This window comes from Patella vulgata, chromosome 5, assembly GCF_932274485.2.
Source record: "Patella vulgata chromosome 5, xgPatVulg1.2, whole genome shotgun sequence".
Classification (NCBI taxonomy): domain Eukaryota; kingdom Metazoa; phylum Mollusca; class Gastropoda; family Patellidae; genus Patella; species Patella vulgata.
In genome coordinates this window covers 55062939-55184834 of record NC_065883.2, presented here as the reverse complement: position 1 = coordinate 55184834, position 121896 = coordinate 55062939, and the positions used below count along the sequence as shown (strand labels likewise).

The 121896-nt window shown below is 33.7% G+C and overlaps 3 protein-coding genes and 1 long non-coding RNA gene across 6 annotated transcripts; 2 read left to right on the top strand and 2 right to left on the bottom strand.

Annotated features, from left to right (window-relative positions):
• Positions 1-2111: 2111 nt before the first annotated feature.
• LOC126822031 (protein Smaug homolog 1) lies at positions 2112-58886 on the bottom strand. 3 transcript variants are annotated; one of them, XM_050550752.2, is made up of 13 exons: positions 58562-58886; positions 55039-55424; positions 33741-34826; positions 21481-21822; positions 15635-15744; positions 14959-15045; positions 13879-14062; positions 13381-13469; positions 12674-12777; positions 9316-9475; positions 8530-8602; positions 7952-8041; positions 2112-7705 (listed from the first exon to the last, which is right to left on the bottom strand). In XM_050550752.2, the coding sequence occupies exons 2-13, from the start codon at positions 55241-55243 to the stop codon at positions 7677-7679; spliced, it is 2559 nt and encodes an 852-aa protein (XP_050406709.1). In that variant the 5' UTR covers positions 55244-55424; positions 58562-58886; the 3' UTR covers positions 2112-7676. The 3 variants fall into 3 exon arrangements, with proteins under 3 accessions (XP_050406709.1, XP_050406710.1, XP_050406711.1); XM_050550753.2 differs by having other exon boundaries at positions 8530-8599; XM_050550754.2 differs by lacking the exons at positions 33741-34826; positions 55039-55424; positions 58562-58886 and adding an exon at positions 25833-26209.
• Positions 58887-77714: 18828 nt separating this feature from the next.
• LOC126821143 (uncharacterized) lies at positions 77715-80610 on the bottom strand. Its single transcript, XR_007680268.2, has 3 exons — positions 80551-80610; positions 78386-78487; positions 77715-77907 (listed from the first exon to the last, which is right to left on the bottom strand). It is a non-coding gene; the product is annotated as an uncharacterized LOC126821143 (long non-coding RNA).
• Positions 80611-80788: 178 nt separating this feature from the next.
• LOC126821142 (mitochondrial 2-oxodicarboxylate carrier) lies at positions 80789-96323 on the top strand. Its single transcript, XM_050549479.2, has 8 exons — positions 80789-80939; positions 90197-90329; positions 91198-91327; positions 91570-91677; positions 92350-92514; positions 92881-93062; positions 93356-93408; positions 95200-96323. The coding sequence occupies exons 1-8, from the start codon at positions 80873-80875 to the stop codon at positions 95256-95258; spliced, it is 897 nt and encodes a 298-aa protein (XP_050405436.2). The 5' UTR covers positions 80789-80872; the 3' UTR covers positions 95259-96323.
• A 5054-nt stretch (positions 96324-101377) lies between these two features.
• LOC126821723 (paired box protein Pax-1) lies at positions 101378-108171 on the top strand. Its single transcript, XM_050550211.2, has 2 exons — positions 101378-101605; positions 107083-108171. Exons 1-2 carry the CDS (start codon positions 101599-101601, stop codon positions 107907-107909), a joined length of 834 nt encoding a protein of 277 aa, XP_050406168.1. The 5' UTR covers positions 101378-101598; the 3' UTR covers positions 107910-108171.
• The last annotated feature ends 13725 nt before the right edge of the window (positions 108172-121896 follow it).

Genomic DNA, 121896 nt, shown 5'->3' with positions numbered 1-121896 from the left:
GTTGAAAACTTTTATTAGTTCATGGAGTGTATATACATTACCATTTATAAAGGTCTGTATGACCAATATTAAGTTACATATAGTATTTATGGAAGAGCAATAAACATGTTAATCATTTCGAAATTGTTAAATGTAGTTTCTGGGGAGTGGATAACTTTGATCTCTAGCACTTTTTATACGCCCACATGGAAATGTGGTCGTATATTGCCGTCGCCCCCGTCCGTCCGTCCATCGTCCACAATTTCTTGTGAACACTCTACAGGCTACATTTATCATCTGATTGTTTTGAAATTGATATATGTTGTTTGCATTAGTGAGATGAAGAAGCCTATTTAATTTCAATAACTTCCGTTAATTTCTTCTGGAGTAATGGCCCTTGTTTCACTTTGTTGCACCTTGTGAACGCTCTAACGACAAAAGTTATCAACCGATCTGTATGAAATTTATATGCATCATTTAAATTAGTAAAACGAAGAAGCCTATTGAATTTCAGCAATTTTCGTTAATTACATCTAGAGTTATGGCCCTTGTTTCACTTTGTTGAATCTTGTGAACGCTCTTATGACAACAGTTATCATCCGATCTGTTTGAAATTGATATGCATCATTTAAATTAGTGAAATGAAGAAGCCCATTGAATTTCAGCAATTTCCATTTATTACACTGTGAGTTATGGCCCTTGTTTCACTTTGTTGTACCTTGTGAATGCTCTAACGACAAAAATTATTATCCGATCTGTATGAAATTTATATGTATTGTTTAAATTAGTAAAAGTTTCAGCAAATTTCTGTTAATTACATCTAGAATTATGGCCCTTGTTTAACTTTGTTGAATCTTGAGAAAGCTTGAACAACAAAAGTTATCACCTAATCTGTATGAAATTCATATGCATCATTTGAATTAGTAAAATGAAGAAGCCTATTGAATGTCAGCAATTTCCGTCAATTACTTTTAGAGTTATGGCCCTTGTTTTACTTTGTTGAACCTTGTGAACGTTCGAACGACAAAAGTTATCATCCGATCTGTATGAAATTTATATGCATTATTTGAATTAGTAAAACGAAAAAGCCTGTTGAATTTCGACAATTTCTGTAGATTACTTCCAGAGTTATGGCCCTTGTTTTAGTTTTTAGAACTTTGTGAACCCTCAAACAACGAAAATTATAATGTTATCTGTATGATATTGTCTATTAAATTCCCCTAATCACCGACAAAAGAATAATTATGTGACAACCCTTGTTGACTGCTCGGACGATTTAGCTGCTGTGGGCGTATGTTTTGTTGCCTGGCAACCTATCTTTCAAAGTGATCAAGGGCCATAATTCTGGCAGTAATTATTGGAAATAGGCTTCTTCATCTTATGACCTTTAACACGTGCATAAATTTCAAGTCAATCAGATATTATACTTTAGCCTATGGAGGGTCCACAAGCAAATGTGGATGAAGGATGGACGAAGTAACAACAATATACAACAACTGGTCAAGGGCAATAACTCCAAAAGTAGTTTCGATCCTCACTTGTTTGAGACAAGGAGTAGGGTCGCCTGTCCAACCTTGTTGGTTTTCTCCGGTTTTAAATAGGATTCTTCATCTCAGTAATGTTAACAACATATATCAATTTCAAAACAATCAAATGATAAATCTAGTCCAGTGTTCACAAGAAAGTGTGGACAAACGGACCGTCGGATGGGTCCCAACCGAACGGCAATATACAACTACATTTCCATGTGGGCGTATAACAAAAATGGAGCAGCTGTAGCTCAGTTTTTTAGACACTTGCTCGCAAACCTGGAAGTCCCTGTATCGATCCAGGCGTTGGCATCTAGTCATTTGGGTGGAATGAAACAAATGAGAACCTGTGTACTCCTTGGCGTGCACATAAAAGAACCCTTGACAGTTGAAATTCAATTGCTTTCCGGGCAAAATTTTACTCGCAGCAGACTGCATGCTGGTCCACATTATTGGAGCATTAAACCCCATTTTATTAATTCTTTAACTAAAATAATAGGCATCGAATTGGGTCGTAGGACCAATGGGTATGGCTGATGTCAACCTATTATCACCATTCAAAATGAAGTATACAGTAAAAATAACACTGAAGTCATATGTTGGAATAAAATATTTATATTTTTCCAAATATCCCGCAAATGCAACATACTGAATTGTAACTATGAACAGACAATGAGAAACTTGATAACAATTATCTATATAATATTTCAATCACTCACTTATAAAGAACATGACAGAACATAGAATAAACAGATAAATTTAAAACAAACTGTCTAGATACAAACCTTTATGATAGTTCATTCACATCCACAAAAAGCTATGGTCTACACGTATTAACATATAAATAATGACTTTAAAAATAAATGCAAGTAATACAACCATGTTCTGACCTATAATAAGTACAAATACAACAGCGACTAATATGTACAATTTATTTATTTACTAATTAGAGTAGTTTTTGGCAGTATAATGTATTTATGTGATGAAAATGTTATGAAATATTACTTATTTCAGCATGTGAATTTACCATCAACAAAAGTTTGTATCTATAAAAAACCTCTCAAGAAATCAAACTGCAAAATTTCATTGGTTAAATATTCAATATGAAATTTAGTACTTTGTCTAATTATGTTTAACATCCATTATATATCTGCAAGAATATTTAGTTGACAGATTTTTTTAATACTATAAAGCCTTAAGTGTCAAGACAAAAATAATACTATATAGCCTTAGTGTCAAGATAAAAATATTTTAAATACTGCAGAGCTAAGTATATTTAGCTAAGTATATTTTGGTGGTTTTTTTTATGTAACTTGCCAAGGACTGTTTTTCTCTTTTAAATATGAACTAATTTATAATCAATCATATACAGTGCATGTCAAAAACATTCGTCAAATTTATCAAAATTTTCTGAACTGACATGGATTGATGCTTGTTTGCTGTTCCAGATATAACATACAAATAGTTATAGCTTTTTATTTTCAAATAAAAAAAGGATGTGAAATGACATACAAATATCTAATAGCACATTCAAATCATAAAGGATACATGTATAATATGAAACATAATTAGACAAAATACAAATTGTTTCAATAAACATTATTTTAAAAAACTCTCTTAAACTAATCAACTAGAATGGAAATTCCAACTTTCTAATAAAAATGATTTAACAGTAAAGAGAAACAACATAGATACAATTAGTTGGTATGTTCTCAGTGATGAGATTCTTCTTATTGGCAGTTATTGAAGCTGCTTTATTTTATTTAAAGAAGGACCCTTCTTTGTTTATTCTACAGCATATTATTATGACGTTTTTTAAAATTATACTCTTGCATGACAGTTGGTGGTGAAAAGTGTCAAAAATTACATCATTTCCAAGGTAGAGTTTCTGAAGCTTTCGAATGAAACACAATGCATTGACAACTGAATTTAGTTCATTTGAGTTCTAACAGTTAAAGTTTTAATAAGAATAAGCATCTAATATATTTTTCAAGTTATTATTATTATTATTTAGTGTAAAAACATCACACGCATACAAAATGCTACAAACAAAACTAAACACAGAATAAAAACGGCAACCAAGCCTTTGTGTACCAGCACAATATATACGTATATACACATATATATTTCTCAACTAATTAATTAACCAAACAAAATTACAAATAATCATAATAATTACATCTGCCACCAATTAATCAAATGAACATTCAATAATTGTTAATGAGCTAATCAACAAACTATGGAAGTTGCAAGATTTCTCAGAATCCTGTCACTTTAAAAAGAGTAATAATAATAATAATATATATAAATTACCATACATGATACATAATTATTATCAAAGAAGTAAAATGATAAAAATAATTTTAAAAGGCAACTGAAAATAAGTGAAACCCCCACATAAAGCACATGGTCAAAGAGATATTAATTATTCAATTAATTAATTAAAGCTATAAAGTTTTTACTAGCATATTATAAACTACCATTTTTTTTGTATCAAAAAGGTGAATGATAAAATGAAATGAATGAAATTTATTTTTTTTTTGTATTGATGGTGGAAAGATAATGTACTTTTAGTGAAAGAAAAGATTCTTAAGGTTATTGTTTCATGATCAAACAGATACTGAAAATGTGACCATGAATCAGATATGTCCAAATAGTAAACTTAACATCCTATAGTACTAGTAGTATTATTTGACATTCTAGTTTTGAATTCGCAAAAAATAGTAAGCCTTTTAAAATTTTTTCAGACTTCCTTGTACAATTATTTAAATGGTATTTAGTAATTGAACTGGAAATACACAGTTCACAATTCTATGGAATATAATTACTGTTTATTACTGTACGAGGTTTTAATTACTAGTTCAACCGTTGCTCATTAATAAACAGTAGTTATATTTCATAGATTGTAAACTGTGTGTTTCTGTGTTACTGTGTTTTTGATAGATTTTTGATAGATACAGTGTAACCTCTTATAAGGTTACCACATATGAATGGATCAGGAAGTAACACTTTTTTGATTCGACAATTATTTATGCTTATATTTGTTGGGACAAGTAATTTTCAATACAATAATAAACTGAAAATAAATAACATACATATAGGAGATTGACATTAACTGATTGTCACTGTACCTGCAGTAACTAGCTATAAAGTAATATACATTGTGTTGTTTTAGGCCACTAGAAATAATGTCTACTTGGAATGCAAGAGAGATGAGTGGGATGAAGGGAAGGATGACAATTAATCATGTACATGTTTATTATTCAATTATTTACAAATCAATATTAAAAGATTTTGTATATATTATCCTTTTTTTAGCAGCACTTTGTATAGATCTCTTTTGTTGAAGACTTAAATTTAAAAATAATTTTCCTCATGCACATTTTAAAAATAAATGTCCACTGATACACAACAATTATACATGTATATTTCAACAATTAGGCATTATGCTTTTAATTTTACACTTTCATTATAAGAAACATATTCATAGATTATGTCGGGTATATTTAATGATAGATGTTAAATCGCCATACTTTGCAAGATTTTTAGACAGAGTATTTTCAAATCATGACAAGTATTTCAAATCATGATGTAAATTAGGAAATCACAATGTAAATTAGGAAATCACAATGTAAATTAGGAAATCATGATGTAAATTTTTGAACTGCAATTCTAATATATAAGTTGTGATCTATAACTTTTATCAGGTAACATGAAAAATATTTCATGCACAATTTGTATGACTGGATGACAATAATTTCAGATTAGATAAACGTATCCTCAACTTTAAATTTAAAATTAAAGTTAACTTGGACAGTGTCAAAAATCAAATTAAGAACCACGAAAAAAAGGCTCCTGCTTTGTCGTACATCCTAAAGACATTGTTCAAAATATTTATCAGTCAATTTACAAAGATAATACAGATTAGCATTATTAACTGACATGCTGTAAATTACACTTCATGTCTACAGCTATGACAATTTCATAAACAATATGGACGGAAATATTTACACAAATTTAACCCGAGGTCATTTACCTAAAAACTTTCAACAGGCTGTATGGAATTCTTCACTCAAACTAATATAAAATAATAACAAATAGAATTCTTAAACATTATCTTATCTTTATAACCTGTTGTTAATAGATAAAATATGAATTGAAATAGACGTGCATCGGCAGTCTGCACATTGAGCCAAGAACACCAAAATGGTGTTGTTTTCAATAAAAGATGTAGAAGTAAGCATAAATATCAATAATTCTTATTTAATATAATTTCTTAATCAATAGTCTCAATTATTTAAAGACTACTGAAGGTTGATTTCAAGAATTTTTCTTTTAATTTATGGCAAGGGGGGATAACTGATTTTTTTATTTCCTTCCCCACATCATTTCTTCAACACACTTTAATTGATTTCTTCATTTAAAATTTTCTATCTCGAGCAAAGTTAATAACATGAGCAGTCAAATGGTGAAAATGATGATGAAGAGGATGATAATGTAAATATTACAATGTATGTAGATACATCGGTACATATATAGAAGTTATAGATATACTGGAGTACATTCATTAAACCTTCCCAAAAAAAAATTCTACATACTGATCAATATTTAACATTGTTGATTTATCTAGGTGCAAAACGTGATTTTGTTTTTATAAAAAAATCTTATAATAAGAGATGTATTACTCTGCTGAGGAAAAGTTAGCACAGAGCAAAAACATTCCAAAACGCTAAAGGCATTGGCAGAAATTAGCCGCACTTAAATATATACAAATATATACAAAACAATTTGGCCAAAATATGTCTCTCTTCAAAAAATAAGCAAACATCTCGTAGGTTAAAAATACAGAACTTCTCATTGTTAACCATAAATAAATCGGCACAGATTAAATATCTCTCTAATATAAATCGGAATAATACCTACATCTCTGTCTAATATATAAAAGCAACAAGTCATCTGATACACACAAAAACAAAATGAACGACCATTGACTGTAATTCCACATTCTCTTTCATCTGATCTCGAAAGATGTTAGTTAACAAAATAAAAAGGGTCAGATTATGCTGAGAAACAGAAATCATTTCACTAATCCTTGTTTACAAATCCCAGTACGTCTGGCTATCGTAGTCACAAGTCATAACTACAACTCTAAAACAATCTTGGTGATTTGTTCATTAAACGCAAGAAAAATATCCGAAACTATAACATTCCCAGTGTGTCTCTTTCTGAAATTTGCACCCTGGAACATGCAAACGATTGATTAATCAATTATGCATAATTAACACAATCTTCTCTGTGTACCAATCAGAATAATATTAATCTCATCTGTAAATTTTACACAAATCCCAAAAACAATAAACACTTCCATTTGTTCAATTTACGACATATTATATATCTATATAATATATTTTGGTTAACACCAACTAAAAATCTTACCAGTGAAATTTCTCTACCAAAAAAGTGTAAATACAATTAGTAAGTCTAATAAATCAAGTAATTGATTCTAAATATAAATTTTCAAATTTCATTATATGTACAAAGAGAGAACATAATACAGGATAAATCAAGGCACTATTCATTAACATTACATATCAAAAATCACACACTGATGAATTAACTATAATCATCTATTCACTTTTTGAAAAGTTTTGTTGAAGACTGGAGTGTATGTAATCTCTAACTATTACAAGACAGAGATAACAAAATAATATGTCGTCTTCTATAATGACTATACGAATTAGGCAGGTTAACACAATACAATATCTATATACAACTAAAAACAACCTGCGATTAGTATCACTACTTACATATCTGTAGACAGTATAATGTCACATACCTCAAAATATTAGTCAATTTTGTCTCAAGATATTTTATGAAAATAACTAATTATGCATTGAAATTTTCAGCAGCTTTAAAGTGGACACTCACTGTCCTATAACTATTCACATCTTTAAAATATTTTGTTGGGTTTTTTTTTTTTGTTCTTGATACAAGAAAACACAAATCTATATGTACATGTCTGTTAAACACTATTATTACAATCTTGACATCTCTTCCATCCATTGTAATAATATCATGGTATGTCTGTGTTTTAACAGTGATATCATTTTCCTCTTGGTTTTTATACACTTGTACCAGTATCTATTTATACATAAATTGATTTACTTTCTAAAAAGTTGAACTTTTATCTGCGCCATCTGAAATATTGAAAATATCATATTGATAAAATACCTTTATATAGCATCAAAGGTTTAAGATACAGATACAGACTCAAACCCAAGTACAATAATGAGAAAGTTTAACCTTTGTATTCCAGGGTACTGACAAATATAGATGGCACAAAGGGGAGGGCAAAATAAGTGCTATTTTTTCCCTGGTGGGAGGGGATTTTTCTCTATACTACTGTCATGTGTCCAATGAATGGTAGTCAATATAAATCTTACCTAGACTACCCAGTGCATGTTCTGTCATACTGATACACAGTGAATCTAAACTAGCATTTATTTCTGTATCATTAGATGCCATATCACCAGCTGTAATAAAACAAATATCAACTTTTATCTTTAATATATTCTGTACGGAAGTATGTAGGACTGTGTGTAATGAAGGTAAAATGTTAAAACTAAATATATACAAGTTTAATGAACAACCTGAACAGTATCTTTTTGGACCAGGAACTGATCCCCAATCGCTACTCACGCTGCAGTTGTTGCTCTAGCAATTCAAGTATAGTTGACACAAACCTTTGTATGCTTGTTCCTTTGACAATTGCGCATCAATTGACAGACTTTGATTTTTGATATGAGGTCACAATTGGTAGATGGTGGCCAAGATGTCATGCTTGGTTGTTTTACCCGAAATTTTGAGATATTTTTAAGTTTGAATTTCCATTTTATATACAGGTCGGGTGTGACAACAACTAACCCAGTGTGTCCACATTAAATCTGGGTGCATGTATATAATGTTTGCAATAATAAATAAGATCAGACATTTTGAAAATATGAGTTCTATAAATATTTACCTGTAAGTGAAACTGATAAAACCTGACCTCGCACAGGTGCTGAATGAGTTCTTGTTACTTGTTGTTTCATCTGCTGTTATAAACAAACATAAAAAAATATCATAATATATACATATGTAAATTTTATTATTTTTTCTTCAAGTCAATTCTGTAAATAAACAAGCCAACAGTGAGGCTGATGTCCCCCGTCTCTATCTCAAAATAAATAGATGACATTCATTAATTTAAATACTTGCACATATACCTTTTTTATATAGCAATCAAATTACGTATCACTCTGCTTTGCCTAAAGCTCATCATCAGACTTAGTCAAAGTACTGTTGCAATGACACTACACGCCAACTTTTACCACTCGTCCTCAATTAGAATCAAACTTATCGTGTTCCAAAGTCTTGACGCAAAATTTTGCTATCTCTGCTTAGCCTAAGAAAATGCTCATCATCATTCTTAGTCAAGGCATTCAAATAATGGACATCACACTAAGTTTGAACATTCTAGCTCAATTAGAAGCATTGTTATTGTGTTCCAAAATCAGATGGACAGATGTACGAACCCATTTTAATAGAACCTGCTTTCTTTAAAGTCGGGGGACAATTTTTTCCTAGCCAAAAAGACTTTTTGGTAACAACAAAATTCTATCTAACCCTACACAAAACTTTATCTAACAAAGATATTCTGATAAATTTTTTCTAGTTCTTATAATTGTCAGTTATTTAACTGACAATAATGGGATCCAAAATTTACTTGATATGCTTTTGTCTTGAAATGAAATTGTATGAAACTCACCTCCATAACACCAGGTTTCATAAAACTGGGATTAGCTGAACTAATACGTGATAACGGTGTATGATTGTTACTAGTTGTACCACCTTGTATAGAACGACGTGATGATGTATTCCATGGTTGACCATATCTAAACTGATTAGATGGTGGTTTACATCCAGATCTAGAATATAATATTATAAATAAATTATAGGCAACTTTATTTTATATATTGTGACATCATAAAACTATTCTTCTGCAAACCATTCCACTGGTAAAAGCATTCAAAATTTACTTCAAATTATTGCATTAATTCCTTACAGGCAAATTTTTGTATTTTGATTACCTAAGATCGACAAGACATTATCATTTTTAATGAACACAGACAATTAGTGATGACAACCCTGAATTAATAATAGAAACTGCACGTAATGTAAACTTCAAACCAAACTAAACATACAAGTAACGGATGTGACACAATTTATGGACATGTTGAAGAATGGTCTTTGATTATAGTCTGTTTTTACTGTGTATTTTCAGGTTAAATTCTTTGAAATACCTAATTTTATGGTTTGTAAACTGACTGACAGGTAAATTCTCCAGCCCGTCAATTTTAGTCACAATTGACAAATTCCAAGATAATTTGTATTGTTACTAATTATAAAGATATGGTGCAACCATACTCGTGGATTTCTATTAACTGTCAGTCCTCTAGAGAATCCACAAGCTAAAAATGTGATTTTGCGTACAATCTGGGTCCATAATCTAGGAAGTTATGGTGTTACATGTGCAAATGTCCAAAGGAACTGAGATCTTTAAGATATAAACATATATTTTAAGTTTCATCAAAATCGGACAAAAATTGCGATCTCTAGCATGTCCACAACCATGGCAGTTATCAGGGAGCATAATCCAGGAAGTTACAGTCCGTTATGTGCAAATATCGAAAGGAACCAAGATCATTGGGATATAAACACATGTTTTAAGTTTCATCAAAATCGGATAAAAATTGTGACCTCTAGATTGTCCACAAGCTAAAAACATGATTTTTCGTACCATCTGGGGCCATAATCCATGAAGTGACGATCCAATACATGAGAATATCGAAAGGAATTGAAATATTTGGGAGATAAAACTATATTTCAAGTTTTGTTAAAATCAGATAAACATTGTGACCTGTAGAGGGTCCACAAACAAACTGTGGACGGACAGGGGCAACGACAATATACGTTTACATAAAAATGTGGCCTTATAATATTAGATTAAATAACCATATAGACTTTAATAAAACTTTCAAATCTCTTCTCAACAATATCAAAATGAATATGCATTCACAAACAAAACAATAAAAGTCTATGAAGATCTTAAAATAGAAGTATAAATTTACAAATAAAATTGGCAATGAAACGGATGAAAGAAAGAAAAATAACTATAAAACCATACAACAAATCAAACTTTCAACATAAATTTTCTTAAATCACCTGTAGGCAGCAAAACTACAAGCAATGGCTGCCTGTTTATAATTAGCATCTCTGGCTTGCTGAACACTTTTAGGTGTTATTCTTGTAAACTGGCTGTTGTTATTAGGCCTAACACAAGGCAGAAAATTATTAGTTGAAGACCACAGAGAGGAGATTTATAAGTGTGTGTCAGTGATGGGATTTTGCCGTATATTCTGGACTTGTCCGAATCTTTTTTCCAAACGCCCAAAATTGTCCAACCGGGAATATGCCCAATCGGACATCAAGACATGGTGAATAATATTCAAAATTCTGAAAGTAATAATTTACTGATTGTGTAACTACCACTCATCCCGATTATCGTCGATAATACACTGGATTGATTAGGTAATTAAGTGATCAACGTATTTATCGTTTTATACCGTCTATAAATAACCTACCTTGATTAACTACTTAATCTGCCTTGATTGACCGACTTAATCCTTTGTCGGACAGTTCATCAATCTAGTCGTAAACAGAAGTCATTGTTTCCCCTTTGTCGGAATATTCATCAATCCAATAACTGTGATTATAATTTTAATCCTCGCGTTACCTCGTGGTTTCTGCATTGTCGGACATATATTTAATCGAATTGATGTGAGCCGACAATATGTATAAACTATAGATGTCACATATTGTAATAGACATCAATAGACAGTCATTATAACTTTCAATATGCTTCGATTCAATATACATTGTATCCGATAACTTGTCTGTGATATTCCTTCGGTGGAAGCCAAAGTTAAATAAAGCTATTTCACACACACGCATGGTTCTAGTAAAGTAACTCAAAATGAAAGTAGTCATCTCGCGCGAGACACGTGAAATTAAGAGATTTAAACGTGCCGAATCTAATACGTGGGGTTTATGTTTTTAAAAAAATAAATAAACACGCCAAGAAATGTTGACGACTATGTCAATTGGAATAAGGTTAGTTAATTGTTTTAGTAAAGTAACTCAAAATGAAAGTAGTCATCTCGCGAGACACGTGAAATTAAGAGATTTAAACGTGCCGAATCAAATACGCCTGATGTGAGAGAAAAGATTCTATTTTGATGGCATATTGTCGGATTTATGATCATATTTTGAGTGGGGTTTATGTTTTTAAATAAATAAATAAACACGCTAAGAAATGTTGACGACTATGTCGATTGGAATAAGGTTAGTTAATTGTTTTAGACGATAGCGCGTGCTAGAGTCGAATGCGATTATTTAGCTGCAGTTGGTGTCCCTCGCTCGTTTTTGAGCGACGTTTACTACGAAATAAATGCTGGTCTTTGCTGAAAAATGTATCGAAATATGACCCGAAAAATACGGTAATTTGGGGGGAATTTGAAACAGGTACCGATCGACAGTAGTCGTCACACTTTCATTCTATGGTATTACGATGTCATGTAATTTTGTAAGAATATTATTGACATAAATTTTAATACCGTACGGGAATTAAGCATGAAAAATAACGAGGTGAAGATATTTTTTTATTACGTATAAATTTGAATATTTTGTTGACACATGATTCTTAATTGTGGTTTGAAAACGTCTGCTTAAATAACGATAAGAGTTATGCCCCTTTTTTTCGGGAAAAAATGTCCGACAAGAAAAATTTTGAAATCCCATCACTGGTGTGTGTGTATGTAATATTGATTAAAACTAACAGGAATTAAATTTTACATTTTTGAATTCAGTGACCTTTGTGAAAAACAAAAACACCCCCAAGACAAATTCAATGCATGAACAGTAAAAGGAGTTATGATCTTTAGATTTATAAATAGAAACTCAGTATTAGGATGGTATGATAGCAGAGCCTTGCTTTATTTTATTGATCTTGTAAAATTAAAGAGTTGTATCTATGACAACCTATCTATGTAGTTATATTATCCTACCTTCTCCATGCCTGATCATTATTAGGAGGATATGGTGGATTATATACTTTCTTACATGACCATTTCCATGACAACAGTAAACTTTTATGACGTTGTGTAAATGCCTGAATAAAAAATGAAATACAATGTTAAAGATTCTCCTAAAATAACAGAACTTACAAAGATGTTTCATTAAAAACAGGAGTTGAAAAATGGGAATCAATGGTCATTTCGGGAAAAACATCTTATTTTAATAATCATATCATACCAAACCATGCTGCCGTGTAAAGCGTAATTAATATAACATATTGAAAAATAAATGCATTATAGTTTTCTAAAGTTGTTGTCACAAACAACAAGCTAAATATTACTGTAATCCACTCATTAACATTATATGTTTTCAAGGTTTTATAGGCCAATACTAGCTTCTGTCGATAGTGCATGTGATAATTGTAATCACTTTATAAATAGTCATTTGAATATGAGGATGAACATTCACTGATCCCTTGGCAGTTGGAATTTGATATACGAGTAGGCCATAGAGACGCTGCCCAGCACAATGTTCCTCGTAGCCACTGCATGGCATATGCCCATCTTCATGAATTAGCTGTGCCGAGTTCCCTAATAATATGACTATAAGAGAGATTTAATATAAAACAATTTCCATCAAAATTACTGTCAACATTTTATAATCCCACATTTCTAAACAGATAATAACTACCACTTACTGTATGTCTAAGACATTTATTGATGATGTTAATATACCATTGAAAACCATAATAATAAGGTTTGGGACTTATCAATAGAGCTGTACATACTGAAATGTCAATTAAAACAGTATATTATTTTCCAAGGGGTTTTTGTTTATAAACATTATCGTAATACAATCATGTGTAGCGTTATTAATCAGACATTTGAGTGATACTGACCTTGACTTACACAAAAACATATCTGATATAAAAAGACAACTAAAGGTTGACCTATAATATTTTTAATTTATTGAATATAAGTGACCTGTCACTTCAACTCTGTAACTATCGGTATATTTACCATCTATAAGATGGTATTAAAGAAGGCATGGTATTGTATATATTAGGTGACTTATGACTGACATTAGTAATCCTTCATGTCTCAATCAAAACTCAAGAAAATGTTTAAACAATAAAGTTGACTCACTATTTGATAACATGACAGGTTTCCCTATTTTATGAAGCAGTTTTACTTACTTTTCCCCATAACTCTAGTAAATTGACTAGGTATATCACCATCTGGTATATCAGCAGATATACCTTTATTATCTACAGTAGCAGGTGATTCAGTCTCCTTAGCTTCATAAGGTATGATAGGTGTTACAATAATAGATTCCATCTCTCCTAATATAGTCATCAGTGGTTTATCATTACTTATATCCTAAAATTATAGCATTTACTTAGATAAATTACTGTAATTAATGCCTAACATAGTCATTACTTATATCCTAAAATTATAACATTTATTTCCAAGATAAAATCACTGTTATTAACGCGCTAAATTGATTTTTAAAACATAAAACAAGACAATGTATCTTTTCTTGTTCATATCATTAAAGATACATTATGTAAGATTTAGATAAAGAACTAGCCATTCTTGCTATAATAGATGATGTAAAATGAATAATTTGAAAATTTCATTCAAATTACTCTATTGCAAGCGAAGATATTAGCCTTTGAAGGTTTGACAGACGTGTGCAATAATTTCAACCAGCGTACTGGTTGATCGAAGCTACGTCTCGGTCCTCCATATTTGATTAAATCAAAGTATCCCTGAACCATTCTAATCCATTTAATATCAAAGAAATTTGATGCCATTGAGAGTTGATTAACGCCTGGATCAGTTAATTAATGTCTAATTAATACTTTAGAAAACATTTCAGGCCTAAAGAAAGACCTGCAATATTCAGATTTAGCTCTTGCATAATGCATGTTTAATGCACTTTATCATATTCAGACGTATTTCACAAGGAACTTTGTCTCTTCTCTAATGTTTCTTGAAATAAAGGCTTTCTATATTTCTCTGACCGGCAATAAAATTAAAGTGTTAATATGCGAAACAAAAAGGAATCTAATATATTGATGATTATTACAGTCTCCCGATTTTGTAACAAAGGGACATAACTCTGGAAGTGAGTATTGAAAATTAATAGGATCGTTTATGTCTTCAAGAAATCTGATTTTTATCATGTTCACAAGCTTTTCTGGAAAGATAATACATCTCTGAAACAGAAGTCCTGTAAGTCAGCAAGTAATTCAAAAAGATTTTTAACAAACCTTCTCAAGTTGAATTAAGTTTTTTTGCCGGTCTTTTAACTTGGCAATACTCTGTATTATTTTATGTCTGGCACCGGTAGTAACATTCTGTAATAATAAATACCTATATAAAATACAGCTACTTCATACAGTATAATGACTTACTTCCCATTATATATTCTTAAATTTCTAATTATCCAATAAGTGAACTAGGCAAGGGTCTTGGTCAGCCTGCAAAATTTTTTAACCCATGAGATGAAAGAGCTCTTACAGAAAAGTATATCCTCTTAAAGTACAGATGCGCCATTTGCATTTTTTCTAAAATATCAAATCTCTCACCGTTCAATCAATACACACTAAATATGTACTCAGATTGATTATTTAACATTTGATCAAGAAAACAAAATAAAAGTACCAATGCTAGATAATCTCCTGACTTGGATTCAATCGGCTTTCAACTAGGCCCATCAGCTTTCTCCACTACTGATAAAAGATGCCGTCTTATGCTCAAGCAGCATTGATCGATAAAATTTCAATTTCACATATCTTTGCAAATATTGAATGGAATTGAACCATTCGAGGACTGATATACCTATTAGAGCTTCATCTTTCACAATATTGTAGTTTGAAAGTGATTTCTATTGTTTAAAATGGAGCATCTGGGCATTAACCACTTCAATGAATAGCACTGTCTCACCTGCTCTTCTAGATATTCTTCTGTCAGTTCAAACATTTGATTATAATCTATTTGTTTAAATATATTGGCATATTTATGTAATCTTAATTCTTTCAACCAGGCCGGTACATCTGTAAATAAATTAAACAATATAGAAACAGTAGTCCTGGCCATCTCCTGAAAGACTGATTAGTCTGTGATTTACTTTACATTCAATTTGAATGCTATAAGCTTACATGAATACATGGCAAAGTTAGCTATATGTTGGCGAGAAGCATAATTACAATTACAAATTAATAAGACTTTAGAATGACAATATTGCTAGCACTGTTCCTAGTAAAGTACTGGGTCCAAAAAAAGTTGGACCAATTAAAAAAAAAACATAATAAATCCACACAACTCTACTATGGGCCCAGTCATGATCTAATCAGTCAGTACCAGTAAGTACTGTTCTTTAATATTTCAAAACCTGAACAGTGATTTTATCATTTCTGATGTACATTTTTTTCCTGTCAATATTTACTCTGTCAGTATCTGCACTTGAGATAACTCTATTTAAGGGAGATAAATCACTTTTAGAATACCATGGACTTTATATTATAAGGTCCATGAGAATACTATTATAGATCCAATTACCAGTAGTGATAACACAATTCATCATGGTCTATTTATATTCCTTTGTCACCCAATAATACATTCTACAGTAGATATCGCTTGTGTGATATATTTCATAATCTCCTAAGGAGATATCGCTTTACATGAATTTGATTGGTCAGTTGAAAAGGAACTACTTTTTTTTATTTTCAAAGAACAGTTCATTTCTTATTAAAAGTAACTTTTTTTTTTATTAAAAATTAACTATTGTTATTCAATTGACCTTGATGGAAACACTGGGTCAATATAAAGGATGTATCATTACGCCATAATGTTCAGTAAAAGTGAAATCTACAGTAAAGAATTATATTTATCTATTTGTACATGTAAGAAGGGATTGGGTGATAAATAAAATCGTTTTTTGTTACTTTATCAACTTGTGTTGAAATTTTTTGATATAAAAAAAAACTGGTAGGAGATATTCCTTTCAAAATAGTTGTTTCATAACAATGATGACCATTCAATTAAGTTCATCTTTTAAAGATCTTTGATCTTTCCAGACATTGATGTCGGTCAGCACAACATGATAGTATGACTAATAACACATTACTGAACAGTGTAAACATAAGATTCAGCTAAATATATCATCCATAGGACTTTAATAAGTGATGCATGAGCTGACACATAAAAGACATGATAAATAAGCTAATTTTCACTGACTGAGTGCAATAATATTTGAAGAGTTCAGTGAAGCAAAAAAATGAAATATGTGTATGAAAAAAAAAACATCACATAATAAAGATGTGATGGGGTCATAAGTAAGTGATGCATGAGCTGACACATAAAAGACATGATAAATAAGCTAATTTTCACTGACTGAGTGCAATAATATTTGAAGAGTTCAGTGAAGCAAAAAAATGAAATATGTGTATGAAAAAAAAACCATCACATAATAAAGATGTGATGTGGTCATAAGTAGCTATAGGTAATTGGTCATGTACATGTATTTTGATACAAATACTGGTATAATTATTCCTTAAGTACACATGAGAAAGCCTAGCAGAGCATGGAAATACACCTATACAGCAGCTGTCTCAAAATAGATATTGCCACAGACAGCAACTTATTTGAGAGAAAAAATTGGATGTAGACCGAATTTGATATGGATCATGCTTTCAAGAAATCATGTTTACATTCACAAGTTTTCCCAGACACATAATATACCTCTAGAGCAGAAGTCCTAGAAGAATGCTGATAAAAAACATGGTTTATCCTTTGTGATCTGAATGATTCACATCAAATTTGAATATCAATAAGAGTTCATCTTCTCGCATTCCTAATGCTTCATGGTTTCACATCTATGAAAAACTGTACCCTTTAGCACATCCACAAGGTTTCCTGAAATCGGGGCACAAGTGCGGCACAGAAGGTTGCATACTGCTAAAAATTGATAGGATTCGTACTCTAGTAATGACCCCAATCATCAGCACCAAATTTGACCCCAAAAAATGTTAAAAACTGTTGCAAACTATGAACAGACGGCTGCACATCAGAGTTCGTCCTCTTCCAACCAAATTTTAAAAATATCTGTTAACCAGCGGCTGACAGGCAGGATACGCCCACATTTTGCAAGAGACGGATAGAGAACAAGCTAAAAACAAACACAGGGGCCATAATCCAGAAAGTTATGGTCTGAAATGCGCAAATATCAAAAAGGACTGAGATTTTTGGAATATAAAGATATGTTTTAAGTTTCATCAAAATCATAAAAAAAATTGTGACCTCTAGAGGGTCCATAACCTTTGTATAACATACTTATACACAATTTGTGTACAAAGAGCTGCCATTTTGTCGAATATCGACAGGAACCAAGATCTTTGGGTTATAACCAACCATGCATTTCAAGTTTCATCAAAATCGGATCAAAATTGTGACCTTTAGCAGGTCCACAACCTTGATATACCAGATGTTCAAACTATTTACGTACACAAGGGGCGGCCATTTTGTCTGACAGTTTTGGTCTGATTTTCACAAAATTCGAACTCAACCATCATTAGGGCGTAACGGTGATATACTAAAACGTTTTTTTAAATCGAATAAAAATTGTGACATCTAGAGGGACCACAAGCTAAAAACGCTATGATTTTTCATAAAATCAAGGGCCATATTTCAGGAAACAAGATATTTGTGTTATAAACATGCATTTCAAGTTTCATCAAAATCGGATCAAAATTGGAAACTCTAGAGTGTCCACAAGCTAAAAACGTGATTTTTCGTACAATCAGGGGACATAATCCATGAAGTTATGGTCCAATACATGCGAATACCAAAAGGAACCGAGATCTTCGGGAGATAGACCTATCTATATTTCAAGTTTCGTCAAAATAAGATAAGAATTGTGATCTGTAGAGTGTCCACAAACAAATTGTGGACAGACGGACAGGGGCGACGACAATATACGTCCACATGAAAATGTGGGCGTATAAAAACTGTAGCCTATATCGCATTCACAAGGTTTTTGGAATAGGGGCATAATTTGCATATTTCTTTACTCTTATTGAAGTGTTTTCATAAGTGCCTTACATCACCAATCTTTTTTAGAGGACAAAAATGCCCCAGTGTAGCCTACAGACATGTTCATATCCAGACATTTATATGTGCATGCGACTAGAATACAGTTTTTTTTTTTAAAGAATTCCACATAAATTTAACAGGTAATATTCCTTAAACATACATATTTTTAAACAATCGATAATTGTAACAAAAAAATCATAATTATCATTTTGTGACATAAAATCCTTTGTTTTAATTACTGGTATAAACTGTATACATTAAGGGTTCTCACTCTTTTTGTATTGTTTGATATTAATATATTCTAATATATTCACAAATATTTTTGAAAATGATTGGATGATAAAACTTATTGATAGGTATTTGTTATTAAATATAATAATTTAGCACTGATATATACTGATAAAAATTATATACTGATGTAGATAATAGATTTATAAAAATTGAAGCCTCCAGTCATGAACAAGACAACAATCACGATATAAATATATCTTTGAAATGATCTAAAATGATTTAAAACGAAACGGCTATTTTATCGGGAATGGTCTCCAAAGAATCTGACATGACGTCGGCTGTCGGATGCTGGGTCGCCATATTGAACCGTTGATGTGGTCAAACTTGTGGGACATAGTAACAGTATCTAAGGGGGCGGAGCTTATCTCCAAATCTCGGAACCATGAATTGAGGGCACTGGACCGACGAACGGATCAATGACAATATACGACCACATTTTTATTATTAATAAGCATTTTACAAATGTGAAAGTGTTTTCAGGTTTTTTGCATGAGACTCAAATCTTTTGACAGCGCAAGGGTTTCCTTCAAAGTCTGGTGGAGTGCTACGGTTTTCTCCAGCCTTTTTTGGCAATGTTAGCATTACTTAATTCTAATTTTAAATATTCACTGTTTTTAAAATCACAATATATGTCTACACTCTGACAGAGGCAGAAGTATAGTAAACGACATTTTGTTATCATGATTCATTGTTCTTGTTAAAACAGTCAATCGTGCAGCATACTAGTTGTATCGAATATGATAATGCATTAAAAAAATACTTTTTTCTTTTGTTATTTATTATTTTACATTTAATATTCCAAGTGTCAGTCATAGACAAAATCAAGGAAGTTAATTTGGATTATAAATCACCTTTAGACAGACCATTTGAAAGCATGTAACTATGCTATGACTCATTGCCATTTTCAGTGTTAAACAAAACAATATTGTCATAAATAAATCTATACAGGTTATAAGGGGTACTTCAAAGGATGTATATAACATTACAAACTAGTGTTCCATTGACCCATAATTAAGGGTCTAGTTTTATGTAGCTACGTGTACATGTTTGACAACATGTATTAATATCAATGGGTTAAATTACTCGGCAATCTCCACCATTAATATTACCAACCAGCAGTTGCCAGGCAAGATACGGCCACATTTTGCAAGAGATGGATAGAGAAAAAACTTTTAAAAAAACAGAAATGATTATCCATATAATCAGGGGCCATCGAAAGGGACTGAGATACTTGGGATTTAAAGATATATTTTAAGTTTCATTAAAACTGGATAAAAATTGTGACTTCTAGAGGGTCCACAACCTTGGTATTACATACTTTTACACTATTTGCGTACAAGAAGCGATCATTTTGTCCGGCAGTTTGGGTCAGATTTTTACGAAATTCAAACTCAACCTTCATTGATGTGTAACAGTGATATATTAAAATATTTTTTAAAATAGAATACAAATTGTGACTTCTAGTGGCTCCACAAGCTAAAAATGCGAATTTTCAAACAATCAGGGCAAGGAAGTTCAGTTATCAAAAGGAACCAAGATCTTCGTGATGTAAACATAAATTTCAAGTTTCATCAAAATCGGATCGTACGAGGGGCGACCATTTTGTCTGGCAGTTTGGGTCTGATTTTCAAAAAATTCAAACATATTAGGGTGTAACAGTGATATATTCAAACGTTTTTTTTTTAAATCGGATAAAATTTGTGAACTCTAGAGCGACCACAAGCTAAAACGCAATTTTTCGTACAATCAGGGGCCATAATTCAGAAAGTTACATTCATTATGCATGATTATCGAAAGGAACCAAGATCTTTGTGATATAAACATAAATTTAAAGCTTCATCAAAATTGGATGAAAATTGTGACGTCTAGAGAGTCCACAACCTTGATATGACATACTTTTACACTATTTGCGTACAGGGGGCGGTCATTTTGTCTGGCAGTTTTGGTCCGATTTTCACGAAATTCGAACACAACCCTCATTATGGTGTAACAGTGATATATTTCAACGGTTTCCTAAATCGAATAAAAATTGTGACCTCTAGAGTGTCCACATGCTACAAACTTGATTTTTCATACAATCAGGAGCCATAATCCATGAAGTTACGATCCGATGCATGCAAATTTCGAAAGGAACTGAGATCTTTGGGAGATACACTTATATTTCAAGTTTCGATAGAATTGGATAACAAACGAACACACAGACGGACGTGGAAAATGACATTATACGTCCACATGAAATTGTGGGCGTATAAAAATTACTTTTCTCCCATTCCTTTACTAATTTCCAAAACTTAAAGATAGAAGTCTGATTGACTATAAATACCTTGATACCCACGAATAGCAAACTCCATTATTGAAGACAGAATTTATCTGGTGATAAATTTCCATGACTAAGGTTTGTTTCCTACCTTGCATTCCAGAAGTTTTCTCAGAGAAACTGTTTCTGGCCGAAGAGTTTTCATCCTCTGTGTTATTGTGGTCTGTGGGATTGGTTTCTGTAGTCTGTTCTGGACAATGGTCACTACCACTTCCAGATGATGACATGCTACTTTGTGGAGATAGTGGAGCATGATCTGGTGCCAAATGGGACTGGCGTAATAAATGTCCATTGTTTGTCTGCAGCCAATCTGAAACATTCTTTTCCATATTGGGGGCACAATTTGGAAGGCCAGGTGGTGCAATGGAGCATGTTCTCCGAAGAGAAGCATGCTGATTGTTATTATTGTTGTTTGTTGTTGAAGTGTTTCCACCTGAAAAAGTGCCACAAAAGAATGTAAATGAAAGAAATCGGGTTAAACGTCCTGCTGAAAATGGCCTTAATTGTTAATGAATATCTTACACATTGACCTACTGGTATAAATCTTTTTTTTGTGCATTTCGAACCTAGCAAAATGTTTATTACTATTACCATTTACTTGAAACTGCCATATTTATTTGAAAGCATTTAATTTTTCTCCATATTATTGCTTAACTTACAAATGACCTTCGAATGAAGTTTGGACCGTTTTGCCATTTCAAATACATGTACATATTGAGTATATTAACTATATATGTAAGTACCTGAAAGGTAGCTTTATTTTAACTAAAATAAGATACTGGGTCAACCAGTTATTGTGTCAAATCACAACCCCAGCATGGAAAATTACAAAACTATGACTTGTTTATACCACTTATAAATTAATATAATATAAGCGCATCAATGAACAACCATACAGACTTTGGGGTATGAGAAATACATTAGATTGTTATCTAATTGTTTGTTATTGTGTGTGGTTGATGAATACAAAATGTAATAGCAGTACTAAGCAGCACATCCATGTTGGTTTTCTTACGTCTTTATTATGTCCATGTAGTTAAACGTTCACTTGACACAAACTTGGTCATTTTGGGACTAACATATGGTTCGATTCTATTTCAATAATGAGCATGCACATAGGGATCTTTAGGAGACCAAGAGAAAACAATGAGGTTGGACAGACGACCCTATTCCTTGTCACGTAGAAGCAGGGACTCGAAACCACGCTACTTGACACAATGACAGACCTTATGATCTATAGGGCTGCAACGATTCACAACTACCTCGATTCGGTTCGATTTTCACCATCCGATTCGATTATTTTCGATTCGATTATCAGCTACAATAGCCAGTAATTTTTCCTGTATATAATTCATTAAAAACAATAAAAACACAAGACTAAAATTCTCTTGTACACTTTTATTGGTTTGACAGGTTTGTTGTGTTTCCTGTTTCATGGGATATGTCAGTGTAGCATACTCTACAAGTTGCCACATCTTTAGAGTTTTTTCTTACTCCAAAATGATCCCAAACTTTAGATTTCAAATGACCAGGTGGTCGAGAAATACGTCGTCTGCCATAATTTTACCTTCCAGTCGTGTTTGCTTGACTACGGGTAATAAACACGAAAATATCCGAAGATAATGACCGGAATTATCAGCTAATGAGATTGTTTAGAATTTATATAATGATTACAGAAGCTATTGACCTAAATTAACATCCAATGAACATTCGGTACGTCACCAATTTTAAATAAGTTAACTTTCGTCAGCATACGGAAATTGTTTTAAAGGGAGGTCACTCTGTTTTAGTTATGTTTTCGAGTGACATTCGTGTCTTGTTAAATAACGTAAATTAAAAGTTACGTAAAAACAAAGTTTTTTTTTAATTTTAAGTGGACTTAATTGCTACAGGTCTTTCATTTTTTTTCATATGGTAAGGTGTACGTTGTTTTTATTTGAAATTTAATTTGCAATTGAACCGAATCGAAATTTGAACATTGTAGATCGTGGATCGAACCGAGACGGCTAGTGTCGGTTATCGGTGCACCGAACTGAATCTTTGCAGCTCTAATGATCTAACGCCCACGCGTTAACCATTCAGCAAATCAACCCCCCTGTATCTTAAAGAAGCTAAACCTCTGGTTTATGTCAAAATAAAACACTGAATTTGTTCGAACTGGTGTGTCATTTCTCCTTTTAATTAGTAATAGAACAAGCTGCATCACCATTAAATGTTTTGAAGTTTAAGCATATGCTGGCTTCTTTACTAATTTACATTTTCTTTGGATTGATGACATAGCTTCATCGACTTTATCTATGGACATAAAATTTGGAACAGACAAATTGTCTTTCCACAAAACAAATCAACACATAAAATTCATTGAAATCCACAATATTATTTTTCACCCAGATCGAAGTGGTCTAGACACTTTAAGTTAAATCAGCTTAAAACCAAGCATAAGAATAATGACACGTAAACAAATAAGTATTTCCTCAGAGAATTTTTATACACCTCCAAATATATACCCCCATTAAATTTTGATGTTATTGTAATACCTTATAAAATAGTAAAAATAAATGGAAATGACTTGTGTTAAATTAATATGACATGCTCAGAGAAATTTATGTACAAACTACAAAATCTTTTTCAAAAAAAAAAACCCTCAAATGTTTGGTTGTATAAGTTAATGTGCTTTTTATGATATTTTTTTATAAGAATAATTGTATGAAAGATGTATGCTTTTTTTCTGTCATATTAGACACCTATATTTATGTGCACAAAAATTAATAAATTATAATTTGGCTAAAATAATTTTAAGCATGTACAGTATGATGTAGTCAGAAAATTAATCCAGTCATTTAACAGAGTCTTCCACTGAATGGTTCAACAACTATTGCTCCAATGAACGTCCACGAGATTTTCGAAAGTAATCAAAGGCTATAACTCTGCCAGTAATTAGGCTTCTTCATATCATGATCATAAACATTGTGTATAAATTTTAAGTCAATTGAATGATTAATTTATCTTTTAGACTATAAATAATGTGTACAACTTATAAGTCAGTTGGATAATAACTTTAGCCTCTGGAGCCACTGGATATTAACTTTAGCCTCTGGAGCCACAACCAATTGTGGATGGCTGACACAGGACGACAATATACAACACTTCAATGTGGGCATATAAAAATGAGATTAAAATTAAAAATGTGAAGATTCTGGTCCAAATATAGAGCTGCAATCAGTACACCCAGGCCTTCACGTTTGATGCTTGCTGTCAATCTCACACTCCATTGCTCACCTAAATCCCAATTGCTCTCCCCAGTGGATTTTATTTCCCCAAAAGTCAGAAATGTTTTCATGTTTACTTCGTATTTACTTCCAATTAATTAGCTCTGTACCGACTTCAATCACATTCATACAATGTTTTAATCTGTTATCATTTTTCTTTGTAAGAATCGATCACGTGCGTGGGCGCCATCACGCTATTTTATTAATTTTCCAACCCACAGAAACATTCACTGGGCAACACACCAACACCATATCCACCCAAAAGTGTTCTCTGTGTGTTGCCTACAGGTCACAATTCTTAATGCATCGTCTTGGAACTAGGTACATGTATTCTTTATAGCCTAAGGACGGCCACTATTGATCTTGGTGCATGTCCCAACCCCTAGGGGCAGAATCATGCCCAATTTTTGTGTTTATCGTATACAGGCCACAATTCTGATTGGATTATCTTGGAATTTGGTATGCTTGGATGGCAACTATTGATTTTGGTGCATGATCCGTCCCCTTGGCCGGTGCCACATACACTTTTTGTTAATATTTTGTCTGTAAATAATCTACGAGTTGCAATTATTAACAGATTTGGATCCAATTCAGCATGATTCAGCATTGGGTTTTAACTATTTATACTGATCCATGTCCAATCCCGAGGGGCAGAGCCACGCCCAATTTTTTTGTGTGTTTTTTGTCTACAGGATGGAATTCTGAATGGATCATCTTGACACCAACTATTTATTTTGGTGCATGCCCAACATCCTGGGGCGGTGTCACACCCACTATTTTGTTAATAATTAGTCTGTAAATTTTGGCAAAACAAACCAAACACCTGGCCTTCTTTGCCTCTTGTCACATTACAGTCGTTGCAGCCATTTTATATTTCATTCTCTTCGTTTTAAAAAAATACCATATCAATCAAAGCAGGAATTTGGACGTACATGTATATTGCAGCGGTATAGCATTGCCCTTGTTCTTTTTTACTTTAAACATAATAATAGCAATGCAGTGTTTCATTCTTCAAATAAAGAGCATTACATATGATTGCACATGTCATCTCCTGTTCGCAATTCCAGAAAAGCAATTTTCAATTTTTTCCAATCCCATGAGAGCTTTTTCAGTTCTCCATTTTTTCAACGTGAAGGCCTGTACACCTACTGATTACAATTTAACCTGTACTTACTATTTTTCAAGAATGATTCTATTTTCATGTTGACATCCAGTTTATATCCTTATGTACATCTGATGACAGATTACGACTGGTCAGTTATAACACTAGTTGTTGTAATAAATAAACCAATACACCATAGATGTGTTAATATCTAACACACTAGATACATACAGACTTATTTCAACACAAATGAAGAAAACATACACAAGTCTTTAACGTCTATTCCACACTAATGTCTTTCCACTATATAAAACATGTCACATTAAAAGTCACTGTTCTACAAACATATGACATTACAAGACTAGTAGTCCACCCAAAATATTAAGGTATCATTTTAAACTTCATCAAAGTCAACAAACCTGACAAGTCAGTTTTTGATATGTGTAGGAAAAACTAAGTTTGCGACAACACCTACGTGTACATGTATCATTAGTAAGCAGACTAGTCCTCTAGGCTAATATATTTACTGTAGTGAGTATATGCTTGACCTTACAATACCTTGTGAATAAATAAATTCAACCCAGATTATCAGGTCACTAGTTTTTGGGTTGTTTTTTTTCAAATATGCAAATGTTCTGTAGAGATGGTCATTCAACGTTTCTCAAATGTTGATTCGAACAAAAGGAAAAATAATTGTAGACCAATTTCTGCATTTTTAATAATTTTTCAAAATTATTCAAGAATTAATTACAACAATAATTTTCGGATAAAGCACTTTTCTTTTCTTTATGTAAGTTAAAGCAAAGAAAAAATCCATTAATGTTTGATGTCACACACAACCAACCACCAGGTACAGTACTTAAAAAATGTTATTACCATCCCATTAAACAATTCATATTCAAACCTAAATCAATATGTATACATCCATTATGAATCATACCTAAATAGACTTCAAACATTTATCAAACATATTCTTACTGTCACTTACACATGACCGTATGATCCAAAAACATTTTCATAAACAGTTTAATACATGCCTCAAAACGGTTAAAAAGCAAATTATGGTACACTTTCAACCTGTTACGAAAATATTAATGTCCATATTCTGTGTATATCAATAATTTTCCACTAAGTAACTTCAGATTCAACTGTGACTACATCACAGTCATTACAAATATCTCAATATGCTGCAGGCTATCCCACGTCACCACTGCCAACCTTAAAACACTTGAAATGACTGATTAATGTGTGTACCAGCAACGTGATTTGATACATGTATGTCTTTTCTTCAATCTTAGCACAGAATCAGTCTGATAAAGAAATCTTTCGGTTCCATAGAATCTGTACTGTTAACTGCCTGCAGAAATTATCAATGGCATTTATCTACCGTATTTAATTGTCACTCTGATCACATTGTAAATTGTTTTAAACATCTACAGTTCATTTTCTCTTTTGATAAATATTTAGACCTTTTTCATCCACCAAGGCTAAAGTTTTACTTCATAGAATTCAATAGACAATTTATTATAGAATTATGACTGATTGACTGAACACAGTCACTTGACAACTGGATAAACTGGTGCTGATTTCTTAGCAAAAATTATTAAAACTTAAAACGAAGGGTGTGTTAAGAGTTGAAACCATGCAAGAATTCAATACAGACCTTCAATTTTATCATCTCTTTTCAACTAATTTCAATAAGTTTTCTTATGACCCAACCCTATATTGTGTGAATCTCAACAATCTTTATATTGAAACTGGGTGGGTATGCAGCCATTAATTGTCATAATATTTATTTAGAAAATAAATCATCATCTATTGACTTAAATTCTATATCATCAAATTATCTAAATTTGTTCATTCATGATAAAAGTTAAAGACACCTTAAAGTAATAACTATCTTTACAATTAGTCTACAAAGTTGCTGTCGAAAATCATTTTGAAACTCTAAATTACAACAGGGTTCTTCTTTAGGACAAGCCAAACAATCCAAAAAAGTTTGAAAAAAATTCTTAAAAACAGATCTGTAGGTAGCTGGTAGAGGAGCTCTTACAGAGAGAGAGAGAGAGAAATGGGGTTTAACGTCCACTCGACACAAACTAGGTCATTTCGGGACTAACATATGGTTTAATTTTATTTACATAATTCGCTTGCGCGTAGGGGTCTTTAGCAGTGGGAGGAAACCGGAGGACCCGGAGAAAACCCACGAGGGTTGGACATGCGACCCTACTCCTTGCCACGTACAACCGGGGATTCGAAACCACGCCAGTCGACTCAATGACAGACTGTATGATACAGCGCGCGCACGCTAACCATTCAGCCATCCAACACCCCCCCCGCCCGGAGCTCTTATAAGAACTGTGGATGGATCAATGGACAAAAGTGAAAGTGATGATTTCAAAATACTAAAAACTGTAACATTCTTTGAAAAAAATTATGGCTTTAATAAAATAATTATTAAATCTTCATATACTCGTGCAGTTCATACATGTAGCTCAGACACACATTTACGTACATCGTGTTAATGGAAGAAAAACTTTTTTGTTTATTATAATCCATCATGTAGGATCGTCCAAGGTGTCAAGACTATAACTTAGCCTTTTTTTTCATAAACAATATTTTATTCATAAATGAATGGGATTGGAGAATAGGCATGTCTATTTAAATCCTGACCTAGCCTTTTTGATGGTAGTTTGCATTGTTGACAGCCTACATGTACATGTATTACGCCAAATGTTTTCAAGTTTTCAACATTGTAAAGTTTTAGCGAATCTTACACAGTTTCTGTCCGCAATTTTTATGGCCTATCCAAAATTGCAATTGACAATTACTTTGAGTATGACATGCATCTGAAAATCAATACTTCTAACTTTTTCACTGATTGGCAACCTTGATAGGCGGTGTTGTGACGCATCATCAGACATGCTACATGCATATTCAGGCATTTTTCTTTACAAGGTAAATACAACAACACTCTTTATCAATAGCCTAAATAGTTAAGGTGTTTTATGGTGTGCCAAAGGGGAAAGTGGGGTTCTCAACCAGTCAGCAGAATCTCTTAAGATTTTAGTCTGCAAGTACAGAATTTTTGACAATTTTATCTCAATAGTATTAAATTATGATAAATTGCATAATTTGTTGGAAAATCGACACATGATTTTTGCTCTTTGGAGTAAACAGTTGTTGAGTTCAGAATTATTATTATTATTATTGTTCGATTTATATAGCGCTTCATTACACGTGAAGTGTTTCTAAGCGCATATCACAAACATATACTTCAAACACACAGAAACAATCAAAATCAGGAGAACATAATTAAACACAGCTGCCTGTTAGGCGCTATTATTCAAAGGTTTATATCAACAAATCAACCGGCTAATCTCTATATTGACTCAGTCGAGGTATTACCTGATGAACACCTACACCAAGTAGAATTCAAAAATAAAAACAAAGTTTAAAAGAATCAACTTCATTAACAAAAATTAAACAATCAAAAACTAAACAGATAAATCAAATTCAAACGAAACAAATAGAATGAATATTTTATCTGTGTATCTGTGTACTGTACACTGGAATATGTTAGTTTTTGTGACCTTCCTTTCAAATGCCGAATAAATTACCAGTATTGTTCCTTTCAAAGATAATCTATTCACATGTACTTTACAGTGGACCTTATATACCCAGAGAGGCAAATAAATATATTAAAATGCGACTGATATTTATAGTCTCTATCATTCAGACAACCAGGGTCCATGATGTTGGTCGCCAAAGTTGCAGTTTGCGATAAAAATATGAAAGTGGCGATTAAAATTTGATTTTGGTGATATTTTTGGTGATAACGTTTTGGGGTATTGGTGATTCTTTTTGAGAACTGGCGGAAAATATCTTAGAATTCTAATCGTATATATCCAAATTGTCCATTACATTGAGTGTCAATCACAATCGTGTGGCGGTATACTATAACTAATCAACTCACTGATAATCCAGATTGTGTCAATGAGTAATACTAACCAATTGTCTCGGATTAATGATTAGTTGATTGATAATTGCAAATGATCTATATAAAGCCTATCTCAAGTCATTATCTAAGCAGTGATTATTTGATATTCCGTTTCGTCTTAAAAAAATGAAAACAATCTAAATAGCTGACAAATCTTTTCCAAGAGAATTGAATACTTTGATAGTTGAATTCCATTTACTGTGGCTTCATACGGCATGTAAAATATACAAGCATGCATAATCGGATATTATTATTTCAAATTATATTATCATTGGTTGGAAACGTAAGAATGGGTCGAATAGCAACGATTCTCAAGAGAGAAAACGGTCCGCCATTTGTTTCATTTCCGCCGCCAAAATGCTCTTAAGTGAACGAGATTGATTGTAAGCATCCCTTACAAATGACATAGAAATTTCTACCAGGGATTCAGATTCTAATATCGTTACGGTACCTGAAAATAACAATTGGCCTATTGTACACGCAAAACATAAATTTATAGAAAATTGGCAATCCTTGGATGAGATTTAACGTGTAAATACTGAAAATATATTGTGCATTACCGTGTGCGAGAAGACTAAAGTCACCAAAGATAAAAATCTGATCCTAGTAAATCATCTCAAGTCTGTGCTAAATGTATTATGTAAAGACATATTTTGTAAGTTGTTGTGTATTGTATATACAGGTAGTTGTTTCATATTAGGCCTACCTGAGAAATAAAATTGTTACATGTTGTCTTTTTTTTATCATACATTTTTGGCAGATAAAATATTCCAGTTGGCGAAAATAAAATATGAATATTTTTTTTTACATGAAAATTATTATTTATTTTGGCAGAAAAAAAACTGAAAGCCTGAGGACAACTGTCATTTCAGACAAATCTGTTTGCATTGTGTTCAACATCAAATACTCCTAATTTTGTAAAATTTCTGTATTTATCTTAATTTGTCATCCAGAGAAGGGATGCAAATGCAACTCTTTCTTCACCTCAACTCAACAATTTCCATTGCCATTGTGTAATTTACCAGAAGTTTGGTTATTTATGTAGTTGATTATGCAGTCACATTTCTTCAAAAGTGGTACATTGAAGATTAGGACGTTCTGGGTGACTGAGACAAGATATTTATAGAGCTTGTTAACTGTTTCAAACTATTAACCTTGTGGAACTTAATGCTGAAATTTATATACTGTATTATATCTTTCTTTGACAATCTATCTATTAAAAACTAATGTTTTCCCTTTTCAACTTGAAGGTTTTATTTTATTACATACTTTAACAAACATTTCTTAGGCTCCTAGTCCTACATTTTTGATCCCTTTTACTATGTAGTAGTACATGTTCATGTATTACTGAAGTCAGTAGGAAAATAGACTGAATTTTAATCTAGATACATGGCTTATTATTATTATAGTTTACACCTTTATAAAAAAAACATTTAAAATCATCTTCATGTTTTCCCTTAACACAATGTCTTTATTAATATTTAGCTGAAATCCTATCTGCATAATATTTTTATTCAGAAAAACTGAAAGATGTTATTCAAATTGGTAACACTTATTTCAAATGGGTAAGTTGAATTTGTAAATGGGTTTCACCAAGTAGATAATTAATGTCAGTAAAAGTATGTAAATATGATGATAATGCAATTGAAATTTATTCCTGTATTCTATTTCTGACAATAAAAAGATATTGGTATAACTGTGTGTCTGCAGTAACGAATATATTGCACCGATTATTTTTTTTAGGTCATATCATCATATAAATATAATAACATGAAAAACTTTATTTAAAGATAGGTTGTCACTCAAAGGCAACGAAACATACGCCCACAGCAGCTAAGTCATACAGGAGTGTACAAGCATTATCGAATATCTTTTCTTTTGTCAGAAATGAAAACATTTACAATGCACTGAAATCTGATTATGAGTAACAACCAATTCAGCTTCTAGTTCTGCCCTATTCTAACATTTAGCATACAAAACATTTAATATATATTGCCATAATCGTTGAAAATTGATAGGCTTCTTTGTCTCATGACCGTAACTCTTAACTGACCCAAGGCGACTTTTGTCGACACCTATAACGTTACCTATTCTTTAAGTGGCATTTAGCGATCAGGGAACAAATTAACAGAACACAGTTTTTATGGGATACAATCACTAGTTTATTCTAAAAGCACGACGTTTCGACAAGTATCCTCTTATCGTTATCAACGACGTTTCGACAAGTATCCTCTTATCGTTATCAACGATAAGAGGATACTTGTCGAAACGTCGTGCTTTTAGAATAAACTAGTGATTGTATCCCATAAAAACTGTGTTCTGTTATAACGTTACCGTTAAGTACCCACGGCGACTTCTGTCGACAAAACCGGTTAGCCGAATGCAACGTTCCTAGCGTAATGAGAGTTATTTCCCTTATGAACAGACGACTTTATCTCATTTGTTTACTTCCTGTTTGACATTTTGACAGTTAAAAATCTTACTGTTTCTCCTTGAAAAATTATAATAAAACGGTAATATGTCTAGACCTATTTGGCAAAATTCTCCTAATGACAGATTACCATCCTTATTGAATGACAGTGATTCAGATTTTATCTGTAGTGTAGATTTTTACAGTCTTGCATTAGGCCTAGAACGTGATAGAAGTAGGCTTAGTTAATCAACAAATTTCTATTACGGTACTTAAATAAGCTTAAATTAAAAGAGATTCATGATGAATAATTTTTAGTTCACAACAGCCGAACAAAAAAAAAATAGAAATAACCATTCTATACATGAATTTTGCATGAAAAGTCTAAATTAATTTTTTGTATAAAATTATATTTATGAAAATGGCATTAAATTTAGATTAATTCATCCATTTACATTAAGGGTCTATCTACAGTTGTTTATTAATGATATGACTTTAAAATGCATATCTATATTTTAATACTATTGACCATTATGACGTGGGTTTTTATGACGTTATGACGTCAAACCTCTGGGTCGTTTAAGAGTTAAACACTATACAAGCCAACATTGAGGCTAATGTCCCCCCCGCCAAAATCCCAAAATAGATGACACATTTTAATTAATCACACAATTATTTTTTTCAAAAGTATCGAGTAATCAAACTATACACTATAAAATGAAATGAAATGAAATGGTGTTTAACATCGTACTGTTCTGCTCCTAACCTGGGCTAATGAAAACAAAAACTATACACTAAGTTTCATCAATCTCTATCAGATAGAATCAAGATTATCTTGTCCCAAAGCGTCGACCAATGAAATTGATTAGCTCTGCTTAGCTTCAGCTCGAAATGTTAATCATTGAACTCAGTCAAGACATTCACCTGATGAACATCTACATCAAGTTTAAACATTCTACCTCAATTAAAAGCAGAGTTATGTTCCAAAGCCTTGACCAATCAAATTGCTTCATTATAACCAAAGTTATCGTTAACTTTAGCCTCTAGAGCGTTCACAAGTAATTGTAGATGCCAGACTGCCGTAGGCAACAACAATATACGACCACATTTCAATGTAGGCGTATAAAAACATTTCTAGTTGTTTTAACCAAGAATGTCTTTAGTATGGACAAAGATAGAAATAATGTCACAATTATGTTGTTTTTTTCTTCAAAAATTATATAGACACCTTTTCAAATACTATTCTTTGTGTTTTAAACTATTTAATGACTACTTTAAAGTCAATTGGATATTAACTTTTTGTTTTTTATATATTCATACTACACTACAGCATCTGAGGCTTAATTATGCTGACTTAAACCCTTAAATGTTGTTATTTCGAGTATAATCAGGTTTACTGTTAAATCCTCCAATTTTTATCGGAGAGTATATTTCTAATGACTAAATATGATGAAGAATAAAATCATAGACACATACTGCATAACAAGCCCACAAAAAATAAAATACAGTAAGTGTATTATTAGAAAATATCAACCACTATTTGTTGATTTGTATATTAGCGTTATCTTACCTCTTGCCGATGATGATGATGTTGGACAGCTAAAATTAGGTGGAGCTGACAGTGTTGCATGTAAGGGTAAATGTCCACTGCCACTATTCGGACCAAGACCCATTTTATTAACCCCCTGAGTACTGTTAGCTTGCAGGTGACCAAAACCACTATTTACAAACAATGAGTTGTTACTGGGGTCAGTGGCAGCACAGTTCTGATCTAACTGCACCAGACTTCTGTTCCAATGTGCCTCAGAGTTAGCAGAAGATTGTCCCTGAGTGGACCACTGATTACTGGTACTAGAATTAGGTAAAGACTTTGTGCGATTACTCCATGCTACTGTTTTAAGCTGACTTTGATTGAGTTGATTATTCCAGCCACCACTATTATTAGATTGTCCTGATTTATTGGGTAGGGAAGCAGTTTGCGGACACCACTGATTTACATCACCAAAGTTATGGACAGTGTGGAGTGGTGGCTGGGATACACTACTGTCTGGAAAATGACAAGGATTCTTTTGTGAATTTTCTAAAATGAATTTTTCACTGGCAATTTGAGACACTGTGTCCGTAAAATATGAGCTATTTTGTGCCATTTGAGACAATCCATTGTTCCTTTCGCTTTCAGGGGGCAAGCCTGCATCTTGTTGGCTTGGGTCCATGGCATTTGCAGACTGTGTCTGCTGTTTTCCATCTTGTTGAAGATCATTACTAGAAGGAGAGAGGGAATCAGAGCTACACAAATTGTTAGGTGCTAACTGACTGGCTGTTGCCTCTTGAGAATATGTTGAACCCAGTTCTTGTAACTGATTTTGTCGTGTGTTATTGATACTGTATGTATATCGTTCCTCTAAATAACCTAACCACATACGAAACTTAGATCTCTCATCAGCTGTAATGGCAGGATGAATGAGAGAATATGACAAAAGCTGTCGACTTTCTTCTATTTCAACACCTTTTTCAATACAATAGGATAAAGCACTATGAATAATTGCTAAATATTCACGTTTGGCCTCCATATTACCACAACGAAGTAATGGCAGATACTGCAGCAGTTTTGAGATAACTTTGTCCTTAGCTTCATTGTTTAGCTGACTGACAATTTCTGAAAAGAGAAAAATTAAAAATAGAAAAATAAATTTCGATTTTATTTCAATACCAGTTGAAAAAATTCTGGGAATGAAAAGTAGTAACAGATAGAAACATCAACTCAACACCACCCAACCAATATTTTCACCAAGACAATTTTTGGCGGATTAAAAAAAATATACTACTCAAACCAGCAGCTTTGGTCTGGTTAAATAATGTAGAATTCTTGCAAATAATTATGTTTCGATTAATATTATTGGTCTACACTAAAACTGAAGCAAGAAAGTAGCCCAAATCACTTCTTTGTTCTTCTATTCCAGATCTGCAAACTTTTGAAGTTCTTTCAGAATTTTAACCAAGTGTCATTTCACTTATTATCTAGAATTGCTGATGTGGTTCTAAGGTTGTCTATTCAAAAGTTGGCTGTTTAAGTTATTACCTGATGTATAAGATTTGTGCATGTTGGTATTATTAAATTGATATGTGAGACTAAATGATGATGAACTATACCAAGAGCTGGGAAATTTATAGGAATTATCAAGGTGAATCATTAACACAAATCTTCTTTACCCAAAAGACTATGTTGCAAGATTTGATAATCTAGTTCAATATAACAGGTGTCTTGAAAACTGAAATATTTCTTTTACTGTATTCAAGACTAATAAAGTAATATTTGTGGATGAAATTCTAGCTCTCACAACCCACCCCCTATAAATTATGAATAACAGAAATAGGATTTATAAAACTTATTAAAACAAAGGAACAAATCCATGAGTAATTATCGAAAATCTTCGAAAATCAATAGATGTAGGCTTCACCTAATGAACATAAATATTAAAATTTCCAAGTCAAAGAGACGATGAAACCCCCACACTCGAAAAAGTAGGAGGGCAGAAGATTCCCCTGTAACAATGTGGTCCGGTTTGGATCTCAGTGATGCATCTGAGGGAGAGCAGGAACCAGTCCGTGTAGAATAGATTAGTAAAGATAATCCCCCAGGAACAAACTAGATCAACACTGTGTGAATTTAAATCAGTATAATCTTCACCAAAACGCGCTTCGGGCTAATAGCCCTTCATCAGTTGGCAATTTGAAGGGCTATTAGCCCGAAACACGTTTTGGTGAAGATTATACTGATTTAAATTCACACAGTGTTGATCTAGTTTGTTCCTGGGGGATTATCTTTACTAACATAAATATTACATAAATAAGCCAAAAGAGAGTCTACAAGGTTTTTCAAAGAGATCAAGGACCATTTAACTCTAAGTAATTATAAAAAAGTTTGGAAAATGAAAGCCTTCTTTGTCTCATGAATATCAATTGTGGACAGGACAGACAGACCAACTAACAGGACCAGCAACAATAAACATGCTACCAAATAATCATAGAAAAAAATGAATTTATCACACTTTGAGTGGGATTTTTTTTCCACATCTTTTCCTCAAAATAATATCTTGTCTCAAGGATATCCTTATGGCTGTGAAATATACTAATGCATTGGTTTTATATTACAAAGATTCAAATAAAACTATGTTTATTTCCCTTTTAAGATACATGTAATGTGCACAGTGTGAAACTCTTTTTGTATTTTAAACATAAACAATTACTGTAATTAAGTTTCTCATCATGGATACTTCTTTTAAGCCATAGGTTCCCAACCTTTTTTGGGTGGCGACCCCATTCCAGACCCAGGATCAGATCGCGACCCCTCGAAGAACAAAGTCACATTTTACTATGAAACATCATTATCATTCATTTTTATTATTGTTTACTTATTAAAAGTCTGATAACAAATTATTGATTTTTTTAATCAGTGTGATGGTCGCGCCTGTTTTTCAGCAACCAGGTTTTCAATGCGTGGCTCAACGCCACTCAGCGCGACAATCATGTCCCTTTCTATTTCAAGCCGGTTCCTAAATTTTGTTTTTATCACAACCATTGTAGAAAACGACTGTTCGCATAGGTATGACGACGGGTACGGCATGAGGAGCCGTGTTGCATTCTTGGATAGACGTGGATAGGATTCAAGCATTTTGCACTGGACAAATGAAATGAAATGGGGTTTAACGTCCTACTGTTCTGCTCCGAACTGGGCTAATGAAGACGGGCATACGCCATACAGTGTGCTATGAGGGAAATTTTGCCCGGACAGCGGCACTACGGCCTACTCTTATATCGAATTCCAACTGTCAAGGGATCTTTTACGTGCACGCCAATGTGTACACCGGACCTCGGTTTTTCGTCCCATCCGAACGACTAGACAGCTTTCCTTGTCAGGCCCTCTGTCCTGCATCACTGACAAGGGGAAACCACGCCGGAAAATCTGGATGAACTTTCTCGGCCAATGCAGGGATCGAACACCCGATCTCCAGGCTAGCGAGCCAGCGTCTTACCCACTTAGCCACGTGATCCCCCGTAACTGGACAAAGACAAGGACTTGTACAGTGATTTAGCTCCGAAATCCTGCTGCAGTCTCACAAGCTCCTCTTGAGCGATATCATCGTCGGTGATGGCGTCTAATGGTGCACTGTATGGGTCTCGGACCACGGTGAATGACTGGACGTCAAGCTCGGGGAAGTAGTGTTCAAACTGATCGATCAGTGACTGAAGATGTTCAATGAATAGATAAGTTGAAAAACTCACGGAAAAGCAATCAAAACTGTTTTAGAGACTAGAGAAGAATTTATCTGCACGAAAATTAGCAGTGGCAAGTCTCTTTGTTTTGGAAATTTCCAGCAGCCTTGACATTGAACGAACCTTGAACTTTGCAACTCGATTATCACAGGTAGAAAGCGCAAGACTTGGTATTCGCCGCGATGATATTTTCTATCGAGGAATCTGAGAGGTCTAGAGCTGGGTCCTAGACCAATCGAAATTAGTGACGAAAAAATGTAGATTGTAGAGTGTTACGTGAAGGCCTTGATAAGATGTACGGAGTTAAAGCGAGATCAAGCCTTCTATTGAAGTTGTATAGATAGATTACATGAAAAGATAGTATTTTTTTTAAAGTTCTCAGACAAGTCCGCGACCCCACGGAAAGTGCTCGCGACCCAAGTTGGGTCACGACCCAGAGGTTGGGAAACGCCGTTTTAAGCGATAATTGCATCATATGTTTAAAATATGTTAAAATAAAGCCTTCGAATACCTGGCATCTATATATACAGTCCTAACTTGTTAAAGAATATTCCTAAATCTTATAATTCCCTTGTGTCAGTTGAGAAATCGGCAAATATATTATTTTCTTTTTAAGTCCAACATTGGATTTTACGGTGTTATTATCACGTGTGCAGGTTTGAAAAGTCTCGCTCAACCAGTCATCCTTATCTGTTTAAACACGGACCTTGACAATCGAGACAACTACCTATTCCATTGTGTAAACTTAGCTTTCCAATGAAAAGAAATGATACAATTATTTTAAATAATTATGTGGATGTTTTTTAAGTACTAGAATGATTCCTATGATTATATAGTAGTAATTTGACAACCTATTAAACATACATTATGCAAGAGCAAAATCTGCCTATTGCAGGTCTTTCTTTAGGCCTGAAATGCTATCTAAATTATTAAAGATACATTATGAGAGATTAGATAAAGAGCTGGTAGTTCTCAATATAATAGTTAAAATTTCAGTCAAAATGTTCAGTCCTGAATCGAGTATTTAGCAATTGAATTTAGGGTCTAGCCTCGATCCTCATTACTAAAGTCAGTACGATGAAGTCGGTTTATTTCTCTTCTTCTACGATATTGTGAACAGAGAAACAACAAATTTATGATGGAATATCTTTGTTTGTTTCGTTTTTTTTAAAACGCTAACCAATAAATATTTATTCTCGTTGATTTTTCTTTTTTTTTAATGAAATGCATAATTCTTTATTATATTTGAATTAGGATTAAAATTTAAGAAACATGATAAACTTTTTAAAGTGAATTTTTATTTAATCATTAAACCTAAACACTTTAAAATTCTGAATCATAATCAAACTGGAACATGACCAATCAATGCACAATTCATAATGTTAACACACTAATTTAATTATTCAGACTAATATATAACAGGTCACATTAAATAAAACAGTAATACAATTAATTACTGAATTTAAAGCGGAAATTGCAAATTTTCTAAGAAGTCAAAACATAATTATTTCTATGTCTTTTGCTCAATAGGTTGTCAACTCACAATTATACGATCATCGGTGTCATTCTCACACTTACAACTCATTTACACAGAAAATAATAACACAATTACCTCCCTTGTTTTCTATTTTCCACCATGGAGTAGCTTTTTTCAACGTTTGAAAATGAAGAGGAAAATGATATTTTTGCCAATTTCTCAGCTGTCAATAGTGAATTATAGGATTAATAGGATTATTCTTTAACAAGGTAGGACTGTTTATGGATACCATCTATTTTCAGGCTTTATTTTAATAAATTTTAAAAATATAACTTAAAAATTTGCAATTTCCGCTTTAATAGGAGCAAAGTTTCAACCATGATTCTCTTGTGTTATCATTGATGAAACTTTGATACCATTAAATTCAGTGTTTTATATCATGCAACTTATTTATAGAGTTCTGAATCCTGAGAAATTAGGAGTCATACTCAGAAGAAAATTAGAAACTGTGAAATGAATTTTTAATTGTTTATTGAATTACCTATTACTATAATACATGTACCAAGAAGCCTAGGTCAACTTCCTTTCACATAATCAATCACATTTATGCAACTACTGGCATCTAGTTCAAGGAAATATCTATAATTTACTACATTTTCAAGGATGTTTATATCCAAATCTCACACAGAGAGCATGAACGGCTTATAATTTTTTTTTTTTAAATCCTATCTTGTTTAGCCAAGTCACTGAATTAAATCAGAGCTTAGAAAAGAAAGAAAGATAGGTTGCCAGACAATGAAACATATGCCCACGGTAGATAAGTCGTCCAAGCAGTCAACAAGGGTTGCCGCATATTTTTTCTTTTGTCATTAATGAGAACATTTACAATACATGAAAATCTGAATACGACTAATAACCCATTAAGTAATTATCAGAAATCACTCAAATCAGTAGAATTTTTTTCGATTGTTAACTGCCTCATGACCATAAACAATTTATATTAACTTTAGCCTCTAAAGCAATCAAGGGCCATAACTCTGGCCGTAATTATCGGAAATGGTTGAAAATTAATAGACTTCTTTGTCTCATGACCTTAAACCCTGTGTATTAATCTAAAGACAATTGGATACTAACTTTAGCCTCTATAGCGTCCACAAGATGTTTCCTCAATGTGATCAAGGGCCATAACTCTGGCGGGGGCTGTCGCAAATCTGTGAAAATCAATAGCCTTCTTTGTCTCATGACCTGGCAGTTATTATCGGAAATCGTTGAAAATCAACACCTTCTTCATCCCATGAACTTAATCACTGTGTGTATTTCAAATCAATCAGATATTATTATTAACTTTTAACAGATGTCTAGCGTGTCCACAAGATATTTCAAAGTGATCAAGGGCTATAACTCTGACAGTAATTATCGGAAATCGTTGAAAATCAATAGGCTTCTTCATCTCATGACCTTAAACACTATTTATAAATTTAAAGCCAATCAGATATTAACTTAAGCCTCTAGAGCGTCTACAAGCAATTGTGGACGCCGGACCGACGGATGGAGTGACCAACGAACAATATACGACCACATTTCAATGTGGGGGCATAAAAAGGTTTGCTACAAATTGTACCAATATTTGGATTGCAAATATTCTGTCGATAGTTCCCTGCTAAAAATCAAAATAATAGATTTCTTTTTCAAATATATTTTGTTCTGAAAATTTAAGATCTCAACTCTTGAAGAGTACAAATAAGTGTAGACACAGGCACTGAAGACAATAATATAAAGTTCTCCGTACAATTATAGTAATAAGTATTTACTCTTGTATATATGTAGTTCACATTTTATATAATATGGCCTCATTTCCCAATTGTATAAGCTTATACTACATGTATATCAACATTGCCTCCTTCAGTAATAAAACAGAAAAAAAAAAGTGAATGTCACTCAAAACTCAAAAGTACCATGAGTTCACAACAAGATTTTGACAAGTAAAATAATATGAACAGACATTTATTTTTGTAACTGATTCATGGCGACATTTGAGATACTTTCTAAATTAAGATAGGTTGCCAGGCAAGAAAAAAAACCCAGACTTCTATGGGCGCATCATTGATTTCCTGGCAAACCTAGTTCTGCGAATTAATAATCTAAAATTAAACCCAATTTAAACTTAAAATCGTGGCACTCCATTGTCTCAACATTAAGTCCTTCCACATGTTTCTATCTGTAACACTTGTTTTAGAATGAAGTCCTATAGGACTTGATGTTAATTACAGAGCAGATTTACTAGAGTTGATCTACCCGTACCTACTTATAGAGGTGTCACAAAAATTACCCTTTAGTCAAAGTTTTGCACTACTTCATGGAGTTGAACTTTGACTAACAGAAGAAAATGTACTACACAAAGATGGATTCCAACATACATGTAATACAGAGGGTAATTTGAAATTCCCACATTATTAAACAAACAGGGAGCAGGACAATTTCCGGCAGAACAACTGTTGGAGGACAACTGCCGGTGAGGACAACTGCCCGAAAGGACTATTGCCGGCTGACAACCGCCAACGATATTATTTGTTTTTCTGTGTTTATGTTCATTTTGTTGAAAAAAAATACTTTAATAAAGAATATTTAAGTATCAAAATAATTAAATATTCTTTATTATTATCATACAGCACTAATTTTTGAAAAGAATTATTTAGGTTCAGTTTACTTCACATATTGTCTATACACATGTAATAGCACTCGCTGAGTTAATGACTCAAAATTATCACACTCACAGGTGAATATTATATGAAATACCACATAAATATTCCAAAACATGGCACCTGTTGAACTTACGGACATAGATAGATACATGACACGGCTCATTTATGTGTGGTTTAATGGTCGAGAGCGAGACATTAAGTAATATATATTGAAACAACATGAGGGACGTCTGTTCCGATATGTTGTTTCAATATATTACACAATGTCTTAAGCTCGAGACCATTAAACAACTTAAAATACAGACACCTGCTTTGCAATGAAATATCACGCGCCCTCACAGGTCCAAAATTTCAACTAGTATAAATAATGTACGCTTGGCACATTGCCCGTACCATTATTTGGAATAATGAAACACCAACTTCAAAAAATAACGTAATCGTTTCACTTTTATTTTCAAGACTTTAATAGTTTTGATCAAGCATGGTGTATAGATTTCATTCCGTACCATATATATACATGATACATTACATGGGAAACAACTCCGCTCAGAATTCGGACTATAAAAAGTAGTTTGCTCTCTTGTGTTAATAATTTCTACCAGCATTGGTTTGAAAAAAATATTACCTATATATCTTCTGTATATCGACACAGTCACGCCTTGTCAAACCATACTATGCCAGGTTACATCCACTATCTAGATACACCATGAACTATTGAGTATACTATCGTCTTATACTTATTAACATGGAAAAACCTGCCATTTTGAACTCCTAATAAAACCGGAAGTTACACATGTATACTTCAAGATCAAACTTTGATTTTGGGGACATAATACTAAAATATGCAAATGACTACGAAAAAAGTCACTATAGAACCTAACAGAAGAAACATTTCCAGTTACATGTGACGCCCAAACGCACCAATAGCTACCGCATGGAATGCAGGTGATGCTTGGGATCATCATGGGGGTCCAACCCAAGATTTGCACGACTCTGACTTTGAATGTTACAGTCATTGTGGCATTGAATTCCAGGGTGGAAACATCAGTTTAATTGTTTTAGTGACCAGAAAACAAATTTTGATATGCGTCGGCTTACCCAAAATGAAAGGTTACGTGCCCTTGGCATGCTACAGATCGGCACAACACAGGCGGTTGTGGCGCGGACGATGAATGTTTCTCAGTCTGTCATAAGCAGGCTATGGTCCAGATACCGTGATACACAATCTGTACAGGACAGACCACGCTCAGGTCGACCAAGGGCGACAACTCAAGCCCAGGATCGATTTATCCGTACCTTGGCCTTGAGAAATCGTGTCATCACAGCAAATCAGATCAGCGCTCGTCTTCAAACAGACACTGGTGTGAGAGTGAGTGGCCAGACGATTCGGAATCGACTGCATAGGGGTCACCTTCGCGCCCAACGTCCTCGCGTGATCCCTTGTTTGAGAGATCATCACATTCAGGCAAGACGTCGTTGGTGTAGGGATCGTCAACACTGGGATAATCGACGCTGGAGCAATGTGATGTTTTCAGATGAGTCAAGGTTCACTGTTGATTTTTTGGACAGACGTAGGAGGGTGTGGCGTCGTCGAAACGAGCGCTTCCAAGACGTTAACGTCATCAGACATGATCGATTTGGGGGTGGTTCTGTTATGGTGTGGGGAGGCATCACTGTTGCTGGAAGAACGGCTTTACATGTTGTTGCAGGGCGTGTTACAGGCCAGTACTACCGGGACAACATCTTGGCAGTCCATGTTGTGCCGTTCGCACGACGTCATGGCCGCCGTTTCATCTTCCAGGATGACAACGCAAGATGTCACAGGGCCAGGATCGTTACAGGTTACCTCCAACAACAGAACATCACCACATTACCTTGGCCAGCACTGAGTCCCGACCTCTCCCCCATCGAGCATGTCTGGGACATGCTTGGACAGAGGTTACGTCAACGTCAACAACGTCCTGCCAATGTCCAAGAACTTGCTGCTGCGTTGCAACAGGAATGGGACAATCTGGACCAAAATGACCTTAGACGTCTCATTAGGAGTATGCCACGTCGGATCAATGCTTGTTTGGCAAACAGAGGAGGATTTACCCGTTACTGACTTGGTTGTGATGCTGTGGTAACTTTGCTGTTTGACCCCGGGTATCATTTTACCCTTATAATGGTCAGTCTGTGCCTTACTTAGTCTAACGATCATTTGGAATAAATCGATGAATGTGAACTTCATTTCATTTTGTCATTTGTTTCTTCGTCAGTTTCATTAGGTGACTTTAATAACACTTAAAAATCAAATATCCCCTACTTTTTTTGAATAGTATAGTTGTTAGTACAGGTCAAGGTAGTCTAATATGTATAGGTCAAAGGTCATTGAACTAAAAATTCACGTGATAGTAAGCTTTTAATATCAAAAAATTTCAAAGTGGAACCGGAAGTAAAAAAAGCGAAATTCAAAAATCAGCTCCCTAAGAATTGTTGCCACCCACATTGGCTGGCTTCAAAACAAAAAAAAAAGTTTGTAAACTTGATCTTAAACAGTCCATGCAAATTTTAAGTCAATGGGATATTAACTTTAGCCTCCACAAGATATTTCAAAGCGATCAAGGGTCATAACTCTTGCGGTAATTATCAGAATTCATTGAAAATCCATAGGCTTCTGCATTTATTTACTCTGTGTACAAATTTAATGTGAATTGGATATTAACTGTACTGTAGTCACCACAGTGTCCACAAGATATTTCAAAGAGATCATGGGCTAGAACTCTAGCAGCAATTACCGGAAATCGCTGAAAATCTATAGGTTTTTTCATCTCATGCCCTTAAATCTAAAGTCAACCGGATATCAATTTTAGCCTCTAAAGCATCCAACAAGCAATTGTGGATGCCGGACCAACGAATGGACAGGGACGACGACATTATACGACCACATTTCAGAGAGCCCACAACATTTTTCTAACTGATCAAGGTAAAACATTCTGACAGAAATTGTTGAAAATCAGAAGGCCTCTTCATCTCATCAATATAAACAGAGTGCCTATAAATACATGTATAAAGTCAATGGGATGATTACATAAATTTAGCCATTCGACATCCAAAAGCAATTGTGGATCATGGACAGACAACAATATACATGTACTTGTAATGTGGGAGTATCAATATGGAGTAAACTATATCCATGCCCCTACTAATTCTGCATGGTGTATAATAAAATAAGGTCATGTGAATTTATGAATATTGGCTACAAATTCACAAAGCATTCTCAGACTCAAGTTCAGAAACTACTCAAAATTGATGGCCTTATATTAACTAAAATATAGCCCTTTATAAAACTTTTGTTATTTTAATGTATCAATAAGAAACTATGTTGAAAGGTTTGTGTTTCTGGATCAAAAATACTTCTCATGAACAGTGACTGAAATTGAGTAAATTCTTAACTTAAGTCTGAGAATGCTTTGTGAACTCAGGGTCAGGTTGGATGAAACAAGTCAAACATCATTAGAAACAGAAAACAGTATGATTCAAATTATTGCTATAGAAAATAAGGTAAGAAAAGTCCATCTAATGATAAATTTTTAGACATCAAACATATCAAGGACAATAACTTTGTAAGTAACAATCTAATGTGAACACCCACATCTGTAAATGCATAGTCAGATGTCTATGGTCAGATGACACCAAATAAAAAATATTTGTTCATGTTAACTTTTCTCTTTAAAGGGACAATAACACTCTTGCTGGCTTGACAGCTCCAGAAAATAAAAAATAGCCATATTCTAAGTACTAGATGTGTTAGTGTCCTACCTGTTGTGTAAATTATCCATTAAATCCTATTTTACTTGTCCAGAAGGTTCAAAAATATTTTTAAATCCAAGTCACATTTGAAAAGCTTTACGTCAGGCTTTTCAAATCATTTAGTTGAATTTTTCCAATTTTTTTAAATTAGGTGTGTTAAGATGAAATTTGTATCATCAATTAATTGGAATATTGTAAAATAGTACAATTTGTTGACCAGAATAAAGATTGGGACATATTATTCAGTTACAACAAGAGTGGTATTGAGCTTTTAACCATGCAAAATCAAATTAAATGTTGTTATGAACTGCTTTCAATCAAAAAAATAGAAAACAAAAATGTAATAATTGCATTTTCACATAAATGGAAAGAGAATGCATTAATTATCAATTCAAAAATCATGATAACATAATGGAATGGGAAGTAACTCTTGTATAAAGTGTTCAAACTCAAAGTAAATAATACGTTACATTTCATGGCGAGCCAGCGCCATACTCACTGAGCCCCTGTGGGTTTCAACCCAAAAATGGCAAATGTTAAATTGTAAAGCAGGGCGTATGTCGACCTTACAACTGAGAGCAATTAGAGTTTCGACAGCTGGGAGAAACTGGCCTCAATTGAAAAAGATTGCCCTGAGAGCATCTTACAACTCAAAACAACTACATGTATAGTTCCAGAGTTGAAGCCATTTCTTAGTCCCAAAATGTCCTATTCTGTGTCAAGTGGACGTTAAACTCAATTTCTCTCTCTCTCTGAAGCTATTTCTGCAACTCACTTCAACTAGTTGCCGTCGACATGAGCCCTCTTACAATTGCCGTCATCTTGTTTCCAAGGAAATAACATCACATGATAAACAAAATGAAACTACAACCCAAGCACATACTTATACATTGATTTAAACATCTAGTAGATTAATGTGTTTTGCTGTCCTGGTTTTTTTTTCAAGAATCTTAACAAAAAAAAAAAGAATTATTAAAATCGGTCAAAAAAGGAGCTATCTTATATAGCAAATAGATTGCAGCAAGCAAAATTTCCTGGTTTTTTAAACAAATTGCACATACATGTAACCCAGTGATGGGATTTCAAAATTTTAGTTATCGGACATTTTCTTCCCGAAAATAAAGGGACATAACTCTTATCGTTATTTAAGCAGGCGTTTTCAAACCACAATTAGGAATCACATGTCAACAAAATATTCAAATTCATACGTAATAAAAAAAATTAGATGCACCTCGTAATTTCTCATATTTAATTCCCGTATGGTATTCAAATTCATGTCGATAATATTCCTAAAAAATTACATGACATCGTAATACCATAGAATGAAAGCGTGCCGTATTTATCGGGTCATAAGTCGATACATTTTTCAGCAAAGTCCGGCATTCGTCTTATTCTCCGTTTCGATTTATATACGGAAGGTAAAAAAAATGACATCCCGAAATTTATTTGGCCGTAAACCGTAGTAAACGTCGCTCTAACACAGAACGAGCGAGTGACACCAACTGCTAAATAATCCCATTCGACTCTAAGCACGCGCTATCGTCTAAAAACAATTACTGTAACTACTTACGTTATTCCAATCGAAATATTCGTCAACATTTCTTAGCGTGTTTATTTATTTAAAAACATAAACCCCATTCAAAATATGATCATAAATCCGACAATCTTTTCTGCCGACATCAGACATATTACATTTGGCATGTTTACACCTCTTAATTCCACGTGTCTTACGAGATTCCTACTTTCATTTTGCGTGTGTGTGAAATAGCTTTATTTAACTTCGGCTTCCACTGAAGAAATATCACAGACAAGTTATCGGACATAATGTATATTGATTTGGGGTGTTATATACTATTAGGATATGCGACATATATGACTAATGTCTACGGCCGACATCAAGGAGATTAAAACGAGGGACAATGGAGAAATCACGGGTTAATCACATAGATTAAGTTTATTGGATTGATATATAGTTCGACAAAGAGAAACAATGACTTCTGTTCAGGATTGAATTGATGAATTGTCCGACAAAGAATTAAGTCTGCCAATCAAGGCAGATTAAGTAGTTAATCAAGGTAGGTGTATAGACGGCATAAAACGATAAATACCTAATCAATCCAACCTATTATCAACGATAATCGGATTGAGTGGTAGTTATGCACTCAGTACACTATATTAATTTTGGAATTTTGAATATTATTTACCATGTCTTGATGTCCGATTGGGCATATTCCTGGTCGGACAATTTAGGACGTTTGGAAAATAGCGTCGGACATGTCCGGAATATACGGGCAAAATCCCATCACTGATGTAACCTATGTTTACAGAACGATTGTGGTAAAACTTTCAGAATAAGCACCAAAATTTTACCCGCTTTCAAAGTTCGACAGTTTTTTTTAAACAAGCAGTAACCATGCAAGATGAAAGAGATGGGCAGAGAACAACCTCAACAGATATGTTGCCAGGCAACAAAACATACGCCCACAGCAGCTAAATCTTCCGAGCGGTCGTCAAGGGTTGTCGCATATTTATTCCTTTGTAGGTAATTGGGGGCCTTTACAAGACATTTAAATAATGCATATAATTTTCAGAAAGATCGGATGATAACTTCTTGACGTTAGAGCGTTCACAAGGATTAATAAAGTGATACAAGAGCCATAACTCTAGACGTAATAAAAGGAAATTGCTGAAATTCATAGGGTTCTTCGATTTCAGTAATCTAAAAGATAGGTTGCCAGGCAACGAAACATACGCCCACAGCAGCTAAATCGTCCGGGGAGTCAACAAGAGTTGTCGCATATTTTTACTTTTTTCGGTAATTAAACATTTATAATAAATTAAAATTGATAAAGAGTAACAACTAATTAAGTAATTATCAGAAAACCATTAGAATTTGTTTGGTTTTTATAAAGTTCTGCCCCATGCTAATGTTTAGTATAGAAAACTTTTAACATCATGGATTTAGTTGTTCAAGTAATAAAAATTCATTGAAAATCAATATACTTGTTTGTCTCAAGACCTTAAACTCTGTGTATCAATCTGAAGTCAATCGGATGATAACTTTAGCCTCTAGAGCGTCACAAGATTTTTCAAAGTGATCAAGGGCCATAACTCTGGAAGTACCTATCAGAAATCGCCGAAAATCAATAGGCTTCTTCATCTCATGACATTAAACACTGTGTATAAATTTGAAGTCAATCGGATATTAACTTTAGCCTCTAGAGGGTCCACAAGATTTTTCAAAGTGATCAAGGGCCATAACTCTGGCAGAACTTATCAGAAATCGCCGAAAATCAATAGGCTTCTTCGTCTGATGACATGAAACACTGTGTATAAATTTAAAGTCAATCGGATATTAACTTTGGCTTCTAGAGCGTCCACAAGATTTTTGAAAGTGATCAAGGATCATAACTCTGGCAGTAATTATCTGGAATCGCTGAAAATCAATAGGCTTCTTCGTCTCATGACATTAAACACTGTGTATAAATTTAAAGTCAATCGGATATTAACTTTAGCCTCTAGAGCGTCCACAAGATTTTTTGAAGTGATCAAGGGCCATAACTCTGGCAGTAATTATCAGAAATCGCTGAAAATCAACAGGCTTCTTCGTCTCATGACCTTAAACACTGTGTATAAATTTAAAGTAAATCGGATATTAACTTTAGCCTCTAGAGCGTCCACAAGATTTTTTGAAGTGATCAAGGGCCATAACTCTGGCAGTAATTATCGGAAATCGCTGAAAATCAATAGGCTTCTTCATCTCAAGACCTTAAACACTGTGTATAAATTTAAAGTCAATGGGATATTAACTTTAGCCTCTAGAGCGTCCACAAGATTTTTTAAAGTAATCAAGGGCCATAACTCTGGCAGTAATTATCGGAAATCGCTGAAAATCAATAGGATTCTTCGTCTCATGACCTTAAACACTGTATAAATTTAAAGTCAATCGGATATTAACTTTAGCCTCTAGAGCGTCCACAAGATTTTTTGAAGTGATCAAGGGCCATAACTCTGGCCGCAATTATCGGAAATCGCTGAAAATCAATAGGCTTCTTCGTCTCATGACCTTAAACACTGTGTATCAATTTAAAGTCAATCGGATATTAACTTTAGCCTCTAGAGCGTCCACAAGATTTTTTGAAGTAATCAAGGGTCATAACTCTGGCAGTAATTATCAAAAAGCAATTGTGGACGCCGGACCGACAGACGGACGGGGGTGACGACAATATACAACCACATTTCAATGTGGGCGTATAAAAATGCATATAAATTTCAGAAAGATCGGATGATAACTTTTAACGTTAGAGCGTTCACAAGGATCAATAAAGTGAAACAAGGGCCATAACTCTAGACATAATAAACGGGAATTGCTGAAATAATGCATATTATTTTCAGAAAGATCGGATGATAACTTTTGACGTTAGAGCATTCACAAGGATCAATAAAGTGAAACAAGGGCCATAACTCTATACGTAATAAACGGAAATTGCCGAAATTCAATAGACTTCTTCGTTATAGTAATCTAAATAAAGCATATAAATTTCAGAAAGATCGGATGTTAACTTTTTTCATTAGAGCGTCCACAAGGTTCAATAAAGTGAACCAAGGGCCATAACACTAGATGTAATAAACGGAAATTGCTGAAATTCAATAGACTTCTTCGTTTCACTAATTTAAATAATGCATATAAATTTCAGAGATATCGGATGATAACTTTTGGAGTTAAAGCGTTCACAAGGTTCAATAAAGTGAAACAAGGGCCATAACTACTAACTAGACGTAATAAACAGAAATTGTTGAAATTCAATAAGCTTCTTCGTTTCACTAACTTAAATATTGCATATAAATTTCACAAAGATCGTATGTTAACTTTTGGCATTAGAGTGTTCACAAGGTTCAACAAAGTGAAACAAGGGCCATAACTCTAGATGTAATAAACGGAAATTATTGAAATTAAATAGGTTTCTTCATCTCACTAATGTGAACAACATATATCACTTTAAAAAACAATTGGATGATAACTTTTGACGTTAGAGCGTACACAAGAAATTGTGGACAATGGAAGGGCGGATGGACCAATGGACGGACCGACGGGGGCGACGGCAATATACGTACACATTTCAATGTGGGCGTATAAAAAGGAAACAATTTTTTGTACAATCTGGTGGCATAATCCATGAAGTTGCGATCCGATATGCGTGAACCTACAGAAACCTAGATCTTCGGGATATATAAACATATTTTAAGTTTCATCAAAATCAGATAAAATTGTAACCTCTAGAGGGTCCACAAGATTGGTATTATATACTTTTACACTATTTGCGTACAAGGAGCTAGTGGCCATTCTGTCGGGCAGTTTCAACATGATTTTTACGAAATTCAAAATCATCCATCATTATGGTGTAACAATGATCTATTTAAACGTTTTTTAAAATCGGATAGAAATTAACGGTCTACTCGTATTACGTACTAAAACTGCCAATGGTTCCCTTTGTTGTACGGCAATGTGTACAAGGGACCGCAATTTTTGTCCCATCTGAAGGACTGAACAATGTACCTTGCCAGGCCCTCCATTCTGCACCAGGGACATGAGGAAACCACAAGGAACTGTCTTGGGCAATACCAATAGCGAACCTCCTGTTTAGCGAGGCAGCACCTTACTCACTGAGCCACCACAGCTTTTTTGAAAAATAAAAAAAAAAGATTAAGATTTTCTGAAAAACCTGCAAATTAACATATATACACATTTTTTAAAATCGGACAGAAATTGACGGTCTACTCGTATTAAGAATTAAAACTGCCAAGTTGATGCACGGCAATGTGTCCCATCTGAACTACTGAACATTGTACCTTGCCACGAGGAACTGTCTCAGGCAATACAGGTAGCGAACCTCCTGGTTAGTGTTACTCACTGAGCCAGCACCACTCTTTTGAAAAATAAAAGTAAGATTAGATTTTCAAAAAGGCCCAAATGTTCTTAATGCAAATCTTTAAACTATGATACAATCATTTTACTTTAAAACAAGGCCACATGAGAGCTTTAGTTTTAATGGTATTCAATGAAGACGTCATGTAGACAAAAGATGTGTTATGTAAATTCAATGGCAAACAATTACATGTTCAAACTCAAATGTCTTATTTTCAGAGTAGAACCCAAAAGCACATATTTTGGTAAACGTTATGGTTAAAACATAACCAATATCAAAGGTGCTGTGCCATAACCTATCAAATTAATCTTTTTTTAAAGTTGCACAGAACATTTGTTTATAAACTGATTTTATGCACCAAATGACCCAATTTATCGTTTGTCATGACATTTTACCTGATTTCAAAGTCTTACACTTTTTTTTAAAAAAAACCATCAATTTTATGACGTCACTTAAAAAAAATTTATGTCACATATAAAAATTCTAAACGCGCCGATCGATTGCAAATTGTGAATTCTTTCCAAAAATATGACAATATTAAAAACTGGATCAAAATTGTAGGACAAGTAGCATTTTGAAGACTGACTTACATTTTCTAAATTGTGGCATTTCTGGTGAATTTTAACTTTAAGAGATTTCTGTAAAAAGTTGATAGACGACTCATATTGACAAATACTTTCAAATAAGGCAAAATTAAAGAAGTTGAAAATCTGACCTCATCTTCAAAGGGGAGATAATCGGAAAATTTTTGTTGACATTTTTGGCATAATCCATCCATTTGTAATGTATTCTGCATGCGTCGTAAAGGCCACAACTCCACAACATAAAAGTTAAGAAATACGAACAGCTACAAATTGGTGAAAACCTCTTTCAAATTGGTTGAAAAACAAAAGAGTTTCCTTTGATGTCTAATATCAGTCTATTTTCATCGATGACATCACTTCCTGTTATCATTTTTAAAGTTTTAGCTATTCATTCACGTTTCGAACCTTTTGGATAGTGTAAAGTTTAATTCTATAGAATATGTACTTTTTCCAAAAGCCCAATGGAAAAAAGATATAAAATAATAATAATAATCTGAACGAAAACAATAATTATAAAAACTAATGAAATGGGGTTTAACCTCCTACCGTTTTGCTACGACTGGGCTAATGAACCCTGCCATACAGTGAGCTATGAGGGAAATTCTACCTGTCGCTACATGTACGGCCTACTCTTATATCGAATTCCAACTGCCACAGAATCCTTTACATGTACGTGAACACCAATGTGTACGCTGGTCGCTGGATCTTGTTTTTTGTCCTATCCAAATGACTAGACAGCTGTCCTTGTCAGGCCCTCCCCGTCCTGCACCAGTGACAAGGGGAAACCATGCCAGAACCTTCTCGGCTAATATCAGGAGCAAACCCATAGCCTCCAAGCGAGCGAGTGAGCGTGTTACTTACTTAGCCACTGTATTTAAGAAACGTGTCATGTGACTTTATAAATAGGCAAAATGGAATCGAACAAAGGCATCCGCTTTCAAATGCCAATGATGTCGACAATAATGTAGTAATAGAATTGTGCCAAGACTGACCATGCCATTGCGGTGCTTCTTCTAAGGTATTCGCCATTTTGTTGATCATGTGATGAATAAATTAACAGTCATGTGTTAGTAATCGCTATATCAGTTCGGAGTCATTATGGGGACTTTGAATGCAGTTCCTAAAAGTTGCCCTTATGTATGTACATGAATGGCATTGCCATTCTTTATTTGTTCCAAATGCCATTCCATAGTTTTGCAGATACTATAGCTTATTTCTCAACTGAAATGCCCTAGCTAGAACTAGATGTATTGTACTAGTTCTAGTACTGTTAGGCATTGTAGCACAGACAATATGTAATATTATTCTACTTTCAAGAAAATATAAGATTATAATATAAAAAATGTCATTGTTTTATACAATGTTTACAATACAGTTTTTTTTTTTTTTTACCAGCTGCAACAGAAACAATGTACATGTATAATAATTGTTGGTGTCTAAAGAAGGCATTATAGTACAGACTTGAGGACTGTGAGGTCATGATTTTTATGCTCTTTAATTTTTGTATTTTATGCATACATAAATAGTGGCATAAATTTTGTACAAATGAAATGAAATGGGGTTTAACTTCCTACTGTTCTGCAACGACTGGGCTTATGAAGACGGGCATATGCCATGCAGTGTGCTATGAGGGAAACTCCAACTATCAGGAGTTCTTTTATGTGCAAGCCAAATGGGGTTTAACTTCCTACTGTTCTGCACCAACTGGGCTAATGAAGACGAGCAATGGTTCTTTTCATGCACGCCAAGGTATAGGCCTACACAGGACCTCAGTTTTTTGTCCCATCCGAACGACTTTATGTTGTCGCTTGCGATGGCCCTCGGTCCTGCACCACTGACAAGAAGGGAACACACCCGAGAATCCCAATACCAGGATCGAATACGGCATGTGTACCTCCAGGTTACTGAGTCACCATTTAAGCTTTCCCAGTTTTAACAAGTGTGATTCCACTCCAGCTAGTGAAGTGGTGTACCAGTACGGCAGTAGTTTTTTGTTTATCAAAGTAATGAAAGTTTGTAAACCCTTGCTGTTGATCATGCTGGTCTCGATAGTCGAAGCATGGTAATGCCAACTCCCAGTTTCTTGGGTAAAGGATAAGGAAATCCCGATATATTCCCACCGGTACCGTATTACTAGATGTAATCAATGTTTGAATTACTCAGTAATGTACCTGTACTTAGATCTACACCCAAAAGCTACATGTAACTACATGTACATGTAATTTTGAAAACAAATTGGGACTTGAGATTGAAAAAATCTGAATGTTGTTGGTGTTCCTCTTTCTTATGACCAAATGAACAATCAAACTAAATCTGAATTGTGGACATTGCAGGTGAGGTAATGACAATACAATTACAATGGGGACATTAAAGTAGCCATTAATATTGTTGATGTTCATAATTTACTGTTACATATCTATGTTTACCAAGGGACCAATGGCAAAATAATTTACCAGGGGCAGTAGCCTAGATGTTAAAATTTCAGTAGGCCAATAAAATTGGTTATTAAAACTCTGGTAAAGAACATGATGGTTACAGAGGCAGTAAATGCCCTGACAGGCTTCTACAATCTCAATAAATACACAATCACAGCCAGTTTCAACAAATATAAAAACTATGCTAATACTAGTCTGTAAACATGCATAAGGTTAATGTTTTAACGTTAACTTAATTGTGATCAGATGCAAACCAAAATTTCAATTTTTTTCAATATCGTAAAACAAGAAATTTATGCATCAAGATATTAATTTATTAATGCAAGCTGGCTTGGGTTGATACAATTTATACCCCCTGCCATTTATTCACAGGGTTACTCTTTTTCAAATGAGAATTGTGGCTTCTTAAGCCATTTTAACCATGGAAGTAATATAATAAAGATAGACTATTATAAACAGGTAGGCATACATGTAATCCATAAGCATAACATGTTAACAAGGGATATTGATTACAGACTACCAGGTTGATAATACATACTGTCACTCTATTAGATGTTGGTGTTCTAAAGTATATTTTATTGTACTATGTAAAGTGTTATGTTTGATGTAAATGAGTACTGGAAATTCTAGATGATTGCATCAATTTCTTGTTTTATATTACCATACTTAGTTTTTACCTGGATCATTGGCCTTCTTTTCCAAAGTTTGAATTTCTGTACAGTCCAATAAACTTTGTTGTAAAACTTGAACAAGGAATTTGGCTTGTGTTAGAGTCAGTTTTTTCAGCAGTGAATACAGGGCTACTGTTTGTTCACATTCACTCCAATTATTAAACCAATTAGTCACTAAACTCACTTGATCACGAAAATTATTAGCCTTCATGATGTCAAAATAAAATTGCACAGCTATTGTCCAAAAGAAAATAAATCAAAGGCACTTCTTTATGTCTTTTTCACAAATCAAATTATCAGAAGTGGTCGAAAAATGTTGAAATCTGAAGAAACTGTTCAATGTAATCGTCAACTGTTAAACATGTTATGGCACATCACGAATGATCAAGAGCCTGAAAGTAAAAACAAAATTCATTTCATTAAATAATATAGACAATTATTCAAATGACAACACTGTTTGCATTAACCAACCAACCATTTTATGATAACAAATAACATATGATTACGATATTATCATTCAAACTCTGCGTTCCACTTTTATGGAGCATTTATTTAAAACGTAATTCAGCATTTATGTGAAACGTATCTCAGCTGTACAATTCTTCAACAATCTGAAATTAAAGTGTAAGTTTCTCTACATTTGCAATGTGTCTGTAGATGCCAGGAACTGGGCCTACTTACAACAGGTTGGCCAAAATATCCACCATGGCTTAAGCGAATTGGGCCTGAGCCCCGGGCAAATCACACTATGTTGCCCACTCCACCAGTGTCAAATTAACCAGCATGACCTCGTGAATGTTTTTTAGAGCATAAAATTTGGGCCCTGAACGAATTTGGCCTCTAGCAAATTTGGGCCCAAACCTATTTTTTTTCCCCGAGCAAAGCAAGGTATCCTGCTAGTACTTTATATACTAAACAAAAAAACAAAAACAAATTGACTCAATTTGTACTCTGGCTTTACTTCAACATCTTTCATTTTCAAATACAGTAGAAGGTTCAGTTTGTTTTTCAATCCTTACTAATTACTAAGAGAGAGAGAGAAATGGGGTTTAACGTCCACTCGACACAAACTAGGTCATTTCGGGACTAACATATGGTTTAATTTTATTTCAATAATTCGCTTGCGCGTAGGGGTCTTTAGAAGTAGGAGGAAACCGGAGGACCCAGAGAAAACCCACGAGGTTGGACAGGCGACCCTACTCCTTGTCACGTACAACCGGGGATTCGAAACCACGCCAGTTGACTCAATGACAGACTTTATGATACAGCGCGCACGTGCTAACCATTCAGCCATCCAACCCCCCTAATTACTAAGAAGTGGTTATATAGAAGTGTTAATATACATGTAGGCTATTACCGGTAGTAATATTATATAATGTAATCTTCTTGAGCAATGCTTGAGATAAGGTCACCTTAGTCTAGTACAATGTACATGGACAACACAGCTGTTATTTGAAATGTTTGGAACATCCATGTTGTACACTATTGTCTTTGGGTTGGAATTATTTCAGTTTTGTCCCTTTCCTGTCTTGTCACTTTAATAATACTATATAGAATCAATTAGAACTAACATCCATTACTTATCTTATATTATTATTATAATTCTATCAAGATGAACATTAGACATGAAACTGACAGATTTCAATTATATCTGGCAAGACACAATTAGCTCATGTATTCGACAAAAAAAACTTATTTGTATCTACATGTAAGTACAGGTTATGGTGGGGGGGGTTTATCTCAGAAAAATAAATCTTATATCGTGTATTTGAAGTATTTTGGCTTTGGTGATCTTCACATGTCATCCAAAAAATGTTTTTGTTATGGAGACGTATGATTTGATTATACAATTAATCGGAGAGATCAAATCAGATGGCCATTTGTGATGTGAATAAAGTACAGGCAAGTTCTAGGTTAAACATACATTATACAAGAACTAAATGTGCCTATTGCAGGTCTTTCTTTAGGCCTGAAATGTTATATAAACTATTAATTAAACATTTGGTAACAAAACAAAACCATAATCAACTCGATGGCATCAGATACTTGAGATTTTAACTAGATTAAAATGGTTCGCCATTTAAAAATTCAATTTAAAAATGGGAAAGCGAGGCTAAGTCCCGATTATACCAGTGCCCTGGTTACCACTGTTCACACATCTTGTCAAAACTGAGAATGAAGTAATTTGAATGAAATTTTCAATATTTTCTTTTATCATCTATTTTTGAATTATTATAGCAAGAATGACCAACTCTTTATTAACCTCTTAACTAATGTATCTTTAATTTACAATACGATATTATTATTGGGAGTCCAATTAATAAAATTTGTTTTGATAAGATATAAAATAGCGTGCTAAATTTCAAGATTGGTCTACAACAGGCATTACTATAGTACCGGTACCTAATGTGACGTCATGGTTCAAGCTGCATAGAAATTTGGTGGAAAGATTCTAAAATTTCTCCAAAATATCTTTCCCAATCGATAATGATTAGATTCTCAACTTTCAAAGAAATATCTTTCATAAATACATGTAGATGAAAAATAATTATATACTTTATATGACAGCCTGGATGACAATTAACATGCTATGAATCATGACTGACATCTGCTGAACATTTTACAATTGTTCAAATGGAATTTATTTAATATTTCTAATTTTACTATGATGAGTAAGTAATACAGAAAAGGTCATAATAAGTGTGTGCGTGTTTGAATGATTTAATAATTTCTTTGTCATGATATCTTAAATGGAAAAAATAATATTTTTTAATATAAAGAATGTGAAAATTCTTGGTAATAAATGAAAACATTAACTATATTTTGATGTAATTGTAAACCAACAAAACAATTAATCATACTGCTGTTACCCTACAGGCACATTTTGTGACTATTTTGATCTGTTCTTTTGTGTTTAGTTTATTACAATGATAAGTCCAATGCTAAGTAGGCCTAATGTTGTGCCACTTTTAGTGAACACTGAATAGTGAAAGGTAGCTCCTAGTCCTCAATAAAATTACAAACTAATATCATTTTCGTATTCAAAACAGAACATTTTAAAAATCAAACAAGTTTATAAAGCACATCGATCTGACTAGCTGCCAAAAAATAGAATAGGATGTAAACTATTTTGGCCTAGATCGAGCTCACATTCAGATTGTTTAGATGACAATTATTCACATGATCCAAGCACTGAAAATATCCCGTTAGTCTTGACTGTTTGGTTAAATCTAAAAATTGTCATTGTAAGGATGTCAGCAGCTTTTTTGTGCATTTATAATATTTAGAATATACTTAGCTAAAAGTTGTTCCACTAACCTAATCTCACATTATTGACATACGACATATTAGATAGTCTACAATAAAAAAGGAGTTATCTACAACAGACTTATTTATCACGATCGGATAGAATTATCGACGTAGATTATACATTTACTCAGAAACAATCCCACTTCGTAAAAACACGATCTATTCCCTTGTGTACATCATTTACATAGTTATTTATTTAGTCAATATCGTTAATACTTACATGTCAAACATGATTATGATGTGAAGTACATATTTTGTTGACGACATGACCCCGGAGGAGACAGTCGAAATAGACTACTATTTTTAAGTCCACATGTTAGGCCTATGCTAATGAATGACGTCACTAGATCCAGCAGATATGGAAGGCGAATACCTTTTCAAGCTTGACAAACAAAACAATCAGAGGGCATTGGGTCCCCATTGCAATAATTGACGTGTATTTGTTCTTAAAGAATATGATAATTCCTAAACGTATCTTTAAAGTGAGTAACTTTGATGAAGAATAATATACTTTGACAGGAAATAAGCTAAAGATATCTGGTCAAATGGGGTCATCATAACGTTAAACGCCCCCTGGAAAAAGTATGGTAACACATTCATGCCACTAGTCCGACACGTTACCATGACGTGTAATATTTTTGTCATTTTGTAGCATATTGCGTAGTTAGCGGATATAATATATTACGATGGCCAAGCTTAGTAGAATCTTTCAATAAGTTATCTATATTTTGAGAAAATTACATTAAAGACACAGTCAAGTCATATCAGATAATTCATATAACTCGAGCCTAAAACAGCGAACATTTTAATAATACTTATAAAATATTATTGTATTTACAAATTTGAATCAATAAAGCTGATTTATTATCTTACGGGAATGGAAATTAAAGCTTATCCATAATAAAATGGGGACGTATAATTCAAACTTATATCGCCTGAACAGTACTATAGATTGTAAATGTCGATGAAAATATTCCATTCACATGTATTTACCCTGAACTCAGAATTTCTTTTATACCTAATAATATTGTGTATGTTTTTTGAAAACTATAATACAGTTTAATACGTCAAGCGTGCACAATTGCTTTTGAACACCCTAGAGGCTAAAGTTATTATCCGATTGCCTTAATATTTATACACAGTGTTACTGTTCTCGAGACATTATGCCCTTGATCAAATGTGGTTGATCCTCTTTTTAGACTAAAGATATCAACTGATTGCCTAAAATTTATACACAGTGGTTATGAGGCAATAAAGCCTTAATGCTATACATCTCTTTCAGCTACTGCCAGGGTTATGACTGCTAATTTTATCATCTGATTACCAGTAGCCTACATGTTTTGTATAATAAATGTTAGCACTGGGAAGAAATATAAAGCCAATCAAATCGTCTGATAATTACTTAATTTGTTGTTATACTCTTGGTCAGTCTTTTGTGTCTTGTAAATGCTGCCATTACCCACACCCTCACCCCTCCAAAACCCCTAGACGAGTTATCTGCTATGGGTGTATGTTTTATTTCCTAACAATTCTATTTTGAACGTCTTCATTTGTAAAATAATAATTTTGAATAGACCCCGATACAGACTACTTATCATATCAATTTTTGTCAAGTTTCTGAGATGTAAATAAGCTTAAGGCACGTTATTGTGGGCGAGATTGTAGGTTAGGGTTAGGGTAAGCATTGGAGTTGAAGTTAGCCTTATCAAATAGATCTAACCCTCAGTGGGACAAATGTTTCTTCCCCCCCCCCCCCGACATTTTGGTTTGATCACAAGATCAAAAGTTCCATTGGATGGCCGAGAGATTCTAAATTTAGATTCGAATATATCACTGTCTTTCAAAAGGACTGGCTGGGATTCGTACATTGATCGAAGTTTGAAAATTATGTTTTAGTACCAAAAATTGTTCAATACATATAACTTGTCACTAACTCAGAATGCACCAAATTGAATCTGGTTTTCAACATTTTCTGGAACCTACGCTTTTTTATCTCGGAAATCTCCCCCCCCCCACCCGCCACAAGGTTAATCCAACACAGAGACGGAATATAATATAGAAAGTGGGTTAAACCCTTTTTAACAATAAAATCATTTAAGATATTTGGAATATGATTTTTAATTTGCCAGGAGGGGAAGAAAACCGGAAATCTCTGAGAAATCTCACGCGTCTATCATACTCCGAGCGGGGGTGACCTCTAGATACAGTTGTTGTCTGAGATTGTGAGAGGACATCTGACAATTCATAAAAAGAATTGACTGCCACTAGATAAGTGAACACGAAAGAAAAACAGAAAAAGTCCGTGCATTACCATGTTTTTATAAGGTATAAATGAATATAAACAAGGGAATGTACGGACTATTTCTATTTTTCTCGTGTTCTTTTATCTAATGACATTCAATTATTTTATTGAATTGTCAGTATCCTCTTACAGTCCCATTTAACAACTTTTGGTCTTCGAAGGAATTATTATGTGAACAGAAATTCGGCCGTGTATCTGTTATCACTCGTCACATCAGTCAGTATATAGAGAGATGACTCATGTTTTCCTTTGGCGTTCGTCACTTCCGATTCAGGAAACCTGTATTACTCAGCTATCATAGCAATGATCTCTGGGTTAAAATTATATTTGGAATGTGTTTGACTAGCACCAATATTGTCCTTTAAAGCAATAAAATGTCAGCGTAAAATATAAAAACTAAAGCGAAACCTGTTCTAATTAATAATAGGAGCATTTAAAATTTATCTTCAGGTGGTCTTAGCACCGTACATTTACTTTGGAACGTCGAAAAAGATCTGGCATAACAGAACCAAAACACTTCGAAACCGGTTTCAATAATACGTAAAAACTGTCAAATCAATATCTCTCCGATTTAGTTTTACAACGATTGGTATACATAATGAAACTAATTGTCCGAAAAACAATTGATCACGAAGCCTGTCAAACTTTTCCCCGGTAACATTTACCAATACGGCATTTATATGTTGTAATGCACCCGTCGGTTTTATCTGTGTCCATGTTCCGGTGAAATTCATGAAAACTCATAAACCATGTACAAACTTTTAATCACGTCGTCAGATACGTGTTCTCCGGTCACAGATTAACGTTGGTTTTCCCAGATTGGGATTCCTGGAAATCCACGCGCCTGCAAGCTGGAGCCCAGTCTATTGTTTTTCGGACTATTATTTTCATTATGTAGGCTATAACAATCGTTGTTAAACTAAATCGGGGAGATTCCCCCACCCCCGCTAATAATTTGGCCACAAGTACTCTTTTCTCCGGGTTATTGTAACGCAAGTAATAATGCCGTTAAATACAACGAGGTCTGCTTTTAACAAAGATCGTAGACTTTCAGAAGAAAACCCTGTTATTCCCTATACTGACCCCCGGGTAAAGAGCTAGACTCCTAGTTGCGAGGGCCACGATTGGTTAACTGAACAGTCGATCTTTATTTCAACTCCATCTCACACTCTTTCCACGTGTCCCTTATCCATCAAATAATTCACTGCTATCAGTTATGGCCTTTTAAAATAAGCCATTGCCATGCAAAATATGCCCCCATTTTCCAAGAAATGTATGGGAAAGAGGTAAAATCAATAGAGCTCATCCTCTCATTCAAGATCTTTTGACCCTTAATTGTTAAGCATCATCAAAATGGGGCAACAATTGTAGCCCCGCAGGAGGGCCTAAAAATTCATACATATTTCACATTTTGCGTGAAAAGCAAAGGCTATAGCTTTAGAATGTGAGGTCTGCTGCATACCAAAGTCGAAATCATCCAAGAACATTATTGATCCTTAACACATAGTTTAAGTTTCATCTCATGAATCGGACAAAAATTGTAGCCTCAGGAAGGTCCACCAAACTTCATTCATATTTAACATTTTGCTTAAAAGGCAGGGAGCCAATGCGCACCAAGAGCTAGTGATAGTCGTTTTAGGTTCATCTAAATCGGATAAAAAGTCTAACCTCATGCTTTTATACTATTTGCGTAAAGGGGAGGGACCATTTGACTGTAAATTTCGGTCCGATTTTCAGGATATTCAGACTCAACCATTAATTATGGCGTAACGGTGATATATTTGATCGGTTTTAAAACTAGGATAAAAAGGGTCCACAAGCTAAAAACGTGATATTTCGTACAATCAGTGGTCATAATGTAGAAAGTTACGTTCCAATATCGAAAGGAACCCAGACCTTTGGGATATATCAAAATTGTATGAAAATTCGAAAATGTCGAAATCTTTCGGTTATAAACATACGTTGTCAGTTTCATCAAATCGTATAAAAATTGTGTCTCCTAGAGTGTCCATAATCTTGGTATTATTATGTATATATTTGTCAAGTTCAACACCGCAGGAAACCACCATCGAGTGTGTTTGCATGGTAAGCGATTTAGAAAAGAAATACAATTTCACTTCATTGCTGAGTAATTTCATTAGCGTGCACGTAAAAGATCCCTTGACAGTTGGAATTCGATATAAGAGTAGGCCGTAATACCGCTGTCCTGGCAAAATTTCCCTCAGGGCACACTGTTTGGCGTATGCCGGTCTTCGTTAGCCCAGTTCGGAGCAAAACAGTAGGACGTTAAACTCCATTTCATTTCATTTCCTAGGATGGTAGCTTCCGCCGGCTCTGATTAAAACAGATTTCGCTTTAGTTTTTATATTTTACGCTGACATTTTATTGCTTTAAATCTTCCTAGTGCAAAAACAGAAAAAGAACAAAGGTGAATTAAGCAAGTTTACATTTTTATTGAACGGGTGATTACTTTCGATCATTTTCAGCATGTTTTCATTCGCATTCACTTTCAGTGCAAATTACCTCATTTGACCTTTGACTCCGAATATCGCGAAAACGCCCCAACAGCGGACTGATAACCACTCAGTAAAGTATTCTACGCAAAATTTTACTTTAGAAAAGTTGGGTCTGGAATATTCATCCTTATTACATTAACAATTTATTAAACAATTTATCACAACAATATATTAAACAATATATTACATCAACAATTTATTAATCACAACAATATATTACATCAACAATTTATTAATTTTAATAACTTTTTGTTTAAAATTTTTAATGCCCGTCTTTATTGGCCTAATCTCACCGTAAGAGTAGGATGTTTCAAATCACCTATTCACTTGGTCCATATATTGCACCACACTTCTTCAAAAGCTGGTTGGTGCTTATGGTCTCTTCGTGGTATAACTTCCATGTTGAATAGCTTTCCTTGTATAGATCTGGTCTATCGTTTCTGATGCCGTTTCAGCTTTCCTTCTGAAACTACTTTCATCTGTATTGGCAACTGACTGACCTCCTTATATAAAAGTGTCGACAGTAAATAAAACTGTAGATTGGCCTTCTTTGCTTTTTGGTTGATACGATTATACCACCCTTCCACATCATTATTTGTCCGTATGGTTAAACCAAACGCACCGAAGGCAGTCAATAATTATGATTTAATACCCATTATAATTATATCATACCTGGAGACCCCTTTCTTGAACCTTCCTCCAGACAATTTGTAGTGAAGAACACAACCTTGTATAACCGGATCTTCGAAGATTGTTTGAATTGTAGTGCCTGTCATATTCCCGCTTCAAAATCTACGACGAATCAGTTTACTCCAGGTGCTGTGGGTATAAAGCTGAAGAATTGCCTGGAAAACCTACGAAAAGTAAAAAACACAAAACTACATAAATATTCTGATGAAATTAAATGAATGTTTCACGACTTTTTTTTTTATTTTACAGGAGTTTAAAAATATATATACATACCCTCTTGTAGTCTTACCTAGCATTGCCGGACATCATGAAGAAGGCCAGCAGGAAACTATGAATCGATAGCAGTTGGTAAAATGGCTTGTTGATAACCCTAAAGGTCCCGTCAATATACCATGTCTTAGCTCTACCAAGCAACTGTTAATTGAATTGTTTCCTTTGTGACTCATAGACAGTTTGTTTGGCTCATTGAGTATTGGTTTGACTGGGTTTGGATCTGTTTTGGTTGCGCTTTTAGCCAGGGCTGCGTCGTTATCTTTCTTTTGCTGTCCGTGTCCGTTGAGCCTTGTCAATGGTGCAGAACGGAAGGCCTGACAAGAACAGCTGTCTAGTTACACATGGGCGGCAACGTAAAAGATCCCTTGGCAGTTGAGATTCGATATAAGACCAAGAGTAGGCCGGGCAAAATTCCCCTCATTGCACATTGTATGGCGTATGCCCGTCTTCATTAGCCTAGGCGGAGCGGAACAGTAAGGCTTTAAACTCCATTTCATTTCTTTTCCGGTCGACACAGTAGACAATTTACTCTGGACTTCTTGCACCACAAGCATAGCGAAGGTTGAACTTGGATTGTTAATCGAATTTTTCAGTCAACATTTGTCAGCCTTTAGGACGATCATTTTGTTATGGGCCATTTCCATTCACTTCCCTTATTCTTTTGTTTACTTTCAATCCTAGTACACAGACCTCATCATTCCACTTTCGTAATTCACCGAATATGGATGGAATATCTTCGAAGATGCTGGTTGTTTAAACTGGAAAGGCATTATACCATTCCACAGTCATGCCTCTCTACATACAAAGCCAACTGACCAAACCGTGACACCAAGTTAAGAACTCAGATTTCTTATAGTGCATTCTTCAAACCCCATGCATGATACCCCAGCACCGGTCTCGGCATGACAATTTTGCATATTATTAATGGGTAGATAATGACGATGGCGAGTCATAACAGTTATATTACGGGGTACTGCGGAACTCGGATTTCTTAGTCCAGTATCCAAACACCACGATATTCCAGCACCACTTTTGGCGTAAAATATTATTGGTGGGTATATATTGGTGAAGGCGATTATAATGGTTATAAGGAGAAGAACAGTAGGACATTAAACCCCATTTCATTTATAAAAGCTACCGTGTACCGCAGTAAGGTACAGCCGTATAATATATACTGAGGAGAAGGTAGTACGTTGATTTGTGACACTACGTTGTTTTTAAATAGATGAATTAACTCTGACTTCCACGTTGTGTATATGATCAATTAACTCAGGGACACTGTGTTTTTATACATGTACATGTATATTTATGTATCAAATACAGAAAACTACAACATCTATGATAGAGCATTATGAGTTATTACGAGTATACTATCTAGTCTGAGTTTAACAAGCCTAGAACTCAGACTTAACAGCTGAACCATCTAATTGTCTCTTTCCCAGCCTCGAACAGAGGCTGAGAGTACGTTCTTCTAAGAAAACTAAATGATGTCTGAAAATACTTTAAAGTCCTAAAGGTGGAAAGAGCCACACACTTCTTGATAGTTCTACAATCTACATGATGTTCTCGCCCGGCTAACGGTATGTCTCACTAGGGAGTCCACATGATGTCTGAAAGCAAATTAAACCTGCTCTTTCTTATATAGAAGTATAGATGCATCAGCTATATTAGGGCGGGGCAATTATCATTTTTAGGTAAGTGTTTCGTATGGGCAGCGTTTTACGTCAACTTTATTTTCTTTATTTGGACTAATCTGTGCACGAGATGACTGGACGATAGTACTATACTTTCAGCAATTGGTGGTGGCAGGAACTGTCTGCGAGACTAAGAAAGGTAAATCTAGCAAAATACCTAGGCTACTTAGCCAATTTCTCGTTGTCACCCATTTGTTTAACTTTAACCACTTCAATATATTAGACAGAGCACCTTTCATAGAACTAAAAGAACCCCTGTAGTATTACAGATTTATTAGTTGAAGGTCGTGATATATTAATATACTAATATCTAAGCGCGTGTTTTTTGTAGTTATTTTTAGTAAAACACCACACGAACATATAGCTATTTTTCACAGACAAATATGGTTATCATACCTCAATCAGATATGTTTGGATCAGTCTTATGAAAAATGGCATACATTTCAGGATATGTTCCATGTTCCTGAAGCAACGACTGCGAGTTTTACAACACCTTCATAAGCCCTTTATTGAAGATGGATATGTTTTTGTTTAAATTAAACTCGTCCCAAACATCCGTCATGATCAAAATCTGTGACTGGGGTAAAGACGATATTTTTTTTTTTTTTTAAAAAGAGAATATGATAACAGTCAGACAGGATCGTAGCCAGCGGGGGGCAAGGGGTGGGGGGTCTATGCCCCCCTGAAAAAAGTGTTTGCCCCCCCTCCCCCGCGAAAAACAATTTGCCGACCATAGCTCTAAACTACCTACTGTAGACTGTGCCGGGTGTGCCACCACCCCCAGCCCTAAAAACGTCACTGCCCCTCCGCAGCCAACAAGCTGGCCACGGGCCTGCAGTCAGATATAAACAAGTATACATATAGTAACATACCAGATACCACGCTGTATATTGTTTTCTATTCACAGCCATTACGATTTTTAACAATATGTAACGATAAAGAACTATTTCTTTCCCGAATAAAATCTCTTTATTTTAAGTGCACTGCCACAGGCGGTACACAATTACGCATTTTAAAAGATATTTCGAAACTTCCATTTCTTCCATTTCTTCAACATTTCTTATAAGTATATAACCGACTACATATTGGATAATGATTCAATTTAAAAAATTTTTTTACAAATTTTCTATAGTTACCTAATCCTATCTGGATTACCGCCCTTATTTTATGCCTTTATAAATACACTTACAACTTACATAGTACAATTTCTTCAGCATACCTGTTTTGCATTTCTTGTGTGGTACGGCGGGTGATTGATAAGTAGTGAGTCTAACACAGAAAGAAACAAGAAATTCAAATCAAATGCATTTATTTTTCAACATGGTCCCCTTCATTGTAATACACTTCTGCCATCGGTGTTGCAGAGCCTTTATTCCAGTTCTGTAGAAGTCTTTTTCTTGGGTGTGTAGAAAATCATCCACAGCGGCAATGACGTCATCGTCAGACGAGAAATGCCTACCGGAAAGACATTTCTTCAGAGCAGGAAACAGACAGAAGTGTGATGGAGCTAAATCAGGAGAGTAGGGTGGATGCTGAAGAAGTTGAAAACCACAGTCATGGATTGCTGACATGGCAACAACTGATTTGTGCACTGGCGCATTGTCCTGGTGGAAAATAACACCTTTGGTCAGCTTCCTCGTTTTTTGGTCTTAATTTCTTGCCTCAACTGCCTTATAAGTGCTGCATAGTATCAACCGTTAATTGTTTGACCTTTTTGGAGGTAATCCACCATGAGAATACCCTCAGAATCCCAGAATACTGAGGCCATCACCTTTCCTGCCGATGAAACAGTCTTTGCCTTCTTTGGGGTCAGCGACGTCACATGTTTTGACTGCTCTTTTCTTTCTGGCTGAAAGTGGTGAACCCAAGTTTCATTCATAGTAACAATTTGTTTTAGGAAGCGGTCAGGATCGGTTTCAAATAAGACTAGATTCTCTTTTGACTTGATGTGTCTTGAACGCTTTTGATCAGGCGTCAAAAGCTGTGGCACCCATAGTACTGAAACCTTTGTCATTTCGAAAGTTTCAGTGATAATAGAATGAACACTCTCTCCTGGCTAATACCAACTACCCCAGCTATGAATCGTTCAGTAACTCGCTGGTCATTCATTATCAGATCATGGATTTTTTGTACCATTTCAGGTGTTGATACAGTTTTTGGTCGACCAGGGCGTGGTTCGTCTTCAATGCTGTCTCGGCCACGCTTGAATTCAGCTGACCACCTTTTAATTGTGGCATATGAAGGAGCATCATCTCCTAATGTCTCAACCATATCATCATGTACGGCTTTCATTGTTAGATCCTCTTTATGCAGATACGTAATCACAGCTCTGGCCTCGATATGGTCCATTTTCTGATAACAACAGACCCTACTTGATTGTTATGACCTGTCACAACCAAACAGTTTAACCGAATGTGATGAAAGTTTGTGACAGAGCCCGAGGAACATAATAGTGCACGTGCAAAACGTGGTATCATTGTGTTGCACGGTTTTCCAATCGAGGCCCACTACTTATCAATCACCCCTCGTATATTACGTATTATTTTTTGTGCAATTACATAACTTAATAATCTCTATGGTTGCAAAACTGATAGTTTATTAACATTTTGGCGTTATTTTATCGGGATTATCGCCCTTTTTATTGCGGTGTTTTTGTCATTTTCGAACCTACGTCATTCAGTCAGCAGACGGCTGTCTTTCGAGATGGTCTACATTTTCTCATTTGCTTCTTTGTATTTTGCTCTGTTTTTGTGATGGTGGAACATCTACCCTACTGTGTTCAATATGCCTCTATTCTATTGAATACTAAAACGTTTTTTAATTGACTTAGAAGTTAGAACATTTAGTTTTAGACTACCTGTTGTTTTTATACACCCACATTTTCATTTGGACGTATATTGTCGTCGCCCCTGTCCGTCCGGACGTCCACAATTTGTTTGTGGACTCTCTACCGGTCACAATTCTTGTCCGATTTTGACGAAACTTGAAATATAGGTTTATCCCCAAAAGATCTCGACTGCTTTCGATATTGGCATGTATCGGATCGAAACTTCGTGGATTATCCGATTTTGTTGAAACTTGACATGTAAGTTTATAACCCAAAGATCTCAGTTCCTTTCGATATTCGTGCATATCGGACCGTAACTTCCTGAAGTATGGCCCCTGATTGTACGAAAAATCGCGTTTTTAGCTTGTGGACCATATAGAGGTCATAATTTTTATCTGTTTTAAAAAACCGTATTATTATATCACCGTTACACCCTAAGGAAGGTTGAGTTCGAATTTCGTGAAAATCGGACCAAAATTGCCGGACAAAATGGCCGCCGTTTGTACGCGAATAGTGTAAAAATATGGTAAATCAAGGTTGTGTACCCTGTATGGGTCACAATTTTTATCCGATTTAAAAAAGAAACGTATTATTATATCACCGTTACACCCTAAGGAAGGTTGAGTTCGAATTTGGGGAAAATCGGACCAAAATTGCCGGACAAAATGGCTGCCGTTTGTACACGAATAGTATAAAAAATAGGGTAAATCAAGGTTGTGGACCCTGTATGGGTCACAATTTTAATTCGATTTTGATGAAACTTGAAATGCATGTTTGTAACCTAAAGATCTTGGTTCCTTTCGATATTGTCGCATATCGGATCGTAACTTCCTGAATTATGGCCCCTGATTATACGAAAAATCGCGTTTTTAGCTTGTGGACCCTATAGGTCATAATTTTTATCCGATTTAAAAAAAAACGTATTATTATATGACCGTTACACCCTAAGGAAGGTTCAGTTCGAATTTGGGCGAAATCGGACCAAAATTGCCGGACAAAATGGCCGCCGTTTAAAAAAACGTTTGATTATATCACCGTTACACCGTAATGAAGGTTGAGTTCGAATTTCGTGAAAATCGGACCAAAATTGCCGGACAAAATGGCCGCCGCTTGTACGCGAAAGGTGTAAAAATATGGTATGTCGAGGTTGTGGACCCTGTAAAGGTTACAATTTTAATCCGATTTTGATGAAACTTGAAATGCATGTTTATAACCCAAAGATCTTGGTTCCTTTCGATATTTGCGCATATCGAATTGTAACTTCATGAATTATGGCCCTTGATTGTAGGAAAAATCACTTTCTTTTTAGCTTGTTCTCTATCCATCTCTCAAAAATGTGGGCGTATCCTGCCTGGCAGCCGCTGGTTTTATATACATTTCACCTATGCGGTTACTTGTATAGTTAAATTTTACTACAATAATTACATTCATATTTCTTGTAACATATAGCAGATCATGACTCATGCTGGCATTACACAATGGGTCAATTCAAGTCCCGGGTTACACTTGTGTTAAGGTTGTGTTGTAGTGGTGTATAACTGGTGTTCTTTTTAGTGCCTTAACCTGAGCCCCTCGATTTAGCACTAGTGTTTACACCAGTGTCTAAACTAGGGTAATACCAGTGTTAACACCGGTGGAAAAAAACCCCAACACACCTATAAAACTAGTGTTATCTTTAAATGTTACACTGTGTTTTTGTCTTCTGTAATTTGCATGAGCTGGCCAACTAAAAAAACAGCGGTTACCAGGCAAGATACGCCCACCTTTTGCACGAGATGGATAGAAGACAGGCTAAAATTAAAAGCCACTTTTCGTTCAATCAGGGGTCATAATCCAGAAAGTTACGGTCTGAAATGCACAAATATCGACGTTAGAACATAAACATATAATTTAAAGATAGGTTCCCAGAAAAGTATTTATCTGGTGGTTATTTCCAATAAAAGTATGGCAATTTTGGTATATATGTAAAGTAGTGATATCCAATCTTACTAGAAAAATACTGAATTCCCTGAAAAATACACCATGGAGCGTATACAGGACAAAAATGTAGGGTTCCCCTAATCGACAGCCCGATAAGACAACATCGTCTTGTGTATGCAATGAATTCTCCTCCGACTACGCATGTGACACAAACATGACCTCTTTTAATCGATTTTTTATAGAAAGGGTATTCCTTGACAATTACAATGTTTTGAGAAGGATTTGAAGCAAATTTATGATAAATTAATGAGTTTGAATATATGTTTAGGCCATTTTGTCATGCAGTTTTGGCCCGATTTTCACGAAATTGGAACTCAATCGTCATGGGGTGTAACGGTGATCAATTTATACGTTGTTTTTTTTAAAAAAAAAAAAATGGAAGTTATGGTCCGATATGCCAATAGCTTTGGGAGATAGACCTATATTCCAAGTTTCGTCAAAATCGGATAAAAAATTGTGACCTGTAGAGTGTCCACAAATAAATTGTGGACGGACGAACGTCCAGGGGCGACAGCATAATACGTCCTCATAAAGATGTGGGCGTATAAAAAAACAGCAAAAGAAAATCACCGAGGAAAAATAACCCCTTCCATGAAATTAAGTAACTATAGGAGCTATGTTGAATTTTTGTAGTCTCATTTGATCATTATTCAGTCGAAATTTCCTATCTGAAATTTCTCATAAATCAGCAGGCTTGCGATCAACATTTCTTTATCTTACGTTTTGGCCATATTTTGGTAAAAAACTCATTTTAAGCCTTAAAACTAAATCTAAAAGTCTTAAAAGAAATTCCATTCTTGCAGTCTGTTGTTTTACACCAGTGTTGTAATAAATGACTTGAACTGAGATTTTTTTTTAACCCCTAGGGGTTAGTGTTAGAGTTATTTTTAACAAAATAATAACTTTTATCAAGTTATTATTATCTAACAAGTTTTTATGTAGTAAGAAATAATATTCCACAAAGATCCCTGTATTTATATTTTTTTCATGTAATTGTTTTTTTCTCAAATCGGGAAATTGATATTGAAAATATAGACAAATTGAGGGGCTCAGGTATAAGTTAGTGTTTGGGTAACACAGATATGACACTGGTGTTCATGTTGTATAAATATATCCTTGTTTAACACAACCTCAACACCAAAGACCTTAACTCGGGTTGATTTCAAATACAGAGGGGGTCTGAGGTCTGTAGCCGTGCCACATGAAATGTGTGGTAACCTGATATCTCCGAAACCGCTAACCGGAAGTGGTCGATATTTTGCCTACTCTGAGATATTATTAATGTTATTATAATTTGCAAGTTTCATTGAAATCGGTTTATAATTGCGGTCTGTAGTCGTGCCACATGAAATGTGTGGTAACCTGATATCTCCGAAACTGCTAACCGGAAGTGGTCGAAATTTTGGCTACTCTGAGATATTATTAATGTTATCATATTCTGTAAGTTTCATGGATATCGGTTCATAATTGCGGTCTGTAGCCGTGCCACGTGAAATGTGTGGTAACCCCCATATCTCGGAAACCGCCAATCGGAAGTGGCCTAAAGTTTTGCTACTCAGAGATGTTATCAATGTTATCATAATCTGTAAGTTTCATTAAAATCGGGTAACAATTATTGCGGTCTGTAGTCGTAAGGCTATTTTGAAATTCTTGCTTACCACATGTGGCAAATAGCCACTGCCCTTACGAATAGATGTATATGATATAGTGTTCTTACGTCAGTGAACGTCGATTCCGATTGATTACGCTATCTGGAACTCTCTCTAAAGGGTTTGTGAAGGACGCACGAACCCATTATCGGCAAATGAACTGAAGGATACAACTCTGGGAAAAATAGCTAGGTGTGTAGCCTACTACTATATATAATATTAATAGTGTACTTTTTTTCTTCTGGGCCACCCGATATATCGACAATGGGTTGGTATATGCCCGTCATCTTTATCCAGGTTGGTGCAGAAAAGTAGGACGTTAAAACCATTTCATTAAAATAATAATAATGACTTTATTTAAGAAGGGTTGAAGATTGGGCTATACTAGCCCTTATAGCATTCTACCCTTCGTAGAAATTTTAATCCACGTTGTTGCTTTAATTCAGAAACAACTATATACTATGCTGTCGTCAATTTTATGCATCGGACACTGACTAAAAACAAGCTATTTATAATAGCCTACTGCCATGAACTCGAGGGAAAATAAAAATATTAGGCTAACAACCAGCGGCTGCTAGGTGGGATACGCCCACATTTTGCAAGAGATGGATACAGAACACGCTAAACAAAAGGCGATTTTTCGTACAATCAAGGGCCATAATTCAGGAAGTTACGATCCGATATGGACACAGATCACTAAAGATTTCCCATTGACTCCAATGTTAATTCTCGTATCTTAGACCGGCTCTAACTTTTTCCCAAATTTTCGTTGGGTAGAACGCTTTCTACCACAGATGGAGCAACATGTGGCAACCACTTGCCCAAAAGCACGTATGAGGTTCTTCATGAAAAACTTGAGATACACAAGCTGGAAGTAGAGACAAGTAAACATGCAATTTCAGGCCCTACATTTCAACGTAACCAACCTCTCAACTCTTGTATCCTTCCGCATCAAAATTATGAATATTCACCAAAACCTGGCAGAAAATGTATTTTCAAACCCTTTTCCTCAATTCTACACCAAAAAGTCAACAAAAATCGCCATGCAAAAGGGGGAAAAAGGAAAAGGGAGAGGAAGACTAAAAATAGCTTTGGCCCTTGTTTCGTGGGTGACGGCGTAGGAATATTTGGTGATCTGTGTCCTATATAGGGGTGAAACTTCAGGGATCACCAAAAGGCCTTTTTTATTTCCTTCCCATGTGTTCTGGCAACATGCCGGTGAAAGAAAATCAAAATCAAAGAATAACTGTAAAAATGATGGCCCTTTAAGTACACATGCTGCTTTATGTACACTGGTGCATCTCAGGTCCATATGCCTTTTGTGCTAAAATTTAAAAATCTTTCTTATTAAAGGCAGTATCTGAGTTCTGTGAAAAAATTAGACAAGTAACAAAGAAACTACATACAAAACACTCATAATTTGGAATTTTTTTCAAAAATATAATTTTTTACTGCCATGTGATGAAAAATGTACAAAATTTACATGTAGCATCTCTCAAAATACCAATAATTTTCCACTTTTTTAAATATCCGGACGGACAAGAAATATATTTTTAGAATCTGTGGACAATATGCAAACAGAAAAAATGCAAACCAGTTGCAATGATTGTAATATTAGAGATCTATACTGAAACATGTATGCCTACCCCCTGAACATGCCACTGATTGAATTAATCTAATCTATGGTTGCAGAACTTACATTACCAAAGGAATCTGTCTAACAGCTATGTTTTACCATCCCTGGCTAACATATGCACATATAAACTAAAATAGGTGCAATAAATATGAATTATGGTTAAAAATAGGCCTTGATGAATGAAAAAAATGCCATATTTGGTCTATGATCACCCCTCTCTAACAGAAGGGTCACAGAATACACAATTTTCACAAATTTGGGAATATTTCAATGTTTCCAACATCTCAAACCTCAGAGGCATGTTACAAATTTGTATTGCAATCCTTGTGCTGAAGCAAGATGTCTGGAACTTTACATTAATTTCCTGAAAAAATGAAGTCAAAAAAGTAGTCATGACAGACTTGACAACATAAAAAGAGGCCTGAAAAGGAGAAAAATTAACATTTTATTGTTTTATAGGCAACATAAATGCAGCAAACACCACAAATGCTGGATTTTGATAAGAAAATATTGAACATTTAACTGACATTTACACATCTACACCAGTTTTATATCTGGGTCTGGTCTCACTGGCCTGAAATGCCTCAGGGTTCTACGTTTGACTCTGAACAAATAAGGGTTAGAAATCCTTGAAATGCACAAAAAAAATATTTTTGGGGGAAAAATAACATTCTTAGCTGTATATCAACCACAAATTCCAATTAAGATCATTTACATGTCAACACAGGTGCATTTAAATCCCTCAAAACACATTAATAGAAAAGGGTGGGGTGGGGCATTTATTGCCTCTCTAAACAGAATGATGGAGTAAAAAATGTCTAGAAAGGCTGGGATATTGCTTCCTACATGAAGGAAATGCAAGAATTTAATGTTTCAAAGAAGAAAAAAATGCTTATTCTGGGTAAAATAGTGGCAAAATTGAGCCAACCCCTGTTTTGAACATTTTGTACAAACCCATCTGCTGTACATTATTAACTCAGTGTTACCAATTTTCAATTTTCTGTAGGAAAGCTGGAGCTATTTCTAAACCTGACAAACATGTAGATCCCATCTAAGTTATATTAGCAAAGAAAATATGGGCATTTTTAGACATTTTGACTCATTTTAGTAGTCATGAAAATATTAATTTCTACATCCAAATGGGGGGAATCTCAAGATTTTTTGTGAATATTCCTGATTTTTAGACAAAATTTGGTGAAATTTCAATACTGTTCATTTTATCTGTGCTTTCTGAGACTGAATAAGCCAACATTGGGCATTAGAATATTTTACTTACTGTTAAAAATTCAATAAAAATTGAAAATTGAGAAATTTGCAGTAAAATCACAATTTTTCTTCAAAACTTTGATTTTTTTTTTTTAATTAACTTTTTTTAGTTTTTCTGTAGCCAAACTATTTTATTCATATTTTCTGAGAATTTAATCTTCATATTTTCAAAACTAAGGCATATCAGTGACAGCCTTATCACACACAGACAGGACACAGATCACTAAAGATTTCCCATTGACTCCAATGTTAATTCTCGTATCTTAGACCGGCTCTAACTTTTTCCCAAATTTTCGTTGGGTAGAACGCTTTCTACCACAGATGGAGCAACATGTGGCAACCACTTGCCCAAAAGCACGTATGAGGTTCTTCATGAAAAACTTGAGATACACAAGCTGGAAGTAGAGACAAGTAAACATGCAATTTCAGGCCCTACATTTCAACGTAACCAACCTCTCAACTCTTGTATCCTTCCGCATCAAAATTATGAATATTCACCAAAACCTGGCAGAAAATGTATTTTCAAACCCTTTTCCTCAATTCTACACCAAAAAGTCAACAAAAATCGCCATGCAAAAGGGGGAAAAAGGAAAAGGGAGAGGAAGACTAAAAATAGCTTTGGCCCTTGTTTCGTGGGTGACGGCGTAGGAATATTTGGTGATCTGTGTCCATATGCGTGAATATCGAAAGGAACCAAGATCTGTGGGTTATAAAGATATATTTCAAGTTTCATCAAAATCGGAGCAACATTGTGATTTCTAGAGGGTCCACAACCGTCTTTAGGGTGTAACGGTAAAATATTCAAACGTTTTTTTTTTTCAAACAGATTTTTTTGACCTCTAGAGGGACCACAAGCTAAAAACGCGATTTTTCGTACAATCAAGTGCCATAATTCAATGATGAAATGGGGTTTAACGTGCTACTGTTCTGCTCCTAACCTGGGCTAATGAAGACGGGCATATGCCATACAGTGTGCTATGAGGGAAATTTTGCCCAGGCAGCGGCACTACAACCTACTCTTATATCGAATTCAAACTGCCAAGGGATCTTTTACGTGCATGCCAATATGTACACGGGACCCCGGTATTTCGTCCCATCCGAACGTCTAGACAGCTGTCCTTGTCAGGCTCTCCGTCCTGCATCACTGACAAGGGGAAACCACGCCAGAAAATCTGGATGAACTTTCTCGGCCAATGCAGGGATCAAATTTTTTTGAAGAGTATATATATCATTTGCAAAAGAAAGAAATAAAGCACATAAAATATACCACAATTCTCCTTATTTATTGTGTTCCCAATCTTTCTCTAATTTAACACTGATCTCTAATGCCTGTTCAGCAAGCCTGGAAATAAGGTACCTGTCACAGACATTGTCAGGCATATATTCAGGCTTTGTCAGACTTAGATACTATTGTGCCTGTCATATTTTCTGGTACAGATTTGTTTTTTTATCTGTTTTTAATACATGTCCATTAAAAAGCTTAAAGAGGAATTATGTAAGAGCTAAATCTGTATATTGCAGGTCTTTTGCTAGCTTCAAATGTTAGCCTATAATCAACTCCCTAGGCCATCGAATGGCTCTGAGTGTATGTATATTAGAAGAAAACTGTGGCCATTTAAGAGTTTAATGATAAAATAGATAATCCAGAGTAAAGCATGGCTTACATCCGCATAGCGACTGGATGTAAAGCAGTCAATCTGTGCATTCGGCATACATCGACACTGCGGTAATTGGTTGGTTGCTCAATTCAATTTGAGTTTAAGACAGCCTTGATTCTCCAATTAAGTCAGTTATGCTGCATCAGTCAAATTAAGAACAATCAATTATTTTGCCAAAAAATACATATTTTTAAACCAAATTGACAAGCTTTGGAACCCTGGAAGCGATGTGAAATAACTATGTTGGTGAAATGGGATAATAAAGTCGTTAAATCAATGCTACTAAGTCATTTAATTTCCCTCTCTTTTAAGTTGAATTTCACCACAAGTCAGTTATGATAATGATGTTATTTACGGTACAGCTGAGGAGTTTAAATGCAAAATTCACAATACGCCATTCTATCCACAAATTGCACAGTAAGAAGATATCAAGTCAATATAAACAGTTAGCTGTTTTAGATTCCATCATGTTAAGAACCGATAGAACCAGGTGTCAAAATTTTGAATATGTGTGTACTAACTTCAGTACATCATACTATCATAGCATTGCTAAATATTTAAATATTAATATGGCAATAGGGTCACAGATATAATATCACAATAAAATAACACACAACTGAGGATTATTTATAACAGCACTTTTCTATGTCTACAAGTTATTATAAATCTAAAGTTAAATTTAAAAAAAAAACAACACTCAATCAGAATTATTTCTTCACGTGAGCCAGGTCGTATTTTCCACGAACACATTTTAATTTCACGCCAGGTAAGTCTTGTGTACGACCTCCACGAACTAATACTATGCTATGTTCTTGTAAATTATGACCTTCTCCTGGAACGTAGGCTGTAGCTTCTTTACCATTACTTAATTTCACACGTACACATTTACGATTTGCAGAGTTAGGTTTTACAGGCTTTTTAATCATAGTTTTTAAAACAACACCTCTAAGAAATGGTCTTCCGTCCAAAACTCCACGCTTTAATGGAGTTTTAAATTTAGGAGGTCCAGCTCTGTGTATCTGATTTAATGTTGCCATAAATCTACCATAAAAGAAACTAGACATGTCAGGAAAACCTTTAAGAGAAAAAATAAATAGTTTCCTGCGATACAAATCAGCAGTAATGCATACATACATGTATATGGGTGGGTCTAGTCTCTCCATTATCAGATTTTCAGCAGAATTATCCATAAGGATAGATGTCTCCAAAAGCACAAGTTATTGACATGAATAGCTTATTCAAGTCAGTAATTTGCAATAGCTACAGATGATTGTCATCTGTTGTTCATCGACAAACAGTAAATCCCACTACTTCGCATCGGTTAAAATACTGTTAAAAACAGAACAAATAAATATGTAGGAAACTATACAGTCAGGGAGCTGATTAAAAAGGTTAAAGTAACATTAAGCTTCATGTCCTACAACAATTAGTATAAATATTTCTTTTGATCAGATGTGTTGTTTTATTCTCAGCACAGACTGTTTAATAAAGAACAACTTTTAGTCACCATAATATATTTTATTAATATCATTTTTTAATTAAATTTGTTTTACCTAAAATGGTATTGGTTAAATTGTTTCTCAAAGAAAAACCTTTAGTCAGCAAATGTCCATATAAAGACTGACAGGCACGGAATAATTGAACCATAGTTGGTGCTGAAAAAGAAATTTACATTTGTGTAATTTGACAAAATGCACTTGGGTTTTTGATAATTATCGCACAGTTTCAGTTCCAGACATTATAAAGTTTACTGTTATCAAATCGTTTACTATTGCAACTTTGTTCAACTTATTTTTTGAATGTGGTATCCATAAAAGTACATTTGACTCAAGGTATAAGTTATGGAGGATTGGTACTCGTAGGCACATTGTTTTGGACACAATCATCTACAAATAACTCATAGAGGGGTTGTGGTTGCATCTATGAGGTAACAAAGTTTGATTATTGTAAATTTTAAAGTGGGGACACAATTGATATTCTTAATTTTCTACAAACTGCAATCAATTTTTTCTTATAATGATTAAGAGTACGGTAGTGATCGTAGTTTGTACACACTACATTGCATATTGTTACTTAAAATATAGATGGCACCAAGCCCAAGCACAGCAATATGAACACAAAAGGCTCCAATAATCATCAACATAAATGAATATTTAGCCTATTTTCATGATGCAACAATACATAGCACTACTGTACATATCGAATTGGGACAAAATCTTCTTTCTGTTTGCTGGTTTATAAAATTAATTACGAACCTACAACCTTCGGCCAGCGCAAACGCAATTTTCAGAATGGTAGACCAATTCAAACGTATTTTGTTTGTTTTTGTGCTTGAAAAAAGTGTTGATTTATTATAATTTTGTATCAATTGTGACGAGAAATGATTCCTTTTGGTGAAAAAAAAAAAGAATCACGGTGAAAAATAAAAGGTAAGGATTCCAAAATAGCCTTAGAACAGAGGAGGGGGTAGAGCGGTATTTTCACATTGCAGTTTAATAGGGATGAACAGGAACGGTCAGAGGACAGTGTACGATCAGAGACCGTTTCTAAACAAACTAGTCTACTCCATGAAAATTGAAATAAGGTTTCGGTTAGTTACACATAGCTGCAATTGTAGTGGCGCACTTGTCTTGTCTACAATTGATACACTCTTCGAGGCTTTGTTTCCTTACAAGGATTTGTTACTACGAACCACTACTATTTTTTCCAACGCCCAAGTCATTAGCATATAAATAATAAGATATGAACATGAACTCCATATATGGAAAGTGACGTTTGTCAAGTGTGACATAGTGTGCACACTATTTCTGGCTTGGCGGACATTTTAAGTTGGAAAGGAAAAAAATATGGCATAGCTGATGGATTTTATCAAATCATATAATTATGTGGTAAGGATTCAGCTTTATTTCTATGGGAATTGGGTTATTATATGTTAAACTACTGGGTATGTGCAGTGCAATACAGTTTGAGGTCAGTTTTTTGTCATCAAATGACTACAAAACTTGCTCAAAGGAAGTCCTTAGACTTAGAACGATCCACTACTGTGGCTGGACCAGACGGAAGATAGTTCCTAAAGGGAACCGTCTCTGATCAGACGATGTCTGCTGACAATTCACTTTCTGTTCCTATGGCTATAGCGGCAATATGAAAGTGCCACTCTTCCTCACCTCTGTTCTAAGGCTGTTTTGGAACTCTTATCGCCTATTTTTCACTGTGATTCTTCTTTGTTCGCCAAAGGAATCATTTCTTACCACAGCTGACACACATTTCCACTATTTTTAAGTAAAATTTTGCGATTAAAAACATACACAAAATACGTTTGAACTGTTCAGCCATTACGAGACTCCAACATTTGCAGATGGCATGTTTATATAATCGCTAAGGGTTCCAAAATAGACTGATTATAACAGCGGTGGGAAAGAGTGCAGCTATAGGAACTGTCTGCGGACATCGTCCGATCAGAGAGAATTCCTAAAGGAACTAGGTTAGTAGACGGAATGACTATTATTCAGTGAATGAGTGGTGGAAGTGGAACCATTTCTCTAACTTTTAAGTAACTAAGTTAGTAGTAAGTTACAAGTAGTTACAGATGAGATAGGCCTAGAAGTGTCAGAAATTTTAGTCAGAAGAAAGAGATTGTAATATGTATACAAAAATATGTATATATAGATTATGAAATTACAATCCAATAAAATATATAAAATCAAATATACCCAACCTCACGCCGCACATGCAAATAAATGGGAGTAATCTCCCTTCAAAGGAGCAAACATTTGTCGTCAACTAAATATATAAACAATCAGATCGGGAATGATATAAAATGACAGAAAAGGTTAGACATACAGGGAATATAATAAGAAGAAATTCTTAGTAAATCATATACAATAATAGCACTTTATTAAAATATTCAAACAAACAATAAAATCTCCCGGTGTGTGACGTCAGAAATAACCAGGGAATCCCTTAACAAGCCTGACCTAGCCGACAATGATTTTACCTAATTAATTCTGCCAAGTCGTTGCTCTAGTTAATGAACTAAGATGGCAGAAAAACAGAAAAGTGCAACAACTCTGGCTTTGATGCAGTTTGCATCAGGCGGGTGTGCTGGTAAATGATTAAAAACAAATTAAATGATATAGGTTGGAATGAATGAACTACTGTCTGTTCCAGGTGATACTCCGACTCGAAAAATGCTTGCCATGCCTTCATTTTTTAATTAAAAAGGCTAAAACTTTGTGACATACCTGGAATTGTCATTCCTTTGATTTCTTCCCTTAGAATAAATGACTAGAAGTCCGATAAAATCCAGTATTCTCTTGTAAATTTCATATATTTCGACTGTCACTTTCTCAGAACATAAACATTTCGACTATGCGTGCGTTAATAAAGGACAATATTGGTGCCAGTCATTATCACATATGTGATATGTGTTCACTTATCTAGTGGCAGTCAATTCTTTTTATGAATTGTCAGATATCCTCTCACAATCTCATACAACTACTTTTGGTCTTCGAATGAATTATTAGTCAGCAGAAATTCGCCCGTATATCCGTTATCACTCGTCACATCAGTCAGTTATATAGAGAGATGACTCGTGTTTTCCTTTGGCGTTCGTCACATCCGATTCTGGAAAACTGTATTACTCAGCTATCGTAGCAATGATCTCTGTGTTAAAATTATATTTGGAATGTGTTTAACCAGCTCTATCACATATGTGATAATGACTGGCACCAATATTGTCCTTTAAATGGGACACTTGCATTTTGCATTATGGTAGACAGGTACTTCACAAATTTGGTGCATTCGGTTAGAAATGTCTAGTGAAGGAGAATTCGCCCTTTTCTTTCGCAACAATAATACTTATTAGGTTTTCAAACTTTGAAGCTTGTTTGAAACAATATTGTTTTTGTTCAGATTGATATGTTTTTTTTTCTGTTTCCACCTTGCTTATTTCGCACAAAAATTCTCATTGGATAATTTTGAGTGACTTAAAGATTAAAGCTATTTTGAAAAGTCGGCACATGTCAGAACCATGCGAACTCTCAGAAATATGTAAATTGGTGTGAAAGGTTAGCCCTTATTTAAATTTGAATAAATATGTCGGGTAAAATGATTCCGAATTTTGTTTTCTGAGACTTTATAGCTCTGATTGAGAGAAACATGTTTTTTTTTTTTTTTACCTTTTCAGAACACCTTTAGGGGTTAAAATTTAGCTGCTGTTGTAAATAAGCAGAGCAAGACTGAAACCAATTTTCAAATTTCGTTTTCAACATAACTATTTTCAAAGGCATATATAAGTCATATATAAGAGCAAACGAAAATCCATAGATCATTTCAAATTTTTGACATGTCCCATGTCCGGAAAATAAGCAATTTTGTGGGAATCACTTTTCAACTTTTTATGCCCATAAAAGAATAAATAGTTGTTTGATTTTCATAAAAAATTTGCAGCATTCTGTGAATATTCCTTAGATATAACCAACTGGTCACTGAAAATGACGTCATTCTGGCAAAAATTATATTTTTGCGAATATATACATCAACAGATTTTAATATTCCCCACTGTTCATTACATTATCGATATTCATAGAATTGCATTGCAGCAGATTGAATGGTAATCTGATTAAAACACAGATTCTATTTTGTTTCGTTTTTATAGTTCAAAATTTCGTTTTAATTGTCTTTACTACTCTAGAATCGGGAAGAGTTGTTATTATTGACGTGTTCTGAATGATGTGAGGGATTAGCCATTGAAACGGTCGTTACGGCGAGTTTTTGGGCCTTTGATGCACGGAACTGTGGGTAAACCACTAGAAACGTTAACGCTGATTGATTAATCAATGTCTGATGTCATAAGATCAAAAGTCGCGCTGTTGACCCCCAACGTGAACTTCCACTATAACTTGTCAGATCTTCAAGTAGTGTAGGCCATTGAAAGTATCAAAAACGAAACGAAATATAGATCTGTATTTTAATCGGATTGGAATAGTAACCTTTGGGATAAAGTGAAAAATATTTGTAAGATATCTTAAAAATTTTGGGATTTACAATAGTTTCACATACCGGTATTCCTTTAAATATAGACCTTTAGATTTAGGCACAACAGATTTGTTTCAGATGTTGTAGTAGAAAATAAAACAAAAACAAACGAATTTTAGGAAAATATAGTCCCTTAAATAATGGAATATTAATATGCACAATATCAAGATAAAAATTATGCGATATGTCAAGGAATGTGTCAAACAATTATTTTACTGTAGTTATTTGAGAAACATAATACAGTGAATTATAAACCAATGAAAAGTTTTTTTAAAAAAAATATTGCCTACGTTCTAAATATACGTAATTAATTCTGTGTACGGGGCTCTACAAAGCCGGGTCGCAAATTCAGGATGGTTAAAAAACTGTTTACCAAAATTAGATACATTTGACCTGACCAGTTAGCGACCATCCACAATCGACACAGTAATGGCTCGTATGTAAGTGAATTTCTTTTAAAGATGCATTATGTAAGAGCCACATTTGCCTATTGCATGTCTTCTTTATACCCTAAATGTTATTTAAATTATTAATTAGACATTTATTCTCATGACCAGTAGGCCTACATAGTCAACTCTCTAAAGCATCGGATGGTTGTGATTTTTAATGGAGTGAAATGGATAATCAAGAATATTTTTATTATCGTAAAAATGGTAGAAATGGAAATCGAGACTGCGCTTTTCTTATCAAAACTCCCAACATTTATAGCTTCGCTCAGAATTATGTAATTTGACTGAAGTGTCAATTTATTCCTTTATCATTATCTATTTTTTAAACTATAATATTTTAAACTATCAGCTCTTTATCTTAATCTTTAGATAACAGTCACATATGTCATGTTATTGATTTAATAACTGTCTTAATGATCTTATATAGTAGTAGTATTATTTTTGTTGAAGGTTTCATTGGGAATTGCGCTACATAGAAAATTAGTTGATCACCATGCCAGTCTTAGCTCAAGTTTAAAATTTCCAACAGTTCTCAAGGCAAATTTTGAGCCACTGAATAATGCAAACCGCCATAACCAATGGACATTGTGGACCGAGTTACGTTTGAGTATGTCTTGCAGCCCCCTTCCACAATTCCATCACAAGTCAGCACGGTAGCGGGTTAAATTTTGCATATAGCTTATATCGATATCAAAAAATGACGATCTTCGGACGGAGGGCAATTAAATATTCAAGTTAGTGGGACAAACGACCGTGGTCTGAGATTCAGTAAATAACTCTTTGAAAAGAGTTATATTCTACTGGACTGAAGCAACCACCAATACATCCAAGTAGGGTGAAACGACTTAAAGCAAACCCAGCACCCCTTGTCCACTTAGGCTCGCCCAGATAACTAGGCCAAACATGGCTGTTTCCAGTAGTAACATGTCAACAAACCTTGATTTTACAAAGGAGAAAGGCTATAAAACTTGACCTGAACTTAGTTCTCCCAAGAAAGAAAGCAATGGCGTGACCATTCGAGGTATTTCACAAAGTTTTAGCCATTTTAATTAAAATTTGAAGAAATGACAAGCAATTTTCGAATCGTAGTATTACCTGGAACAGACAGTAAATGGGGGTTAAAGGAGCTAAATCGCTAATATTTGGGACCAAGAAATTGACAAAAATGGGTCGCAACGCATATAAAAATGTAATTTGAATGTATATAAACTGATTTACATTCAATCGTTTCTGTTTTTACTGTAATTTGTAATCAGTTATGTTCGGCGAAATACGCCAGAAGTCTCATGTGAATCGCAATATTTAGTGTCTGGTTTTTCCAGTCTACAACGATGGTATTAATTGTGCATGCTCTCCAGATAAGAATATAGCGTCACTTTTTGACATGACTTGTGGAATATGTCTACTGTCTGAACCGTAGTAAATTATAAACGGATTTCGTCGATTGTGAACAAACTACTGAATAATTGTTATTAAAAACTTGCCTATGTGTTTGAGAGAGAGAGAAATGGGGTTTAATGTCCACTCAACACAAACTAGGTAATTTCGGGACTAACATATGGTTTAATTTTATTTCAATAATTCGCTTGCGCGTAGGGGTCTTTAGCAGTGGGAGGAAACCGGAGGACCCGGAGAAAACCCACGAGGTTGGACCTATGTGTTTGAAATCACCTCCGGTTGAATAAAATCCATTGTACAATTGAATATCCCAACGAAAAAAAAAAGTTCTCTCTTGAAAAGTTAATGTTGTTTCTTGTATTTTCGACTAAGTTCATCATAACGTCATGAGCTAACCCATCTTAATATATTGAAGGGGACAATGGTTGACAAATTTTGACAATCATGTGTGCTGCTATCACAACAACAGGGGGACCTTTCCGATTGTTTGAGTTTGGGCAACAAAAATGGCAATTGAAGACAATGAAATTAATTTGGAAACGATTGTCAATCTACTAAATTTTTAATCACAATGAATATATCACGGATTACACGAATACTCGTAAATATTGCTTTTCACATCATCACCTCATAATTGTAACCATGTGTTAGTGGGTATTATATATATTTTAATAAATTATATTAGGCCGTACATCCCTGTCAATTATATGCAACTCTGTGGCTAACATTTATAAATAAACATACTTTATTTCATAATTTTAAGTGATAATATTTCATGACACGGGGTCTAATCTCAATGTCTATTTTCAAAGTTTTATGATTACCACAAAAACTATGAAAAAAGGACACCGCTTCTCAATAATTTCCATATTTGATTCACGGCCCGACTGTTCACGTCCGTAATATTCCTGATTAAATTTTTTTTTGGGGGGGGGGGTTATTCGATAGATACTGAAATCGAAACATTGTTAATAAGAACAGTTCGGGATGTCTAAACATCGTTTATCGTCTTTATTAAAATGAATTTAAAACAAAAAATCACTTGTCAAAAGAGGTATCGCAGATTGCATGTATTATTGGGTCGTGTGTGTTAATTATGCAGACCGTGGGAAAAAATCATGCAAGTTTCGCGCTAAATTTAACCATTTTCACTGCATCTGTGTAGCATACACTAATTCATATGGCATGGTACCTTTTACGATAATAGAATTCAAAGCGTTGATTGGCTGAGGCATGATTGTGATCTACGAAATGCCATTCGAAAATTCCATTCTCTGTGGATTTCAAAATCGAGTTGTACTTGTGATTAATATAGGCCTATAGTTAATAACTGAGAGAATAATCGTATGGATACATTTGCCCTGTGAATTTCAAAATGAAGCCGGGATTTTCGGAAATTAAATGTGTTACCGAGACGCAAAATTCTGAACAGTTTTTGCACAACGGAAATTATATTCGAAGAGAAATAGAAAGACATGGAACTATCTGCTGATAATTAAACCGATGTGTGCCATGATTTGTTGTTGATAATAATTTTTAGTATTTATATATAAAAAAAAATAATAACGTTATATAGAGAATCTCCTACCAGTTTTTTTTTATATCGTTTTTTTTTTTACTTTATCAACTTGTGTTGATATTTTTGGATATCAAAAAAGACGAGTAGGAGATTTTATTTATCACCCAATCCCTTCTTACATGCACAAATAGATAAATATAATCCTTTGCTGTAGATTTCACTTTTACTGAACATTACAGCGTAGTGATACATCATTTTGTGACAGAAATTCAACCATTGCAAAGTCCTTTATTTTGACCCAGTGTTTCCATCAAGGTCATTTTAATAACAATAGTTCATTTTTATACGCCCACATTTTCATAACTTCATGGATTATGGCCCCTGATTGTACGAAAAATCACGTTTTTGGCTTGTGAACACTGTAGAGGTCACAATTTTTATCTGATTTTGTTGAAACTTGAAATGTAAGTTTATAACCCAAAGATCTCGATTCCTTTCGATATTCGCGCATATCGGACAGTAACTTCCTGAATTATGGCCCCTGAATGTACGAAAAATCACGTTTTTAACTTGTGGACCCTATAGAGGTCATAATTTTTATCCGATTTAAAAAAACGTATAATTATATCACCGTTACACCCTAAGGACGATTGAGTTCAAATTTCGTGAAAATCGGCCCAAAACTGACAGACAAAATGGCCGCCCCTCGTTCTCAAATTGCGTAAAAATATGGTATATCAAGGTTGTGGACCCTATAGAGGTCACAATTTTTATCCGATTTTGTTGAAACTTGAAATGTAAGTTTATAACTCAAAGATCTTGGTTCCTTTCGATATTTGCACATATCGAATTGTAATTTCCTGAATTATGGCCCTTGATTTTAGGAAAAATCACTTTCGTTTTAGCTTGTTTTCTATCCATCTCTCGAAAATGTGGGCGTATCCTGCCTGGCAGCCGCTGGTTAATTTAAAAAAAGTTACTTTTAATAAGAAATGAACTGTTCTTTGAAAATAAAAAAAAGTAGTTCCTTTTCAACTGACCAATCAAATTCCTAAGGAGATATCGCAGTAGATTATGAAATATATCACACAAGCAATATCTACTGTAGAATGTATTATTGGGTGATAAACCAATTTAAAGCGATAATTTCATATTTTCTAAGAAAGTCAAAACATAATTATTTCTATGTCTTTTGCTCAATAGGTTATCAACTCACTATTATACAACCATGGGCATTATTTCCCACCCTTAAAAATCATTGACACAGGAAATAATAACACAATTACCTCCCTTGTTTTCCTATGGCCTCCATGCATTAGCTACCTTCAAACGTTGGGATTTGAAGTTGAAAATAATATTTTTGCCAATTTCTCAGCTGGCAATAGTGACTTATAGGATTAATAGGATTATTCTTTAACAAGGTAGGATGGTTTATGGATACCATCTATTTTAAGGCTTTATTTTAATAAATTTTAAAAATATAACTTAAAAATATGAAATTGCAGCTTTAATGATTCAACGGCCTCGGCTATTTATTTTACGGGGGCAAATGTAAAATTCATCGGCATTTACGGATTTACCCCGGCTACAGCCGATTGCCGAGGTTCATTGGCAGGACTGCTTAAGTTCATCAGGAAATGTTAAAGGATGTTGTTCTTTTTGTTCAGCACCTATGTTCAAAAGAAATAATTCCACCCAACTCTCTAACCAAATAATTAATACAAGACGGAAACAAAATAACGGACTATGGGCGTATTTATGTTTGTAAACGCCCAAACTTATTACTGGGTCCAAGAGCAATAGCTTATTCATACACAAAATTTGAATTGTCGTAAAAGAGCCAAACACCGTTACAATAGACAAGCCTTGCTTAGACCCCCTTATACGAAATGATCTGTCCCGACAAGTGACGTAATTAGCTTCCATTTTTGATTTCTCGATGTCAAAGTTTTTGAGGAGTTCAATTTTACAAGAGAGAACTTTTTTATTCGCTGGGATATTTAGTTGTACAATCGATTTTATTTAACCGGAGGTAATTTCAAACGCACTGGTAAGTTTATAATAACCAAAGTAGAGTAGTTTGTTCATAATCAAAGAAATCCGTTTATAATTTACCACGGTTCAGACAGTAGCCCTGTTCTTTGAGTTCCTTGTTCCAAATGCCGTGAAATGGCGCTGAAACGCATTATGGTACACGATTCATGTACCAATGGTAAAATGTTTATTTTGTCTTGAATATTGGATATCAGAAGCCCATCTTTTCCTGTAAGATCACAAGACCAATGTTGATTTGAATTGACAAATAATTCGTGTTTTCAATGTCGAAGATTTTTGATGATATTGAGTTAGAGACTTAGCTACTTTAACTAAGTTTAAAGGAGCTAAATTGCTAATATTTTGGATCTAAAAATTGACACAAATGGGTCGCAACGCATATAATACTGTAATGTGAATGTCTATAAACTGATTGACATTCAATCGTTTCTGTTTTTACTGTAATTTCTAATCAGTTATGTTCATCGAAATTCGCCAGAAGTCTCAATCCAATGGCAATCTCTAGCGTCTGGTTATTCCACTCTATACCAATAGTATTTATTGCGCATGCTCTCCAAATAACAACATGACGTAACCGTTTGACATGACTTGCGGAATATATTTAGCCTCATTCTACGAGTCCCTTGTTACAAATGGCACTGAAATGCACCATGGTACACGATTCGGGTACCAATGGTAAAATGTTTATTTTGTCTTAATTATTGGTTATCAGAAGCCCATCTTTTTCCCGTAAGATCACAACATCAATGTTGATTTAAATTGACATAATTCGTGTTTTCAATGTCTAAGATTTTGGATGATATTGAGTTAGAGACTTAGCTACTTTAAAACCACAGGAGTTTGACCTTCTATTATTGGTATAATGAAGACGGGCGAAGGCATATATAATATAGTAATATATAATGTGCTATGACGGAAATTTGGCCTGTACAGTGGCACTATGATCTGTTTTTATTTTGAATTCAAGCTTGCCAGGTTTCTTTTGTGTACACGCTTAGTTAGCCAATGGCAAAAGTAGGGTCGAAGTAGTGATTACATCAAGGAGGGATTGACAAGTTGGAGCACATTCAAAGAGCAGCCCGCTTCATTATGCAGGACTACAAATCTAGAGACACTATATGTGTAACCAAAATGCTCCATGAATTAGAACTCCCATCTCTCCAAGAAAGACCCAAGGACCTCGAATTAACATTTCTCTTTAAAATTAAAGTGGTTGAGGGGCTAGTTCCAGCTATTCCTTTTCAGTGACACCTCACTCTAATCCGGGACAAAAGCTGTATTGTCCCCATGAAAAAATTCTCTGAGTACGAGTGTTCAAACAGTGTTAATAATACTATAAGTCACAGTCCCACAGAAGAAATTCACTGAAACTTTTTTTTCACTACAACACCCGTTGAATGGAATCAACTGAGTTACCCGTGTGTAATCACAGAGTCCGTTGATACAGAACCTTTATAGCTATCCTCGTAAGCTTGTGCTGTTATTGCCAACAGCACTCTCTCTCTCTCACCATCAATTACTCGCGAGCATCGGTTTATTCGACATATTGATACAGATACTGACAAAACTGTATAGATGTATTGTTTAAAACCTGAATTGTAACATTTACCTGTGATTGAATTGGGAGATCTAGCCTTATATTGTAAGGAATAGTGTACTTACTTATCTCTAACTTTGCCTCACCTTCTGGATGTTTTGCTTTGAATCATTGAGAAAAAAAATGGTATCAATATACAAAATTAAATGTCACCAGACTGTCAATTCTTTTGATGAAAAACACACTTATACATTTATGTAGCCGTTCAAAAATTCAGCACTGTCAATTAATTAAATGTACATATGATATTTTTTTGGTTATTCTTTTGTTTTCACATCTTAATGAAGAAATAAAAACATCTTTTCAGGATTTGTTGAGGTGTCAATTATGCATCCATTAGATTTAATTAAAACCAGATTCCAAATACAGCGTGGTCCAGAAGATCCTAATAGATATACATCATTAGCTGATTGTTTTAAAAAGATGTATAGGCAAGAAGGGTAAGTATTGTGGGTAGATGACCAAGTAAATTAACATTGTGACTGAAAAAAATATGCCTTGTCAGTTACATGAATGAGTAATGTCACAATTTTCGATCACTTCACCCAAAGTTGTCTCCTTTAAACATACATTATGCAAGAGCTAAATCAGTCTATTGCAAGTCTTTTTTTAGGCCTGAAATGTTATCTAAATTATTAATTAACCTATCCAGACCATAATCAACTCTAGATGGCATCGCTAGCCTGCGATCTTTAGTGGATTATGAGCCGATTTACTGCATAACTTTCCTTCACGATTTAACGATTAAAGGGATAAGCGCGTACTGATTTTAGTAATGATGATCAAGGCTAGGAGGAAATTTCAATCGCTTAGTTCTCGGTTCATAGTGGATCAATTTGAATGAAATTTTCAGCAAATTGCCTTTACATTATCTAGTTTTTAACTATTATAGTGAGAACTGCCAACTCGTTATCGAATCTCCCATAATGTAAAGGTATTGATCTGGACAAAATGAAATCCGTTGTGTATATTGTAACAGGCTGTTAGGATGTTAGTGTGTACACTTACAGTTCAAAATTGACATATGGGAGTCTGCTACCATCCAACTTCACTTCTATTACTATTACTTTCTCAAAAGCACTTTAATTTAAAGTGCTATGAGTTTGTATTGTGAAAAGGAAATAATTTAAAAAAAAATTAAAATAGACTTTAGCTAATGTCAATTTTCTGATACTGATATTTTTGATCCATTTGAACACCCCCCTAAAAATAAGAAGTGGTATCAGGTGTGCTAGCAAATGACCATACCTATTACAATTATAAAAACTAAACTATTTGACTGTATATATTCTCACAACTTTATTTTAGAGCCATGTCTTTCTACAAAGGAATATTGCCACCTTTACTTGCTGAAACTCCAAAACGAGCAGTCAAATTTTTTACTTTTGAAAGATATAAGAATATGTTTGCTTATGGTGGATATTTAGGCCAACCTGTTGTAAGTAGGCCTAGTTCCTGGCATTTATCTACAGACACATTGCAAATGTTGTTCCATTTTATGTCCTAATATTCTTATAGGATCCATGATTTTTGATACAGATACTGACTTGCTTTCTCTGTGCTATGTGTAACACCTTGTACATTATTTTTGTCCATAATGACTTGATCATTTTATGTCACTTCTTTTATATAATACTTTGTATCTTATGCATGGTTTTTGTTTAAAAATTATATCATCAGATTTTCACACTGGCAGGATTATGTTCTGGAATGACAGAAGCTTTTGTCATTAATCCTTTTGAAGTGGTTAAAGTCAAGCTGCAGGCTGAAAGACGGAAATTAGCACAGGTTAGTGCAAAAAAACTACTTTAATATGGTTAATGGTATAATTTGCAAGAAGACAAAAACTGACATTTATAGGGATTTACTCATATTCTAAATAGAGCCTATTTCTAATAGCAATTTATCGAAATGTGTCGAGCTCAGTGTCTGATTAATCACATCTTCCACATATAAGGTTAAGTTGAGCTCCCTGAATTGAAGTCTTGCATTCATAAGCCAATATTTTTGATTTAAAAGCTGATTTGCGGGCAACTCTGTGTGCTAGCCAATGAATGCCTACAATTCAATAACTCTAGTAAATTGGTATGAGAAGACCTAAAAAGTTACCAAATTAAAAGGGTTAAAGAACAAGAACTAAATAGAATTAGTGATGACAAGGGTTAGAGTTGCAACTTTGAACACTGTCCCAAGAAGACGGGATACATGTTGCGGAGCTTGCTAACTATTTGACACATATCTTCAAATGTTGATGGTGTAACTACCGCCAGGTTGACATTAATTAGATCACTATGCCTTTAACTTTGAAAGGGGTAATATTTTGGAACAAAATTGACCGAGTAGAGAAATATACATATTGTTATATGCAGGACATATATGGAGGAACTTGTAATAATAGAGGATTTGCTAAACATGTAAATGCTGATTCGTTTAGTGTTTGATTGTAATTATTTATTTCAGCAAAAAGGAACATTTCAAACAGCTCGTGAAATAATTGCTAAAGATGGTTTTGGTTTGAAAGGAATGAATAAGGGATTAACAGCTACATTAGGTCGTCATGGTGTATTTAATATGGTTTATTTTGGTTTTTATCATAATGTGAAAGGCCTTATTCCAGAATTAAAGGTGAGTTTTAGATTCCTGAGATTTTTTGGGGTAATGTTAAATAGGAAGAAGTCAATATCTTTTATTTTGTAAACCAGTCACCTGGATTATATAAAGTCATTCTAGAAGATACTTGTCTGCATTATTGTGAAAGTTCCAGAATTCAGTTATAACAATCTTGCATACAGTGTCAAACTAGTTTGGGTGACAAAGCATGCACTAACTTAAAATATCTTCGCACAGCTGAAACATGTTCATTAAAAGAACTAGTATATGCAACCAGTTCCTGGTTTAAAAATGTAAACCGTAAACAGATTTAAGCAACAGGATATAGACATATTTTTCATTTTTTGTCACTACTGTATATCATCTTGTTTTACTTTTTAGGATCCCAAACAAGAATTTGGACGAAAATTTCTGATTGGCTTAGTGTCGGGAACTCTTTCTTCTTGTATAAATATTCCATTTGATGTGGCAAAAAGTCGCATTCAGGGTCCACAACCAGTGCCTGGTGAAATCAAATATAGAACCTGTATGGCAACAATCCTTACAGTTTATAGAGAAGAGGGGTAAATACACTGATTTCGAATTAATAGTAAAAATTGACATTATATGTTTTACAAACAATTGTGTTCTCTTCAAATTGGGATGGTGTCATAAAGTTACAGGGATGGTTTAAATGTTTTAAGGACACCTTATTGGTGTTGTGGTATTTAGTAACCTGTCTGTGCATATGTTATCCAACATGTTTACCAAACTATTAAAAATAATTATAGGATACTGGTAAAATCTGAAAAGAATTTCAGTTCTTTATATAAAATTATGTCAATTATCTACATTGTATACCTTTTTTCTAATTCAGGTTTTTAGCATTGTATAAAGGGTTGCTACCAAAAATTCTAAGACTTGGGCCAGGTTTGTAAATTTCTTCTTACATTTTCTTAAAAAACTTAACTGGTCAGTTGTTACCCTGATTTCTGTTTTCTGCTGGAAGTTCATGATTTAATTCTGTCATATATTCTGGCTAATAATAATTTGATTCTTAACAAAAGTCTTATATCAACTCATGTCAGTTTATAGGTACAGCATAGATTGAATAGAAATATGTTAGATATTCCAAATTGCTTGAATTTGACTTGAGCTAAGGTAAAACTTCATAGCCCTAACTTCAAAATTTTTCCAGCTGGTCAATGTTTGCGTACTTAGTTTTTATATGCCAATATGCCCACACTGAAATGTGAGCAACTTCCAATCTATATAGAAACAGGTCTGTTTAGACACATTAATAGAACACAATGATTGATATAAATAAAACATCTCTTAATTGAATGTTTCGTCACGAAAAGAATTGACTTCTTCCAGCTTCTTTACCTTGCCTTAAAATCTTTGGCCTACTTTTGTTGTTAAAAAAAAAGTTATACAATGTAGATTGACTAAATGCAGCCTCAGTCAGTATTTTTAATGAGGAAACGTTTTTATATTATTGTTTTCTATTATTGTGTCTCGCATTAAAATGTGGTCATATATTGTTGTTATCCCGATCCGCCCGTCTTCCACTATCTATATACAAGGGCTTCCACTTCAAAATTTTTCAAACCGGTCATTTTTCTCACGTAGAAAGTGGTGCTTTTTTTAGAACATAATAAGAAGTCAAAAACTACATGCTATTGAAAAAATCTGGTTAAAACACATATCCTATTTCGTTTCGTTTTTATAGTTCAAAATCTCGTTTTACTTGTCTTTACTACACTTGGATCTGGAAGAGTTGTTATTTAACTCGTGTTCTGAATGGTGTCAGGATAAGCCAATGAAACGGTTTGTTACGGCGAGCTTTAGGCGTGTTTTTCACGGAACTGTGGGTAATCCACTAGTAACATCAATGCTGATTGGTTAATCAAATGTCTGACGTCAAAAGGGTCATAAGTCGGTCTTTTGACCCCTGACGTGACCTATCGCTATAACTTGTCAGATCTTCATGTAGTGTAGGCCATCGAAAGTATAAAAAAAACAAAACGAAATATAGATCTGTATTTTAATCAGATTGGCTATTGAAATGTCGATCGGCTTTAATTGGGTCAAGGACAGTCAAACAAAAATCCAATCTCACATCTACATTTTATGATTTAGCACAAAATATGCTATTTTTCCGGCATGCAAAATGACCTACGGGTCTGATCCAGTTTCGGTCATTTTCCAAAGCCCCCGTTCCCGACTGGCATACATGTATACGGCCGACATGGAACCCATGCTATATACAGTGCTTATTTTTGTCTTAAAATCTATACATACTAAAATTGTCATCTGATTGTTTTGTATAATAAACAATAGCCCTTGAAAGAACTGGAAGTCAATCATAATTATTTCTGATAATTAGATAATGGTTTCTTACTCTTGATCAGAGTGTGGTATGAATAATCTCATTACCCACAAAAGAATAAATATGTGACAATCATTGTGGACTGCTCGAATGACATAGCTGCTATGTTCATGTCTTTTTACCTAGCAGTCTTTTAGATTATTTTACATTTTAATGATTTTCTTGGGATTTAAGTTTAATTTCTAATGAACTACTGGTACCTGTTTTCATGCCACATAAATTGACTCACTGGCAATTTCTTAGGTTCAAGTCCTTAGTATTTATTTTATATGCAATGTAACAATGTTGTAATCATTTATTTCAACAATGTATGAATCATATATTTGTAGGTGGAGCCATCATGTTATTAGTTTATGAATATGCCTTTGAGTGGATGAAGAAACTGTGATTTTATTGTCATTAGAGCATTATATTTTTACACACAGCAAAATTGGCCATAGGTACTCAAATGGGTATATTTTATTATTTTTTGTTGTTCGGTTGATTATATATTGCAAAGAACTTCTGGGTATTAATTATACAGTTTGATTTTGTTATGGATTATATATTGCAAAGAACTTTTGGGTGTTAATTATACACTTGATTTTGTTATGGATCTTGTCTTGTAGGTGTTTTTAGTATTTGTTTGTAATTTTGTATAAATGGGCAGTATTTCTAATATGCACATTATTTTATGTATTGATTTGGTGCTTACATTGTTACTGTTAATATACAAATGATCACATAATTTTATGTACATGTATACTCAATTTTAGAATAATGGCGTTTGAAATTGTACTGTTAGCCTGACCTTTTATTCAGTTGCATTAAATCAGTTTGGTGTCTTAAGATGGAAGAGTTATTCTTTTAACTCACTAGTCACTGTTTCTTTTTGTTCCTGTTTTAGGATGGTTTCAGATCAGATTAAGATTTGTTTAATTAGATGAATCTGTTTAATTTATATCCTTTAGTACATATTGTTTATAGATATGTTAATTTGATATTCCATAGCTTCAGATACCAGTTCGTATTAAACAGTGTTAAATTTAAGCATATCCAAAATCTACATGTATATATAAAGTGAATTTTTATTTCATCTTTGCATTTCGGTGAATTTACAAACTTTATATCATTTATAACCTCTAGTTGATTATGTTTTGGAAAACTCCAAGTGATTTACATTATATTTTGTGATATCAAGTTTTATATTCTGATGTGATTATGGTACTGCTAAAAAAGAAATCCATATATGCACTGCCATTTCTTGTGTAGATTACTGAGGTAGTAGTAATATGTTTTCTACGCAATTTGTATGATTTTCTTTATGTTTATAATAACAAATTATGTAATTGTTTATGCTAATAAATCATATTGCTCAATGTATATAATATAAGCAACATTATCAACCAATTTATTGATGTTCGAATGTTTTTTTTTTGAATTACCATTGTTAATTATATTTTTAAAATGAGAATGTCCATTTTAACACAATATTGTTATTTTGATTACTTCATGATAATATGTGTATCATTCTGAAACAATTGTTAAGGAAATATTGAAATTATATTGTTATTCTAAACAATTATCTTGTTATATTTATAAATCTAGTTGACTTTGTTAAATGGAGTTGTCCACCCTTGTTAACTACCTCGGTATTGTCTTCGTATTTACGATGTTCCAATTTCAAAATACTAGTAACAATCAAATATCATTACAAATACAAATCCTAGTTGTTAATTGGAAATTAATTTAACGCTATGTTTAAGTCTGTCACTTATTTAGCGCAAATACTACATGCATTAATGGAGTGTAGCGCAGCTACATGCATTAATTGAGTGTAGCGCAATACATCGATCAGTAACGGCTACTGAACAGGGCTATTGGTGTTGGCCTTGCACCTGCTTCCCCCTCCTAGCTTTATGATCCATCCATGAATTTATTTGAAGTGTTTGCATTGTCCATCGGGAATGAATAGTTATTTTACATATTTTGGATAGAAAATAGCTGGTTATCACATTTTAGATCCACCAGCAATTTTGTATTCCTTTGGAAGCAGTAGAGTCGGTTGAACTAAAGTAATGCTGTTACTATGCTGCGACTCTAATTAAAATGGCGTACTTCATAGTTTGGTCTAAACTGCATGTATGGCAGGATACTCCTGTTGTTAATCGAACTCACGGCTCCAGTCCTGGAATCCATGCTCTAAGTCAGCAGGAAGTATAAACGCGAGACAGCATAAGACAGAACAATCACACAGCACAACACACAATATTTACATCCCTGTTACACATGTATGAACAAAATATCAATCTCCCTTGGTTTCAAATATTAATTAAGACCTAATTAGGCCATCGTCATCATTCGTGTTATCGACTCAAGGAATAAGCCGAATACAAATATTTATTATTATGGTTTGAATTTATAAACCGCATCTCCGTTAAATTATAAAGTTTCCGGTCTCTTTATGTTGTTTTCAAATTGAACTCGTATAAATGTAAAAGAATACCTCGAGGGACTAAATACTCTTCTTATAAGGCGTCCGTGTATGAAGAAAGTTGCTTCATGAATATTATGAAAACTGATATAATATTATTTTGACTGATAACCATAATGAAGTATGGATGTTTTCGTCATTTTTTCGTCATTTATCTGCAGAAAAAAAGGAGGCAAGCGGCCATTTGTCCAGTTTAAATAAAAGAAGACAGTTACCCAATTACCAACCAAAGCATTTAATTTATTTACAAAGACTATGTTTCAATTTACTGACCCGATTTACAAATAAACATCCGTGCGTGTAATCTATTTTATTACAAATTTAGATGGAATTGAACTAAGTTGTAAAATTCATTCATTCTAACGTTCCTATTTGTTCATTCTGCCCATGATACATTTAGTTTATGAAATCTGGTTACTTATGGTTAATATGTCAAAGAGAATTTACTCGGCTACTACAAAAAGATTTTTGTGTCAGTTCGTTGAGGGTTGTATGTATAAATTTGCTTTTGTTTTGGCAGTTCATAAACCATAAACCATAAACTAACCATAAAAAAGAACCCGTAACATGCGATTGTCAGAACAGCACGTGCGCCAATCACTTACACCTGCTGTCCAATTCCAATATTATTTCCCCCATGACAAGAATTTGCATTTGCACACAATGTATGTTAAGATAACTGACTGAATTACAAAATTATTAATTTTAAATATAGATATTAAAACTGTTTAAAAGGCTATGTTTAGGATTACCATGACTAAAAACTGTCAAATACTGTTCTCAATAACATATTTTTTAAAGCAAATTGTTGAACAGGTGTGTAAGAATGTTAATTATTAAAATTGTTTGAATGTAAATTTGATTATCCAACTATGGTTAACTTAAATAAATGTGTTTTAAATTACCCCTTTCTTTTTGTGGTTTGATTTCCCTGTAGACTTCACTTCAATCAAAAGAGAAACCAAATAGGTTTAAATGTTTACTCATTAAGATATGAACATAGACGGACTCCTTTCACTCTAGGGAAAAATATAATTTACGACCCTACCATTTTATGGAATAAAAATTTCAAAGAATTTTATTTAATGCAATTAAGAGAGACAAGTTATATACATGTACTTGGGAAAGACTGGGGAAAAAACCCTCACCTTGAGAATACAAATTTTTTTGTACAATAAATAAGTACTTCACTATTTCTTTCAGTTAATTTTCCCATATTGTTAATATATTAGTAGTTTTTAAAGAGGAAATAAGTCTATACCAACCTTTAAAGGGCCAATCCCGATAATATTTTGGAGAATAAAACTTCTTAATTTTGTGTTAAAACTCCTTAATATCCCGTACCTAAGGGGCAATCAACTAATTCAATATCTGTGATATGTTTTCAAACAACTTAAACCGTTCAGTCTTCATCTGGAAATGGAGATCGGTGTCCCAAGCTGTATTATGCGGTGTCTGGATAAAACCAGACTTTTATTTTATAAAAACAATGCGTAAGTGGAATTTACCTTTCGTTATCCAGTACGGCACATGGATCATTCACTGTATAGACCTCTAAAGGAACGGCGATAGATTATCAGGTCACCCAACGAAAAAATTTGACCAGAAATCTTGAAAGGGTTATGAGTCCGGATAGGCATTTTTGACGTTCACGTCCAAACAACTCAATAGTTTGAGCTGAAATTTTGAGGCAGGGTAAATACACCATCCCTCTATATTTTGGCGCTTAAATTTCATACAAACTCGGACTTTTGTTTTTGAGACTCTGTTCAAATCGGAATAGCCCCATCAATGCTAGTAATTGTTGAATAATTATGTATATCGATTTAGATACTCTAACTCTTTATGCTCCCGTTCTAGCAATATTCTTGAACAATGTTCATTGTTTATTTTCCGCAACGTCCTTTTGGTCTCCAACTGATATAAGAAGAAATGTGGAGTTTTGTAAGATTCAGTAATTATGTGGATGGCAATAATATGTTTAACTCCATAAAGACTTAAAAAAAAAAATAAGAATAACACTGTTACTTCTTTAAAAATAAAGATGAACTGTAATATAAAAATTGGAAAATAAAAATGTTTCTCTGGTGGACCTCTTCATATTGCATGTTATTATTGGTGTAATCGCAGTTCATTACGGATTTTTAAACATTTATTACAAATATAACCGGTCTTCAGTAGCCCTGTTGGTGCCGAAATGTAAGACGTTAACCCCATTTCATTTCAATTCACAAATGTATATTATAGTTATAGTATAAGTGATTTTTTTTATTACATTACACCGACCAAGTGTGCCCCCCCCCCCCACACACACACATACGCACACACCACCACCACACCAAATAAAAACAAAACTATCCAAAACCATGAAGGTGTTTATGAATGTAAGAAATCCTTATTAAAAATGTATGTAAATAATATCATATAATGTATAATTTTTCATTTTAATTAGGCCTATATAATAATCATAATTGCCCAGCCTGTATTGCCAGTCGACAAATACTACTCATTCGTGAATTATTAATTATTTTCACAATATTTATTATCTTGTGTTATGTGAAATAAATTCTAAAAGTATTTGCAAGAAATATTCAAAAAATGTGAATCTCTGATAGATTTAGCACGTAGAATTTAACCTGCGTATACATTCCCTAATAATATTTATATTTTTCTTTACCATAAATTAATCATGACTATTTTTTTATTATTTATTCTCATATAAGATTTGAGAACTGGTAAATAAATAAATAAATCTGTTAGAGAAATCATCACCAGTCATAGCAAGGTTCTGTTTAGTTGCAGAACATTAAAATCCTAACCCAAAACACGACAATAAGCACAGCGTTACAAATAATTAAGGAATGAAATGATATTTCCATAATCCCGAAAACACACGTGTCGGTTCTGTTTTGACTACACAGAAATATGGAAAACTTTTTCACGCCGATTCAGTTTAACTCGATTTCCAAATCATTCGAAGCCAAGTGCTCCGTTCTGGAACTGACCGTGAAAATGGAAAACCGCGTTAGATGTTAAATGCCGAGTTCATACTGTGATGTGTATTCTTAGATCTCGCCATTTTCTGGTAGATTTCTTGCCTTGTTGATATCTCATAATTATTTTATACTTCAAACACTGGATTTACATCAATTATTTTTACCTCAACCGATCAGCTAGATTATGACGATAGTCTCTGTCATAATTAGAAAAAATATTAACTCAGTTTTCCTCACAGTACACACAGTACACGCCTTTATTCAAATATAATAATATAAATAAATAAGCCGAGCATTAGAATTGCTGTATTCTCTATGGTTTGTTCTGTTTTTCTAATATTCAACAGTTATCGTATACATGACCGACGGAAACAGATAAATCATACTGGATAATGTTATTCAATTTTTCTTATATAAAACCTATTTGATTTGAAAAATTTGTCGGAAATAAAAAAGATTACAGTCTATAGAATTCCAGTAGTTGCATAAAAACTGAACGTTTGTCGTAGACAAAAATGTATTTAAAATACATGTGATATATCTTAAATTATTAAATATTGGCTCATAATTCAAAATATCAAAATATAACACATACTTGCGGGTAAATATTCCAACTATATAGACCTACTAACCTCGTAAAAGATAGCATATTTTCATTTTTCGGGTTTTGCAAAAAAAACCAACAAAAAAACATGCCTTTTAAGTGATATAATATTCATTTTGATTATATAGTCAGTGTTTGTGTGTTTTTGCCAGTGATTGTATCTTTCCATTTCCATCATAATTTTAGTTGAAGAATAATCTTGAAACAACATGAATATTTGATACGACTTTATTATTAAAATAATTCATCATTCTTTGAAATTTACCTTAATCTGTGCAACGATTCGCTCAATGCACGTGCGGTAGGCGAAACGAATTATCAGTGATCCACCGTCGAGAGGGTGGTGCCTAAGTTTCACTTGATTGACGTTTTGACGCTTCGCAGCCAATGAAACAACGTGAAGCGCAATTACTGAGAGAGGGTTCAAACACATGGGGGTAGGGGAAAACAAAATGCATAGTAAAAGTCACACTGGAATCATATTTACATGTATTCCACAACATTAAATGCTTGGCACCGTACTTAGATTATTGTGGCAAATGGATGAAGCGTTTTCTTAAATTATTATTGTTATTTCACCACAAAACAGCGAGTCTAAGTAAGAAAACTGGCAACGTTAGAAAATAACGGGATTTATTTAACCAACGGTCATTCAATGATGGGTAAGTGAATAAAATTATATATGTTAATTTATAAACAGTGAGAAAAGGTTACATATAATCAATATTCTGTACGCTTTCTCGAAATCAACTGAAAACCATTAATTAATATAAAAATAGAGCTAATTAAATGTTCGATGTATTATATACATATAAAATACACTACAGAGTTATCGGTATTCCATCTTTTACTGCATGATATGAATAAAATAACGAAAAGCATCCAATATAATAATTTTTTAATCTGTGAATATAAACTATCCCCTCCCCCTCTTTTCATGACATTGAATATAAACATAATTCTATTTACTGTTGTTAATAAGATATAACCTATGTGATAAGTTTAGTAAAATAAAGTACATAGTCTATTTAGATGTTTATTGTGTATGCTGTAAAATTTATTTTAAAAAAAATACATTGTTTTATTGTTATCATTGAAAACAAAATCATTTTGTGTGTGTCAATTTATGCAACCTTCAAAAGAATTATTATATAGAAATCATATGCACTTTAAAGTTCTATGTTTGCATGTTACACGTGTGTGTATGTAGAATGTAAACTTCTCGGACACTGAGATGTAATAAACTAACCATTCTGACAGGCATCACCTCGTTCCTTCACAGAACGTGTTATCCGCTGTTTATTTCAAGTCTTAATTCACCAACATGTGGACAAAATAAGATACTAAAGAGACCCAAGTAGACCGTCTACGCCAAGAATCCTTTAGAAATACACAAAAGTGTCAAAATAGAATCGACTTCAGTTTTGTTAGCTTAAAGAACCATAATGTATGTTTCTAAAACATTTCTAAAATGATTATATCATTGACTGCGTTTCCCCATGAAAGGTAAAATGTTCTATAATAAGAAAATTGATTTGATAGAAGAATGAATATATTATTCACCTTTTTTTATTATATAATTGGGATTGCAAAGTAATGTGGTTTCGAAATGAAATGAAATGGGGTTTAACGTCTTACTGTTCTGCGAATTTGGTTTCATTATTCGTGTTCAAGAATAATAAAAAGAACAAAAACAATTTAAACCAAGTATTTATCAAAAATAACGATAAAAAATATATTGGTGAAAATCATTATAAAAGATCTTTAAAAATTATTAACAATGTTAATATTAACATGGACAACAAAATAAAAGTAAAACAAATTTACATCAGAAATGATAAATTTGTTTGCGAAATTATGTCTAGCTGCATCGAATTAAGTTACTTTAGTGAAATTTAAAACTTTATTTATCAGACATACGTAATACACATTTCTTTTTCCAGTCAACCGTGATCAATTGAAATCCTATTACAATGGTGCCTGGAAGTAATTGATGACATCACATTTCTTGACAATATTTAGAATTCTCGGCAAGTTTCTACTACTGATAAGAATGTACCCTCTCTGCATGTTTCCATTGGTTAAAGTTTTATAAACACACTAACTGTCAGATCAAATTATTCACTATAATATATAAAACGAACTTTATTTCAATAAATTTTAGATTTTATAATAAAATTATTCGCTCATTCCCTTCAGTTACGTTTCATATAGAATAAAATATCATACACGTTGGGAATTAATAAAGAAACAGACCCAACTCCTTTAAAAGAAACCTCGTTTCTTTTATAAATTAAATGGCCACGCTCAAGAAAGAGTTTTTGTACTTTTAGGAGTTGGGGTAAAATCTTTTAAACAAGGGATTAATTTTTATTTAGTAGAGTTTAAACCTAAGTTAACTCTTTTGACAAGTGCACGCAAGCTTCTCGGCGCGGGAAAAATCATTACATAAATAGTTAGACAGATTTGTGAGCTGATGAAAAGATTAAAATGTTAGAAACACACACATGTAGTAACTGTAGAAAGAGAGCTTCTTTACATCAGATAACATTTGGTGATAAACATGCAATAGGATACAGGTTTACTCTTACTACAAACTATAGTAAACAAATTAGCCGATTTTTCTCATCTATTGTGTGTAACTTCGAACATAATGTACACACAAAGACAAAACTGGATATACATGTACTAATAAACAGCGTAAAATGTTGCACTTGCGTATAACATTAGGTACAACGTAATATTATGCACAATATCAAATTATACACGATAAATCGTTTATATACAACGTAAACTTGTGACAATATAAATAATATTTAATGTAAAACTATATTCACTGTAAAATTGTATCAATATAAAATTACATTCAATATAAAATGGTATTCAATGTAAAATTGTTTTCAGTGTAAAATTGTTTTCAATGTAAAATTGTTTTCAATGTAAAATTGTTTTTAATGTAAAATTGTATTCAATGTAAAATCAGGTGTTGTGTAAATTTATATAGTATAAAACGTAATATTGTGACGATGTAAGTTTTTATGCAAAATACAATTCAAATTAAATACAAATTATGCACAGTGACTACTGTAATTAATTATTAAATATAGTCTTTAAACACTTTTTATGGAACATGGAATATGCAAAGTAAAGTCAATGAAATCACAAGAATTTGAATCAAAAAAAAAAAAAAAAGGATATAAATAAGGGTAGGAAAAATTGGCCTATATTATGTTTATTCATTTATTTTTTTTAAAAAAAGTCAAAAAGATGAACACACAATTTTATTCTTTTAATGAAATTCCTACAATATCTATCCAGTTATTTTCCCATTTTAAAATACAGAAAAAACCTGTTTCATTTTAATTATCAATTTGTTGACAGATAAATAATCAATCATGGTATGAAACATATTTTAGTCTGGAGTTTCTTACATAATTTACTACCAATTTTCTCATCGCCTCATCTTACGTCAATTTCTGCAAAACAAACATGGCACTGTTACGTCTGCTGAACCCATGGAATATGTGGCATATTTAGGCCGTCTTATGGAAAATTTCGAAGAGAGTGGTGAAACGAAATTCAAAAAGCAGATGAAAGATTTGTAGGGGTATTGAAACTTGGTTTTAGTCGTTAAGTAAAGTGCTGAAATAAGCCGCATTTCTATCACCAAGATACGAAACCGTCGCCGAAGATTTATACACCTTTCAATGTGTTTTCCTTGCTGCCTTTTCCAGATGGGCTTTTCACGTTTCAAAAGAGAAAAAAATATCCGTCTAGTAATATTTTACGAGGCCACGGCATATTTTGTGTGTGAATTTTCGAGTAACTGTATACATTGTGTGAGTTGCCTGTTAAAATTTGCAAGATATCATGTATTTTCATTGGCAAAATATGTAAATTGTATAGATAATGAATATATCAGAGAAAGAGAAACGTTCTCATTTACAATAATCCATCATTTTAACTGTAAAAATGTAAGAAAATGCACCCATTTCACTTAGGTTTTTTTGAGAAAGAGTAATGATAATAATTGAAATGCCTCATTTAAAATGGAAACTTTGGAATTATGAGATTATCATGGAGTCCTGTAAAAAATAAATATACGTAGACCTGACATAACACGTGTTTTCCTTGGATAGATTATATGAATAAATATCATCAATGCATAAACAGATAAAATGTTGTATTAATAATTCTGTATAATATTATATATAAAATTAAAATAGCCATGGAAAATGAATCATTTGTTTTCTCAGATACAAATATAAAACATTAAAACAGAAAACAACAAGAAAGTAACAAATAAAAAGTTTGAAGATTGATATTATTAATCTCATTAAAAATCTATATACCTTATTTATAGTTAAAGAAGTCATAATAATTAATAAAATAATGATTTTCGGTCTGCCTTCATTTGGCTATATAATTATGAGGGGTGGGGTGGGTGGGTCAAATTAGATCCTGTATAACATTTGAGACATATCTGCCAACCCCCTTCAGATATAGACGTTTTAACCAAAAGACGTTTAAAGCGGGGTTTCATGTGTTTTCTTCATGATAATGACTCTTTAAATACCCGAAAACACAACTGTTTTGATTGGGTTTTTATTTTAACAACCAAGGCACAAATTATTTCATTTTTAATCGAAATCTGATAATGGATAAAATGACAATTCAATTTTAAAATAGCAGCCATCTTTATCAGTGGAGGATAACCCCTGACAGTTTCACTTGTCTTCCAGTAATTAGTTTAATTAATTAATCACAAGACCTCACGTTGTTAAGACAGTCAGACGATATAGAGGGAGCTCGTGTTGCTTCTTCTAGTTAGTAAGTATCAGCGACATGTTTGCTATGATGACAGATTTATAGGAAAATTACGTGAAGTTTTCCTTCTATTGACTGTTAGTTGTAAAACGGTGTTAATGACTATAGACATCATTTACATACATAAAGATTAGACACATAAAGTCAAAGATAGACACACATGTACCACCAAAAAGCTAGGTTTTTAATTATATCCAAATTTAAACAGCGAAAGCAAATAGAATTATTAATAGGAATATTTTCATGCTTAAAATTATTTTCCTCACTTTTGTTCTATATTGGCCATCAAGATTTATTATTTGACGGTACCCATACTTTAAGAAATACTAAAACTATTTTTAAACAAACTAATAATACGACTTCGAAATCACAAAAAAAAAGTCAAATAAAATTATAAAACTCCAATGTATGTGTTAAGAATTAAAACCCAGTAGGCACCCATTTATTAAATTTTCGCCAGAATTTTCTAAAGATTTTCTTATGATTGTATGTCACACACCCAATTAACCTTACTGTAATGAAGGTCCTGGGAGTAATCTTACTATCTACAATATATATGACTGACATCTGCCCTATATCGGTAAATTACAATACAAAATTACGAACTTAATGGGGGATAGTTTCAGGCATTAAAAGTAATGGAGAGAAAAAAAATATCGAGTATAATTTCCTACATTGATCAATCCTGATATTTTTCTGAATTTTATATACGCGCTGTCCTGGAAACCAGCGGTTGTTAATATTTCTGAAGGATGTCTTTATCCGGAACACATCTATTTTACTTAATATACATTGTATTATTACACCTGGGATAAGGCCAAGGAAACGTCAGTTTTACTCAAATTCCAATCGCTTGTTGCTGTGCACAACACAACGCAAAATATGTATTTGAAAAAAATTCATAATGTTGATACGTATAGTCAATTCAATCCAAAAATGTATTGCTTCTAATTGGAGTAACTCTTAAAGGATCTAAAGGTGTTGCCGTGATGTATAATTTCGTTTAGTAGAAGCCTGTTTACTGACTTTTTTGGGCACTCTGTGTTGAAACAGGGACATACAATCGAGATCTCAACATTGACTAGATCTTTTCATGTAATTTTTTTTACCGATGACGGCTTTTAATTTTGATTCAGATCGAAGCGGTCTAGCCATTTCAAGTTGAGTAAAAGCAAAGTTTTAAGGCTTCAAGACCAAATTAATGTGGTTTGACAGATTTATCAGCTTTACACTTTGGAAATAATTATTTTAGCCATTTTATGCATTTACAATTTTTATTTCTTTTTAACAGAATATTTTCTTTCTATTTCAGAACATCAGACATACGGGGAGGTGAACCAGCTTGGTGGTGTGTTTGTTAATGGTCGTCCTCTACCTAATGCCATTCGATTGAGAATCGTGGAGCTTGCTCAACTTGGTGTACGACCCTGTGATATAAGTCGTCAGTTACGCGTTTCACATGGATGTGTTAGTAAGATACTAGCCCGTTATAACGAAACGGGATCAATCCTGCCCGGTGCTATAGGAGGTAGTAAACCCAGAGTTACCACCCCTAACGTTGTTAAACATATTAAAGTTTATAAAGATAGAGATCCCGGGATATTTGCGTGGGAAATAAGAGATAAACTTCTAGCTGATGGCGTGTGTGATAAATATAATGTTCCTTCTGTTAGTTCCATCAGTAGGATCCTCCGGAATAAAATCGGCGGCAGCACCGGGAGCAGTGGTAACAGTAGTCCAGGAACAAGCCCTCCACAACAGTTCGATAGCAAACCAATATCTGGATCCATGCACCCACCAACGGCACCCATCTATAACCAGTTTTATCCGTATACGTGTCCCCCACCATCGATGGGCATGCATGGATCCTTCCCCTCCCCTCAGATGCCTCCTCAAGGACATGCTTTGCCAATGAACTATAAGCCTCCGGTGTCTAGTTGTGTGTCGCCGTGTATGATGAGAGCGTGGCCCTCGTCACATTCCGTCACGGACATTTTAGCTTTTAGCCGTCAACCGATGCCAGGCCAACCAGCTCCCATGCCTTCTCATGATAATATGGGTGGTATAGCACAGACTTATAATATGTCGAATTATTATGGAATGAAACCCGGTATGTCACCAATGTATCTACAAAGCTGAAATTTAGGGACCAATCTAACACAGACCTGCTGAGAAATCACGGTGTAATTAAACTCTTAGGTGGACTGATGACAAACAAACTAATAAAAGGTGTTCAGCTCACAATAATCACATGCCAAGTGTGAAGAAGAAAGATGTAGCTAACGTGGAATGACATGAGTAAATTAACACTCGATGATAAATACAACATAAAATCACTGTCTGTCAGTCAGCAGACGAGATAGTTGTTTTTATCCTATTTATTATACATGTATATAAATTGGTATCATCGGCGGACACTTTAATTAAGCCCGTATAATACCTCAACATTTTGGTAAATAGAAATAACAACACAACAGGAAGTGACGCCATCTTTGCCCGCCATAAATGTTTAATTACTATAGATATATGTATTAAGACAGGGTGCCTGATAATATTGCACCATGATGTAAAATGTAAATATCAACGTATAATCTTTTTAAAAATGGAAAGTATGGAAATATTCCATTAAATGTAAAATTCTAAAAAGAATTAACAACTCAAGACAATGATATTTAGTGGAGATACTTTAGTGTATTTATTGTAAATTGTAATATTTAAATATTGTGTTAGTTTTGGTACAATTTTATACCTGAATCTTTGCTCAATAACCTTATCATAATTGATTATAATATTTGTACATTTCATAATTCATTATTTAAAATAATGTTTCATCACTTTAATTTACATTATTCTCTTTATTAAAATTAAAAGCAATTACTAAAAGCTACGTTAGTAGTTTTAGTAATCATAAAAATTACAATCTGTTAATTTTTGAAGTGTTTAAAATTAACATGATAGATCTGGTGCATAAATATTTTAGATTTGAAAAATACAATTAAAGCAGTCTAAACACATATTGAACAGTAGACGGTGCAAAACCTTGTTCCAAATGGATTCCATGTCAAAAATACATACAGCTTAATTCGAAATGGTAATTAAACTTTACTTTCTTCTTTTATTAACTTAATTATATGCTATCCGTTATTTTGTTTTGTCCCAATACATGTTTTTATTTGTTTTTTGGGTTTTTTTTATCATATAACAATTTCTCTTGTAAACTTATAATATTGATTTAAATTTTCTACATGTGTTATTATGTATCACTGCTAATGATATATTTTTGTAGATAAATAACAAATAAATCATGTCATATCATTATTGATATAATACGGTAGTCGTATAATGTGTGATAACTTTAACACTATGGTGGGTGTGTCTCTAGTCAATGACGTCAAACATAAATTATGTTAATTAGATGTAAATAAAAATATTGTTGTATGAATATTTGTAATAATAAAATATAAGGACAATAAAGAACGATTATAGATTAAGAAATAAGTGATATTTGCTTTTTTTTTTTAGCTTAAAATTTAAAGATGCATTATGTAAGATTTTGATAAAGAGCAGACAGTTCTCGCTATAATAGTTAAAACAATAAATACATGTAATGAAAAAGAAATTATTATGTTGAAAATTTCAGCCAAATTACTTCCATTCTGAGCGTAGTTATTGTCGTTTGAAGAAGAATGTAGTCTCGGTTGCCATTGTAGCCGTAGTTACGATAACAAACAAAATCTCGATTATCCAGTTTTAAATTAAATCATTAACTGCCAATCGTATTTAAATCTGTTGAAAATTTCGAGCATCCGATGGCATCGAGAGTTGATTATGGTCTTGGCAAGTAAATAAATGTCTATTTAAAGAAGCATTATGTAAGATTTAGATAAAGAACTGGCCGTTCTTACTATAATAGTTCAAAAAATAGATAATGCAAAATGAATATATTGAAAATTTAATTCAAATTACTTTATTCTGAGCGAAGATATTAGCCTTTGAGGGTTTGACAAGATGTATGCACTAATTGTAACCAATGTACTAGTTCGAGGCTTAGCCCTGCTTCAAAATTTGTAAATTAGATCATTAAATGACCAAACGGTTCTAATCTGATGGCATCGAGAATTGATTATGGGGTTGTCATGTTAATAACTGACTAATTAATAGTTTATATAAATTTAAGGCCTAAAGAAAGGCCAGCAATAGGCATATTTAGCTCTTGCATAATGCCTGTTTAATAATTTGTGTAACATTTAAGGCGACCTGCAAATAGGCAGATTTAGCTCTTGAAAAATGCATCCTTAATATCCATCAACCACGACCTAGATGTGATTTTCTGTGATTTTGGTAATAAGGGGAGATTTGAAGTTTACATATCGCTAAGATAAAATGTCGTGAATCGTTGTCTAATCAATTTCCATCTGATGCTCTACAGTAAAGGTATCTTTCCACGACGTTCACATCATCGCCACTAAACAGTAGAAAGCGTGTTGTGTTACTTTTCACAGCTTTATTCACTGGCGGTGCTTAAGATATTTTGTGTGGCTGGCGGGGCGGGGGGGGGGGGGGGGGGTAACGTCCACTCGACACTAACTAGGTTATTTCAGGACCGGCACATGGTTGAATTTTATTACAATAATTCGCTTGCGCAGAGGAGTCGTTAACAGTGGGAGGAAACCGGAAAGAGTCCTAAGGCTCGCCCATGTCCCAGTGCGATCGAAATAAAGTTGGGAATGCTTGTACTTTGGACAATTGCATGTCGATTAGTTAACTTTGATGATGGCTGCTGTGACGTCTTGGAACATACTCGTCCATTCCCGGTTCATAGTACGATCGCACTTATTTATTTGTTATTTATTCTTCCTTTCTATTGTTGATGGGGTTAGCTTTACAGATTCAAGTTACATAATGTATGACTAGCAAAGCTTAGGTACACACGAACAAATCTGTGGTTGGATTATTCAAAAATCTAGTAACCGAAGCCTCTGTTTTGGGTCTACTGCATGTTTACTGTTTGATTTTAATAAACTGGAATGTGCATTTTTACGGGGAAATCTATAACATGTGAAGGTGTAGTTTGAGTAATTAAAGTGAAAGAGCATTTTGTAAACAATAATTAGAATTGACAAACGTTGATATATAAACTGGAGGTTGGATAACACACGTGAAACAACAACTGGAGTTTTGATCTTGATACGTCACATTGTTTGTTAATAGATAAACTACAAGTATACCATGTAAATATAAACTTATCTACATTGTAAATGACACCCACGTTGAAATTTAAACAACAGAACACACGTTCGGTGCTTCCTTGGAATTTATAAACAATAAATAACTTCAAGAATGTGACATTTGTAAAATATCAAGTTAATCTAAAACTTTTATAGCCGTAGGATGGATGATAAAGTCGCTGTTTATCCCAATCGAGATGTTCAGATCGAATTAGAGGCAGATATTGAACCGTGAAGATGGATGGTCGAGTGGTCCAACGCATACACTTACGATCATATTAAGATCTTTCATCTAAGCAAATATCGTAATGTCGATTTCACGCTTCTACCCGAGAAGGCGCGAGTTTACCTGTCTAACGTTGCAAGACTCAACTCACTGTTAAAGACCTCTGTAAAGGGTGGGGGGTATTGAAATAAAAACATTCCGCGTCATCAGAAAATAGTTTCCCGTTAATTTTGCCATGCCAAGATAGCATATTCTGGTCCCAGTTTCATAATCATCACTTATAACCAAATTCTAATTGCTTAAAACTCTTTTAGACATTATTATAAAACATAATATTACGTTATAAAGAAATTGGCGAATTCGTGCAAGATTTCTGGTTTTGTCATACATGTAGATGCAAAATAACATGATGAAAGGTAGCCATCAATACGGTTATTACTTCTAATTAGTGGGTTCTTAAATACAGAAACTTCTGAAAGAGATACATGGCCGTCTATTTTACACTCATTCATTGTATACAAAGAAGAGAAACTTTCACTTTTAACTCCAAAAGCTGTTTATAGTTATAACCCGAAACTGTAGCCAAAATTTCAACTAATGACAAAACCATTCGTAAACTACACTAGAAATTGGTTGATCGATGGATATTAAGGGGTCTAAAATAAATAAACAGTCTACTAATGCCGGGTAATTTGAAGGGGTAAGATGACCCATAGATCGGTCACTGACGGTTTTAGTACCCATACTAACACTGTGGCGTTTATGACGGGGGTCTTTACCCCATGAAAGGCTTCGCGTAAAATCATGTCGAGTTTTAAAACAATTAAACACATGGAATCGGTTACATAGAGGTTGATACGTGTTTAATTTTGTATGATCAGTTCAGGCTGTGTGAGGTTAAATCGTCCCCATCCATGATCACAATTGAATAGAAATTACGCTTAAATAAGTTTATAAATTGTAGTCATACAGCATGAGATCGAGACATCATTTAAAGAAGAGACAAATTAAATAACTGTAACAGACCATGTACTTACAATATTTTAAAACTAAAACAGATATAAAATCCGGGGGTCAGAAAAACTTTTTTACAACCCTGAATCTAATATGCATTTTATCCCAGCGTCTGCCCACACAGAAAACATTACGCTGATAAATGGTATAATGATGATGATAAATTTGGTTAAAATGGAATGCACGTTATGAAGACGCGATGATCCCGTCAACTTGAATCGATACAAACTGTCGACATGTTTAAATTAAATAATACAACACCGCCAGATTATTCTGTTTTTGTTAATAAAAAAGAAATCAAAACTGAAGAAAGTCGCTCAATGTATATACACGTGAAATTAAATTGAACCCCAAAGACTCCTGAATCAAAGTTAAGGGGCCTCTATGTCACAAAATGGTAGATGTCCAATAGTACCTTAATTCTGAAACTAAATTTAAGCACAAATCCGTAATTGAAATAATTGTTCAATGAAAATAGTAAATTACATTTAAGAAAGAAAAGCAGATCCCATTGTCGTGAAGTGACAGTCGTGAACTTTGAACACGCATAATATCAGTTTAAAACTCTTCTGTCAAATCGATCAAATCAGTAAAAGCTGTGTTAATTATGCTGCTAAAATGGACATGTCAGTAATTAAGGCAATATTTTATCAATTCTGGCTTCTAGATTTAAAATGACCCCCTTGTTTCACGTAGAAACATGTCAATTACCTCGGAAGGGTTAAACAAACATTTACTAAGCGGCATAGAAGAACGGGGTTGTGATATGACAACTGTAAATTCCATTTAATAGTTTAGAAAAAGTTAAACAGGAACAACACGATGTTTATAAAACGGTGTTTGGGTAAGGTATCAGATGATTGTGTATTTGTACCTAGCAACTGTAACTTTGATACTATCTACATATCTGATCAACTTGGTGCCCTTTCTAAGTAACTCCATAAACTATATAATAAACCCGACAAGAATCAAGTTAGACATTTTATAGACTAACAAATAAGTCCGTGAATTGGCCCATGAGTAACACTATTTCAGCTTATTGTGAAGTTCCAAACTCATAAGGGTCCAAATATTTCGATCCATTTACCAGATAGTACCCTCCGTTGTTTGAGGTATTACTGGAAACTTAAAGACAATTTACAGATTTTTCCATGTCTTTAGTTTTACCTAATTTGATAGTATTTGATATCAGCGTCAGGCAGTGTATGGTTGATGGCTCTCATTTATTTTATCATTTACAGTAAGTATACAACGTGATTGCTTCGTGTTCAATGTATTTTTAAAATTTCAAAAATAATTTCAGAATTTTATCGACAGCGAATAAAATGTTAACATTGAAGACTCATTAACTTGGATCTGTTTCATCTCTCTCGGGAAAGGGAAGCGGTAAAGAGCGAGAATTTAGTGCGGATCAGTTTGTCGTTCTCAATGGACACTTTCTGAAAAACTTGTAATATCTAGTAAAACCACACAAGCCCTTAACCATAGCGGGATTTGGGGTATGTGATGGGCTTGTGAGTTTGTGTGAGAACAAAAATAACTTTATATTTTTGAAAATGTTATTATTAAAAACAGATACTGTTTCGTTTCGTTTTTATATAATTCGAAATTTCGTTTTACTTGTCTTCATCGCCAGTATAAAAAAAACGAAACGAAATCTAGATTTTTATTTTAATCCGATTGTATTAAAAACTGTTATTTTCAAAAAGAAAACTCGAAGGTGCGAAAATAAATCTCAGTACGCACACTGTATGTAGTAATTAATTTGTGGAAACGTTCTATGGCGACCTGATGGAACTATATATACATATGGTGTCTATTTCCTGAGTCTGGTATCTGTTGGTAGCTATGTATAGTAACTACCAGAATGAACCCAATCTTATTGAACCATAAAAATACTATATTGCGGAATGGTAAACTAATTATCGCTACTTTTTAATTATCAGTTAATTATAAAACATATTTTGCCTAGATTTCTATATAAACTATAGATCTTATTTCCAGCAATACGTGATGCACTAGATGTAAAGGTGTTAATTGGTTCACTTGTCAGTGAAGCATTAAATAACAAAAGAATATTATCATATACTTATATACATTATATATTAGCATATTAAAGAGACACGGGGAGAATAAAATTAACATATTTTTTTAACGAAAAGAAAGCTTACGATACCTATGAAGAACCAAAAAGTAAAGGAAAGCTATAAAGATAATATGAACTCTTAAAGATTCATTATGTAAGAGCTTTTCTGGCTTCTAATGTTAAATAAATCATTATTTAGACATTTATTCACATAATAGGCTCATAACCAACTCTTTAAACCATCGGATGGCTAAGATATTGAGTGGATCAGAACTGACCGCCAGATCTTCGTTAAATCGTAATATGGACGCGACTCACGGAGACTGCGGATTGGAGTACTGAAAATCGAGACTTTGTTTATTATCGTGACAGTAGTATTTGAGGACCGAGATTATTTGGGCTATTTCTTGTCAAATATTTCAAACATTAATAACTTCGCTAAGAATACAGTAATTTGACTGAAATTTTCAATGTAATAATATATAAACAACATATTTTCATTATCTATTTTAAAACTATTATAATTAGAATGGCCAGCTCTTTATCTTAATCTTACATAATGTATTTTTAAACAGTAATAAAGCTTCTTTGTGTTTTAAAATGAGGTTTTCCATGCAGTTTCCTCACCATTATTTAATTAGAAAATAGCCGGCAATTCATTAAATATGCATTATGTAAGAGCTAAATCTGTCTATTACGGGTCTTTATTTTGACTTTAAATGTTATATAAATTATATAACATTAAGACATGTATTCACATATGAAGGCCATATGAGGTCATTAGATAGCTGCGATTTAAATGGATTAGAACACCCGCGAGATTTAAAAATTTAACGATAAAATGAATAACCGAGACTAAGTCTCTATAGTCAAGTATCGAAAATGAATAACCGAGACTCAGTCTCTAAGTCAAGTACCGTTGCAACGACTATAAACCAACTACGCGAAATCTTATCAAAACACATAACTTGGCGCAGAATAATGTAATTTGAATGAAATTTTTAATATATTTATTTTTCATTGTCTATTTTTCAATTATTATTACAAGAACAGTCAATTCTTTATCTAAATCTTACATTATGAATCTTTAATTTATAAATCATAACTTGAGCTCATTAATTATTGTTCTCGTTCTGTTTACACACATTTGTGTTTCTTAAAAAAGACATAATAATAGGTGCAATAAATATGTTCTTTACAAAAACGACGACAATATTATACTATAAAGTAAACAAACTATTATTGTCATGACATTAGGAAAAAAAAAATTATATGTACTATGAGCAAAAAAGAGAACATGCGAACAGTTTATAGTAAACAATATATATATATATATAGTACATAAACATAACAAGTAAACACTTGTAACCAGGTTTATGAAAAAAATATAAAGCAAACACAATTAACTTATATATGTCTTCATCATTAGACGCAAATTCTAAGATAAGAAAAATATAGCGTTCACAAATAAAAATACTTTGTGCCCAATACCAATTTGTATCTGGAATACATCATCAATTCATCAATAGACAAATTGTTAATGAGGGTCATACTCCATAACACGTCTTCGTTAGCCCAGTCGGTGCAGAAAAGTAGGACACTAAACCCCATTTCAGTTCCATTTATTTGTAATAAATAAAGATGAAGCTATAAATGAATTATTTAGGTTCTACAAAATACTTTGAAATATATCGTTCAGAATTGATTTGTTTATCCAAGGTGTACGTCCGGTTCAACCTAGGCTGATATCGCAGACAATAATTGTCTCCTATGAGACTTACCCGAAAACCCAGTCGTGAATGAGCATCAATTTAGAATTTCTTTACCTCAAGTTTCAACTTTAGTTTTTGGAGGTGAATCAGGATGATTTTCTAAATGAAAGCATAGACCAATTTTTAAGTTTATATAAATTTTAAAGAAATACATTAACTAATAACTATTTTACAAGCCATGGATAGATAACCAATCGTAGATTAAATTTATAGTAACTAGAAGTAATGTAATCGAAAACAAATGTTGTGTTTTATGTTTCGTATCATATGAAGCGAAGAAAAACATGATTATATATATTAGTATTGTTACAGTTTCTACACATCAGCACATATACTTCTAAACATTTCTTACCATATCGTGGGAATAGATCATATAGCCTTGCTACACTTTCTAACACCCTAAAAAATAAATACAATGGTTCCTCTAGTTTACTTAGTAAACACATGGTGCTAAAATTGTTTGTCTAGATAGCAAAAATCTCTTAATGTTTCTTATTTTCAACCATATTTACAATATACGTTTCATTCTAGATAATGCTAATAGTTTCTAGGCTGGTATGCTATAGGGTTAGAGCGATTTCACAATCAAAGGTTGGATCGATTTCACCAAATTGTCAAATCAACAACACAATATAACACGGTGGGCTGCAGTGTTAATTGCGGGTAATATTAAACTGCCAAAGATTTCATAAAAAAAAAGAAGAAAAGTATAATAAATTAGTATATTTTCCGATGAAACTTGACAATATGCGCATGTTTAGGTTTAACTGATGGAATGGTCACGTTATATAGTGAAATCAAATTTGAAAGCGGTCAATCTTATCCAGGGATAAATTAGGTCACATTATTCAATGTCCAGCCTTTCATCTATTTTCTTTACTTTGACGTTTTTTCGCCCATCCATAAATTGTACACCTTATAAAGGTAAGCCCTCTTCCTACTTCTTCATTGACATCGTTCACAATTCATGTATATGTGTTTCCTGTACAGTTTATTATTCATGCATGTACATGACCATGTCGGTTGTACGTGACAAGGAGTAGGGTCGCCTGTCCAACCTCGTGGGTTTTCTCCGGGTCCTCCGGTTTCCTCCCACTGCTAAAGACCCCTACGTGCAAGCGAATTATTGAAATAAAATTAAACCATGTGTTAGTCCCGAAATGACCTAGTTTGTCTCGAGTGGACGTTAAACCCCATTTCTCTCTCTCTTTATCTCACATGACCATGTAAGCTTTTTTTATTGCAATAATATTTCTTATTCTTTTTTCGATTCTTGACAGAACTATGAGGGATGTCATAGGTTAGAACCCGGTCTTACACAATTTCTGGTGTCTTCAGCAAACAAACTGAATAAATACTGGAATAAGCATAGTCTCCGAAAATGGGGTGTGGTCGCATCTACTCCACCTACAGATAGGCTACTAGAATTTGTTTCGTTGAAGACAATTACTGACTGTTTCACCAGACCATGAGTCATGTGTCATGTATGGAGATTATAGCAACTTATCACTTACATGGTCACGAGTCTATTATTGTCAGGAATTAGACCTACTATGGTCGGGTCACTAAAAGTTAATAGTCTAGAACTGTCACTTGTCGCACTGAATTAATGTGACATATTTCAAATCAACTGACTGTATACAACAAGGAGAAGAAACTTCATTGCATAAAAAATCATAATTGTTGGAAATCGTTCAATTCATTGAAATCTGGTTCTTTCTGTATATGTTTGCAGGGTGTTAGAAAATGAAACACATTTTGTTTGAAACTGTTATATATTTACTAATTAATGAACCATCTTAGGTTAGAATTTTTTTTATCTCATATCAAGCACATTTCGACAAGTTTTGTTATCCGTATTCTAAAACCGTTCGTCAAATTTCGAATTGTTCGACTAAAGAGAAAATTAAAACAGCCGAATGAAAACTTTTAATGTTCCGCATTTTTATTCAGTCCATTAAAAGTTGTTATTCATTAGCTATCGTTAATTTTCTTTTATCGTTGTTCTTTCAGGCACTGTTGGTCATATTTTTTAGGAAATATAAATTAACAACGTATGTCGAATAACATTTTTTTTTATTTCCAGGATAAAAAAGGGTGCAAATTTAAGAAATTAAATATACAAAGCATATCGAATTTATCCTTTTATGACTATTCCTTTTTGAACGTTTTTATGTGGAGAATAATTTGAATTTATTGGAATTACTGCTGTACCATAAAGCTTTGATTCTGTGAAAGTAGACGTCTGCTGCTTTCTGGTTCTTCTACGCATCGTCTGCTACAAGAGTTTAGACTATGTATTAAAGAAGAAGTTATGTCTCTGGGTTTTACTCAAGTGAATCTATACCTGACATCAAATGTAGGATGAAAAGAAAAACAAAGTTTTTATAGAAAAGAAGACATAATTACAAGAAAATGTTTATTAGTTGGTATGATTGATGTATGTACAGTATACGTATCTAATTTTACATTAATATATGTACAGTATATTTATCTAATTTTACATTAATACATTTACAGATGATGTTATTATATATGGAACGGTGCAAGCTGAATATTACTGTCATAATGTAGCTTCAACTTTAAGAACAAAGATGAAGAGCAAGGATAAGGATTGCAATATTTTATTCGGGTTTGCTGAAACCTTCATGTACAGATGGTGTTGCTATACAGAAAAGGGTTCAAGCAGAATATGACAACCATAGAAAATGTAGCTTCCGCTGAAAACGAAGGATAAGGATTACAATATTTTATTCCGTTTTGCTGAAACCTTCAGACACAAAGGATGTTATTATGCAGCTATTGTTATTTATAGAGAAACTGGTACACTTAGAATATAACAATTATAAATAGCTTCAGCTGAAATTTATAAGAGCAAAAATGAAGACGAAGGGTACGGATTACAATATCGTATACGGGTTTTCTGAAACCTCCAGCCACAAAGGATGTTATTATAGATGATGTTATTATGTAGAAAAGGATACAAGCAGAATAACAATCAGCTGAAATTATAAATAAGGATGAAAACAAGAGTTGAGGAATGCAATATTCTGTTGGGGTTGACTGAAACATACTTGTGTAGCATGTCCGCGTCACTTGATCTGATTTGATTTTAAACCAAACTTTATTTAAGTTCAAAATGCATCGAAAAGCTATAATATTTTAAACTTAAGAAAAACATGGGACCCAGATTTTTTTAAAATAAACTTTGTTCTTTTTTGACAGGCGTTCTTCATGCAACTATAGAACGCAAGATAATTCATTTCAAAATTTTAATCGAATATACCCAATTTACAAATTGTGATCTTTGCTAAAATAGAAAAAAAAGCCACACCGTTGTTTTAAGCATCGTGCAGTCCATTCCTGCGCCATGTAAACGTTTCTATTATCAATACCAAGAGTATATGATGGGAAAAGTTTGAATGATATGACACATAAAACTTGAGCATTGTTATCAGTAATAATGGTTATGTGTGGATGGAGAAGTAATCATGCATATGTCTAACGGCATTATGATATATTCCCTCCTTAAACTTGACAGAGGTCGAAGGTTCGTCTGATATATTGTCTTAGTATACACAAAGTTCCTTTGATGAGCAACTAAAAACTGGAATCCGAGTCATAAAACACAAAAAATATACATTATATATTGCTCTTAGAATATTTTCCTGGTGTCGTCAAGGACAGTAGTCTTATATGTCTTATTACTTCTGTATTTAATATACACGTATTGTTTTTATTTCTCTAATCAACCAATGGAGAGTCGCGTTGAGTTGTTGTCGGGAATTGTTAAGATGCACATGGCTATGTTCTAATTAATGCAATGATTGAAGAGGCAATGCCTCACATTAGGTGGTATTTTGCCCAAACCAGAAACGTATGTTACACTCACATATCAATGTTAGATAGGATTTGTTTTTTGGGAACCCTGGAAAAAACTCTTATTACTTTATATGTTTTCACTTAAAGCGTTAAAACCCGCTGAGATGTTTCACAGATCTACGACGACGTGGACCAGGGTGGCAGTACAGATCACAAACTCCCGAGTTTCTTAACGATTTGAGTCAATAACGTCTTCAATGCACCTGTTGCCACTATACTTGACGGAAGCAGCAGTGACGGATTGCGCAGACTCCGTATATGAAATATGAGCAATATGAATTTGTCACTGAAACTATTTTCCATTAAAATGCCAACAAGTGACTAGAATTTGAAGATGGCGGCCAAGGAGTACGGCACTTGTCGACTAATGAAGAATTGTGCAATTTACGACTGAGATCCTAATCACCCTAAATTACCATGATAACATCATTCAGACCGTTTGTGAAGGCATCATCTGTCGCTTAGTCCACATACTACAACCATTTTAAGTACATACGACAATCGACTTTGTGTACATTTTGTAAGTTTAAATTTTCCACTAAGAATTCCAGTTCTTATCAGATTTTAATCCAATGTTTGAAGAACCCCATTATGTCTCTAACCATTAAGTTGTCAAAATCTGGCGACTTTTTGTGGTTTAGCACCAGCACCGTTGTTATATTTATCATCAAAGAAATGCAATTTTAGATTTTTTGCATTTATCGTCAAATTTACACAGGAGCTGAACTATTTATTACTCAAACTATTGTCGAAATATTTTATAAAAAATTTCGAATGGCGACAGCTTTCTCATTTTAAAAGTAGACTGAAACATACTTTATCACCCCTCATTTCAAGAAAAATTAAAACAAAACAGTAAAGCGGAATGTGGTTTTGTCTGAAAGGTTCATCTCTGCAGGATGAACATACACTTTTCTGTACAACATGTCGATAACAACGATGGCGATTGATGCAGACAAGATCTTGAAACATTAAATGCAGAACGAACAAGTAATTAGTTTGACATCATCTTTCGTGTGCCATGCTTGACACCCATCTTTTACTATTGTCAGGATTTGGTTGGGTGACCAGCCCGTTCCACTTGAGATGAACATTACCGTTTAATGATGTTAGCGTAAGTTTAAATACTCTAAAGCAATCAATCCTACGGTGTGAAGTTGATTAAATTTGAATATGCCGTAAATTGCGCGATTCGTTTAAAACACAGAGCTGTTGATCAGATAACGACTAGGTTATCACATACATCTTAAATAATATACTCTGAACATGAAATCGTTCAACTTAGGCAAAATTTGAACTGTGGAGATTTATTTGAGACCGGTGTCTTCATTAGGTAATATAAAGCTTTTCGAGATAATTAAACAATTTAAACTTCAGTAAGCCTCGTACATCGAACTATATTGTCTTCGGAATTGTGCATTTAGTCAAAGTACCTGTTCTCCCCATTTAAAACATTTATTATTCAAATCGTCTTATATGGACGTAGTTTACATCTTTGGGTAATTCAGAAAGATCCCCCACCCCAACCCCGCTCACAGTGTCTGTTCAGCTCCCAACAAAAAACAATCTTCTAAACATAGGTAACATTCATTATTTTTACATCTTTATCCCCTCCCCCCCAACACACACACACTAATTTTACCCCTATGGGTAATTATAACAGAGTGTGATTTAAACTAGTTTTTATATAACCATATATTTTCTATCAAAAGGAAATTCAAAAACACCCCAAACAAGGCGAACCTTTCTCCAAAATGGTGGGAAGTGAGCGATGAAAGATACCAGGGCAATGAATATAGGAGTTAATTCAGTCTATCAGCAAATCGTATAAAAGCTTGGTAGTTATCATTAACTCTTTCAACATATCTTTAACTTTTGTGAAAGACAGATATCTCTCCATGTGAAGATGATGCCGTCC

Bases quoted from the DNA above. Each gene is read 5' to 3' on its own strand.
- LOC126822031 (XM_050550752.2), bottom strand. From the start codon at position 55,243: ATGAAGGCTAATAATTTTCGTGATCAAGTGAGTTTAGTGACTAATTGG. The intron at 15,046-15,634 runs GTGAGACAGTGC...TTATTATTACAG, and splicing joins AAGAATATCTAGAAGAGCAG to AATGTTACTACCGGTGCCAG. The intron at 8,042-8,529 runs GTAAATATTTAT...GTTTTATTACAG, and splicing joins TTTATCAGTTTCACTTACAG to CTGGTGATATGGCATCTAAT.
- LOC126821142 (XM_050549479.2), top strand. From the start codon at position 80,873: ATGGCAGAAAAACAGAAAAGTGCAACAACTCTGGCTTTGATGCAGTTT. The intron at 90,330-91,197 runs GTAAGTATTGTG...ACTTTATTTTAG, and splicing joins AAGATGTATAGGCAAGAAGG to AGCCATGTCTTTCTACAAAG. The intron at 91,678-92,349 runs GTTAGTGCAAAA...TATTTATTTCAG, and splicing joins AAAGACGGAAATTAGCACAG to CAAAAAGGAACATTTCAAAC.